The sequence below is a fragment of the Sinohyriopsis cumingii genome, chromosome 3 (genome assembly GCF_028554795.1).
Source record: "Sinohyriopsis cumingii isolate HCF-2022 chromosome 3, ASM2855479v2, whole genome shotgun sequence".
In the NCBI taxonomy this organism is placed as follows: domain Eukaryota; kingdom Metazoa; phylum Mollusca; class Bivalvia; order Unionida; family Unionidae; genus Sinohyriopsis; species Sinohyriopsis cumingii.
This window is the reverse complement of record NC_142963.1, coordinates 28353091-28497269: the sequence shown is the minus strand read 5'-3', so window position 1 is coordinate 28497269 and position 144179 is coordinate 28353091. Positions and strand designations below refer to the sequence as shown.

At 35.8% G+C, this 144179-nt stretch overlaps 1 protein-coding gene across 1 annotated transcript; it reads left to right on the top strand.

Moving 5' to 3' along the window:
- The first annotated feature begins 49548 nt into the window (after window positions 1-49548).
- LOC149802599 (uncharacterized) lies at window positions 49549-140715 on the top strand. The gene is made up of 16 exons (XM_089951877.1): window positions 49549-49648; window positions 57621-58229; window positions 66467-66626; window positions 78507-78640; window positions 82473-82541; window positions 86310-86439; window positions 101681-101802; window positions 105990-106394; window positions 114735-114766; window positions 117984-118015; window positions 119689-119757; window positions 121360-121436; window positions 122189-122263; window positions 128435-128509; window positions 136484-136735; window positions 138327-140715. Exons 2-16 carry the CDS (start codon window positions 57710-57712, stop codon window positions 138347-138349), a joined length of 2175 nt encoding a protein of 724 aa, XP_089808003.1. The 5' UTR covers window positions 49549-49648; window positions 57621-57709; the 3' UTR covers window positions 138350-140715.
- Window positions 140716-144179: the final 3464 nt, after the last annotated feature.

Below are 144179 nucleotides of genomic sequence, written 5' to 3'. Positions count from 1 at the left end.
ACATTCAAATACTAGATAGAAAGACATCTTACTAAGAGCATTTTAAACGTCAATACTAGATAGAAGGACATTTTACTAAGAGCATTTTAAACGTCAAATACTAGATAAAAAGACATCTTACTACGAGCATTTTAAACATCAAATACTAGATAGAAGGACATCTTACTAAGAGCATTTTAAACATCAAGTACTTGCTCGATAAACATATTATGAAGAGCATCTCAAACAACCAATACTAGACAGAAGAAACATCCTACTAAAAGCATTTGAAACAGCCAACACAAGATAGAATAAACATATTTCAAACAGCCAATATTAGATAGATATCTTACTAAGAGCATTTCAAACAGAAAATGCTATATATAAGAAACATCTTACCAAAAGCATTTCAAAAAACAAATACTTGATAGAAATACGTCTTACTGAGAGCATTTTAAGCAGCCAATATTAGGTAGAAAGACATCTTACTAAGAGCATTTCAAGCAGTCAGTATTAGACAGAAAGACATCTTACTAACAGTATTTCAAACGTCCAATACTAGATAGATAAACAACGTACTTAGAGCATTTAAAATAACTATTACATGATAGATGAAACTTCTTAATAAAAACATTTCAAACCGCCAACACTAGAGAGCAAAAACATCTTACTAACAGAATTTCAAGCAAGAAATACAAGATAGAAGAAACATCTTAATCAAAGCATTTAAAACACCAAATACTAGACAGAAAGACATCTTACTAAGAACATTTGAAACAGCCAGATCTAGACAGAAATACAGCATACTAAGGGCATTTCAAACAGCCAATGCTAGATAGATAAACATGTTACAAAGAGTATTTCAAGCAACCAATACCAGATAAAAGAAACATCTTACTAAAACAATTCAAATGACAACACTATATTGAATATACATCTAACTAAAAGCATTTCAATCAGCCAAAAATAGATCGAGAGACATATTAGTAGGAGCCTTTTAAACTGCCAATGCAAGAGAGAAGAAATCTCTTACTAGAAGCATTTCAAACACAAATACTAGATGGAAAGACATCTTACTAAGAGCATTTCAAACATACAATACTAGATAAAATGACATCTCACTAAGAGCCATTAAAACAGCCAATACTAGATAAAAAGACATCTTATTAAGATCATTTCGTAAAGAAAAATACTAGACAGAAAGACATATTACAAAGAGCGTTTCAAACAGACAATAATCGATAGAAAGACATCTTACTAAGAGCATTTCAAACGTTCAATACTAGATTGATAAACATCTTACTAAGAGGATTTCAAACAACTAATACTAGATAGAAGAAACATATTACTAAAAGTCTTTCAAGCAGCCACCACTAGATAGAATAAACATCTAAGAGCATGTCAAACAGTGAATATTAGATAGAAAGACATCTTACTAAGAGCATTTCGCACAGATAACACTAGATAGAAGAAACATCTTACTAAAAGGATTTCAAACACCAACCTTTAGATAGAAAGACATCTTACTAAAAGCACTGCGTACAGTCAATACTAAAAGAAAGATTTCTTACTAAGAGCATTTCAAACAGCCTATTCCAGATAGAATGACATCTTACTAAGTGCATTTCAAACAGCCTATTCCAGATAGAATGACATCTTACTAAGTGCATTTCAAACAGCCTATTTCAGATAGAATGACATCTTACTAAGTGCATTTCAAACAGCCAATATTAGACAGAAGAAAGATCATACTAATAGCATTTCAAACACCAGCCTTCAGATAGAAAGACATCTTACTAAAAGCACTGCGTACAGTCAATACTAAAAAGAAAGATTTCTTACTAAGAGCATTTCAAACAGCCTATTCCAGATAGAATGACATCTTACTAAGTGCATTTCAAACAGCCAATATTAGACAGAAGAAAGATCATACTAATAGCATTTCAAACACCAAATACTAGATAGAAACACGTCTTAATGAGATCATTTCAAACACCAAATACTAGATATAAACACGTCTTAATGAGATCATTTCAAACAGCCAATACTAGATAAATAAAAAGACACCTTATTAAGAGCATTCCAAACATCCAATATTAGATAGAATGACATCTTAATAGGAGCATTTCAAACAGCCAATATTAGATAGACATCTAAATAAGAGCTCTTTAAACATTTAATTCTAGATAGAAGAAATATCTTTCTGAAAGCATTTCAAATAGTCAATAGTAGATAGAATAAAGATCTTACTAAAATCATTTCAAGCAGCCAATACAAGAATTTTTTCTTCTTCATAAGAGTATTTCAAATAGTCAATGATAGATAGAAGAAGCATCTTACTAAAATCAGTTCAAATGCCAAATTTCGGATAGAAAAATATCTTATTCAGAGCATTTCAAACAGTCAATACTAGATAGAAGAAACATATTACTAAATGCATTTCAAACAGACAATAGACAATAGTAGATAGAAAGACATCTTACTCAGATGATTAGAAACATACAATACTAGATAGAAAGACATCTTACTATTGGCATTTCAAACGTACAATACTAGATCGAAGTACATCTAAGATCATTCCAAACAGCCAATATTAAAAAGAAAGACATCTTACTAAGAGAAATTCGAGAAGAGAATAAGAGATGTCAATATATCTGATTAAGAGTATTTCAAACTACCAATACTAGAAGAAGCATCTTAATAAAAACATTTCAGAAGTCAAATGCTTGATAGAAAGACACCTTTCATTTCAAAAGCCAATACTAGATATAAAGACATCTTACAAAGGGGATTTCCAACGCCAAATGTGTGATAGACAGACATCTTGAGATTTCAAGCATCCAGTTGTATACAGAATGACATGTTACTAAGAGCATTTCAAACAGCCAACAATAGGTAGAAATACATTTTAATAAGAGCATTTTAAACAGCCAATATATGGAAGAAACATTGTACTAAATGCATTTCAAATAGCCAATATTAGATAGAAAGACATCATATTCTGAGGATTTCATACATCCAATGCTAGAGAGAAAGACATCATACTCTGAGGATTTCATACATCCAATACTAGATAGAAAGACATCATACTCTGAGGATTTCATACATCCAATACTAGATAGAAAGACATCATACTCTGAGGATTTCATACATCCAATACTAGATAGAAAGACATCATACTCTGAGGATTTCATACATACAATACTACATGGAAAGACGTATTAAGAACATTTAAAACAGCCAATACTATATAGAAGAAATATCTTACTTAAAGCATCACAAACACCAAATACTTGATAGTATGAGATCTCACTACTATCATTTCAAATAACCAATACTACATCGAAAGACATCTTACTAAGATCATTTCATAAAGTCAGTACTAAATAAAAAGACATCTTACTAACAGAACTTCACGCAGTCAATACTAGATATAAATACATCTAAGAGCATCTCAAACAGCAAATACAAGATCGAATTACATCTTACTAAACGCATTTCAAACGTCCAACACTAGATATAATAAACATCTTACTGAAGGCAATTCAAATAGCCATACATCTTACTAAGAGGATTTCAAACATCCAATACCAGGTAGAAGGACATCTTTCCAAGAGCAGTTCAAACACCCAATACTAGATAGAAGGACATATTTCTAAGAGTATTTCAAACACCCAATACTAGATAGAAGAAACATCTTAATAAAACAATTTCAAACACCATATACTAGATAGAAATACATTTTACTACTTGCATTTCAAACAGACAATACTAAATAGAAAGCCATCTTACTAAGAGAACTTCAAGCAGCGAATACAATATATAAAAACATATTACTAAGATCATTTCAAACAGACAGTACAGGATCGAAAGACATCGTTCTAAGAGCATTTCAAGCAGACCGTACTAGAGAGAAGAAGCATCTTATTAAACCCATTTCAAACGCCAAATGACTGAAAGAAAGACATCTTAATTCTAGCATCTGAATCAAACAGTACGTGATCGAAAGACATTTTACTAACAGAATTTCAAGCGCCAATACTGAACGGAAAGACATCTTAACTACGAGAATTTCAAACAGAAAATAATAGATCGAAAGACATCATTCTAAGAGTTTTACAAACAGACAATACTAGATAGAAGAAGCATCTTACTAAAGGAATTTCAAACGCTAAATGCCTGATAGAAAGACATCTTACTAAGAGTATTTCAAACGGCCAATACTAGATAGAATTACATCTTACTAAGAGCATTTCCAACTGCCAATCTTAGATAGGTATACATCCTATAGAGAGAATTTCAAACATCCAATACTAGATAGAAAGACATATTACTAAGAGCATTTCAAATAGCCAATACTAGAGAGAAGAAACATCTTACTAACGCATTTCAAACACCGAATGCTAATTAGAAAGACATCTTACTACAAGCATTTCAAACAGATAATATAAGATCGAAAACCATCTTACTAAGAGCATTTCAAACAGCCATTACTAGATAGAAGATACATCTTAATAAAAGAATTAAAACACCAAATAATAGATAATAGATTAAAGAAATATCTTACTAAAAGGATTTCGAACAGCAAACACTAGATAGGATAAAGATCTTACTAAAAGCATTTGAAACAGCCAATATTAGTTAGAAATACATCTTACAAAGAGCATTTTAAACAGCCAATGCTATATCGAATGAGCATCTTACTAAAATCATTTCACACGCCATTTGCCTGACAGAAAGACATCTTACTAAGAGCATTTCAAACAGCCAATACTAGACAGAATGACATCTCACTGAGAGCATTTCAAACAGACAATAGTATATAGAAATACATATTAATAAGAGCTCTTCAAACAGCCAATACTAGAACGAAGAAACTTCTTACAAAAAACATTTCAAAAGGTCAACACTAGATAGAAAAAACATCTTATTAAAGGTATTAAAAGCATTTCAAACAGTCAATACTAGATAGGAAGACATCTTACTAAGAGCATTTGAAACAGACAATACTAGATCGAAAGACATCTTACAAAGAAAATGCCAAACAGCCAATAATAGAATGAAAAAACGTTTTACAAAAAGCATTTCAAAAAGTCAACACTAGATAGAATAAACATCTTATTAAAGGCATTAAAAGCATTTCAAACAGCCAATACTAGATCGAAAGACATCTTACAAAGAGCATTTGAAACAGACAATACTAGATCGAAAGACATCTTACAAAGAGAATGTCAAACAGCCAATAATAGAGTGAAGAAACTTCTTACTAAAATCATTTGAAACAGCCAACACTAGATATAATAAACATCTTACTAAAAGCATGTCAAACATCCAGTACTAGATAGACATCTTACTAAGTGCATTTAAAATATCAAATAACTGAGAGAAAGCCACATTACTAATAGCATTTCAAACAGCCAATCTCAGATAAAAGAAACATCTTACATAAAGCGTATTACCCACCAAATACTAGATAGAAAGACATCATTCTACTATAATTTCAAACAGGCAATAAGAAATCGAAAAATACCATGCTAAGCGCATTTGAAACAGCCAATACTAGATATAATAAACGTCTTACTAAAAGCATGTCAAACACCCAATACTAAACAGAAAGACATATTACTAAGAGAACTTCATGCACCCAAAAATAGATATAAATACATCTTACTAAGAGATCTTCAAACAGCCAATACTAGAAAGAAGAAACATCTGACTAAAAGCATTTCAAAGGCCAAATGGTTGATAGAAAGACACCTTACTAAGAGCATTTCAAACAGTGCATACTAGATAGAAATACATCTTACTAAGAGCATTTAAAACAGCCAGTATTAGATAGAAGAAGCATCTTACCAAAAGCATTTCCACCTCCAAATGCTTGATAGAATGACACTTTTCTAAGATCATTTCAAGCAGCCAATACTAGACATAATGACATCTTACTAAGAGCATTTCAAACAGCCAATATTAGATAGAACAATATCCCAATAAGAGCTCTTCAAACAGCTTATACTATTTAAATGAAACATCTTACTAAAATTATTTAACACATTCAACACTAGATTGAAAGACATCTTACTGAGAGGATTTCAAACATCCAATAAAGATAGAAAGACATCGTATTAAGAGCCTTAGAAACGGAAATACTAAATAGAAAGACATCTTGCTAAGAGCATTTCAAACAGCCTGTACTAGATAGCAGGAATATCTTACCAAAGGCAATTCAAACACCAAATACTATATAAAAAGACATCTTACTACTAGCATTTCAAACAGACAATACTAGAACGAATTACCTCTTACTAGGGGAATTTCAAAGAGACAATACTGAAAAGAAAGACATCTTACTAAGAGAACCTCAAACAATCAATGCTAGATATAAATACATCTTACTAAGAGCATTACAAACAGCCTATACTAGTATTGAAGAAGCATCTTATTTAAAGATTTTCAAACTGATAATACTTGATAGAAAGATATATTACTAAAATCATTTCAGTCAGCCAATACTAGATAGACAAACATCTTACTAAGGACATTTCAAACGGCCACTAGAACATAGAAGAAACATATTACTAAAAGCATTTCAAACACCAGATACCAGATAAAAGGACAGCTTGCTACTAGTATTTCAAACATGAAATACTAGATCGATAGACATCTTGCTAAGAGCATGTCAGACATATAATACTAAATAGAAAGACATCTTATTACGAGCATTTCAATCAGACAATACTGGATCGAAAGATATTTTACTAACAGCATTTCAAACAGTCAATACTAGATAAAAGGACAGCTTACTACTAGCATTTCAAACAGACAATACTAGATAAAAGGACAGCTTACTACTAGCATTTCAAACAGTCAATACTAGATAAAAGGACAGCTTACTACTAGCATTTCAAACAGTCAATACTAGATAAAAGGACAGCTTACTACTAGCATTTCAAACAGACAATACTAGATCGATAGACATCTTGCTTAAGAGCATGTCACACATATAATACTAAACAGAAAGACATCTTACTAAGAACATTTCAAACACCAAATAGTCTACAGAAAGACATCATAGTACTAGCATTTCAAACAGACAATACTAGATCTATAGACATCTTACTAAGAGCATTTCAAACATCTAATACTAAATAGATCGAAAGACATCTTGCCATGGGTAGTTCAAACAGCCGATAATAAATAGAAAGAAATCTTACTAAGAGACCCTCAATCAGCCAGTAATAGATGTAAATCCAACCTAATAAGAGCACTTTATACAGCAAATACTAGATAGAAGAAGCATCTTATTAAAATTTATTTTAACGCCCAATACTTGATAGAAAGACATTTTACTGAGAGAATTTCAAACAGCCAATACTAGATTGAATGACATCTTACTAAGAGGATTTCAAATAGAAAATACTACATAGAAAGACGTCATACTAAGACCATTTCAAAGAGCCAATATTAGATAAGAAGAAATATCTTCTACAAGCATTTCAAGCAGCCAACATTAAATATAAAGACATCTTGCTAAGAGGATTTCAAACATCCAATACTATATAGCAAGTCATCTAAAGAAGAGCATTTCAAACACCAAATACTAGATAGGACATCTTACTAAGAATATTTCAAACAGCCAATACTAGATAAAAGAAGCATCTTAGTAAAGCATTTATTTTTAACACCAAATACTAGATAGGAAGACATCTTACTACTAGCATTTAAAACAGACAATTCTAGATGGAAAGTCATCTTACACAGTGCATTTCAAACATCTAATACTAGACAGAGAAACTTTTTCCTAAATGCATTTAAGAGAAATAACACTTGATAGAGGAAGCATCTTACTAAACGGCATTTGAACCAGCCAACACTAGACTGAATAAACATCTTACTAAGAGGATTTTAAACAACTAATATTAGGTAGAAACTCATCTTGCCAATCGCATTTCAAAGAGCCAATGCTATATAGAAAGACATCTTCCTAAAAGCATTTCAACCTTCCAATACTATATAGAAAGACATCTTACTAAGAGCATTTCAAACAGCCAATACTAGATAGAAAGCCATCTAAGAGGATTTCAAACGTCCATTACTAGATAGATAACATCTTAATAAAAACATTTCAAACAACCAATGCTATATAGAATAAACATCTTACTAAGAGTGTTTCAAACAGACAATACTAAATATATCACTGGACAACAAATTTTTACAAAAGTCATGTTACTGAAATAAAATTAGTCAATTCTTATCAATTTTTATGTGCTGAACACGAATATGACAGTCAAATTGCAAAATTGGCTCTAGTTTTTTTGTAATCTGCAAGAAATTAATGTTTACATAACGAAATGCATTCCAATAGTAAAAGGTCAACTGTAATAGCCTACCTATAAAAAATCAAGTCATTGACTACATCTTAGATTTCTTCGCCTGTCTCTTGTACAGCTGTTCGGGAGCATCTCTGAGGAGTGTCCAGCAGTAGTCAGCTAGCATTGTAGTGGACCATTTTCCCTGGTATCTTTGTTCCATTGTTGCGATATCTTGATGAAAACGTTCGCCGTGTTCATCACTAACAATACCACAGTTGCTAGGAAAGAAATCCAAATGGGAATGAAGGAAGTGAATCTTTAGAGACATATTGCAGCCAAGTTTCTTATACTTCATCAACATGTCTTCTACTAGTTCCTTATAGTTTTCTGCCCTAACATTTCCGAGGAAGTTTGTAGAAACTAGGCGAAAAGCATTCCATACTTGTTTCGCGTCACCTTCCAGCAAGTTGTTGAACCGGTCATCTTTGAAAAGCTCTCGAATCTGAGGACCCACAAAAACTCCCTCTTTAATCTTTGCTTCGCTGAGTCGAGGGAATTTTTCATGCAGGTATCGGAATGCTGGCAAAGTCCGGTCAATGGCTTTCACGAAGTTCTTCATCAAACCTAGTTTGATGTGAAGGGGTGGTAGCAAGATTTTCTGAGCCTCAACCAGAGCTGGGTGTTGGATATTCTTCTCTCCAATGGCTACATTCTGCCTGTGAGTCCATTCCTTCCTCATGTAGTGCATTTCCCTTGCTCGGCTATCCCACTCGCATAAGAAACACATGTATTTTGTATATCCTTGCTGCAGTCCCATTAAAAGGGCAACTACCTTCAAATCACCACAGAGGTGCCAGCTGTACTTGTTATACTCAATGGAATTCAGTAGCTGCCTTAAGTTATCGTATGTCTCTTTCATGTGGACAGCATACGCTACTGGAATAGATGGAAGAATGTTTCCATTGTGCAAAAGCACAGCCTTGAGACTCAGTTTCGAAGAGTCCACAAATAGTCTCCATTCTTGTGGGTCATGAGTGATTTTTAAAGCATTCATGAGGCCCTCAATATCGGAACAGAATATCAGTCCAAATCACGAATCAGGTCATTTAGTTCTTCCTGTGTTATTCTGTGTGGGGTTGATGATGCACCACAGTGAAAATCTGGATCACTGCATGCTGATGGACCAGGAGAAGAACAGGTCGACTCACCTTTGTCTTCGTCAGATGAATCAAGAGAATATTCTGCTGGAGGTTCTGGAATAGGAAGTCCCTCACCATGTGGAACTGGTCTCAATGCAGACGGAATGTTTGGGTAGACTATTCTCGACTTCTTTCGCTTCGTTATTCCGCCGGAAAGAGGAGGAACCAAGCAGAAGTAACAGTCATTTAGGTGGTTGCTTGGCTCTCTCCACACCATTGGGACTGCAAACGGCATTGATGACCTTTTGCAATTCAACCACTGTGAAAGCTGTGTTGTACATGTAGCACAGCATATATGCGGAGCCCAAGGCTTGTCTTGGTCACCAACCTTGCATCCGAAGTAAAGATGATATGCCTTCTTCACTTGAGAATTGATACTTTTCTTCTGGTTGGCAAATGTCACTTCCCCACAAATATAGCAAAAATTGTCCGCGGTATTAACACACTTTCGAGGCATTACTGTTCTTTATTGTACGTAAATGGATAAAATAATAAGTTTTATGTAACAGTAGCTTGAACTGTCTCGCACAACGTCTAAAATATTTTAAATGCTGAACCTATCTGATTGGGCTTTATATAGTACACTGCTTACGTCAGCTTCAGCAGCCGCCTGGCATTAGTATAATAAGGCCTACACATGTATAGTACACTGCTGACGTCAACTTACTTCAGCAGCCGCATGGCATTAGTATTGCATTGCATCAGGAAATGATGCAATCAACTGTGGATGATGTGAGCATGATGGTATTATGCAATGTTACATCATTATTCCGGATGTTGCTGCAGTCCTACTGGAGAAATTTACACAGTGAAACATAGAAAATGAGGTATATGAATATCTTCAAAACGAGAGCCAATACAAATTTTTCACGGTTATATTCGTGTTCGGCACACCAAAATACTACAGATTAGGGCCTTTTCAAGTCAGTAATGATTTCACTGTTGACCAGTGATATAAGGAATATCTTTTAAAAGCAGTTCAAACACCAAATACTAGTTAGAAAGACATCGTACTAAGATGATTTCTAACATACAATACTAGATATGAAGGCATCTTACTAAGATCATTTCAAACAGCCAATACCATATAGAAAAAAATCTTATTAAGATAATTTCAAACGTCTAATACTAAAGAGATGAACATCTTACTAATAACTAAGACGACACCATTTAACATTCGGAAAATGGTGGTGGGGGAAGAAACGATCCCAGATGTAAGGCGCATTCCTCTCACTCTGTCCGACATACCTTTGCCACTGCCTTACATGTATTACACAAGTAAGTGCGTGTGGGGCTAATTTGATCATTTCGATACCGCCATAAAAATTTCGTTACTGTTCATTACTTATGCGTTATACAAAACATTTTGTAGTCATTTTGACTTAACCGATTGGTATCGTTTTAGTATTACAATGTACACTTTGTACACAAAAGTCCAACTTTATTTATTTATGAATCACTTTACTAAAATGTTTACTCTGTTTATTGGATTAATTGCATAGGTGGCTTACACATTATAGGTATTTTGGTTAAGTATGGGCTGGTGTTTCAGGGCTCTGTGTCTCTGGCGCCTTTTATCCGGGTACCTCTCCTCCCTTGCCGCTACCGGACTTCTATACCACGACGGATATGTGGTACCATTATTACCCGTCTAAACCTGGGTCCATTCCCACTCATGAAAGCCCCTCATTCAGGTCGTCAGGGACATTTAGTCCCACGACCTGATGGCTAAATTAAGAGTGCGCCTTCAACACATTAACGCCTGGGGGATGAGTCTCTAATTCCTTCCCCCAGGAACAATAAACAGTCCACTGTGAGGACATTAACCAGTGGCACGTGTACATCAGTACGCACGTTACTATGATCCAAATAAACAAGCAACAAGGAACCACATCAAAATTAAAATATCTGGGCATTTCAAAATACAAAAAAAGTTATCCTTGCAGCTTCAAACTCAACCACCACCCCAACCACAAACCGAACCAAAAACCAGCAAAGAACCCACCAAAAACACCTAAAACAACAAACTTTAAAGCCATATTAACTCTTAAAAGCCTCAACAAGGACTTAAACAATGAAACACTCTTAAACAAACTCTAAGATAATGGAACTAAAGTTTAAAAAAGTTTATCGACTAAAAAATCACAAAAGGCAACCCACATCAAAAGCTGTGATAGAATCTACTGAACCATGGTCAAGTTAGACCCATATGGGATGCGTCACAGACTGGAATCCTTCATCAACAAGCCCCGGTTCTGTACCAAATGCCAACTTAAATGCTGCTACAGAAATAGATGCGAACACTGCGGTGGTCAGAACCGGGGTACTTGCCGCATTCAAATTATTAAGTGCCCTAACTGCCGAGAACATCACCACCCATCAGATCAGCAGAATGCCCCCACACCATTAAAGAGAAACTGATCATTGAACTCATGAACTCAAAACATCTGAAATATTTCGCAGCTAAAAGTACAGTAAACAACTCCAAATCACCACCCAAAATACCCGAGGCTAGTAAAATACCCAAACACCAATACAAAACACCTGAGGTTAATAATACACCCAATAATTCAAATTACACTAGGATTTACAGAAGTCCACACCACAAAATTACCCCCCTCCCAACAAAAACCTACAACCTCATTAAGATCAACTACCACGCAGACTGACTCTAAACAGGAGGAAACAATCAACGACACAGTCACTCTGACAATTCTGAAAAAATATGCATCCCAAATAAGGAAACTACAAACACAGTAACATGGCCGATGTTGCTAGAATTACTTAAAGAATTAACAAACCTGGACAGCACTAAACCACCTACTCTAGTGACAAACCTAAATACAATTATATCAATTATATTCCATTCAACTCTTTCAATCGCTCCCCAGGCCCCACTCATAACAGTAAAATCCAACACCTACAATGGATAGCACAACCAAAAATGACCTTACAATTTGGCAATGGACCTGTTGGGGATTAACAAAAAACCTGCCGAAGCTACTATATAAACTCAACCATTCCAATGGCTAATGACAAACAGCTTCACCATTGAAATGCAGTCAATCCTTATTAACACTGGCTCAACTAATTATACAAATTGTGAACATATACGACCCAGGAGGCAATGAAGACCCAGTCAGCATAAATACTTATTGCCAAATCTCTCAAAATATAACAAACAACTTTATCATCTGTGGTGATTTCAATGCACATAATGAATCATGGGGAGAAAATAGGAAAGATAGAAGAGGCAAGTTGGTTGAAGAATAGACAGCTGAATCCAATTCGATCATACTCAATGATGGATCTAAAACCAGACTAAATCCCGAGGATGGTTCCCTCTCACCTATTGACCTAACCATATACACCCCAAGCTAGTACAGATAATAAATTGGTGGGTAGACCAGGAAAATTCACTAGGTAGCGACCACCTCCACATTATCATCTCTCTCCAAAATGTCAGTACAACATAACCCCCTTGAAGTCCAACCTAGATGGAAATACGATAAAGCAGACTGGGACAAACTTAGAAACATCTTAGCAGGCAAAAATACTAAGGATTTAGGAAGTCCAGATGTTAATATTTTCTATGATAATGTAATTAAAACTATACAAGATGTAGCCAAATTAATTATACCAAAGACCGCCAACACTCAAACTAAACAATGAGTACCCTGGTGGAATGATTTATGCAAAAAGCACATAAATATAAAAAAAGAGCCCTCAATAAATTCAAGCATAAAATAACCTCTCAAGATCTTCTCCATTACAAAGAAAAATAAAAAATAACCATAAAGCAGGCCAAAGAAAAATCCTGGCCACTATTCAAAATTCAAAATTCGTGCAAGACGGCAACTTTAGATCAACACCCTGGATTCGTCAACTGACACCTTTCTGTGGATGGGCGCCTGCCCTCCCGCCCACTTCCTCTTATGCCTCGGCCGGACAACAATTATCAGCGTGCAGTGCGCGCATAAATTCCTTTCCAACTAAAACCATAAATACATGAGTGAGTGTCGGTTCTATTTTCACTTATCCACGCAGTTGGTACATACTTACTTAAACGTGCGTGTATACTGGGTCCATTCCCACTCATGATAGCCTACCACTCAGATAGCATGGGACTTCATGTCTCTCTAACTGAAGGCTTAATTAACAGCACTCACTGAGTGTATTAACGCCTGAGGGTTGTGGCTCTGATTCCTTCCCCCAGGAATAATTAACATCCTGCGGTTCAGGCATCAACAAGTGGCACACGCACTATGTGCGAACGCCTCAATAATCCAAGCAGTCAATAAATAAATCAGGGGCAGTATGCAACACGCAATATTAATGGAGCTAACGACGGATTTAATCCCAGCACAAGCACTGAATGCACTCAAGGGCCTCGGCCTTGTAGTGGCACCTGGTTGGAGCTTAAGAGTACAAGTCAATCGCACTACATTGCTCTTAATTTGGGAAAACGGCATTCAAGATAAGAAGAATCAACAATCTCCAGCAATCAACTGAGCCAGATGTATCAACTATTGATACATTAACAACAGGGGTCGGACTCAAGACTACGACTGCCCATGTGAGGCCAGACCACGATCTGACAAGATCACAAGAACAGCAGCAACAAATGTAAAACGTAAAATGCTTATCATACCAAAACCTTTACATGCAAATGTGAAAGGTTGTGTGAAAACGCCAAATAGTTTGATATAAATATTTAACTGCCCAGCCGATGTAAGGCAAGGTTGTGTTTTATCACATATTTTATTTTGATTATTTATAAACGATTTAAAAACACATATTTCTGACCAGAATAACGGTGTATTAACAGTATGTATGTATAGTGTGTACGCTATATCAATGATATACCAGGAGATGTATAAATATTTTCATTAAAAGAAAACAAGGCTTGCACAACGAGTGATATATCATGGATACATCGTACAAACTATACATATATTTTATTTATATCACATACAAATATACATATTTGCCTCTTGAATGGAGTTTAGACTGACTGCGGGCAACTGTGTATTGACTGAGCCAGTTAAATAACATCCCAGCCGAGTGTGTCCACTATAAAATGTAATGTCCTTTTGTGCCTATTCATAATCACCGTTGAATATTGATAAGTTGACTATTTACATTTTTGAGTTTCTATTTTTATTCACATTGATTAAATCACTGTAAGTCACACTTATGATTTATACATGAATGATGGTTTTTATGAAGAAATTTTGGCACTACAAACACATCGATTCTTGAATAATGAATACTCATCAATGCATAGACGTGCATGCGCATGGAAATTAGCGTGGAATAAAATCAGCAGCAGAGAGGGCGAACATACTCTAATTGACTCGCTCTCTATTCGTAACAATAAGCCTTCCTCGATTTGGAAAGAAAAGGTTTGCGATAATTGAAGCGAAGGATTTACCAATCGAGTGCCAAGTGTGAGACTTCCCCCTCTCGGCTGCTATAGTTAAATAAAATTATAACAAATAATTCCAGAGAGAGGGCGAACAGACTCTAATTAACTCACTCGTTATTCGTAAAAAAAAGCCTTCCTCGAAATTGTAAATAAAGGTTCGCAATGATTGAAGCGAAGGATTTTACCAGTCGAGTGCCAAGTATGAGACTTCGTCCTCATTGCTGCTGTTAATTAAAAATTGTATCAAGACAGATTCGACATGGTGACCGTGGGCCATGTAAATGTATCGTTATAAATCCATGCGGAGTTGACTGAGCCTGACTAATTAAATGTTTAAAAGATTATAATCCATATCTCCGCTGCACCAAGTCTGATTAATATTTCGTAACGTATGGGTGTCAACTCCGTTAAACACAGCAAGAATATTAATCAGACTGTCTCTGATCACTTTAGGAATTTGAGTGTACCGCTGAGTAACATAAATCAAATCTGTGTTTTTATGCCTGCCTCTAGAACAATGTGAACAATGTGGTACCAAAAAAATTAAATTTATTCCCCTGACACAATCAGGTGACAAGTCGGTTTAAAAAAAAAGCGAGGAGGTGATATTGCCGCCCAGTTAGCCAAACTACAAGGAACTCCGTCGGCTAAATACCCAGCAGAAAAACATCTTCCAGAATATAATTACTGTGGCCCTGGAACTCGACTTGATATCAGGCTTGATAACCAAGACCAACCAAAATCAGGTGAGTATCCAGTAAACTCTATTGATAAAGCGTGTCACGCTCATGATGTAGCTTATAAAGGTAAAAACCTACAAGATAGACATATTGCAGATGTAAAATTAATTCATGCGTTAAATTCCATAAAAAATAAATCTTTTAAAGAATCATTAGCTAATTGGTTGGTGAGATCTGCAATGAAGGGTAAGCTTGTATTGGGAAACGGTAATTAATCGTCCGATTATTGAAATAATGGAGTCGATTTATTATTCCCCAAGAGGATACTGGAGGGGTAGAGCAGCGATTAGTAAACTCGCTGAAGCAGCAGGGGTCGGACGTTCTACTGCTGAAAAATGGTTAGCCCGACAGGCAATATGGCAAATTTATCTACCACCGCCTAAAACAACACAGTACGCGCATTTTGATGTCAGTGTCCCTGATCAAGTTCATCAGGCTGATAATTCTATTTTTACCACATGAAACTAGACGTCGAGTAACATACAGAAACGCGTTAACTGTCGTTGCCGTTGCAAGTAGATACAAAGAAGTAGAGCCGTTGTCAACAAAGACAGCTGCTGAAGTAGCTTCTGCGTTTAAACCAATTTATCAACAAGGACCTCTACGATGGCCACAGTTGTTACAAGTTGATCCTGGCAAAGAGTTTCAGGGCGCAGTATCATCGCTGATGAAGCAACACAACGTCAAAATACGACAAGGACATACTGCAATTCACCGTGATCAGGCAATTGTTGAACGATTTAATCGAACACTTGCTGAGCGGTTATTTGGATACCAATATGCGAAGGAAATAATTCAAGATACTAGATCTGGCGAGTGGGTTGCAAGATTACTAAATGTGATAGCTGCGTTAAATAATGAAATTACTCGAAACATGAAACCCATTAATGCAATTACACAAAACAAAAAAACATATACCAGTACAACGACGTGATTTTTCAGCGCAACCATTGCTGGGTACTGTCACTGTAAGATATTTATATGAACCTGGTGAACTTGAAGGTGGTAAAAAAGAGCGACTGATCCTATCTGGAGTATTACAACACACAAAATTTCCAGTGTGGTTACATCTACGGGTAGACCTGCAATCTACAGACTAGATTCAACTGCTCCTCAGCGTGGATTTGTACGTGAACAACTACAAGTAATTCCTGAAGACACGCAATTACCACCGCGATCACTTAACTAGCGCCGTTACGTCGATTACACTCGAGACAGGTCAACATCACATTTTCACGTGTATGACCGCGACTACTATCTTTTCTATCTACGGTAAATTGTCTTGGATTACTACTCGAGTACTGCCACAACATTGTACAATTACAGCTCGCACAATGATTATTCTGCTGCTGCTTCAGCGCGTTGATAAATTCAACCTCTAGATCAAATTCTCGATAATTTTTTGTCACTTTGTTTATAACTGGCTACTTTTTTTCTTACTATATTGCTATCAATAACATCATTGATAATTTCTGTAGCGTCCATGGCAATTCTCCGCAGCTGAGATATTCTTCTGACTCGAGACACTGCCAAATAAACTAAATTTGACCATTCGACACGATCATCTACAATCCAAACTCGAGTATCAGAGACGGTTAACGCCTGAGATGAGTGAATTGTCATTGCGTATCCTAACGTCCACGGGGATTTATCCATACTCAGCGCATCCTCAACAACATTGACATCAACTACGACAATATCGTTTAATACAAGAGTTTGTTTCTCGCTCTGTACAGGTATATCAACGTTGATATTCGGTTGTAGTCTGATTAATTTTTTAAACTCCCTTAATTCTGTATCAAGAGATCTGTGATCGACGTTGATCTCCTCGTAATAGTCCACAAAATTCTTTAGCCAATCGTGTGGAGATGGTCCAACAAACGGTGGTGGTTGACCGTGATCGCCGCACATTATCACAACTGTATTTTTCAATAACAACCAATCGAGAAGCATTTTTAATATATCTTTAAATACTGTGCACACTTCATCCCAAATAATAATTTTTTAATATATTTCTTTCCCATTCGCTCAGGAGTCCATGTATCTCCGTTGTATCTGAAAAAGATATGATAGGTACGTGATTGCACTCCTCGTTGTTTCATTTCTCTTGCGAGTCTCTGTGTTGGTGTTAGCACAGTCATGTCATTTGAATTATGTCGAAATAATTCTATCGCCCGAGTCGTCTTACTAGAACCTCCTGGGCCGTTTAGATAAACAGTCTTGTGTCTGGATACTGGATCATACACATATGCAGCAGACGATAATTTGAATATTTTTTTTATAATAATTATCTTCGATTGTAACATCCGCAGATTTATCATAACAATACAACTTTTCATCTTTTATTCTCCACAAACCCCACGGCGCATCAGTGTTTGTAAAGCGAGTGGCCAATGATTCATAATTTTTATCGATGTAAACTGAACCCGTTGCAACTCTGACTGCTGTGTCAGGGAATCTATTTATCTTCGATAACAGGTTTATCGAAACGTAAGCGAGCATCGAAGATCTTAGATGTGCATATTGCGGTGACTCTCCATCAATTTAACTAACAATTGTGCCTAACCTTTTTCCGTTGGACAGGTAAGCATATTATCAGAATATATATTTTTCGATGCTACATCAGCCATTATAAAATCATATTCAGCATCATCTAGAATTAATCGTGCATAATGTCGTTTATGATCATATGCACCACCTTGAGTGAATTTACCGATTATTTTCTACCGAGATTCTTTGCGATGCTTTCTTCGGTGGTATTTTTCGCGAAAATATCTAATCGCACATCGAAGTTCTCAAGGTCAGTATGATAAGGGAGTGGTTTCGGTGATGGTAACCAAACATCAATTTGTTTCCGATATGATATAATCACTTCACTGACCGTCAACGATATCAACATTGCACTATCAAGCATTTCTCGTAATAATACTATTGGTACCCAGAATTTTTCTGAAAAATGTCTGCCAAACCAAACATAACAGATCGGATGAAGACCTTTAGCGAATTCGAATGATACAACACAAGCAATCCCTGTCAGATCAAAATCAGGTAGGGGTCCATTAACTGCCACTTTAGTCATCTCATGTGTGGGGTGTCCAAATCTTTTAAAATACTCGGTGCACTCACCCATTCCAAGAAAACTTCCCGGATAACACGCGGCCATGTCAAATGAAATGACATCATTGCGGTTGTACTTGGTATTCCACAAACCGCCATGGCCATATTCACAACAACTTAACTGAACATTTTTAAGAAATTCAACGCGTGCTGTCTTCCATAAATTCCTCTCTCTGGCAGCGTGGGCAGCAACTGACGGAACTGTTAAACAATATTTTCATAATTGCACAGTATTCTCTGTTGGAAATTTCTGCGCAAGATTTTTCATTTCTTCATGAACAGATTCTTTGCTATATATTTCGCCGTTAGGTTGTACAAATTGATCATATTTTTTATCATCTGAATTTGAAAATAACCATACTGACACAGGATCGTTTTTACTTCTCTGATAAATAGCATCAAATATATTTCCTGAGCCTGGGTAAAATCTTACAGTTCGATCTCGTGGAAATATTGTGACTGCGATAGTCCACGCTTGTGCGTCATGATCAATAATTTCAATTGGAGCTCCCCTCGACTTATTCTTTGATTTATATAAAACCTCTCCGGTTAATGTTTTTACTATTATTGGAAATTTTAATTTACTTGATAAGTCGGCGACATCATTTATTGTAGTCCGGTATCCCTAACCGATTCATTCCACTCATTTATTATTTTACGTCTTAAATCAGTTAACTCATTGCCACGCATCACATTTGCAAAATGTTCGATTACTCGTTCGGCTACACAATTCAGCATTAACTCTGTCAAGGATGAAAATCTCTTTGGTGCAAGATCATTAATGTTGGGTTTATTATTTAGCTGATAAATTGCATAAACAATCGCTGTTACCGGATACGCTCGAACGTAATATGGTTTGTCAATTCCAGTCAGTAATCCTGGCTTGGAATCTTTACTTAAGAGAGCGGTTTTTCCATTAGCGACTACAGGGTCACGTTTGTCACGGATAATCCACTCAGAGGAATCTGTTTCTCTAAGCACAATAAACTTTATTCTGAAAAAATATTTCTGATCGCTGAGATAATCGATTATCTTTTCCGGTCGCGTATCGTTCATTGTAGTATCAATAACTTCGTCGACACCTTTGTCGATGACATCGTCAGCGTCGCGTACAATTTTGAATGTTGACCATACGTGAGATGCCCCATCATCACGAAATTCTTTTTTAGCATCCCTGATAATATTAATCAGATTAATCGTCGGATCAGTCAGAATTCGCCTCCGCAAGTCAGGGATTCTTCTGTCAAGTTCGAATCTGGAAGTTTTCCAAGGCTCGATTGTAGATAATCTCTCAAACTCTTCCATATTATATTTCAGACAAGTATTTAAATAAAAAATATTATATATACGATGACTCAAATAAGAAATCAATGCAAGTGGTTGATGATAGGGTCTTCAACTTCTTGTAATAAATCCTGAGTGAAGGAATTCTGCGATCAACATTTGAAAAGTGTGAGGAGAGGGAGCATTGGTCCACAGCCTTGTGTAACATGTGGTGTTGGAGTTAGAGGAAAAACACAGCTGTGTGCGTGTTGTGGTGGTAAACGTTATAGAGAGTTAAAACGTTATCACGATAATAATAAAAAACTGTCAATGATAAGGTTATAAGATCCCCTGAAGACTATATGGCTTGATTTGAAAAAAGTTATAATTTAGACAAATAATATTATGTATAAATGGAGCAAAAAGAATTTGTTCAACTTCCCACCATTAAAAATTATGAAGCATCTCGTGATGGTGTAGTAAGACACTGTCAAAGACAAAAGCCAGTCGGTTTGCTGACAATTTTGGTTATCTTAGATTCACTGCTGTGAAGAAACATTATTACAATCACAGGTTTATATTCAAGGTTTCTTACGGGGAGATCAAAGATGGTCTTGTTATCGATCATATGAACAATGACAAACTCAATAATTCTTTTGAAAATTTACAGGCTATCACTGAGATCGAGAATATTACACATGGAAGGAAGAAGGGAAACAGAAAGCCTAAGGTAGTCAAATCTTTCAATATTTAAACGGATGAAGAGAGAATTTTTCAATTAGTTAACGCAGCTGCAAAGTATTTTGATATCTTCATGTCTTCAGTTTGAAGAGTCGCAGAAAATATAACCAAATCTGCTCTTTCAAAAAATATAAACAAAAATTCATTTTGCATTATTGTTAGAGATACAGGCAATAAACGGAGATATCTCTATCGAGGATATGTAACGCGGTTGACAGAGTTACCCTCGTTTCCTGTACTGATTAAACCGCATCCTAGTTTCACTATCGCATAGATACACATTACACCAAATCAATTGGGCTATTACAGTTTTTCAATGTACAATAGACTCAAAGGTAAATTATCATTTCTTCCTCTCTATCCTTTCAGAATACCTTTAAAAAATATCATTTTTTTTGGTGGTAACTGTTAACACGGTAGTAAAATAACTACGGTCTATCTGGTATCAGTTCTATTTGAAGTACTAACAGTTATCTCCGATTACTTCCCGTAGATTTTTATCAAGAACTGTTAACACGGGCAGGTGTAATTGATTATTGGGATAAATAAAAGAATCATTCACAGAGATATATATGTTTTACTGAATCCGTCCGGTTTTCTGGTTCATCTACATTTTTTCTGCGATTATAATTAAGAAAATTAAGAATATATGTCAGTCCTATCTTTGAATTTTCAAGTATCAATCCAGTTTATATACTATATGACACGTTTTTTATTGTGGTTTTCGAAACTCAACAGATAAACACATCTTTCCGCCATGTCAACACGTGGCGGGCGCCTTTTGCTCTCCCAGGGGTTGATTTTGGGGGAGGGTGTGCAGAGCCTGTTGAGCGTAGAAAATAACCCCGCGTCCGTCTGTACCGTCCTATATTTGTTGTGCCGTCCTTACTGTAAATACTTGTAAATAGTGTAAATATCTGTAAATACTTGTAAATACCTGTAAATAGTGTAAATACTTGTGCTGTGCCGTTCTTAATTAAGGTTTACTGTATCCTTGTAAACTCGCTAAGATGCGGTGGCACCATAGGAGTTCACAGAGGAAATTGTGCCGTCCCTTAATTAAGGTTTACTGTATTCTTGTAAACTCGCTAAGATGCGGTGGCACCCTAGGTGTAAATAGTGTAAATACTAGTGTTGTGACGTCCTCGCAAACACGCCCTCTTGAGTCTGCTAGACTGTTGTTTGACATCTTAGAGGCTCACACAGGGGATTGTGTTTCGTGTTCCCCTGAGCCTGGTAGGATGTTATTTGAGGACCCTCGAGACTCATATTGGGTTGTGTTGTCTTCGGTGTAAAAATGTATATATATAAATATACTGTATAATGAATTACGAAAATATCAATGATGTTTATTTCTGCTATGAAAAATTATAAAACGACGGTATAAATATATCTGATGAAGTAAATCCTGAAAAAATTATTTCTGATTTTGAAATACTGCAAGAAAGATGGGAAGAAGGAAGATATACTTTACCATCCGAGTACAAACTCGTAAAGAAGATTCAGACAACAATGTATCAATCTCTAGCTACAATGAAAGAAAGTGAAGTAAAGGAATTTCTCTCTCTCTCTCTCTCGTGCAATCTAAAAAATTAGGTCAGAATTATCTCGTGAATATGAAGCAAAGAATACAATTAATACTCGTGTGAGGGAACTAAGAAATATTATGTCAAGTAGTGAAAATGAAAGTTAGACTTTCGTGGAAATAAAAGTGGCTTTAGTCTCTTTTACTGATTTCAGTCCATTTATCAGTCCACCTTGACTGTCAAGGAGGAGAATTATTTTTGTTGCTATTCCCTTATCCTTTACCACTGACCAATTTTGAGTACAAACAAAAAAAATTATTGTGAAATCTGTCAGTTTTGCACGACTTTGACTACCTATTACCCATCAGAATTAACAAATCCGACGATTTGCACGATTTTGACTGCCTAATACCCTATCAGAATTAACAAAATCAGTCTGAAAATCAGTAAAAAAAATAAATTTCTTATATTATTTTTGTAATTCTGATTAAAGTGACAGATTTCAGTAAAATATTATATTCTTTTTTATTATTTTCACTGAAATATTTTAGATTTACACGATTCTGACTACCCAACTACTTATCAAAACTAACAAATCCGATGATTTACACGATTTTGACTACCCAACTACTTATCAAAATTGCAAAATCGGTTAGATTTTCAGCAGAAAATAATATTATTTTGAAACTGAGCGACAGTTGCAGAAAGACCTCGTCAGTTACATTTTTAAAGTATGTGCTGTTCCCTTGATAAAACCTTTACGAGGAAATCCTCGAAAAGCGTAGATTTTTCACGATTAGAAATCTTTGAAAATCGTAGATTTTTACGATTTCACATATAAATTCAGATTCAGCGTTTCCCCGTGAAGGTCAATTAATTTCCCGGACTGGTCAGTTAGTCTGAAATTTATTCTTGATAACAGTGAATTATGACATCGCAAATAGACGGGTTGACTGGTTCTTGCACAATGAGAGACCCAGGTGGGACTTGTGTGGTAAAAGTATACAAGATATATCCTTGCTGTGCCTGTGTGGATATTTCTGTGTTTATCTGATAGCTTCCATCAATTGCATCACATACAAGATTGATCGCGATCACTGAGGTTATATTTACGATTTCCGGAGATACATGAAGGCCTGTCCCCGCTGGGTCATTGTTGTGTCGGAGAATCTTATCCTGGGGTGGTATTATCTTTCTCCATTCGGCGTGTATTTTAGGGAAAAACTCATCAATGATATCGTTGAGTGGTTTTTGCAACTCGGTTGGGTTATACCCGGGAAATTTAAGTGTCGAAAAATCAGCTTTTGTTATCTTGTATTTGTTAAGAAATTGTTGCTTAAGTTTATCTTCTGAGTTAATTACCGCTTGCACACACACATGATTTATGTATTCGAGATCAGCCATGATTTGATTTGATGTATCAATGTGTTCAATGAAACCTTTGCGGTCTGATCATACATCAAAGAGGTTTTCTGTGAACCTTTGACGTAAACTCGCTAGTAGTGCTTTGTACTTTACTTTAGTAATTTCACTGATAAAACTTATGAGTCTCAGTTCAGCAATTTCTACATTTTGTGAGCGATTGATCCAAATCAGCTCATCGCTGGAAGGACTAAAATTAACACTTAGATCTTTAGCCATTATAAAACTCGTCACATATGGTCCAAGCCAACCATCATAGGTTCCAATAAATTTGTTTTGTTCCGAGTATGATTGCTTGTCCGTGGTACAATCATCCCGGGTTGGTTCAGGTATCGGTGGTGCCCCCGGTACAACATCAGGCCATCCTAATTTTGTTCTGATCGATGATTGATATATATCCACGGCGTAATCGGGAGAGGTTATCTCGATTGCAGATGAAAGTGGTGGTTCATGAACTGTTATTTTTAACTTGGATTCCTGGCCTTTGATATTTTTTATTCTGCGTGCAAATTCATCATTGATCTGTTCGATTTGATAACTGCCAGTTTGTATTCCAACAACTGTTCAGTCGGGGGTTCCATCTGGTTTATTTTTATTTGCAAACCCCAACGAATTATTTGGTTGTAATTTACCGACTGATTTTGATCTGATATTTGGCCAACTGTGGTATACTCGCAACTGTGCAAAAGCGATTTCTTTTACTGAAATCGCAGTTGGAAAATTAATACTGAATTCAGGGTTTGTTGAGCTTGTCGATATCATTGCTGTTCTTACCGGTGCTGTGTTCGCGGCTATCTGCTGAAGTAGTTCGGTCATTATTTAAATTTTCATTTTCAGATGGTGGTTTTCTGAATCAGTTACTTCACTGTATATTTTCACCATGTTGGTAAATTCGGAATCTGATATTGATGTGTCGTCGAGGCTGGATGATATCAGCGAAGATTATTTCGAGTACGCGGCTGTTGCCGTGTGTAACCGCGTAACATAATCGTGCAATATGGTACTCGTGCACGTGGATATCTTTTTCGCGATAATATTAAAAACACCTGCAATTGCTGCTGATGATGAAACACAAATTGTTGCTACTGCTACTGTTATCGGAGTCAGCGCTGATAATACTATACCGGTGGACGAAACTAACGTGGACACTGAATAAACTACAACATCAATTGCAACTGCACGTCTTCGGTATTTTTTTTTTTTACTTTCACGGTATATTTGTCAATGATGGTTTTTAACGCTGATTGTCTTTCACGTACTTGATCATATCTAAATTTTTGGACTCTTGATTCTGTCCCTAACTCTGTTAAGACCATTATTATTTTACGCAGTAACCAACTGAGGCGTTTCAGCAACAAATTCCAGACACCACCAGTAAGATGTTGCGGTTAATTTCTTATCAGCTGCTTCCAGTGTAAATGTTTCTTCGGTTCCGCTATTTAACATAACAGACACAACTCCGGAAAACTTATCAGTTGAATGACGCCAGGAATATGTAGTGTATATACTAAATTTTTCAGCACTGAACACAGACAGCCTGTACATACCAGTGACTGCTGCGGTATGTTTGATAGTATTATTTTGCTGCGACCATGTTGCGAATCCCGATGATAATGTGTATAATACGTTGATGATCTGCTTGTGAGGAATTTTAAGCAGACTGATTTTGTTAACGATATCAGGAATTCCACTTACGATGTCTTCGAGTGTTTTCTGAATTGTATCAATGTTCTTCTTGATATCAGAGAGTTTCATGTCAGCGGTCAATAGAATACCAAAGAAATCATCTGCGATTTCATTAATTTTTCTAAAATTTCTACGTAGATTCGTGAAGATACTCACATGAACGTGATACTCGGCCCGTAACGTGGATAATTTATTATCTATGGTGCTGTAGTTAACGTCTACTTATTCTATTGTTGCCGCGTCTTCGTCGGGTATTGGCTCTCCAAGCGTTTCTATTTTATTTCCGTTCATACTGAGTTTACCTGTCATTGTGTCACCAGTATTCTTTAAACGATTAGCGATTTCATCTCTGATGGTTGGAAACGATATACTTTAATCTCTGATTCTACCGCCGTCAGTAAACACAGGGATGTTATTCGTGACCGCACCGAGCACTCGTCGAACTATATCATTCCATTCCATTTGATGATGCTGGTTTTTAGCCTGCCATATCGGTCCTGAAAAACAACAACCTGATCTCGGTCAACTCCAGCCAGGTTCATGAGACCATTAAGATTGTGTTTGGTCACGTACTTTGATAATTCTATGTCAGATTTTTTAAAATACTAATATCACTACGAGATCTTCCGTAAATATCAACCATTATTCTTTTATTCGTTTTCAAATCATAGATTTCCATCGCTGACTTGTATAATCGTGCACAGCTTTGTGAGGTGGTAATGATGATTTTGATATAGACTCGAGCACCGCAATTGCTTCACGGCCGCATATTATCGAGCACCGCAATTGCTTCACGGCCGCATATTATCGAGCATCGCAATTGCTTCACGGCCGCATATTGACGGATCGGTTAATTTTTGTGTTGGTAACGTTGAGTACCAAACTGGGATCCCTGACTGTTTGACATACTTGATAAATTCCTGCGGTGGAGCTTACCCATACGAATCAAAATAAACAATTCCACGGGGGTCAATGGCGTACGCTACCCAACGAGTACCGGGTCCAACACGTGAATCGAGATTAATAATACCTGTTTCAGCGTTGTTTGGTTGTTACGGTAATTGATCTCGCATAAAAAACCTCTGAAGTTTTTTTTATTTTGAGTTGTTTAGCCGCATCGATTAAAACAAAATTTGACATTGGTGTAAAACCGCATTGTGAGTTCAACGTAGATAAGTTCCCGGAAGTCTCAGACCTTTTCCTTGAACGGATCGTGATAGATAAGTTCTCGGAAGTCTCAGACCTTTTCCTATATAAGTTCCCGGAAGTCTTCATCCCTTTCCCGTTGCTCTTTTTTTTAAGACATTGCAGCGGCGGTTCCAACAGCACCTAACACAGCAGCTTTTGCAACAGCTGGAGCATCAGCAGCTATCAATGCTGGTATTTCTCCGAGAAGTAAAAATGTTCCTCCCGTTTTAACCATGTTGTTGATAGCATCAGCAGAAAGTTTAAATCGTATTCCAGTCTTGGATTGTTTGGCGTCATTGAGATGTTTAAGTTGACGCGCTGTCAACGACAGTTTATTTTCACCGCCTGTGATTTGATCGTGCTTTAGCGTTATTGTGGTCAACGTCAACGACAGTTTATTTTCACCGCCTGTGATTTGATCGTGCTTCAGCGTTATTGTGGTCCCACATTTTTTTTTGCTGATGCGGATTGTAGCTTCTTGATCTGACCAGGAGTCAGACTGACACTAACGTGATGATATGACATGTTTATAAATTACTCGTGTTTCTAACTATCGTGGATTAAAGATTTTCCTCTGGGGCATCAATGACTCTCATTCGTCCACCAACACCTTCAAGTAACATTGCTTTGTCGCTAAGTATAACAGCGATTGTTCTGTACCCGTCAGCTACTACTTCGCCTACACGAGCTCTGAAGTGTATGTCAACAACAGTCTGTCTGGTTAAATCAAGATGCTCCAGCGAAAAGTAATAAATCGGATACAATGTTGTAAAATCCAGCTGTGATATTTGTAAACCAGTATGTATGTTTTGATCACGTCCCATAAATATCATCAAACGGTGATATGCGCGTGCCACATGATTTGTGCTTTAATCTAACAATATATCAGTTGGTTCCTGTTGGCCGTTTATTCTCAGCGAGACTCGGTAGCTCTGAGTTTGTCGAATATCACATGGGAGCGTTCTTGCGAGCCTAATCGGTTCATATTATGCAGAGCAATAAAAATATGTCGTGGCGCAGAAACACCTTGTTATGATGCTATAAGCCAAGTAAACAGACCTTGAACAGTTCTTTGAATACAATCTGAGGTTACTGTTAACCATGACAATATTGATTTACCATCCTGTTCCATAAATGACAGTATTTTCTGTTCTTCTGCGATTGATGGAGACATTACAGTCATCCACAGTGAGAGTTTTGTTATATTTATTTTACCATCATCAGCAACACCAGCACCTCGCCAGATTGCCTCATTATCATCACCTTTTCTTACGAGTACAGCTGTGTGTTTAGCTCCAAAGATGACCTTTCTAACATTTCTACAAAATCCGAAGATGTGAGACAGTGGAATTGCACATGAAAATCTTCTACGTTCTCCAGACAACATTGATGCACGTGTTGCAAATCCTAAGTTGAAATTTGCATTAACACTTCCTATAATATCAAAAGCAGCAGCTGGTCTAGGTGTATGTTCAAAATCATGTGGGTGTGGATCAGCTGCAGTATTTTGTGGTGTCCATATTTTAGTAATTCAACATGATTAGCATTGTCGGTACCATCTCTAGCAAACATCATTGATGGACCTGCTGATTTTGTATAATCGTCAGAATATTTCGCTAGACCAATTATTGTTTTAGCAACATAAAAATTAGTTTGAATTGATTCAGTATTTCTTCCATCAATCATGTATGTAGCGCTGTTAAATAATGCCATAATTCCGTTGTTAACAAAACCAGCTCGCAAATTATTACCATACGGTGTACCAGCTGCAACATTCGTTACAAGTTCGCCTTCTACTTCAATAAACGCTTCAGCAGGTAAGAAATATCTACTTCTATCCTGAACTTGTAGTTCGATACGTCAACGTTGATTTGGTTGTCTTGCGTCATAGGAATAAAATTGATAATCACGTATTGATTCATCTTTGAGACCTGGTGCATCCATGTCAAATACTTTCGATTTAAATCAACGTCGCGCTGACTTTGTCAAGCGAGTACGAAGACCACTTCCTGATATTAAATTTGCAATAATATTTCTTTGTGTTTCATCGGATCGCTGGTCCATCAAGGCTGTTAGTTTTTGATTTGCGGCTTGATTTATTGCTTTACTCACATCCGCAGTCATGATTTCCGTACTGGGTAATTTTACTGGTGGTGGTTTTCGTCGTATTAATCGTGCTAATCTATCTTTGATAGCAGTGAAAGCCTTACTAGCAACATTACCAATAGCACCAGAAGCCTTTTCACCAATAGCACTAATAGCTTTCATTGATAATTGTTTTGCAATCGGAGCTATTTTGGGAGCCATTCTTGCAAATAATCCTTTAACAACATCGCCTAGACCATCACCGTAAGTTGCTTGATAGAGTGGCAATCGTGAATTTGTCACTCTGACCATTACAGGTCCACGGTGTCGTTGATGTATGATCATTTTATTATTTATCGTTATGTCTAATCAGTTATCAACAAGTTCATCAATAAGTTCTAGATATACTCTGATATCCATGATACCATCTTGAAGTAATCGCTGACAAATATCAACAGCTTCATTTATTATTTCCGGTGAGTTATTCCCAGCTCGTTTTCCTCCTATGAGAATTTCTTATCGTGATATGTCGCAAAGAGCATTATTAGGGCAGGTAACAAGACCACTCCCCCGAGTAGTGCTTGGAATACCACTTCCGGTAACTTCAGTTTCAAATATATCATGAAATTCTTCTTTCTTATAACCCCTTCTCTGTTTTTCTTTCTCTTCGTCCACCTTTTTGTTAAATTTATCAAAATTTGGATCATCCTTACCAATACTACCCTTATTAAGACGAATTTTAAAGATCATCTTACGATACTCATCATCACCAAGTCCATGATATCTTTGTAACATATCAGAAAAATAATTCGAATCATCTGCAGTATATTCAGCTAATTGATCATCATCCATACCTTTAATTTTTTCACAAGTTCCAGGTTCAGATTTATAAATTAAGTTTTGAACAGATGAAAGAATTTTTCTCTCTTGTTTTTTCTGCTGTTTTTGTTCCTTCTTCCGTTGTTTTCGTTCTTCTACTTTTTGCTGTTTTTGTTTTCATACTGATCATACACATCACCTACCGCATTGATGGATTCTATATACGATGCGGTTTTTTGTGTCAATTCGACTTTTGTTAGTTTTAATTTTATAAAACACATCAACCCAGTGTTGTATGCTGGAAATAAATTTTCCATGTACTGGTTTCAGCATATTTTTTTCTTTCTTTCTATTTTCATAAATCGTAACAACAAAAGCCGGAAAACTATTTGGATCAGTTTTTATCGATTTCTTTTAAAGTTTCTTCATTAAATTTATCACGTAATTCCTGGATTATCTCTTCATCACTTCTTTTCTCCTTAGCAACGGGTTTTGCTGGCTGAGGCATACGACCAGGAAGATCTTGTAAAAGATTTGATGTTTCTTCGGTTCTCTCAGCTATCTTTTCAAGATGAGGAAGAAGATGCTTAGTTGTTTCAGTAACAGGTTTGAATAATTGTTGAGAACTTTCTGCAAATTCAACTTGTGTTTCCTGACGTTCTTGTAATTTCCGCCTGACAGAATCACGGACTGGTAAAAATTTCTTAATTGCTTCTAATCGCTCTCGAGCTAACCGAGTGGTTAATGCTTCACTAACCATATTATGATATATAACAATGTTTTAATCAACAACAGCAACGAGGACGAAGTCTCATACATGGCACTCGATTGGTAAAATCCTTCGCTTCAATCATTGCGAACCTTTTTTTTTTCGATTTCGAGGAGGGCTTATTTTTACGAATAACAAGTGAGTTAATTAGAGTCTGCTCGCCATCTCTCTGGAATTATTTGTTATAATTTTATTTAACTATAGCAGCAGAGAGGGCGAAGTCTCATACTTGGCACTCGATTGGTAAATCCTTCGCTTCAATCATTGCAAACTTTTTTTTTTTCCAAATCGAGGAAGGCTTATTTTTACGAATAGAGAGTGAGTCAATTCGATTCTGTTCGCCCTCTCTGCTGCTTAATCTAAGGAAATGAAGAGCAAACAATAGGTAATTAAAATATTTGTATATATTTAAAGTTGATCTAGAGAGAGAGAGAGAGAGAGAGAGAGAGAGAGAGATGCCTTTGGATATTTTCATATGTAATAAATAATAATCGATTTTTAGAACCTTGTAATAGGTATATGATGAACAACTACATTAACAAAGCCTTAAATACATTACATATGCCCCGACCGACAATTGCAACCTTGTATAATTGATTAGATAAACACTTTATGTAGGTCCCAAGGTAAGTGTACACATACCGTTATGACGAACGATATTCTTGTAGGTTACTTGATGCAATTTAAACTTCAATGTTTTCTTATCAAGCCCAATTTATTTTTGTTTCTCGGGACCGTGATCGTCTTTATAGCTGAAATAATTTATTTTCTTTTTCTCTAGATAATTTTTTTTTCTCCAAATAAAGCAAAAATAATATTTTGTTTTGGTATAGCCCTTTACGAAAGTTTTCGCTGTTACCAGCTCTAATTAGTATCGCGTTGTTTCTTTGACTACGGGACCACTCTGGTGGCCTAGTGGTTAGAGCGTCCGCTTCGGATGCGGGAGATCGCGTGTTCGGACCCTGCCGAGTCATACCAAAGACTACTAAAGGCTGCCTCGCTTGGCGCTCAGCATTAAGATGTCAATGTTTGGACTGGTGTCAGGATATTGTGACTGGGTGGGACATCGTTCTACATGTCTGCGGCATGATGCCCCAGTGCTAGACATCACTATAAACTGCCACACTGCGGACATCGTAACGATATTACTGAATTTTTTTTAAAAGCTACCTTAAAAGTCCAAATCACACACACATACTCTTTGACTATGGGCAGTGTCACCCCCCAACAAGTTTCGTCTCCAAGACGTATCGGTCCTTCTAAGCACCGCAAAGACGCGCAGACATATAACAATAGTGAATTACGTTTAATATTAAATCATGCATTTTCTCAAACATTTAATTAGTTTATACAAATATCTTCCCAAATGAAGGTTGAATTTTCTTATTTGTTTATTAGACTCTTTCTCCTTTTGTTTGACAGGGAAACATCCTATTGTTAATTTATAAAAAATGTTTCATTGGGAGAAAATAATACATGGCAATTACTTACAATATTCGAAAGTATGTAGTATTGATAAAAAACGTATATCAATAAATATAACAGAATTAGAAAATGTTTGCTTTGTCTATGATAATTATTTTTTAATTACCTATTTAACTCAGTACAACGATAGAAACTTTTTTTTTTTTAAAAAAACTTACAATACTGGAAATTATTTACTGCTGATAGAAAATTTACGGCATATGGTTGTGAAGTGCTACTGTATTCCATTAATAAGGGTCAATGCCTGTTACAAGCACATTTCAATTATGCAATTTTATGACATTGTGTGCCTGTGTGAAAAATAGCAATTTCTGTCCATATTTTATCATATACAGACATTTTAAAATGATAAACATTCTAGTTAAGACTTTTTTAGACTTTGTATGCCTTTTGAGATGTAGTGAATTTGGAATTTGTCTCCCAATTATCAGTCATTCATTATGGTGTGCGTAGTAAAATACAACATTTTTCTTTTGTAATTTATGCGACAAAAACACAACACAACAATAGTATACATTTTTGTAAGACTTTGTCAGGCATTATATGCCTTTGTTATAAAACATCGAAAGATTTGTTGATTTTATCAACGTATGTTTCAATAAGCAGTCAAATGAACAGTTTATAGAATAACAAACATTTCAAATATGTTTTTTTTTTCTTCCAGACTTTATCAGTACCTTATCATTATTTATACTTATGTTGAAACTAGTCCTTCCATTTGGTCAATTTATTCGTCAATATAATGTACAATATATGTTGTCTAATATGACTTTGCACGACTCTGTTAGGCTTTGTCAGGATTTGTGTAGCTTTGTATGACTTTGTCAGGCTTTGTATAATTAGGACATATTGAAACATTGCATTTTCTTTTGACAGTCATTCAAAAAAAAAACAATTTATCAAATAATAAACATTTTATATACGATTTTGTCATCATTCGAATACTAACTTTGCTGCCAAAAATGATTTGGTTATTTAATTCGGAATAATTTTGTTGAAAACTAAGCCCTCAGTTTGGTTAATTTATTCATCAACATAATTTAAATATAAATACACTTGTCTAATATGACTTGCATGACTTTGTCAGGCTTTGTGAGGATTTGTCAGGCTTTGTATGACACTTTCTGGCTTTGTGTGATTAGGATAGTAGTAAATGGGGGCACCCTAGCGTCAAGGGGAATTAGCATTACAAGACCCCTTGGGCAACTCTAGCGTCAAGGGAAAATTAACATGGAGAAAAATCGTGGGTCAGATTAGCGTCAAGGGAAATTAACATGGAGAAAAATCGTGGGTCACTCTAGCGACAAGGGGAATTTAACATGGAACTATAGTGTGGGTCTGTCTAGCGACAAGGGGAAATTAACATGGGAATAGAGTTTGGGTCTGTCTAGGGACAAGGGGAATTGAACATATGGAAATTGAACATGGTGGGTCTGTATAGCGTCAAGGGGAATTGAACATGGTGGGATTGTCTAGGGACAATGATGGTAGAGGGTCAAACACAACAGAGACAGAAACATACATACACTAGTACAAGCGTGAGATTTATATATAAACCATTACCAAGACCTGAAATCTTGCTGGGGTGTTCAAAAATTTGCATAATTGTAATGATGCTATAAATAGCTATAATCAAGGAAATGCTCAACGACAAAATGGATGTGACTAAAAGTAACGTTAAAATGACGAAATTGTCCCAGAATTTAAAGGAAAATAAACATATCCCCGAAAATTAAGTTACAATGGTTTAGACTAAAATGGATAAAATTAGTAACTACTTACAATATCAACTTCTGTGACGATCGTGGATAAATACCTATGTATCTATAATCAGCTGAAATTCCTATGAAATCCCACTATCTATTTATAGCTCCAACTTGTGGGTTTTTCCTTTGGAAAATCCCACTATCTTTTTATAGCCTCAGCTTGAGTGACGTTCCTGTTTATGAATTCTAGTATATATGTATAGCTACAAAATGTGGAAATCCCCAAGTCGATATTTATAGTCTCAAAATTTCCAGCATCAGTGACGTCACTGTACTGAACACTAGGGGATAAATGGCAACAGTGTTGCAAGTGGCTGACCTGAATACGCGCTACTGCAGGTAGGTAGGTAGAGTGTATCTGATAGGGATAAAGTGAGTTTTATAGGGACAAACAGAGACCAACACACACACACACACACACACACACACACACACAACATACGCGCGCAGACTCACACACACACACACACAGAGGGAAGAGGAAAAAACAAACCCCAAAATATACTATCCACACTCTGGAGGAAGAAAAAAAAAACCAACCAAATATACGATCTACACAACGTACGCGAACAAACACACACACACACACACACACAACATACGCGCGCAGACTCACACACACACACACACACACACAGAGGGAAGAGGAAAAAACAAACCCCAAATAAACTATCCACACTCGGGAGGAAGAAAATAAAACAACCAAATATACGATCTACACAACGTACGCGAACACACACACACACACACAACATACGCGCGCAGACTCACACACACACACAAACACAGAGGGAAGAGGAAAAACAAACCCCAAATATACTATCCACACTCGGGAGGAAGAAAAAAACAACCAAATATACGATCTACACAACGTACGCGAACACACACACACACACACACAACATACGCGCGCAGACTCACACACACACACACACACACAGGGAAGAGGAAAAAATAAACCCCAAATATACTATCCACACTCGGGAGGAAGAAAAAAAAACAACCAAATATACGATCTACACAACGTACGCGAACACACACACATACACACACACACACACAGGGAAGAGGAAAAATCAAACCCCAAATATACTATCAACACAGAAGGGAGATAATACAAACCCCAAATAAACTATCCACACAAACGTACGCGAACACATACAAACCCCAAATATACTATCAAGACAGAAGGAGATAATACAAACCCCAAATAAACTATCCACACAAACGTACGCGAACGCATACAAACCCAAAATATACTATCCACACAACGTCGCTAACGCATACAAACTCCAAATATGCTATCCACACTCGGGAGGAAGAAGAAAAAACAACCACATATACGATCTACACAACGTACGCGAACACACACACACACACACACACACACACTCACACACGGAGGGAAGAGGAAAAAACAAACGCCAAATATACTATCAACACAGAAGGGAGATAATACAAACCCCAAATAAACTATCCACACAAACGTACGCGAACGCATACAAACCCCAAATACACTATCAACACAGAAGGGAGATAATACAAACCCCAAATAAACTATCCACACAAACGTACGCGAACGCATACAAACCCCAAATACACTATCAACACAGAAGGGAGATAATACAAACCCCAAATAAACTATCCACACAAACGTACGCGAACGCATACAAACCCCAAATATACTATCCACACAACGTCGCTAACGCATATAAACCGCAAATATACTATCCACACTCGGGAGGAAGAAGAAGAAAAACAACCAAATATGCGATCTACACAACGTACGCGAACACACACACACACACACACACGCACACCACAGAGGGAAGAAGAAGAAAACCATTATACACTATCCACACGCAGTGAAGAAATAACCCTTTATATATATATATACTATCAACAGAGAGTGAAGAAAATAAATCATTATATTCCATCAACACAGAGTGAAGAAGAAAAAGTTTTTTGAAAGCACCTAAGCCCTCACCTGCAATGACCAACTCTGCCAAACACCTACACCCCACCCATCCCCACTCCCAACACTACAAAACCCATTTAACCCGTTATTTTATGGCATCAGTGTGTGATTTAGGAAACATCAAGACACAAAATGATGGACGAATAGACTGACTATTGTTTACGGACTTGCATGCCTAAAGAGCGTGCGTGAAGGAAAACATTCTTCCATTTCAATTCTAACTAAAACATGATCCAGAGGGATAGAGAGAGGTGAAAGAGCACAATTTCATAAAGTGTGAGTAAAAACAAAACACGCCATCCTTATTATACAATGTCAAGACCAAGAGACACTTACGTTTTCTTTCTGGTCTATTCTCTTTTAGAAGGTAGTATGAAATTTCACATCAGGGCCAACGCATCGGCTCACATTGTCAATTTTTCCGTTTCCATGTTTTTACTGGCACAAGTTCTTCATCATCTTCAATTTCTTCTTCTTCTGAATCCCTCTTCTCTGTTTCGTCTTGTTTTTGTTTCTTCTCTTTTCTCGTAGGGCACTCTGAATTCCAGTGTCCTTTCTCCTGACAACGATATTAGGTATCTTGACTTTTGTCTCTCTTTCTTAGACGAAGCAGGTATCACTGGACAACAAATTTTTACAAAAGTCATGTTACTGAAATAAAATTAGTCAATTCTTATCAATTTTTATGTGCTGAACACGAATATGACAGTCAAATTGCAAAATTGGCTCTAGTTTTTTTGTAATCTGCAAGAAATTAATGTTTACATAACGAAACGCATTCCAATAGTAAAAGGTCAACTGTAATAGCCTACCTATAAAAAATCAAGTCATTGACTACATCTTAGATTTCTTAGCCTGTCTCTTGTACAGCTGTTCGGGAGCATCTCTGAGGAGTGTCCAGCAGTAGTCAGCCAGCATTGTAGTGGACCATTTTCCCTGGTATCTTTGTTCCATTGTTGCGATATCTTGATGAAAACGTTCGCCGTGTTCATCACTAACAATACCACAGTTGCTAGGAAAGAAATCCAAATGGGAATGAAGGAAGTGAATCTTTAGAGACATATTGCAGCCAAGTTTCTTATACTTCATCAACATGTCTTCTACTAGTTCCTTATAGTTTTCTGCCCTAACATTTCCGAGGAAGTTTGTAGAAACTAGGCGAAAAGCATTCCATGCTTGTTTCGCGTCACCTTCCAGCAAGTTGTTGAACCGGTCATCTTTGAAAAGCTCTCGAATCTGAGGACCCACAAAAACTCCCTCTTTAATCTTTGCTTCGCTGAGTCGAGGGAATTTTTCATGCAGGTATCGGAATGCTGGCAAAGTCCGGTCAATGGCTTTCACGAAGTTCTTCATCAAACCTAGTTTGATGTGAAGGGGTGGTAGCAAGATTTTCTGAGCCTCAACCAGAGCTGGGTGTTGGATATTCTTCTCTCCAATGGCTACATTCTGCCTGTGAGTCCATTCCTTCCTCATGTAGTGCATTTCCCTTGCTCGGCTATCCCACTCGCATAAGAAACACATGTATTTTGTATATCCTTGCTGCAGTCCCATTAAAAGGGCAACTACCTTCAAATCACCACAGAGGTGCCAGCTGTACTTGTTATACTCAATGGAATTCAGTAGCTGCCTTAAGTTATCGTATGTCTCTTTCATGTGGACAGCATACGCTACTGGAATAGATGGAAGAATGTTTCCATTGTGCAAAAGCACAGCCTTGAGACTCAGTTTCGAAGAGTCCACAAATAGTCTCCATTCTTGTGGGTCATGAGTGATTTTTAAAGCATTCATGAGGCCCTCAATATCGGAACAGAATATCAGATTACTTTCCTTTCTGAAGAAAGGCTCCAATTGCTGGTGGCGCTTTCGATATGCAGTAATTGTGACATCTTCTTCTAGAAGATTCCATTGTTGGAGTCTTGATCCTAGCAATTCTGCCTTGTTCTTTGATAAGTCCAAATCACGAATCAGGTCATTTAGTTCTTTCTGTGTTATTCTGTGTGGGGTTGATGATGCACCACAGTGAAAATCTGGATCACTGCATGCTGATGGACCAGGAGAAGAACAGGTCGACTCACCTTTGTCTTCGTCAGATGAATCAAGAGAATATTCTGCTGGAGGTTCTGGAATAGGAAGTCCCTCACCATGTGGAACTGGTCTCAATGCAGACGGAATGTTTGGGTAGACTATTCTCGACTTCTTTCGCTTCGTTATTCCGCCGGAAAGAGGAGGAACCAAGCAGAAGTAACAGTCATTTAGGTGGTTGCTTGGCTCTCTCCACACCATTGGGACTGCAAACGGCATTGATGACCTTTTGCAATTCAACCACTGTGAAAGCTGTGTTGTACATGTAGCACAGCATATATGCGGAGCCCAAGGCTTGTCTTGGTCACCAACCTTGCAGCCGAAGTAAAGATGATATGCCTTCTTCACTTGAGAATTGATACTTTTCTTCTGGTTGGCAAATGTCACTTCCCCACAAATATAGCAAAAATTGTCCGCGGTATTAATACACTTTCGAGGCATTACTGTTCTTTATTGTACGTAAATGGATAAAATAATAAGTTTTATGTAACAGTAGCTTGAACTGTCTCGCACAACGTCTAAAATATTTTAAATGCTGAACCTATCTGATTGGGCTTTATATAGTACACTGCTTACGTCAGCTTCAGCAGCCGCCTGGCATTAGTATAATAGGCCTACACATGTATAGTACACTGCTGACGTCAACTTACTTCAGCAGCCGCATGGCATTAGTATTGCATTGCATCAGAAAATGATGCAATCAACTGTGGATGATGTGAGCATGATGGTATTATGCAATGTTACATCATTATTCGGGATGTTGCTGCAGTCCTACTGGAGAAATTTACACAGTGAAACATAGAAAATGAGGTATATGAATATCTTCAAAACGAGAGCCAATACAAATTTTTCATGGTTATATTCGTGTTCGGCACACCAAAATACTACAGATTAGGGCCTTTTCAAGTCAGTAATGATTTCACTGTTGACCAGTGTATTCTGGAGACAAATACCCATTTACCTTTGCAGATATAGCAAACTTCATTAGCACTTACACACTTTCGTATGACTCTCATCAAATCAACGACCAAAAGAGTAAGTTTTGTTGCCACTTTCGCATGTGAATTATGCTTTCGTATGACTTTTAGCAAATATTTGACCAGCAGGTCGATCTGTGCTGACTCTTCCATCTTCTTGATCGTTTGAGAGCGGAATGAATACTCTGACGCTAAGACACTCTCCTTATATACATGGACTTGCTGCGTATGAAACCTAGTCAAATGTAATTTTGCAATAAGATGAAACGATTTCATTGAGGAAGTAAAAAGCAATGATGTACCGTATCGCCTCACACAAAACCTGAAGTTTTAGTTCAAATCCGTGTCAGCGATTTCGAAGACGACATAACTGAGCTTTAATCAATGCTCTCCAATTATGCCACAAAACCACGAGTCCTGATTCACGCCAAAAGAAATTTCGTTCGGTCCATAAAAAATAGTATCACATCTGAGAAACGCAAAAACGAACTTCCAGAAAACTGAGAACGACGGCTTACACCTACAACGTAAATGTGTGAGTTCAAGTAGTGCGTAAAACTTAGTCAAATTAGATTTTTATAGTCAAGACGAAACGATCTCTTTTCGAACAAAAAAGCAGACACCAAGCGACAATGGCGATCCGTGTCACACAACACTTTTCAAAATGTATATTATCAGAGGTTTGTTCTAGCGATCTGCACGGTTAAATTAAATGTTGATGTATTTTGCAATAAGACGGACGCAATTTCCATGGGATCGCCCATGGTACGATTGTTCGTGCATTAGTTTAATTTTTAAAAATATTTTTTTATATAAATCGCCTATAGGATAGACCCAGTAAAGCATGGCCATTCTCGTCACTGTCTGAATAGCTACTCAAGTCAATTCGAAGCGAACGCGGTAAGAAAATAAGTATAGCCAATGAAATGGTTTACAACGGGTGATGCATTGTTTTGTTCTAGGGCTGTGTGGCATAATAATCCCTATGTTCTTGCGTTGTTACCATTACAGTGCAGACAGACTGAAATGTGAACTTACAAGCCCTCTTTGTGTGTGTTGTACCATTTCCTCTTACCACATCAATACAATGAGCGTCACAGTATTGGTTCGCGTTTTCAAGCTGACCATTTTTTTATATCTCACTTAAACATTTCGACATAAACACTCACATCGGTAGAGTCAGAACAGACGTGTTACAGTACTGAGGGGCATGTTATCTTTTCTTTTTCAAACTAATAAATTTGGGGTTTGTATGAAGTAAAGAACCGAAAGTACAGTGAAACTCAAGGATGATGACCCAATCTGTCTGTCTATTGATGCGTGTATTTACTTAAGAAGAAATATGACCTCTAAAACACAAAGAGATACGGCAAGCATGATTAGATTAAACACAACGATGTTTTCCTTCACGCCCGTGTAATTTAGAGTTTCAATCGTCTTTGAAGACAAACTTGGTCTCCTTTTGTAGGGCTTGAAATAATAAAAAAAACTGAAAAATCTTAAGCACTTTGCTATAGATAATTTCATCAACAGACCAAACAACATAAATACCGTTACAACAATAGAAAGCCTTAAATCTTCTATCAAAAAGAAATGCATGAAAAAAATTAAAGATTAACGATAACTAACCAATGAAACCGAATTTAACAAAGGCAGTGACATGTGAAGAAATGCCTCTCACTTTGGAAAGGTAGGCGAATGTACTCTGTCATGCACCGTCAACTTGAAAAAAAATTATAAACAGAGAGAAACCTGAATTCAAAATTCAGTTGTTTCTTTTTCTTCAAAATTATTTCGTTTCTTTTTTCTTTTTTTTTTTTGGAACAAATCTAAGCTCTAATATAGAGTGGAAAAGGGAAAATGCACATACAAGCTTTGATATTTCTGAAAAAAGGAGGGGATATTCCTAACGTTCATAACCACCTATATATGCTTGGACTTGTCTGTGACTTATCCACAAAACAAGATATACATATTTCTGGTCAAGCTGCAAGTGTGTGCGTGTTTTTGAAAATGGTAAAAACTGGATATACAATTTTCTCGTGACACTTATAAAGTGAAGAGTCTGTGCAAGTGTCAAAAGCCAAAGTCATATAAGTTTTGTATTTTGTACGGCTTGTAAAGATTTCTACTTTAGAAAATGTGAAGTATCACAAGTTATTATCACAAACAGAAGTGGAACATAGGGGCTTGCAAGAAAGAAAATAACCCAGACAGTTGGTGTCATCAAGAGTGCTAGAGACGGTACCCGAACTTGCTTGCCTGCTTACTTGAATTAAAGTGATTTTCGCTCTAATGGAGCATGTATCACTGGTTTAATAACGCACCGCGTGATTTTTAATTACTCCTGGGGAAGGAAAGAGAGCCTCATCCCCCATGCTTTTATGTACTCACAGACTATTTTTAAATTTAGCCACTCAGGTGTAGGACTAACTAGTCCTTAACAACCTGACTGAAAGACTTTAAACATGAGTGGGAATTGTCTCACCACACACTCATTTTTCTGTCCGAGCGTGGTAAAGGAGGAAAAAGGTGCTCAGCAAGACAGCCATGGATGTTAAGTACTCACCAAAACGCTAGCCCGTACTTATTTCAAATCAAGTCCCGTTTTTGCTAATGGACAATAAAAGGTACTAATAATGTGTTAACCACCTGTGCAATTAGTTCAAATCTAACGAGTCTGTTAAATTTCCTACTTCCTAACATATCTGTCTAATATTAGTACTTAGTGTACATAAAAATAGCCATACTGATCTTATTTTAAATTATTATGTCTAAGCGACATATACCAGTTTGGTCACTGTTAGGTTTAAAAAGTTAAGTTTGTTGTGGTGTTCCAATGGGTCAAGTTTGTTTCGAGAATAGTTTAGTCAAGGAGGGATACCAAGCCAAATATGGTTCCCTATTTAATAAAAAGCAATCTTTTGGAGCCCTAAAAAAGTCTGTTTTTTCTGTTAGAAGGTAACACGTCTCTCTTTTGCTTTCACGTTCTTTCCCGCACTCCTAGTCTCATGATTCTTGATATCAGGAAATGCGTAGCCATGATGGGCGGTAATGTAAGCAGCGGTTTCTACCAGTTGACTGAGGGGGTATCCAGTGTAGGCTTGTCTGTAGAATTGGGGAAGAACTCTGACCCCTAATCCCCATTGAGAAGGTCTTGGTTTAAAGGTGTCTAGAGATCTGTAGGCAACGTATTGTATGGCTGTAATAAACTGCCCTGCTATGTTGACGTCATACAAGGCTTGATCTAGCCCCATTTCGGTGTACTTCTCTACCCCATACTCTCGAAAAGAAATCACATTCCATTGCCTATGATACGCTAGTCAGTTAGAAGAAAAAATACAGAAGTGAGTCTATCAGCACATGATTTCTTTATCTTGGTTAGAAAGTGTGACTCTAAGTTGTTCGTTTCCGTCGCTTATCAAAATTTTAAAAATAGTAGTGTTCTGTAAAAAGTGAATGATTGTTTCTTTTAGGTCTGTGCGTTTTGTTTTCTTTTGTTGGTGATAATATGGATAATGTAAGTTCGGGTACAACGAAATTTAAAGAATTAGGTCCAGAACTCGGTGTGGAGGGAAGAAATATACGCAACAGCAGCGGGAGCAAGAAATGCAGATCTAGCCAGTTAGCACTCCACCCACCTCGAGAACACAAATAACAGCTAGTCAACAGCCGACTATACCTAACAAACAACCCGTCCCGGAAAGAGTGGTGGCAAAACAAAGGTCCAATTATGTTACACAAACGGTATGGCAAACTCAAATGTAATTATCGGAGGCACTACGTTCTTTTCTCACTCCGATACTACAGGCAATCTCAGCTGAAAGAACAACCACAACAACAATAACAGCGACAGACACCATAGCAGCGGATTTGAAACTATCTACCTCAACTGAAGAATTAGTATCAGAACCAGAAGAGGAAATTGAGGCGGTTGAGGAGGAGGGGGACGCTGACCCTCGTTGAAAAGTACACCGAAATGGGGCTAGATCAAGCATTGTATGACGTCAACATAGCAGGGCAGTTTATTACAGCCATACAATACGTTGCCTACAAATCTCTAGACACCTTTAAACCAAGACCTTCTCAATGGGGATTAGGGGTCAGAGTTCTTCCCCAATTCTACAGACAAGCCTACACTGGATACCCCCTCAGTCAACTGGTAGAAACCGCTGCTTACATTACCGCCCATCATGGCTACGCATTTCCTGATATCAAGAATCATGAGACTAGGAGTGCGGGAAAGAACGTGAAAGCAAAAGAGAGACGTGTTACCTTCTAACAGAAAAAACAGACTTTTTTAGGGCTCCAAAAGATTGCTTTTTATTAAATAGGGAACCATATTTGGCTTGGTATCCCTCCTTGACTAAACTATTCTCGAAACAAACTTGACCCATTGGAACACCACAACAAACTTAACTTTTTAAACCTAACAGTGACCAAACTGGTATATGTCGCTTAGACATAATAATTTAAAATAAGATCAGTATGGCTATTTTTATGTACACTAAGTACTAATATTAGACAGATATGTTAGGAAGTAGGAAATTTAACAGACTCGTTAGATTTGAACTAATTGCACAGGTGGTTAACACATTATTAGTACCTTTTATTGTCCATTAGCAAAAACGGGACTTGATTTGAAATAAGTACGGGCTAGCGTTTTGGTGAGTACTTAACATCCATGGCTGTCTTGCTGAGCACCTTTTTCCTCCTTTACCACGCTCGGACAGAAAAATGAGTGTGTGGTGAGACAATTCCCACTCATGTTTAAAGTCTTTCAGTCAGGTTGTTAAGGACTAGTTAGTCCTACACCTGAGTGGCTAAATTTAAAAATAGTCTGTGAGTACATAAAAGCATGGGGGATGAGGCTCTCTTTCCTTCCCCAGGAGTAATTAAAAATCACGCGGTGCGTTATTAAACCAGTGATACATGCTCCATTAGAGCGAAAATCACTTTAATTCAAGTAAGCAGGCAAGCAAGTTCGGGTACCGTCTCTAGCACTCTTGATGACACCAACTGTCTGGGCTATTTTCTTTCTTGCAAGCCCCTATGTTCCACTTCTGTTTGTGATAATAACTTGTGATACTTCACATTTTCTAAAGTAGAAATCTTTACAAGCCGTACAAAATACAAAACTTATATGACTTTGGCTTTTGACACTTGCACAGACTCTTCACTTTATAAGTGTCACGAGAAAATTGTATATCCAGTTTTTACCATTTTCAAAAACACGCACACACTTGCAGCTTGACCAGAAATATGTATATCTTGTTTTGTGGATAAGTCACAGACAAGTCCAAGCATATATAGGTGGTTATGAACGTTAGGAATATCCCCTCCTTTTTTCAGAAATATCAAAGCTTGTATGTGCATTTTCCCTTTTCCACTCTATATTAGAGCTTAGATTTGTTCCAAAAAAAAAAAAGAAAAAAGAAACGAAATAATTTTGAAGAAAAAGAAACAACTGAATTTTGAATTCAGGTTTCTCTCTGTTTATAATTTTTTTTCAAGTTGACGGTGCATGACAGAGTACATTCGCCTACCTTTCCAAAGTGAGAGGCATTTCTTCACATGTCACTGCCTTTGTTAAATTCGGTTTCATTGGTTAGTTATCGTTAATCTTTAATTTTTTTCATGCATTTCTTTTTGATAGAAGATTTAAGGCTTTCTATTGTTGTAACGGTATTTATGTTGTTTGGTCTGTTGATGAAATTATCTATAGCAAAGTGCTTAAGATTTTTCAGTTTTTTTTATTATTTCAAGCCCTACAAAAGGAGACCAAGTTTGTCTTCAAAGACGATTGAAACTCTAAATTACACGGGCGTGAAGGAAAACATCGTTGTGTTTAATCTAATCATGCTTGCCGTATCTCTTTGTGTTTTAGAGGTCATATTTCTTCTTAAGTAAATACACGCATCAATAGACAGACAGATTGGGTCATCATCCTTGAGTTTCACTGTACTTTCGGTTCTTTACTTCATACAAACCCCAAATTTATTAGTTTGAAAAAGAAAAGATAACATGCCCCTCAGTACTGTAACACGTCTGTTCTGACTCTACCGATGTGAGTGTTTATGTCGAAATGTTTAAGTGAGATATAAAAAAATGGTCAGCTTGAAAACGCGAACCAATACTGTGACGCTCATTGTATTGATGTGGTAAGAGGAAATGGTACAACACACACAAAGAGGGCTTGTAAGTTCACATTTCAGTCTGTCTGCACTGTAATGGTAACAACGCAAGAACATAGGGATTATTATGCCACACAGCCCTAGAACAAAACAATGCATCACCCGTTGTAAACCATTTCATTGGCTATACTTATTTTCTTACCGCGTTCGCTTCGAATTGACTTGAGTAGCTATTCAGACAGTGACGAGAATGGCCATGCTTTACTGGGTCTATCCTATAGGCGATTTATATAAAAAAATATTTTTAAAAATTAAACTAATGCACGAACAATCGTACCATGGGCGATCCCATGGAAATTGTGTCCGTCCTATTGCAAAATACATCAACATTTAATTTAACCGTGCAGATCGCTAGAACAAACCTCTGATAATATACATTTTGAAAAGTGTTGTGTGACACGGTTCGCCATTGTCGCTTGGTGTCTGCTTTTTTGTTCGAAAAGAGATCGTTTCGTCTTGACTATAAAAATCTAATTTGACTAAGTTTTACGCACTACTTGAACTCACACATTTACGTTGTAGGTGTAAGCCGTCGTTCTCAGTTTTCTGGAAGTTCGTTTTTGCGTTTCTCAGATGTGATACTATTTTTTATGGACCGAACGAAATTTCTTTTGGCGTGAATCAGGACTCGTGGTTTTGTGGCATAATTGGAGAGCATTGATTAAAGCTCAGTTATGTCGTCTTCGAAATCGCTGACACGGATTTGAACTAAAACTTCAGGTTTTGTGTGAGGCGATACGGTACATCATTGCTTTTTACTTCCTCAATGAAATCGTTTCATCTTATTGCAAAATTACATTTGACTAGGTTTCATACGCAGCAAGTCCATGTATATAAGGAGAGTGTCTTAGCGTCAGAGTATTCATTCCGCTCTCAAACGATCAAGAAGATGGAAGAGTCAGCACAGATCGACCTGCTGGTCAAATATTTGCTAAAAGTCATACGAAAGCATAATTCACATGCGAAAGTGGCAACAAAACTTACTCTTTTGGTCGTTGATTTGATGAGAGTCATACGAAAGTGTGTAAGTGCTAATGAAGTTTGCTATATCTGCAAAGGTAAATGGGTATTTGTCTCCAGAATACCTGCTTCGTCTAAGAAAGAGAGACAAAAGTCAAGATACCTAATATCGTTGTCAGGAGAAAGGACACTGGAATTCAGAGTGCCCTACGAGAAAAGAGAAGAAACAAAAACAAGACGAAACAGAGAAGAGGGATTCAGAAGAAGAAGAAATTGAAGATGATGAAGAACTTGTGCCAGTAAAAACATGGAAACGGAAAAATTGACAATGTGAGCCGATGCGTTGGCCCTGATGTGAAATTTCATACTACCTTCTAAAAGAGAATAGACCAGAAAGAAAACGTAAGTGTCTCTTGGTCTTGACATTGTATAATAAGGATGGCGTGTTTTGTTTTTACTCACACTTTATGAAATTGTGCTCTTTCACCTCTCTCTATCCCTCTGGATCATGTTTTAGTTAGAATTGAAATGGAAGAATGTTTTCCTTCACGCACGCTCTTTAGGCATGCAAGTCCGTAAACAATAGTCAGTCTATTCGTCCATCATTTTGTGTCTTGATGTTTCCTAAATCACACACTGATGCCATAAAATAACGGGTTAAATGGGTTTTGTAGTGTTGGGAGTGGGGATGGGTGGGGTGTAGGTGTTTGGCAGAGTTGGTCATTGCAGGTGAGGGCTTAGGTGCTTTCAAAAAACTTTTTCTTCTTCACTCTGTGTTGATGGAATATAATGATTTATTTTCTTCACTCTCTGTTGATAGTATATATATATATAAAGGGTTATTTCTTCACTGCGTGTGGATAGTGTATAATGGTTTTCTTCTTCTTCCCTCTGTGGTGTGCGTGTGTGTGTGTGTGTGTGTGTTCGCGTACGTTGTGTAGATCGCATATTTGGTTGTTTTTCTTCTTCTTCCTCCCGAGTGTGGATAGTATATTTGCGGTTTATATGCGTTAGCGACGTTGTGTGGATAGTATATTTGGGGTTTGTATGCGTTCGCGTACGTTTGTGTGGATAGTTTATTTGGGGTTTGTATTATCTCCCTTCTGTGTTGATAGTGTATTTGGGGTTTGTATGCGTTCGCGTACGTTTGTGTGGATAGTTTATTTGGGGTTTGTATTATCTCCCTTCTGTGTTGATAGTGTATTTGGGGTTTGTATGCGTTCGCGTACGTTTGTGTGGATAGTTTATTTGGGGTTTGTATTATCTCCCTTCTGTGTTGATAGTATATTTGGCGTTTGTTTTTTCCTCTTCCCTCCGTGTGTGAGTGTGTGTGTGTGTGTGTGTGTGTGTGTGTTCGCGTACGTTGTGTAGATCGTATATGTGGTTGTTTTTTCTTCTTCCTCCCGAGTGTGGATAGCATATTTGGAGTTTGTATGCGTTAGCGACGTTGTGTGGATAGTATATTTTGGGTTTGTATGCGTTCGCGTACGTTTGTATGGATAGTTTATTTGGGGTTTGTATTATCTCCTTCTGTCTTGATAGTATATTTGGGGTTTGTATGTGTTCGCGTACGTTTGTGTGGATAGTTTATTTGGGGTTTGTATTATCTCCCTTCTGTGTTGATAGTATATTTGGGGTTTGATTTTTCCTCTTCCCTGTGTGTGTGTGTGTGTGTATGTGTGTGTGTTCGCGTACGTTGTGTAGATCGTATATTTGGTTGTTTTTTTTTCTTCCTCCCGAGTGTGGATAGTATATTTGGGGTTTATTTTTTCCTCTTCCCTGTGTGTGTGTGTGTGTGTGAGTCTGCGCGCGTATGTTGTGTGTGTGTGTGTGTGTTCGCGTACGTTGTGTAGATCGTATATTTGGTTGTTTTTTCTTCCTCCCGAGTGTGGATAGTATATTTGGGGTTTGTTTTTCCTCTTCCCTCTGTGTTTGTGTTTGTGTGTGTGTGTGAGTCTGCGCGCGTATGTTGTGTGTGTGTGTGTGTGTGTTCGCGTACGTTGTGTAGATCGTATATTTGGTTGTTTTATTTTCTTCCTCCCGAGTGTGGATAGTTTATTTGGGGTTTGTTTTTTCCTCTTCCCTCTGTGTGTGTGTGTGTGTGTGTGTGTGTGAGTCTGCGCGCGTATGTTGTGTGTGTGTGTGTTTGTTCGCGTACGTTGTGTAGATCGTATATTTGGTTGTTTTTTTTTTTCTTCCTCCCGAGTGTGGATAGTATATTTTGGGGTTTGTTTTTTCCTCTTCCCTCTGTGTGTGTGTGTGTGAGTCTGCGCGCGTATGTTGTGTGTGTGTGTGTGTGTATTGGTCTCTGTTTGTCCCTATAAAACTCACTTTATCCCTATCAGATACACTCTACCTACCTACCTGCAGTAGCGCGTATTCAGGCCAGCCACTTGCAACACTGTTGCCATTTATCCCCTAGTGTTCAGTACAGTGACGTCACTGACGCTGGAAATTTTGAGACTATAAATGTCGACTTGGGGATTTCCACATTTTGTAGCTATACATATATACTAGAATTCATAAACAGGAACGTCACTCAAGCTGAGGCTATAAAGAGATAGTGGGATTTTCCAAAGGAAAAACCCACAAGTTGGAGCTATAAATAGATAGTGGGATTTCATAGGAATTTCAGCTGATTATAGATACATAGGTATTTATCCACGATCGTCACAGAAGTTGATATTGTAAGTAGTTACTAATTTTATCCATTTTAGTCTAAACCATTGTAACTTAATTTTCGGGGATATGTTTATTTTCCTTTAAATTCTGGGACAATTTCGTCATTTTAACGTTACTTTTAGTCACATCCATTTTGTCGTTGAGCATTTCCTTGATTATAGCTATTTATAGCATCATTACAATTATGCAAATTTTTGAACACCCCAGCAAGATTTCAGGTCTTGGTAATGCTTTATATATAAATCTCACGCTTGTACTAGTGTATGTATGTTTCTGTCTCTGTTGTGTTTGACCCTCTGCCATCATTGTCCCTAGACAATCCCACCATGTTCAATTCCCCTTGACGCTATACAGACCCACCATGTTCAATTTCCATATGTTCAATTCCCCTTGTCCCTAGACAGACCCAAACTCTATTCCCATGTTAATTTCCCCTTGTCGCTAGACAGACCCACACTATAGTTCCATGTTAAATTCCCCTTGTCGCTAGAGTGACCCACGATTTTTCTCCATGTTAATTTCCCTTGACGCTAATCTGACCCACGATTTTTCTCCATGTTAATTTTCCCTTGACGCTAGAGTTGCCCAAGGGGTCTTGTAATGCTAATTCCCCTTGACGCTAGGGTGCCCCCATTTACTACTTAGGATATATTGAAAAATTGCATTTTCTTTCGATAATAAGTTAAATGAACAATTTATAAAGTAGTAAACAGTTTACATATGATTTTGTCAGACTTTGTTGTTACTTTGTCATTATTCGATTTCGAACATTGTCGTCCAATTTTTTGGTCATTTAATTCTGCATAAATAGGTTGAAAACTAGTATTTCGGCTTGGTTAATTTATTCATCAATATAATCAACAATATAAATACACTTTTTAAAAATTTGACTTTGCATTGTTTTGTGAAGCCTTGTGTGGCTTTGTCGGGGCTTTGTCGGGCTTAGCAGTACCCGCCAAAATACACACGGACAGTTATACTACAACATTCATGCACTACGAAATAAATAGTTTCCTTTAAATAAATACCAAGAATGCCTAAATCTAAGGCAAGGGTCACCATCACAAGAAGAGACACACAACGTAAACTATACTGGGATTACATTGGTCCCAGAAATAACAAGCTTGACCCGAGTCCCACTGAAGTTTTAGTGCAGACCGGAAGTAGGGTGAAGCCTCCTTTTGGATCGACGCAAGGCGGTCGAAAATTGATATAGAAAGAACCTTAGGAATTAGACACGCTTATATTATCAGGTAAGAAGGATTTAATGAATAAGTAAAACGTTTGGTGACCTCAGCTGGTCAATCTTTCTTTTCTTCCACATGCAGTGCATTGGAATTATTATAAGTACTAAAATAGACCACATTGTCTACCTCCACTACCTACTTTCGACCACAGGGGCTCGTATCATTGCTTACAGTTTACTAGTCCTACAGTGTACGACATAGCACATGTTGTTTTTGTTTTAGTACTATGTTTTGTTACCCAAATAACTGCCTAGCATAGCATGTTGCGATGTCGGTTGACATCGGAATGAGTAGTAAAACTTTCAGGAATATCTCCCACACTTGGCACTTTCAGCCTATATTCGGTCTCTCTAAACACCCCAGGGCACCCCAAGACTCTCCAAGAACACCCCAGTATTACATATATTGGCACCAAAGCTCTCAAAAACGCACTAGGAAGCGAAAAGAAAAGCACACATACATACATTGTTACCATCAGTGATTAATAATATTGGTTCATGTCCCTATTTCCAATAACCTACAGAAAGTAACTCTTATGCAACAAATATATTTAATTGTATAAAATTATTAAACAATTTCCTTTTTTAATGGCTATGTACCATACTTCTCTCATTTATTTTGTTACAAACTGTTTAAATACAAATTTTCATTTTAAATTGTGCATCAACATTTTTGACAGAGACGTTTAGAATACATGACCAAAGAGTGTTACAAGCTCCACCCGAGTTATTTCCCTTGATTTTATGTAGCTGTGAATGAAAGTCGCTCTGTAATTCCTTTCGATTTTACATCAGTGTCGTACACAGACGCTTCTTACAGAACTTACAAGAGCTTTCTGGAACATATTGCTACAGAGCTAGATAGAGTTGTTGAGTTCGTGGAAGTAAGAGTGTCTGAAATGATGGAATTTGGAAGTGATGATAAAAAGAGTATAACCAAGCCAATAGAGCCTGTATTCACATCGGTTACACGCTATCTTTGCACTAAACATCTGAAGGATAATGCCAGGCACTTCCTTCAAAATAAAATATGGGTGGAAAAGGGTGAACGTGATATAATAATGACCCAAATATTTGATACCGGTGTTATCACAGAGGCAAATACTACAATAGATTTTGAAAGTCGATCGGAACTTTTGGAAACAGTCATCAATGAACAGCATCCGACATTTACACCATACTTTATAAATAAATAACTTGAAACCAAGACTATCTAAATATTTTTCAAAAAGATAGCTGCAAAAATACTGAATGCGTGATTTGACTAATGACAATGCATCCATCAATAACATTCTACAACTTTCCATTTGACTGGAAACCACAACACGCGCAAGATCTAATACATAAACTTTTCAGTGTGACACAGCTCCATTTCATGGTTGATAGAAGCGCTCTTTACGACAGCGGGAATTATCAGTTAACTAAAAAAGAACACATTTGCCACATACATGACAGCGTCTGGAGGTGCAGATCCGAAAAGCAAAACACAGAGATTTTCTCAAACGTCCTCAAGGACATTAAACGTATATAGAAATCAAAGTACATGAAATCACAAAATGGAAAATACACCGTAATTAATAAAGCTAAATGTTATTAAGAATTTACATGTACCTATAATCGTATTATTGATTTATTGTATAGAAGATTTCGCTACTAACTTCATGATCATTTGATCATTAATAATTAATTTAGAAATAAAACACATTGGAAATGACAGATCGTGATATAGGGGTATTTAAAGTCAAACATTTAATACTTCGCAATTACTGCAAACAATGTTGGAGTCGGCCTGAAATATTGAAATTAGTAAGATGTTTTTACTAATCGTTAATTGATTCAGTATTTAATTATTTACATTATATTCTAAAAATAAAGAAATTCTATAACTGTATGAAGCTGGTAAGCTTGAAGGAATATATATATATATATATATATATATATGTATGTATGTATGTATGTACTTTTATATCTAAAATGTATGAATATACAAGCATTATCTATGCTACTTGGTATGCTCAATTCAGAAATAGATAAATAAATAAATATTTAAGAGATGAAGACTGAAAGAATAGAAAAGGATAATGAATCATTACAATAACCTGTATCGCAAATGCGATGCTGTCATTTCCCGCATATATTACAAGACAAAACAAGCTAACGAGGCCTGACATGATTATCATATTGTACACAAGGATAAAGCGCCATTGTCACAATTAATACAGTTCAGTTCATATTGTACCACAATATATCCGATCGAAATGTCACAATATAAACTGTAATTACTATAAATTAATCCAAAATTTACAGCCGTGTGGCTCGTTTGTACAAATTTAAAGCGTGTGGTGCGTTTAATTTTCAAACCTTTTTCTTTTCATTCAAATTAGAGTGCATTGATTAACTTCATAAAAGTGACTTTAATTATAATTGACTGTTTTCTATCCTTTTTTTTTAAAATTGCAGACATCAATGAATAACCGTGTGATTAGTGGGAATGGCCATTAGCAGTGTGCTAATTATTGTTTCTAAAACAAATTGGATTTTTTATGCAAATTTCTAGTGTGCAGTAAATGTGATTTATTTTCATTCAGATTAGCATGCATTCATTAACTTAATAAATGTGACTTTCATTTTAATTAACTGTTGACATTTTTTTCCGGTGACTTAGAGATGTGTTGGTATCTTCTTTAATTGTAGACGTCAATGAATAATGGCGTGATTAGTGGAAATTAATATTCATGCTAATTATTATTTTAAATATGCATGAATTGGGGGAGAATTGTCTCTGGACTGGAATTGAAGTGTCTTTTATGCTGTATATTCAAAAATAAAATGTATTCCTTATACTAAGACATATTTACTGAAATAAATAAAATTAGTGGTCTTCTATGTGTTACATTCTTTATGTCAATATATGGATTAGCCTGTCTCAATAGCAAATCGAGAGGACATGCCAAAACTATGACATATGTTGAGTAAAGATGATGCCGTTACATTGACGAAATGGGCGTTTGTATCTTTATCTAAATATGTTGTAAGTGGTGCAGATGTCGTAGCTCGTAGATATAGTCTGAATCCAATTTACAAAGGGTATTTTTCTGTATGAGTACCTTCACTGTTCGTTTCAAAAGAAAGCGGCATTTTTTTTAAAAACACAACTAAAAATTTGTCTCCCCTCTTCAGTTTTGCCGCTCTATGTATCAGGCTGATTCGGGTAATGGCTGATTGGGACCATGCTTATTCAGCGAAAATTATGGGCTGATTCGTCCCAAATTACAGACTGATTAAAAGACGAAATACAAACAATGAAACACACATACCTGGTTTACTTTAGAAGTTATTAATGTTTTCACAAGCATAGTAAGAGCATATAAAAGGTTGATTTTCATCGTTTTACATTTATTTAATATATCAAGGTTATAGCTTAAATCAGAAACAAGATATGAGCTATCGCATTTACATTTATTTTTACCAAAATAACTTAACAATGTTTCAATAAAGAAAATATGAAGTTAACTTTTTCATAAATTAGGCCATTATCAACACTATCAAACAACAATGCATATTTATTTATTACTGAATTCTCTAGCAAAACCTATTTTCTTTGCATTATATTTACAAATAAATTGCATAACGAGTTATTGACGAGGAAAATGAAAGTATAACGTTTCAGTTATTGATGAGTAAAACGATATAATGTATCAAATAGTTGTCGGAAACAGTACAAAAGAACATCCAATATGTATTGATCCTGTCCTTCTGCACACACACGCTTCTTACATAACTTACAAGAGCTTTATGGAGCATATTGCTACAGATCTAGCTGAAAGTATATACTAAGTGTTCATTCCATTAGTCAAGGTTGACGTGCTAAAGACCAAAATTATTGTGGAATAAACAATAATGTATTAGGCAACGGCTACCAAAATGTTTCCACCACCATATATATATATATATATATATATATATATATATATCTGACTGTGACTTTTAGCCCTTGGAGGTGAGGGTGGTTTGGTTGACAGCGAACGTATTTAAAAGTAGCCTCCTTCGACGTGTATTAAAATCTTTAAATTAATGTGCTCAAGAAAATAAATATAAAAAAAACAATAATAAGGCCCACTTAATATCAAATGTATTTATCAGCTTTTTTTTAATGAACCAAAAACTTACTCAAGTATTTGACTTAGTCACAAGAACTCTTACATAAAACAACAACTGGATTATTTAGTTGCCTATTGTCTTAGAATTTGCTCTTCATGACAGCAGGAATTATCAGTTAACAAAAGAAGAAAACATTTACCATATACACGACAGTGTCTGGAGGTGCAAATCCGAAAATCATAAGACAGAGATTTTCGCAAAGTTCCTCAAGGACATTAAATGTACGCAGAAATCAAAGTACATAAGATCACAAGATGGAAAATATACCCTAATTAATAAGGCTAGAGGAACTGCACAAAAACCTGGTCAGTGAAGAAGGCCTCTCAACGAGAGGACCAAGAAATGCTAAACAAGGACTAACAAATGAAGAATTGAATTGTTTATGCTCTGTGTTAATAATTTTCAAAATAAAGGAATAGAGGAATAGTTAAATTGCTATTGAGATAAACAAATAATTTTATATACAATACATTTGCTATTTTGTTTAATTTATTTAACGACTTATTTGTGGTATTGCTAATTATTTATAAATGTTGATAAATATTCACGTTACTGTACCGGAACACTCTTCGTCAAAATGGGAGTTATTTCCCTTGGCAACTCCTGCCCTCATTACTTTTCCTGTTACACAAGATATTGCTAAATATTCGCAGTTTTTTGTTTGTTTGTTTGTTTGTTGTTTTTTTTTTTTGATTTTCTGTGCTGCTGTTTAAACTTAAAGTAGGTATTATGAAAAGTTTAAGGTGTTCTTGGAGAGTATTGGGGTGTCTTGGGGTGTTTAGTGAGACCCGCCTATATTGACACTCTTCCACTAATATATGTGTAGTTAATATGCTTACTGTGTTGTCTTTATCCCGCTTAATATGCAAGTGAAATCCCGTGGAATAGAATACTGTCCTTTCATGAGTTAAAAGAAAATGACGCCCTGTATTTATTTATAACTTATTTTAAGTTGGCCAGTGAGAAGGTAGTATTACATTCGTGCATTGTTCTTGCATATTAGGTGGGCGTGATCATTGCCATGTCGAGCGGTAGCATGGGAAAATGATTTGGCAAAGCGTAGCTTGAAATATCAGCGTTTATTTTTAAATAGGTTGTGCGAACAAGGAGCCGCTAAGTCGTGTATTAAATTAAGCAGAAATTTGTATTTTAAAACACTGGATGTCTTATGCTACACTCAGCTAATGTACACACTTAAGTTGGACTTTCACTGCTATGACTTGTTTGAAGAATGTTTTTGTAACCCTGCATTCAGATCTGCCTGGTGTTGTGTACCTTCAGTCACCAGTGTGTGTTCTTGCAACTCAGCATGCCTTGCCAGTTTACTGTTCTGAAAGTTATTGTTTTTTGCGCATTTGGTCATGGTGGTTTTTTTTAAAGCCTTTGTACATATATGGCAAAATATAAAGGCATCTTAACTGTCGCATTCTTCACTTGACATAACTTCTTTTTGAAAACTTAGCCAGCTGTGTTTTTAACCATTGCTGCACAAACTACATTTTTTATCTTATGAGTAACCGTTAGTCCTAATGTAAGACATAGCACATGTTGTTTTTGTTTTAGTGCTATGTCTTACTATCCAAATAACAGCCTTGTATAGCGTGTTCCGATGCCGTTGACATCGGAATGAGTAATCAAAGTTTCAGGAACATCTCACACACTTGGCAGCCTATATCGACACTCTTCCACTAATTTATGTGTAATTAATATACTTACTGACTGCATTGTCTTCATCCTGGCAGAATGAAAATATGATACTAGCAAATGGATGTATTTTTATGTTCCATTGACGTACATTTGAATTTGTTGCAGTGCGATGGTAGTCGAGGTATGCCAAAGTAAGTTCAAGTAGATACATGTATGGGATATGTTTCTTGAACGAAATGAACCATTGCTTACAGTTCCAATAGGCATCAGATATTTTTATTCATTTCGTTAAAAGAATTATATTTCAACTCAACCCGATTTCGGCATTCCTGGCTTTCTTTGCTTCCCAGCCAAGTGAAATGTAGGCCAACAAAACTTAAAAACAGTTCCATTTCTTTTGTGAGAATTTGAAGTTATTAGAGAAAAGATATCAGAGTAAGTAAAGTCTGACTAAAACATTATGACTTTAATTTGTAGAAAAGCATTGTTGTTTTAGTTGTCAGTTGTGTGAAATATTCCTGAAAATTTGACTTTCGTAATGATGTTAATAGACGTCAGACACGCTACACAGAGCCGATAGTTAGGCTGTAAGACCTTGACGCCCACAACATAAATATCAGAAGTCATGGTCTTACATGTAGGACTAGAGTAATTGTTACCTTATCTTTGGATGATGAAGGCTCCACTGGTTTGATAACAATACTATATGATAAAAGATAATTTTATTTGTTTCAGATCAATTTGAATTTTTTTTTGCCTTGGATGCCATTTTCAATCGAATGCTGATAGTATATTGGAACAACGTAAGGTATAAAATTGAGCGAATGGAAATTGTTGCTTCAATGCATGACAGAGGTGTGCATAAAATAATAGTTTCTCGTGAGAATCACTTTAAAATCATGTGCTTATTTTCCACCTCTTTCTTGGGTATGGTGATTATACGGTTCTAACATCCTGTTGCTACAAATGATATGACATTTACAGGTCACACAAGGTCAGTTCCAGGCTCCACACTCAGTTTCAACGTAGTGTTATAATAACATTACAGTAAGAAACTGATGTGTGCATGTTTTCCATGTGGGAGAGTTTTAATGTAGCCATTAAAGTAGTTAGACCAAACCTTAATTTTGTTTTAATCAGCAGAACATAATATTGGGGTGCGTCAATTTACCTACTGGTGACGATTTTTAGACCAAACCTTTGTTTTTTGTTAATGAGTAAAATGTAACATGGTGGTGCATCATTTTACATACTGGTGACTATTTTTGTGTGTCAAATCGGAAAAGTCTGCATGTTTGACGAATGGTTAGGTAAAACACTGCCTTCCCTCCCAAAAAATTGTAGGGTTGCAGGAAAATAAATAGGCTACTTTGGGTAACCAGAACCATGCATACATTGTATTTGCCCAAGTTCTAAATATTTCATAATGAATGAGCATTGGCAATCTGATGACATGTACATACAACTAGACACATATTTAGAAATATTGGCTTGAAAAAGTTTAATTATTGGGACTCCTAATTTTTAGGACTGGGACTAATGGGGCTGGATATTTTTCCAAGGAAGGTGTCCTCAAAGCAGTTTTAAAAATCCTTTGCAGAACCATGGATGTCTTTGTAGTACCATTTTCTTTTAGTACTAGATAGACATAAGACGTCTTTGAGTAACAACCCATGCTGATATGACGATCCATTTATTTTATATAAAGAAAGAAGTTTTCTATTATTTTGAGGTTTTAAATACTGTGCTATGGAATACATCTGTACATTAGCAATACATTTCTAAAGTACTACATGCAAAGAAGTTGTGAAATTCATATTTATTTATTTATTTTTTTGCTTTACTAAGTGCTGTGGTTTTATTTTATTTCTTCACAGTATGCACCCCCAGTGTTTGAGTTGTACTCGTGTTTAGTGACTTTCTGGGTACATAAATTCATAACCCAAGATAGCAGTGGGAACAGTTAAATTCCTGTAAACTCTTTTCGGACAGTAGTAGTATGTCAGTTTATTTAAGGAACTTCTGTTTTTTGTGGTATTTCTTTTATGTTTTTTTTCTTCCTACTTGATCTTCCTTTGTGTTTACTTTGTGGTACTTTACGACTTGACTGCCGTTGTATCATGGCTTAAGAATATGGATCAATACAATTTGTGTTTTGATTTTTTTTCCAGGTCTTCCCAGAAACTGAAGATAATCTGCTGATCACAGATCCACTGTTCAGTCAACTCCGAATAATAGGTCTGACATAAATAGCAGCAAAATGGCAGAGGAGGCATCTACTATCGAAGTAGAAGCACCTGAATCTGGAGAGTCTTTGGAGACAGAGACTGTACAAGTAAATTCAGTGGAATTGAAAAATGAGGAAAATGTGGAGAGTACAAATGCTGCTATCAAAGTAGAAGCATTTGAATCTGCTGAGTCTTCAGAGACGGGATGTGTACAAGTGAATTCAGTAGAATTGAAAAATGAGGAAAATACAAATACTACTATGTCTGAAGAGCACAAAGAGCAGGACTTGTATGAAGCAGTGTTAAACGAAAAAGTCTTGTCAGACGAGGCAGGAGAACAACAGGAAAGTAAAGGAAACAATGAAGAAATTAGAGAAGAAGAAACTGAAACTAAAATTGAAGAAGCGATAGTTATGGATGAAGATGATGTTGTTCAGAAGCTGGATGAATCCACAGAAACACAAAGAGAGAAGGAGTTGGCTGAGGAAGAGGATACTGAAAAAATGGATGAAGATAAGGAAGCCCGATCAGAAAGACCAGATCACCCAATATGTAAGCATGCACAGAGTCTGACAATTTAGGAATCAGATGTGGGATTCCAGGAAGAGAACCTGGTAATCCAGTCCAAAAAAGTCACGGAATTAGCTTTCAGGACAGTCCTTTTACCTTTTATGTCATTCACAAAATTATTTTCCTTTGTAAATTAATTTGTATGTTTATTTTTGTTTTAAAATTTCATGATATATAGTAGCCCAGGCGAAGAAATTTATTATTCCCTGTTTTTTTTTTATAAGATTTGTTGGCCCCCTATTCAATAGCGAAATGTGCAGGTATGCTCACATAAAGGGTCATTATACTTATTGAGAATTAAGTTTTGTACATTAGCTGGTGAATTACATAATCAGTAGGGTAAAAAAATAGGCTACATTTCAATGTGTATAACAATAGGCAACATATGGTATGATACATATCGATACACATAAATAATAGGTAAATGGCTAATAATTTTTCATGATAGTTGAAAATTACAAGTAACTTTTACAATGTAAATATTTTGAATTGATTATATGCTTTTGGCAACAATGCTTTTATAAAAAATGTCGAAATGATCTATACATCTCTGAATTGTTGCATCACAACCAGGGTATATTTTTAGAAATAATATATAATGGCCCTGCCCCTGCATCATTGTTAATGCTGGTGAATATTGCTATATGTTTAACAAAAGGTTTGAGCCCAGAGATTTTAAAAGTAATGCATAGCTGTTGCATTTGTTTAGCTTAATCTTTGTTGTGATGAAAGACCATGTCCATTTGATGTGAATACATCCTCCTATGGAGTGGAGGATTGTCAGCAGGACATGGGCTGTCTGTGTACCTTGCATGAATAGTCATCTTTTTGTCATTTTACCGTAGTTCATGTTATTTTTCATACACAAAAAAATCATTAATTTCAGTTTTAAAAAAAATGATATGTAAAATAAATAATTATCATTTTGTGGTAATTACCGTGTACGAAAAGTAAAGGGATCATACCTAACAAGGCCTGCGGAACACATGACACTCTACAACCTAATGTACAAAACTAATGTACGCTTCTGTCTCATTCTGCTCTCAACTCAAGAATCAGATTGTTATTATGAGAGAGAGAGAGAATAAATAATCTTTATTGTTCAGTTACCTGTAAAGCTGTACCGATTAATCGGCCATACTCATAATCTGGCTGATTCAGTATCAGCAGAAATAATCAGTGCCAATGTAATAAAATTTCCAAAATATAAATTTAGTCATAACATTCATCTTGACATGGCTTGAATGTTAAATCAGAATTAAATAGTGGAAATTAAGGAATAAACATCTGATTTTGGGGGTTAATTGAAAGACAGTATTTTCTTAAAAGTAAATACTTTTTAACACGCTTGCTGTAAACTACCACTGATTGTCTGCTCACAACAAATTATCCGTACCATGCATGCACTCATCCCAATCACAGCAGCCAGTCAGCAAATGAGGCCTTGTGTGGTTGTTGAACTTCCAGCATACATATTACAGGGATGGTCCAGGCTTTTAAAGTTGTTGGCAAAAAAAAAATCGCCAATCTCAATATTTTGTTGCCAATTTTCAAAAAATGTCGCAAGAATAAGTAGTGAGTATTTTTCCAAAACTATTAATGTAATAGGCAATGAAAATTGTAAAAGCTGGGATAGTTATTACTTTATTGACAACAAGCAATACGGCCATAATATTACAAAATAAATCATTACATGACTGTTTTGCACTACTTCCATGGTCTTCGCATTGCGCATCACCGTTAGTACATGGGTCTAACTGTTGGCTCCTGAAATAAATGCATTATTAAATTTAAAATATCTACTTTCCTTCAGTCTCTCTCTTTTTTTTAAAAGAAACGTCAGGTATTAAGCAAATCTATATCATGTATATTAATTTCCAGATAATAGTTTTGTAAGAAACTTTATTTAGATAATGACATTTTAATACTAAAACCCTATGATTGTACTTTGCGGTGTAGGATAAGTGACGTATAATGTGACCATCAATTTCATGCATTCAGGAATTAAATGCCCCCCCCCCCCCCTTTTTTTTATGGCTAGCTTCACAGCGTACATCTCCATCAACCAGGAGTTCTGACATTTATTTTTGCCGCACTTTACATGCTTTGCTTGTTAATGGATTGCTTCCTAAATTCCAGGAATGATAACTCAATGCTGTAGATTTTTTCTTGACAAGCAAATTATGATCTCCATTCCCACCAATGAAACTTACAGGAGTCAACTTGACCTGGCATTACTGTACTGTATATATAAAAAGCATTGCTTACCATCATTAAATTAAAAGAAGGAATTCAGAAACATCACAGAGCATATGTGCCCCCAAAAACTAATTCGGAATAAGTATGTTATTTAGTAAAGAGTTTTATTTGCATATATGAGTTAACAATAAGAAATAAGATGGGTTATAAAATGTGGGAAATATGGTAGCTTGTATGGTAGCTTGTAACCACATTTGAACTGTTAACATAAATCTGCACCCATTTTAGGCATTGTTAGTTATAACAAAAATAGGGCATGGTTTACTTCTCAATCAAATGCTAGTGCTTTCACTAACTGTAGAACAGTCAGTTTCTTAAAATAATCTGTATCGGCTATATGCGGTATCAGCATAATCAGCAAAAAGTGACATCGATACAGCTTTGTTATTCCTTATGTAAACACTACAAGGGCACTATTATATTCCATTGGCAATTAAAACCTGAATAAATAAATCCTTTTGGTTGTAATTATGAGATCCATTGTCACTGTGCCACATGGCTATGCAGATGTAATATACATGCTGATTGTACAGTAAAACCTGTTATGAGAGACTGCCCCTTCTGCCAACCAAAAGCGGTCTCTCAAGACAGGTGGTCTCTCATAAGAGGTGTGTGAAAATGGACTGGTTTTCAGGGTCAATAGTTAGCATTGTTGAAAAATAAATAATACCCATACTCACTGTACATGTATCATATCCTTTATTCATGAATCTTGTTAAATAATGCACGCATTCCTCTCAAAATATCTTTATATAATAAAGATATACATCTATCAAACGAGAATAAAATTTATATTTCAACATCACATTAATATATACAAAAAATTAACAGTTAGATATGATGTATATATCTTATTTTATACACTTATTCACTTGTTTTTTTAAAGAAATCCATTATACTTCTTTGTTGACATGTTTTACTCAGCTATTTGGTCTGAACATGTATCTCAATTATTGCCCTTTCATGAATCAACTTCCCACTTACTGGTATGTTTTTACTCCTTGCGACACAAAACCACTCCCATACTCGCTCGTTCAGATCTCCGTAAACTGTCCGTCGTGCCGCGGCATATTTCCTCTGTGCTTGTGCACCTTTCTGCCATTCGTTTCTAATGGACTTCTTGTCTTTGATTACATTTTGAACTTGCGTTTTACCGACGCTTAAGCTGACTGCTATTTTGCGAGTGGTCTCGCCTTTTTCATTGCTTTCAATGACATTAATCCTTTCTTCCAGTGTTAAAATTTTTCTTTTTTTCAGCGGAGATTCTGCCGTTGTTATTAGTGTTGACGTTATAAAGACTATCGGTTTTGATCAGGTTTTGGGGAATTGTGGAATAAATATATATTATGTACCAATGAATGAAACCAAAAGACATAATTAACTCATCAGGAAACAATACTGTACATTTATTCTGAGACGAAGTTTAAATCAACAGCGTTATAGCTCGATAAACAAATGTTCCGACCATCTGCACCCACGTAAACAGATTGTGGCTTGGTGAAACACTAACAAAAGAAATAAAAAATAATTTTAAAAAAATCCGGAAATGATTCTCACTTACTGGTATTAAAGACAATGAGCTCATTCACCCTCCAGGCATTATGGATTAACTGGAAAGCAAACGACGTACTCAAACCAACACTGAAGCCCTTTCAAACGATTTCTCACTTGGACATAAGGACTACCGGCGTTTTGTGAGTTTTCATACAGATAAAGAAAAAATACAAACCTCTAAATTGACTGCGTATATCCATCATTACTCCCTTTGATGTTACTCTTACTGGCTATTCACATGACTTCGGCACTACAATGGCGGTTAGTGACATGTACTTTAGTCTGGTTTACTGCAGTTTACAAATGACACCGTACGCTGGAGTTGTAAATTTCACAAAACTGGTACTGTAGCAAGACAAATTATTTTTAAATACTTTATTAGAGCAATCTTTGCTATTTATGCAGTCTTTGTTACAAAGGATTAAATGATTGTTTGAGGTGTTTATCCCGATATATGGTTGTTCAACTATAGTGTTATTTAATGTGCACTTTGTTTGCATACTACATTTATCCCGAGCTCTAGTGTTTACAAAGGATTAAGTTAAGGTCAGTGGTGTCAATCTGTTTTGATTTTTGGCGATGCGGTCGTTCATAGCAGTGTCAAAATGCATATCTTGCCAAGAAATCGCGGTCGCTGGTCGCGTTCAGCAGGTGGTCGTTCATAACAGAGCGTTTATATAGTAAAATTGATCCGTGCATTACGATTGTGGTCGGAAATGACAGGTGGTCGCTCATAGCAGAGGTCGCTCATGACAGGTTTTACTGTATAGGCTTGACCTTTAGCTTGGTCTTTTCCAGTAAATGCTGGATTGGAGACCAGATTCACCATTACAGAGCATATTAAGGAGGCTTTATCTAGGGAAATGAGGCTACCCATGGGGTATTGAAAATGTGTATGACAAGCCCATTAGCTCACGAACAATATTAATCTACAGATACTTGTTCTGAAGCCAGTTGGAAAAAAAATGGCAAATGAATTTAAGAGAGAGAGAGAGAGAACAACAGAGCAATGTGTATAAAAAGTATTTTTGTATTATAAACACGTTATTTTCAAGGATATAATTTGTGATCCAACATTGGACAAATGCACCCCACAAATGCAAAAACATGATGCAATAAAACATTCATAATTTTCAAGAGTTTTACAAGTCTTTAGCTCAAACCCTCAAACCTATCACATTCTTCATCACTAGAAAGACTTTCAAATGGAGCTTCATTATCACTCCCTATGTAGTGGTCCTCTCTACCATTTATTACATTTGAAAGGCCAGTAACTTTGAAGCTACTGATCATCATGTCTTTTTTGTTCTTTAATTCTTCACTTCAAAAATCCAGTCAATCATCTGCTGCTTTGAAGGGGCTAGAATTTTTTGGTTGCCTCATTAGCTTCCCTGGTTGCATTATTTTTGGAAGCCTGGTCCTGCATGTACGTTGTCCATTTTGTTTGCAGCAGTCCCTTGAAAGCTTATTTAGATATACATCCAGTGGATGTATCCACCAGGGATTACTGCCGTTGTTGTTCTGGATTTTTTCAAGAGTTTTTTACTCCATCAGTCAAATGGCCACGGACTGAATCCAGCACTAGGAGAGAAGGTGCATGCTTTATGTGTACTTTTCAAACTTCATCAGTATGATTCAACCCAACATTAGGTGTTCATCCGTCCATGCTTTTTGTTGAACTTTCACTACAACTCCGTTCGGGATTTTTTAGATTTTTTAAGTTTCTTTTCCCCCAAAAGATTATCATGGGTGTCAACAAGTCACCAGATGCCAGGCATCTCTGGTAAAGCAGTCTAGTTTTTCCTCTAGATTTCAATGTAGTTTTTGAGATATTGAAGTTCTACATCTCAGTGCAAGTCCATTTTGCTTGAAAAATCCATCAACCCATCCTCTTGAGCCTTGAAACTTTAGATTTTACTCCTGAATAACTGCAGTAGCATAATTTTGTAACATCTCAGTTGTTACAGGCACGTGATGGTCCCGCATACACAGTAATCAGGATAAAATTTCCTGCTCTTTCTCATGCGAACACGTCAAGGGTCGGCTGGCACCTGGGATAGATCCTTTCTTTGTCTTTTGAATATTTTTTTAAAAATCTGTTTTCATTCAGCTTGAAAAAGTTCTTGGTGTAAGGTTGTACTTTGCAGCTATGGGCCTAATTCCACATAGTTTTGCTTCCTCAACAATTCTTTTTTTTTTTTTTTTGTATGTGTCCTATTTCTGATACTTTCCTCTTACTGGTGACTTTGCAGTACCAGGAAACTGGCTTATATCCAAAAATTTTTGCTGTAGTCCAGCTTGTCTACTGCAGGCTTAGTAGGTTTTTCAGCAACAATGGGCACCTTTTCAGTAGTATCTTTATCTGCTGCATCAATATTTGATTTGTGCAGTTCAGCGTCATCTTTTACATTGGCAGTCTTGGTAACTAAAGTAACAGACAGGTGATGGGCTTCACCTTTGTCTTTTCTGGGCCATCCAGGTCTAATTTTCTGCCTTTTGTTTGGTGGTTCAGTGCATTAAGGTGGTGGTGGGATAAAAGTCTCTCCCTTTGGCAGGGGTTTGAAGAAACTTAATAATGAAGACAAATTACCAAGATCTTTGAAGATATTAACTATATATAAATCAAACTCACAGAGTCAATGACTTTTGCATTTATGATTAAAACTGGTTTTTTTTTCCTGCATTACTATATTGAGACAATACAATTAATTGCCCAGTGGTCTGTGGTCTTCAAGTTTTCCTGTACTGAGCTATTAATTTTACTGGATAAATAAACTCAAATGGCTTCTGAATTCATTTTCAAATGTGTGCATTTCTTTGTTACACTGACTGACATGGTCAAGACAATGTTGTCCAGCTGTTAATGAATAGCGGTATATATTGTAATGACAAACAACAGAACAAATACATCAATCATTATAATTTCTCGCTGATACAAAAAACGAAGAAGGGCAATATTATGAATGTGAATAGATTCTCAGTTAACAAAACATTTGCCTTTTCTGAGTAAGCTGAATACAGGGCTTTCTACACACTTAATTGGTGAATGTTTTTTTCTTCATTTTCTTTATTATATGCCTCATATACACATTTACATGCAGATAACATATAATTCAGATTTGTGTTTCATTGAGGAAACAAATATTTATATTTCTCATATGGGATTATACCAAATATACTCAGCAATGAATAAATTGGTCGTTTTGCATATCTAAGTGATACATCAGCATTTTTGTTGTTGATGCCATTTGAAATGTGATGCAAATAAAAACATAAAAATATGTCGCAAAATACAAAAATAAAAGAAAGATATTATCGTTGACCTACATGCATGATTATAAACAACGATTGTTATATTGCATGAACCTTCGTTTCACTATTCAATGCCACCGTTAAGAAGATGCCCAAAGTTAGTCACTACTCATAATTTGCTTATCAGAACAATACCCTGGTCAATTGATGTACCTAAATCGAACTTTGGTATATTTTTGAATCTGTTTGAAATGGGAATATGTCTTCAATTTTAACAAAATGAAAAAAAATAATATATATTTTAAAAAATGCAACTAAAACAATGATTTTATCTCTTATTCTTAGCTGTAAAATTTAAAGGGCTGTACTTTTTTTATCACAATGGATCGTTTTATGTATAAAAAGTAATAGGATGACCAAAAAAATATTAAATTTTGTGTATGAAAAAATATGATTGAATTAATTATTATTTTTATGGCTTGGTGGTATATGAAAAATTACATGAAATACAGTGATGGATGTATGCATGAGACCATTGTTATGGATAACTTTATAGTCTGTTATCATTACAATCCATTGATTCATGTTTGGTTTGCAACCTGATTGGTTGGCCATTTACTTGAAGGACAGATGGACTCTTGAGTGCCATTTTTGACGATAGCTCAGTTGAGAATGATATGTAGACAGGATCTATATAAAAATAGGAAATTTATGGGTGGGTGTTGATTTTCTATTTATAGGAGTTTAAAAAAGTTAGCAAAGGTTAGGATTGCAAATAATATGCATGCTTTTTCAGGTTGACATTGACATTTTGGGGGTGATTGTGAGAAAATTTGTTTGAATTTTGCAATCACATATTCTCATAGTGTGGACCTTGAAGGGGAATAAGTATATTGCATCTTGAAGATGTTCTGTTAAGTTGAATGAAAAATATGGTTAATAGGTAGATATTTTATTCTAAAAAGAATTTTTGATGATATAAAAATGTGCCACATAATTTGAGAAAGTGTCTAACATTTCTTCTGTTTGGCTATTTGAAGTGTTTTTTGACAGCATGGAGTGGTCTGAGACTGTAATACACTAGCACTTAAATAATATTTTAATGTTCTCAGAGTTGATTTCAGAAATTGAAATAAGTATACTTTTTCTTCTAGTGGCCACCATCACTGTGAACATAGGACCATTAAGGCTGGAGGACTTGGACAGTGATCAGATGAAAGACATTTTAAACTACAGTAAAGGCTATACATTGACTTTTGAAAAGAAAGAAGAGGGTCTTTTAAGCAAGGAAAAAGAAAGGGCCAGGCATGAGGGGTATGAATTACATTAATTATGTGACCACCATTATTGTGGTGTATATTAATTTAGTGAATATTCTGGCCAGTTTTAAGAAAGAAATGTAGCTTTCCCTACGTCCATTGCTATCACTGATTTTTTACTTAGGATGCAAAAACAAATCAGCAAAATGTAATGTTTTGAGCTTATCTAAACACTTGCAGTTCAAAGTTATAGTGTTTTTCAAAGATGTTGATCACTTTTTAACTGCAAGATTTTGTCTAAATCTTGCCAAGGAAATGGGAGCTAATTGCAGCGTACCCAGGCTGACATAAACAGGTATTGAACCTTTGGATTGGGTCCAACACTTTACTTTTTAATCTACCATGGATCCCATTTTGAACATGCAATATGAAGTTTATATAAAGAGGCAACGTAATTGTTTCTTTCCCTTGTCACACTGTAGATGAATTTTTCAATGTTTTGTTAAGAATGAGAAAAAATCTGTTTTGTTTATTAACTTTAAATTGGAATATGCCAGCATTCTGTTTTCAGTTTTTAGTTATAGACACTTAGAAAATGGTTACTTGCCATATTGTTTCCCAAAATGTAATATTTAGTAGTTTTGTTTAGATACCCAATAGCCGTTAACAGGGGTCATGCTACCAGGCAATGTGGGCGACTAAGTCACCTAAAAAAATGTTAGCTTTGCCATTTTCTGTTAAAAAAGCAAAAACAACTTTGCCCTGTGATTTTTTTAGAGGCACATTGACTGACCATACTTTTTTAGAAGCCCCCTCGCCTTGGCTAGGTTAATTCCAATATTGTGTTGTAGCGAAATGTACTCGTTAAGCCATCAGTAGCTAGGTCTTGTTTTTATATCCATTATTATTCTGACAAACAAACTCTTGCACATTCACATGCATGTGTTTTGATAGCTGATTGACCATTAACCCTTTCCTGAGTAAGCTATGTAGCCACTATCACTTTCCAATTTCCTTATGTAATCCTTTGATGGTAAGCACATACAAATTTGTGTTTCGGAACTTTAACATCAGTATGTAAATAGCAATTTGTGTTTTAAGAACTTAATTGGTGATCTGGATATTTTAACTGCCTCTTGTACACTTTTTCATCATAAAATTAGGTTGAAACTGTAATGTAAGTGAACCAGGGCTAACTGGGAAATAATAGCAGACATTGCTTATTAGATTGTCTGTCTTCGTAAATCATCGGGCAAATACATTCAGTAAAATATAAAAGTCATATAAAGCAAAGCCTTGGTATTGTGTTTAATTAAGATTTAACTTTAAAATGCAATTATATAAGTCACAAACATGTGGGACAATGCTATGTTGTAGAATTCGAGAGAAGCATTGTAAGGTCAGAGTTGTTTTCTGACTTGACTCGTATTTGTGAAAATATGGAATAAAGCAGCTAAGCATATACTGTTTAACCAAAGCATAAAATTACTATGAGTATGTAGACAAATAAGTAAACCATACATTTGCAGTCCTATCAATGGACAATTGTAATGAAGTTATATAAAGTGAGTGGTTACATTACAAAAACCCTTCTTCTAAAAATAGATGTACTCATATCTGTGTTGATTTGGTTGGAAAGAAGGGTTTAGTTCATATCTTGACAATAAAGGAACCATGTATGTAATTTTATGCATTTTAGGGTGTTATGTATGGATATTTATAGTAATGTTTTCTCAGTAACAAAGATATGAGAACAGACAGTATGATCTGAAGACACATGTGCCTTTGTCCTCATGTACCTGGTAAAAGAGTTGTTTCAGACATGTTTAGAAATCTCTGAAAGTGTTGTTATTGTGAACTTTTAGAAAGTATAACAAAAAAACAAGAAACAAAATTGATTAAGGGTGGCTGATTAAGCATTTTTACTAACTTGCAATTACAATAATGTAATCTGGTTACTCTGTTAAAGTTTGTTTCAATGTGGTTTCTATTATTCTCTTTTAGAGTCGTATGGCCAAAATAACTTTAAAAATATGTCTACTTGAAAATAAAGTATTGGTTCAATCCAGTGCAAATATGAATACTGAGAAATAGAGGGCATAATTCAAATAAGAGAATACACACACACACACACACATATATATATATATATATATATATATATATATATATATTCAGGGCTCAAAATTAGCCTGAGGCTAGCAGATTTCCTGTCAGACTAGTAACTTTCATAATGTTAATAGTCCGATGGGCTAGTAAGTTTCAGTTATCAATAGTCAGCGTTTCTTTACACCATTCCCTAATAAAGACTTGACTTAGCAGATGTTCTGTAGAATCAAAGCAGTGGCCATTGTAAACAGTCATAAAATATTAGCATGGGAAGATGAAGTCAATTTCTGCCTCAGAAAGGTGCATTTCTATAACAAGAATCCATCCATTCAATTTTGTGCATTTCACTTAACAGCACAAATTATGATCCCATCATTAACAACATAAGTTCGGTAATTGATCTTAATTAATCTGATAACAAATTCAATGAAAAAACGACGTGGTATCACACTTTATTCACTCGACCACAGTAACAAACTACAAAGCGGTATACCACACAAAAGAACATGGCAAAAACTATTCAAAGAAATTAGTTTGCACGCTTTTTTGTTTAAGGTTCTTTTTTTTTTGCTTGCTACCCAAACGCTCCAATAGTCACTACAGGAAACTACATATTTTACATTTCCATCGAAATAATTATAAGAATTAGATCAATTTAATACGATTGTGTTATCCTTTCCATACAACTACTTTTTCTAGAATGAACAAATAATTCAATACACGTGGAGATATCCAAGCACAATGCCGTACATTTGTTGGGAATTAAAATCTCTGAGCATGTGCATCTAAGATTTGAAAATTTTCCGCCTTATTATTAATTTCAACAATACATTGAGGTTCGATTAATTAGGAACAATTACCAAACTTATGACTTATGATACTGTAATTGGAGCTGATAAATACAACACGCCGAGTGTCATATGGCTTCGTTTGATGGGAACACACCTTTTCCAAGCTGAAACTAACACTATCTTCTGATGCTAATATTTTATAACAGTGTTTACATTTGCCACTGCTTTGATCATGCAGAACATCCGCTGAAGTTAAATCTTTGTTTGGGAGTGGCCATTTAATTGTGGGAGGGGGCAAAGACATGTACTTTGAAACGTGTTTCTTGCTCTGACTTTCTTATATAAAGGACACTGCCATTCCTTTTCTTGCTTTAAATAATTCACGTCAGCTATACTATAACATCTCGTATTTTAAAACAAGGCACAATTCCCTCCTTATAAGACAGGCAAAATGTGGCATTTAATAGAAGGTGTTCAGCCACCGGAAAAAAAAAGCAAATGTTGAATGAGAATGATGAGGAATAATTCTTATGATAGGGAAAAGCATAATGGAAAGTTTCAGAAGAAATGGACAAAAGACAGGGAATGGCTGAATTATGACGAGGAAAGGAACATTATGTGGTGTAACTGGTGTACGCAGTTCGCAAAAGCAAACACACAGAAAACATCCAGTTTTGTTGCAGGTTGTTCGAACTTTAAAATTGAATTGGTAATTGTACATGAAAGCTGTGTGACATTGTTTTGTGAATAGGACTAGTAAGATTTGGCAGGACTAGTAAATTTCTCAATATACTATTCCTTCTGGCTACAAAGAAATTTGTGTTAAATTCGAGCCCTGATATATATATATATATATATATATATATATATATATATATTGCATTTCTTGCTTCACATCCACTTCACCCTGATGAGCTCTCACTTCTTCCTGTTCTGGTCAAAAGGGGAAGTCACTTCTTCCTACAGTTCAAGTCTAGCTTGACCCCTGCCTTATGTGAGCAGGAAAACATGACCACACTACCACAACCATTTTTAAAGTGTAGATTCATTTTTATGCACTTAGAGTTTCTGTTGGTCTTATCACTGCTGTTTCATGACCATTTTCAAAATTGTCTGGAAAGAAATCAAACTTCCCCCAACAAGCAAATTTCTAATGAAAATGCAGTTGTTGACGTTCAAAACTCAACAGATTTCATCAGATCACCAAGCCAGACAAAATCTAGTTATATTCAGATGCAAACAACTGTTGTAACCTGTTGACAGAAACTATTTAACCCAGATTCTATGTGCTGGGATGGTACTTGGACATTGTCACTGTTTATGGTATAGGTCAGTTAGACTGAAACACTCGAGCTTTGAAGTCTATGCCACACCGTCAATCCATTTTTATTTTCATGCGGATGTGAAAGCAATTCAGAAACCTCAAAATGCACTTTCATGATCAGATGACAAATTGTATTCACTTACAAAGACCAGACCTACAGACTTTGTTATCTATTTCAGACATTTCCAACAGGGCTGATGTTTTGACTGACATTCAGATGCTCAAAAATGTGAACATTATGAATTTCTGATAAGAAATTAATATTCAATCTTAACAAAATAATTCTATTAACTATAACTTGTGCATAGGTATTTGACCTAAGCTTGTGAGTACATTACAACAGGTGTGAAATTGTTTCAGGGCTTCTGTAAACAATCTAGTTTAACTTCCACCAGGAAAACTATCCCTGCCTTATAGTTCCAAGCCTCAGAAGGAACCGCTGTGGTGGCCTAGTGGTTAGAGCATCCGCCTCAGATGTGGGAGGTCGTAGGTTCGATCCCTGGCCAGGTCATACCAAAGACTTTTTAAAATGGTACCAACAGCAGCCATGCTTGGTGCTCACCATTAATATGTTAGTGTTAGGACTGGTCGGCGTGGTGTCAGGATAATGCGACTGGGTGGGACATCATGCTAATGTCTGCGGCACGATGCCCCTGTGCAAGATATCACTATAAACTGCCACACTGCAGACATTGTAGTGATATGACTGAAAAATTGTTAAAGCTACTTTAAAAGTCCAAATCACACACACACTCCAGCCACAGAAGGTCATTTGATATCCTGAGTAAAGATGATTCCCAAATAAACCGAATACTTTTTTAAAAATTGAGGGAGGAAAAATTAATTAATTATTGTAATTATCAAAGTATACATGTACCTTGCACATAAAAGAACAGGAAGTAGTAAGTTTGATAATAACAGAAAACTTCTCAACCTCTACATTTCGAATGTTTCTGTTCAAAAGTTGGTCATGAACTAAAATAATATAGCCTTCTGTACAGTGCTGTCTGTACAGGCCAATGTACATCTGAGTGATATGATGCTGACATCTGCATTTCTGACTTCCATTTAAGAAAATATTAGCTATGGTATGACCCTATACCTTGCGATTTAGCAAATAAAACTATTGCCAAAGAGAAAAATATTTTAGATGTATTCCATATTTACTGTGAAATTGACAGTAAAATGGTAACTGGTGTTTGTACTTTTAAGTGAAGATGAAGCTAACTGATCTGTCTCCAAGTAAAAGTTCCAACAATCACAACATTGTGTTTTATATAATAATAGTTTCATGGGTAGGAAATTAACATTGACTTACAAACAACAGTAAGTGCAGTTTTAATTTTAAAAACAAGTATATCTGAGGGTTTAAAAAATTAAATTATTTAAAATTTTGAGAATAATTTTTTAGACAACATTCTAAGCTGTTGTTTGCAATGAACACAAACAAACACCATGATTTAATGAACCATTTGAAAATTTTGTTTTCATATTGTTTGTATATTTTATTCAGTAATATTGTGGTGCTGAACACATAGACAGTTTTCAAAAGATTAAATTATTTATTTTCCCTATGGAAGTGTGTTTCTGCATTTCATTTTCATTTTCAGTATTTAGATGTATCAGATAATGAGAAAATATTTGTGGAGTTTTCCCTTTGACCTGACCAACTGTATTAGCTCTACTGGTCACAGAACAGAAGAGCTCATGACATTGGTCATCTGTCCATCCATTAGTACAAGCTTGTTATCATTACTCCTAAACCACTTTGAGATTTGACATGAAACTTTATTCACACATTCCACCCATGGTTAGTTGGTCCAAATGAAATTGGTGCCACTTAGACATCCACATTTTCTACCACAGCAGCAGTCTTAAAAATTTTGTTTTTGCTGCTCCTTTTGACCAATAAGCCATATTGACAAAGTGGTATTCACCAGAAGACTTCTTATGATACATAGTTAGTTGGTCCTATCTTAAAACATTTTTTTATCACTATTTCTCCTGAATGGCTAATGATATCAATATTGGGATTTTATTAAAAGACTTTGTATTATGTCTAATTGGTTCTGAATGATATTGGTGCTGCAGAGACATCCAGTATGTGGTGGCCATTTTGAAAATCGTGTTATTACTACTTCTAAATGAATGCTTGGTGATAAGGATATTGTGCATTTACCAAAAGACTTGTGATATCTAACTTGCCCTAAATGAAAATGGTGCAAACTGATAATCAATATGGCCACCATTTGAAGATCTTGGTATGACTACTCTTGTATTGAGGGTCATACCAACATGGGGATTTTCAGTGAAAGACTTCTTATGGTGTCTAGTTGGTGCTGAATAAAATTGGTGCAGATCTGATACCGTATGGCCACCATAGCAGCCATCATGAAAATCTTATTATTATTCATGGACAAAATGTAATATTCCCTTGGGGTTGGCACCAGAAACTTGCATTGTTTGGTTAGTCCTGAATGAAATTAGTACCTTGTGCACATCAGTATGGCTGAATGAAATGAGTACCCTGTGTACAATAGTATGGCTGAATGAAATGAGTGCCCTGTGCACATCAGTATGGCTGAATGAAATGAGTACCCTGTGTACATCAGTATGCCTGAATGAAATGAGTACCCTGTGCACATCAGTATGGCTGAATGAAATGATTACCCTGTGCACATCAGTATGGCTGAATGAAATGAGTACCCTGTGTACAACAGTATGGCTGCCACAGTGGTCACCTTGAAACTCCTGTTACAGCTACTCCTTCAGAATGGATGGGCTTTTGCTAAATACTTTTTTATGCTGTCAGTTTGGGCCTGAGTTAAATGGTGCTCCTCATACATCCAATATGTGCACCACATTGGCCATCTTGAAAAACCTGAATGAATGGTTGGCCATATTGTGAGATCTAATTGGTCCTAGATATATAAAAAAAATGGTGCCAATCTGATAACTGACATTATCTGCCATCTTGAAAATCTTGTCACTGTGATTTCGTCAAAACAGAAAGTTGCATCAGCATGGGTTTCCACCAGAAGACTTCTTATCTCCTGTTGGTCCTAAATGAAAATTGTACCAATCTGATGTCCACAGCAGATAATTTGAAAATCTTCTTGTTGCCGGAAAATATCGGAGATGGTTTCAACACTTAGCACTTAAAAGGGAGAAGCAGTCTCATCTTAAAATTACTGGAAATTTTTTTGGGACTAGGGCATCAGTCCTTTCATGTGACTCTTGTTTTTAACTTAGAAATCTGCAGTATTTCCAAGGGATCCAATGATAGACCTCTGCCGTATATTAATACAATTAATGATACATCATTGTACAATATGATATATTATCAAGTACATGAACTTGATGGTCTTTCCATCTTTAGAAGGTCTAAAACTGGTTGGTATGTGATTATGTGATTACAGACATATTTAGCATTTATTTATATGCCATTCTCATCGATGGCAAGCTAATAAAATTACTTTCACACAGACTACGAGTCAGTGATCTTTATTCAGCTGCATCCATTTGATCCGATGCAGGACTTACTTTAGCTACCATGCCCCTTGTTTTGCAATGCATTAATGCTTTAAAAACATCTTACTAAAATGATCATCTTTTACTTAAACTTGGAAGACATTATGGTGTTCTCTTGAAAACAAAAGAAATAATGCAATTTTTCTAGTGCAAAAAAAGTCTCATGTACAATAAGCCCAGGTGTGGGAGTGGGATCAATACCAACAAAATTTATTATATATTGTACTTATGCAGAACAACAAAAAATGCCATGGCCACATGTACTACTTTTTGTTAATAAAGATGGAAAACTATTCACGACACCCATTCCCATTCTTTAAATAAATTAAAAAAAATTTAAAATGTATGCAAGGTGACAAACTCATTTGGTTTGATATCTGGCCCTTGTTGATTCTGTGTTAATTTTATTTATCCAGTCATCCCATTTAATCAGTTTTTCAAACGTCTCAGCATAAATGACATTTTAAATTTATAACTTAAGCAGAGATGGAGCCAGAATTTTATGTAAATGTAGGTGGGGTCTCCCTTTTTGATACCAAAAAAAAGGTGAAGGAGGAAACAAATATACTGTAATGACTGTGAATCTTGGGACTAAGTTTTTGGACACCCAAAATTATTTTCAAAAGTTTTTTTGTTTTTATGATCGTATAAATGCTGGAACATGAAATTAAATAAAAAAATTTAATGTAGTACAAGTCTTGAGATGCCATTGACTTTTTTATTAATCAATCGACACATTTTATCGATTGTAATTACCCTCTCCACCCCAAAAAAAATATATTCAGTGGTGGATATCGGACTATCATCATGAATTGTTACATGGAAATGTTCTAAGTTAATCTAATTTGTTTGATAGGTCAATAAATTTAATTTTCCCCTGTTTTCTCTTATTTTTACCTAATTATAATTTATAAATATTTTTGATTGGATGACGGCGAGAACATTCGTGGGTTGCTCTAACAGTCAATTCTTCCTTTTGACTCTAAGTAATTATTGCTTGTTCATGCATTATTGCATTGGAATTTTGTATCATGCACTAGTAATTTCACTTATTTTGCCTTGCAAGTGTAAATACCTAACTCGGATGTGATCCCAGTAATGACAGCAACAAATAACAATTGTGTTTGGTTCAATACTAGCATTGAAGGTTTGAACTTGCATTAAGTGAAGTACATCCCTTGGATTTGAATCATACACACACTACACTAAACTTAAATAATATCTCCAAAATACAAAAAGAAGTTCAGAAATATTGCTCAGAAATAACTGTAATTCTGTAAAAATTCAGTTAGTTTGATTAAGTTACATTAAATTCTGGTTACACAGCGATGGTAATTGTGTTAATATAATGGAGTAAACACCAGTTACACTTCAAAAGTACTGTCTTTGCCACTGGACAAAATTCATCTGTTGGAAAACAAGAGAAATCCACCAATTACAAAGGTGATGCAGAAACTACCAGCTTTCCAAATTCCAGTGTATGGAAGAAAATTATGATTTTCTTCGGCCAAACACAAAACTAAAATAGATTTGATGATCTTACTCTATATATATTCTGAATTTTAGCCTTTATTATGATCATTCTTTCATGAACATGTAGCAGTTTTGTGAATATGTGTTGGTTATGTGCCTTATATAATTTAAATTTGTGTACCTTTTCATAAAGGTTACCTCAGCTTGTAAGATCCCTTATATCACTGAAAAACAGTAATTCGTGAGCATGTTGATCATAGTCAGTGAAACAGATGTGCATCTATCTGAAATGTAATCTGGAAGAATTCGATTTGGTCAAAACAGTCAATAAAGCAAAATCTGCATCTAAATACTCTTGAGAGTAAACAAGGATATAAGTGATGTTAATCGTGATTTGCATTGTGTAAGTATTGTACAGTTTAGTACAACATGGTCTCCTGGGTAATCTGTAATAGGCCCATAAATTATAAAGTCTGTTTACCTTTGTTTTTATTTCATGTTTAAGGAATCAGAAAATATGTACTGCAAAACAAGAACAAAAAGAGTCATTGTAGTTTATAACAGTTCATTGATGTGGTTACTTGAATAGCTGATCACCATTGTGTGATGTGTGCTGATCTTGCTAATTTTGTCATGACATTGTTTGTGTTTGCCAATTTTGGGACACCGAAATTGCTATAATTTTTACATGTCTATACGTCTTAGGACTTGGAAAAAATTAATTATTCTCTTTTTGTCTCAAGATTTATAGCCATTATGGTGTTTACCTATTCAATCTCACTTTCTTCCTGCTCCACTCGGAGCTCTTCTGAAATCAGAATCATTAAAAGATGTCAACTCTAGTTGTATAATCACGAATCAGTTGATTGCTGCTGAGCATCGTCATCTCCTTATCTGTATATGGGTATTGTTATGTGAATACATTTGCTTTTGGTCTTTGTCTGAAGGGGCATTTACCTAGCTAGCTTAGTCAGCTTGAAATTTTGAGAAACTGTTCTTAATTGTTGCTATGTACAATTTTCCGAGAATTCCCATTTATTATCTTTGGATACTTCTGCTTCACAAAAAAGTTTACTAACAAAAGCACCTGCCAAAGTTTCACTTTGTTGAATTAGTGCTTTATTAATTACAATGCCAAATTTCTTATCTGTTCATTAACACTGTACTTGTATTAGGGTTTTAAATCCATTAATGCCTTAGTCTGCTTGTTCAGACAGTTATTTAGATCAAATAAATATTTTTACTTAATTTAATTTTTTCATTCTCATTTATGTAGTATGTGGTCCGCCAGTGAATTGTTTGAAAACAAGAAATGAAAATTGCATTATGCTTTTAAAATGTGTACTTTGATTTAAACTTTGTATTCTGTCATTTCTGCATTTAATTTCAAAATACGACTGAAAGGAGGACTGACTGGCATGCCATTAATTTTTGTTCATTTAGCATGTACTTTGGGCTCATATTTTTAAAAAAATTAGGCTAAAAAATCAGTCACTGGTATCTCCATTAATACTTACCAGCTCAAATAATCTGATATATTTTGTAATTTTAAAATTTATTGTCATATTAACTATCATCAGCCAGCAATTGCCAAACAAAATTATCATCTGGAAACGGACATACATATTTTGGGTTTTCTAGGTAGCCTGTATTTTAAACACACATTTGTAAAATCTTCATTGATGCAAGGTTCAAACTATGACATGATGCTTGTTCCAGGGCACACTGTGCCAATAAAATTTAGTTTAACAATCATTCATGTTAAGCTGAAAAACTCAGATGTATAAAAAGCTGCCTACCTGAAAAACAGATGCTGGGACAAATGCTCTCTTACATCTAATGGTGTGACTTACATCACGATATGCACTTTAAGCATAAACTGTTAAAGTTGAATACTGCAATGAGTACATTTTCGTATGCGTAACTTTCAACTAATTTGCAAGAGTTCTCGCACATTACTACTTTCTAAGTGCACAAATTTTGCCTCCATGTAGCACCTCATTTATTTTAATAATAACCACTTTTATACTAAGTTTCTGTATTGTTTTGCCAATACTTCCTGTTTGTCATGCAGGAAATAAATTGCAATAAGTTCTGATTGGTGGTTATTGTTTACCCAAGACCAGAACAAGCAGTAACCACCAATGAGAAAGCAGATGCAAGATATTTCACTGCTTGACATAATTAGTGTGGCTTTCAAATTCAACCAAAATAGACATGATACAAATCATTAAAGAGACTTTGTGTATAATTGGTTATTAAAAGATGAGTAAAGTCCTTCTTTATACATGTTGGGATAGGATAATTAGCATGGGGGGGGGCAAGATTTTTAACCATGTCATTTTTTGTTATGGAAGGTGAGTATTGAGTAAATGTTGTCAATAGACTTTTTCGTTTTTACTAACAAAAATGAGTACCTGTGCCTGCAACAGCTGTCTCTGATGAATTCTCAATTTAAAGAATAACAAGGTAAATAAATAATAGTTAATGATGACTGCTGAAGATTAAATTAACTTGCATATGGTAAGTATTGTTTTGTGTCGATTCCCCTTCCCTTGTATCGATATGTGTATTGGTACAGTAAAAACATAATGCAGGAACCTATCGATGAATCTTTTCCAGGGAAAAGACAGTTTGATTGATTCCCTAGACCTGCCACAACATTGTATTTGCATATCTAATTTTAAATACATGCTTTCATTTTCAGATATGCGGAGATACCATATTTATTTTACAATGATGCATACTTGATGAAGACCTATAATAAACTGAGGAATCTTCGTATTAACAACAGAGATTTGAGTGTCACCTTTCCAGAAGATTTTATCAAAATTGCTGACGGTAATTTACAAGCTAAAAGTTTTAGAGCACAAGTATTGCTGTATAATATTTTCTTACTAGTTACTATCATGTGTAAGCGAATTTTGTGACAGTTATGTCAAACCTATTAAAAGCATTTAACCAATCTTCACACTGTTAGAGTAATCACTCGTGCATCAAAGCATTTGAAATTTGTTAAGTTGATACTGATCTGTCTTCCATATGCCTGCCATTACTGAATTGGAAAAAACCTTTAACCAGATTCTTAATATCAACTCAACAGTATTTAACATTTGTAAGCTAGGTTTTAGTTCATATGGTTTTCAGGTAAGCTCATGGTATTTTCACAAAATTAAAGTTTGATCTAACTACTTTAATGGCTATATTACAACTCACCCAAACAGGGAAAACATGAAAGGGTGCGAGATATCGAGGAAGACAACATTTAGCTCCTATTTCTAAAATTTTTGGCTGCGAGGTTTTAGATTGCATGGTAGTGATAATACTCCCTAAGTTTTACGATTGGATAAGTATTTTTAAAGAAACATTTACAATAAAGTTTTGGTTTTGTAGATTATGCCATTCATTATATAATAGGCCTGCTTTTCTTAAATGGCTTTAAATAACACTGCTGAACCAGTGTATCCCCCAGGGGGGTAAAACTGAGGGTAAAAAAGAACCTTGGTGTCAGAACAGGGGGTCAAATAAAAAATGTGGGGGTCAAAAACGTACTGACAAATGTTCCTCTGACTTGTATTTTTTAGCTTGAAATAGGATAATGCAACTTGCACAGCATTCTCTCTCTCTCTCTCTCTCTCTCTCAAAGCATACAAATAAACCAACATGCACAATTAACAAACAAATGCATTGTCCATTCAAAGAATAATTTTATTAGTTCATTTTTCTTTTAAAGTCGTACTTTTAACAGTCTCTTTATAATCTTTTTGAAGCAATATTATAGACCAACACATTACATACAAGCCAATACAAAAAGCCAAATAAATCTTTTGTAACCAGATGGCAGTTAATTTACTGCCTGTCATAAAATGTGTACTATCATTGGTTTCATTGTACTTCGCCTTAGAACAAATTTATCCAAAAATCAAGGAGGCTAATGATTCATCTTGTTTCTAATAAGTTAACTTGAACTTTAAGATCTCTATTTTATTGCAGCTTAGTTAAAAACCATCAAGATCTGCATTGACCCCCTGACTTTGTAATCCAAAGAAAAACGCATTTTTCTCGGCGAGTTTACTGATTTCTTTGTTGTGAAAGAATGTCTTGGGTTATAATGTGTTCTCCAAATATCTTGTGGCGAATGAAGGCAGATTTTTAAAAATTCTTAAACCCTGTTGCAAAATGAATATTCACTTTTGCAGTCATCGCATTGATGCGATCACAAGTCACACCGGTACAGTAATCCTAGTGGATGTGCCGTATTCCAGTCAAGGGAATTATTTTCTCCATTTTTCATTCAAGTTAGATTCACAGTTACTCTTTTGTGTTCTGCTTCTTTCACTTCTTTGCTAATGACTCTTAGTGCATGACGTTTTAATCTGGAGGTCACTTTCTAGTGCAAAAAGCATTGAGGTTAAACATAAGGACGATATTTTGCTGAGCTCGATGGAAATCATGCGAGAGCTCGCGAAAGTAGGGGAAGCTACTCCGTCGTAACATTGCATGTGCTAGTCTGGTTCCTTATTTCGTATGTGCCCTGCGTTGCACTCCGCTGTACGAATAGAGAAGCGCAATGCAGGTAGTAAACAAAGCGGGGAACCAGTCAATGCCTATGCTGGAAGCATACACGATGCCATCCTTGTCCAATGCATTGGATATTAAATAAATCCTGATCGCATTATGCAAATCCTTTGTGTCAAAAAAACGCACGGTAAAAAAATGTGTGCGTCAGTTTTCTCCAGCGTGCGTCCGTGATGCACAAATGTGCGTGAAGGGAAACACTGCTGCTGAACAGAATTTGACCATATTTCTCAAGAGCGTCCTTTGAAAGGACAGCATTTCTCACAAAATAACAAATTTATTTAAATTCCTCGACTGAAACCACTTTGCAGAATTTGAACATATGTGACAGTATCCTTGCAGAAAAGAATTTGAAATCTACAATAATGCTGATCCACCATCAGTTATGGATGCTATTACTATAAATAAAACGTTTTTTGTGTGTGTTTTCAGCATTTAATGGCTTTCTCTAAATTAATGCTTCTTAAGAAATGCTGAATTGAATTTAACAAATTTGATGAAACATTCAAATATAAGTTCATTTAAAAATGATGTTGATCCAACATCTGAAATTGAATCAACTTCTTTTGTATAAATATTTGCAGAATTTGACTAAATCTGATGGGAACCATCCAGTCCAAAAAATTACAATTTAAATTTAAATTTTTATAAAAGATATTGCATCTGATATGGTATCTGTTATAAAAATATAAAACTTTAAACAACTTCTGTGACAGAGTTTTATCAGGATAGAAAAAAAATACTTGCAAAAATGCTTTTCAATACTGGAAAAATTATGTGCATGTGTCATGATATGTGTATGAATATGCAAAATATAGAGAAACCTTGTACCAGTTGTTTTTATAACTTGTGTAATCAATGGCATAGGAAGAAATTTCTATAGAAATCCTTTTCCAGCTACTACTGTATTTGTCAGTTTGGCAGCTGTCAGGCAAATGAACAATCTTGATTCACTGTTGGGCTTCTTGCATTTAGCTTGACTGGTCATAGACCAGATGAATTTATTGGATGGTCTCTTGTTCATCATCCATCTGTTGCCTGTCCATTTACACAAGTTTGTTGTCACTACACCACCTATATTACTTGAAGAATGGTCTCAAGACTTTACACACAGATTCATCATATGGTTTTAGTTGGTCCTAAATACAAAATGGTTCTGCTCAAACATCGAATATGGTTTCCACAGTGGGCATTTTGAAAATCTTGTTACTTCTGAATGGATGCTTATATCAGAATGAGTTTTCAGTTAAAGACTTCTCACATTGTCTGCTTGGTCATAAATGATAATGGTGCCAGTGCGACATTCACTAGAGCCATGTGGCAGCCATCTTGAAAATATAGTTATTGCTACTCCTTCTGAATGAATGGTCATAACAGCATGGGGTTTTTACTTTTTATAATGTCTGCTTGGTCATAAATGAAAATTGCTGATTTCATGTCCAGTATGGCCACTAAGTGAGCCATCTTCAAAAACTTGTTATCACTGATCCTCCTGAATTGAAGGTCATATCAACGTGGGGTTTTCACTGAAAGATGATGCCTTGTTGGTTCTAAATAAAAATGGTGCAGATCTGACATCCATATGGCCACAGCAGTGGAGATAATGAAATTGTTTTTAATGCTTCACTTCAGAATGGAGGGTCATTATCAGTTCAGTTTGGAGTTTTCACTAAAAGAATAATGTTTTATTTGTCCTGTAGGAAAATGGTGCTGATCAGACATACAATATGGCTGCTATAGTGGCCATCTTGCTATTGCTACATTGATGATTACATTAATAGGAGGTTTTCACTAAGACTTCTTACGCCATCTTAAAAATCTTATTACTACCCACCTAAGGAGATGATCATTATGACATGCAATTTTTGCCAGAAGACCTATTGATGTCTGCTTTATCCTAAATAAAAATGGTGCCAAGCTGACATCCAGTGTGTACCACAGCAGATGATTTCAAAATATTGTTCACTGAAGAGTATTCAAGATGGTTTCAACACTGTACATTTGAAACATAGAAATGGTCTTACCTAGAATTCCACGAAATTTATTTTGGACAGTAGAGCATCAGTCCCGCTGAGGAATTCTTTTCTTTTTATAGAATGCTCAGCCAGAATCAGACTAAAACAGGAGGGGAGGAGGAAGATACAAGACATGAGGAGAGCTAAAGGTTTGTGTTTTACCTAAAAGTTTGTAGGGGGTATTGAGGTCCAATTTATCTGGTGCTGAAGTGATAGGGTAGCAACCTGTGCATTCAGAAAAGACAGTATTTCAATTCATAACGTTGCCCATTTTACTTATGTACCGATATTTTGTGCTTCTGATTTTACAACATATTAGTCTTATTTTAACTTCTGCTTCTCTCTGACAGTATTTATAGCAATTGGTTTTTGATATATAACATTTGATGGAATATTCCTAAAAGAAATTGCTCACAAATATAGCAAAATAAAACTCTTTGAGGCAATATTGGCTGTTAGAGCTGTGTAAATGTTAGTACATTTACAGGGTACTCATTGATCTTAGGGAAACTGTATTAAATGTGTACAAACCTTAACTGCTTTGTTGTAGGTTGATGCTTGCACGACGGGCATGCAAAATTATTTTTTAAGTGGTCCAAGTGTACAAGTATTTTGCAAGCCAGATCTCTTTGAAGCTGTAACTTGTTGTCAGTGAGTCATAGTTGCATTTTGGAATTATAAATAAGCCAAACTACATAGATATATAGATAGGAAAATAGGAAAATTAACAACAAAACTGTAAAATATACTTGTGTTATTGAGTGGAATATGTCACAAATAAATTTACTTATTTGCTCTAATTGAATTCAATGAAATCCATAATGCATGACATTTTAAATCTATTTATATGATAAATCCATGAACTCAATTATAGGTCACATAGTGGTATAAAAATAGTTAAGAATGATCTGATTCACAATATCCCAGAAAATGTTAATTCTACTCATCTCACAAAATAAACTATTAAAGTCAAGTCCACAATTTTTAAAAAAATTCATCGTATCCTATTAATGTCACTTCTTAATGTCATCTAGTACAAAGTCAAAGAATTCATCTTCACTGTCTGATAAAGTTCTGAAATCCTTCATCGTTGTTTAGTAAATCATCCTGGTCTGATTGCCATAACATGGTTAGATTCCTTTTCCTTGGCCTCATTGTCATATGCAGGTGTGTTTGTAGAGACTGAACTTGGGCTCTGTAGGTAACACTTTGATCATTCAGTTTGTGAAATCTTTTTAAGGTTGCAATTGAATATGTGTCATTTGTGCAGCATGATCAGATAACCATCCTCTTCTATTTGCCACTGAGCAAGTTGTTACTCGCGGCTCAATCAAAGGGTTGTCATTTGGGAAAACAAGCTAAGAGATTATGGTCAAGCATTTACTGGAAGAGGCAGAATACTACATGGCACTGAAGACACATGTATTAAATTCACAGCTTGAGCAGAAGGATTGTCAACATGAAAACAAAGTGGGTGCTACATTTAGAAGCCATGGGCTTATGGGTACCCAATGGTTCATTTTACTACCCTGGTTATTATCAACAAGTGAGTACCTGGGTATCTGTTCACAGTTCTATCTGCTGTACAGTAGATGGAGTTTCATACAATAACATGAAAGAGCATATTAGAGTTGTACAAAGGCATCTTATTTAATGGTCAGCTTATAATACCATAAGTCAGCATAATTTTATGTCCTGATCTTTGTTATTCAGAATACCTGTAAACCTTTTGTTAAATATATACCACTTTTATTGTCTTAATAATATATTGAAATAACGGGAATTTCTTTTAAAAACAAAAACTTTGAATTAGGAGAACCAGCACTGAGTGTAAAGTAGTATAATGTAAAATAAAAATAATTTTTGATGGTTTCTAGAAAACTTTTTAACTACAGTACTTCTGTGATAATAAATATATCCAAATAACTGATATTTAGACTCAGACTGCTAAACTTTTTCAAAGAAAATGATTGCCTTGTATAAACATTAGAGTTGTCAGTTTACAAGGGACTGTCAACAGAAGCTTTTAGTGCAAAAGCTTTAGGAAAAGCACAAATGATAACACCTTGTTCCAGAACATTTGTATTGCCTTTCATTCATCAGTCAGGAATAGCAACAATTAAAGATTTCTGCAGCTGGTTGATCTGATTTTGTTTTGAACAGTACACATTTTTAGTCATCTTTATCACAAAAATGGTGATATTTGATCAGCCTTGTCAATAAATCATTTTATACAGAAACATCTGCAGCTTTATTTTTCAAAATTTATCCAGATTAAACTTGTACCTGGTTTGGTGTGAAACTATTTGTATTTATGTGTATTAAATCTTGGATTCTTTATATGTGGAAAGCATGCTATTTCATGTAAAAGTATTAAGAACAAATAATTTCTCAAATGTAGAGCTTAAAATCTGGAGGAATTTTTATTGTTAAAATTGTGATATTCCTCTCAGACCATGGTCTTTCAGGATATTGTCAGATCTATTATGTTCAATCCCATGCATTCTACACAGAAGTGCTTCTGTTGTACGTTTTAATTGGCATCACTTTTGAAACACAGTTTTCCAATGATTTTGTGTCAACCATGGCAGGCACACACAAATCCAATTAGAGCATGTGAAGCTACTCCAACCCAAGATAACAGTACCATTACATTGGAGGAAATTTTTTGGACAAGTCAATTGTCCACAATGCCACCAACAGTATTCTCCATTGTGATTGCCTAGTTTTGTGGTAGTCAGAAGAATTGTTAAGCAATGGTTTGATTGTGGCTAGTTATATTGCAACAAAGAATGAATAAGCTTGCTGTTGGAGAAGAACCCTGTTACAGTAGAGCAGAAGAACAGGCTTGTTGTCTTTATGGTATAAACCATTTGCTAGTTGCAAAATATGTCAGTTTCCTCTTATCAGAACACTTTTTTGTAACTGGCTAAGAGGCAAAACCATGCATTTTGGAGGAACTTGCTAACTGCTTGTGGTACTTTTGGACTGTTGCTTGTAGAATGCTGAAGTCAGCCTTTGTAATCTGTTAACTTGCTGAGGATTGTGGTGTCTTCAGTTATCAAACCAGAGTCTCTACTGTATCTGTACTGATATAACCATTTTGAGACGTGTATTTGTATCATTGACACCTTAATGAAACACTATTAATTTACATGCACCTAATTGATCCTAATATGAAAATTAAAAAAATAAGTGATAATCCATGCTTGACAGAAGGTTTTCTGAAGCGGGTGTTCTCTTTTGAGATGATTTATGTCCATGCCATATGCACAACTAAACAACTTGTCACTTCTAACTTAACTCAAGCAAGTATAGAAGGCAACAGTCTACATACATGTACATCCAAATAAGTGAACAGTTGTAGAGTCCAATGAATTTTAAAATTAGAAAGTACCTCAGCAGGTTAACACTAAAATAACCTGTTAACTGTACTTAAATGAGAAGACCAGCTGGAGCACATAAAATGACTTAACTTAAAGATTTCCTTTTCTTTCTTGTTACAAGTCATTATTTTTCTTTGTAATAAATTTTAGATATGTTTTGAAAAAATGTATTCAATGCATGATATCATGTAATAGCCCACTGGGCTACCTGAATTTAATCTGATGGTAGCCCAGATCCAGCATTTTATTAGCTACTGGTCTGGGGGCAAACTTTGACCATGAATAGAAAGCTCACCTCCTAAGAAAAACAAAGATTTCTCTGTAATTTGTCAATTTAGAAGAGAGGAATCATACTGACATCCTTTCATTCATATTGTGTGCATTCTACTTGAGAACTTCCAAACTGTTCCATTGAACCAGAGCTGAACACAGTTTGTCTCTAACCAGTGGTTGCTGGCACCAGTCAAAACTGGTTCATTAGCCATGCATAAAATGTCACACTGTATGCTTTGCATTCAATATTTTTTACAGTGGAATCAAAGGAGAAGTCACTGTTTGCTAAAAACATTCCTCCAAATATCCAAGAAGAAACGTTGAAAGCAGAATTTCCTGGATGTACAAATGTAGTAATACCCAAAAATTCAGAGGGAATTAGCATTGGGTAAGTTTTATGTGATACTTTCTTTCGTTTGTTTAGTATTACATAAAAGCTTGACACGGGTAACATTTCAAGCTTCATTACACATCTTCATGTGTTGCTCAGCTTATCGCATGTTAATGATTTACATAACTTCTTCCAGGAAATATCAACCGGGTCAAGAAGAAGATTCTGTTATCTTGTTCACATGGACTAGTCACCTAATTTTTATCCTTGTCCATATACACAAGTTCTCATGTACATGTGTAGAACCTGTTGAGACGAGGAAAGGATTTATTCACTATAGATTGTCAAGATGAATAGAGACCTGGTGATAATAGTTCCTCTAAGATCTGACCGATTACTTAAGGAAAGGTAGCTACATTTACATCTTGATTGTATCCTATCTTACCTGGGTCAGCTTTTATATGGCCTCCCGTAATGCCAGATTTTTCTAGGCTGAAATACCTTGTCTTGTCGTTAAGGAAAAAGTCCCTTTGGAGAAAAAAAGCCTATTGGGAATTAATTTGTTTATTTAGGTATGATGTACTTTTTGATGAAATATTTTTCATTCTTGTACCTTGTGATTTTTTGCATTGTGTCTTATTTGGATAAAGGACCTCATGGATTTTAAGCTCAACATTCTGGAACTCAAGTCTTAAAACAAATAGAACACATACACAACAAGAACAACAAACAGGAGTATGGTACATAAAGTTAAAAACACGGTCTAGGAAAATGGTTCTGGAACAAAATATTTGAAACATGAGAATACAGTTTGTGATCCAGTTTAAATGTCCTGGTTGATGCTAAAGGGTAGTAGTAGGAGTAGCTTTCACTGCTACTGAAAATCACCACCTCAGTATAAATTAATGTATTGCCATATGTCTGTCAAGCCCTAAGACAAGCGGATACATATGGACCTCTGGCCATTGCTATTGTTGGCAATGCTTCATGTAATATGAAGGCACATTGGAAACTTTTTAAACATTCAGGCCTGATATCCATCACATTGTCAACTGTCACTACATAATGCACACAAAATTCATACCGTCATAACACTTCAACCATTTTGTTGAAATTTTCCTTATACACTAAACAATTAGCACTTATTTGAAACAGAATTCTTCAGTTTTCTAATATATGTTACACTGATGATTATTTCATTCAGTAAATACAGGCTGATGATAGCACTGATGATTTCCATCAATAAATACAGGCTGATGATAGCAATGATGATTTCATTCAGTAAATGCTGGCTGATGATAGTGGTGATTTCCATCAGTAAATACTGGCTGATAATGGAATGATGATTTCATTGAAGAAGTACCGGCTGATGATAGCAATGATTTCATTCAGTAAATACTGGCTGACGATAGTAGTGATAGTAAAAATGTTTGAAAGCAGATAGTTTAGTGTATCTGGAGCACTAAGTGTTCCTGGAAGTACCACTTAGTTGATTTGAGCCCAGAAATGATGTAGGATACATGCCAGATAAAAATAAATGGCCTGCTTGTCCACCCTTCCCCAATCAATATTCTTTCAGATGTTTAAATGGATAATTCCAAGTCTGTGAATTATTTAAGGCTATTTTTAATGAGGATTTATTATATTTGATTGTAGAACAGACAAATTTTTATACAGATCGGAGCATAAATACAGCAGACTAGAAAGATAACAGACCCATGAGAAAATGGAAGCCTGGGACCTGATAATTCAAAACTATTTTGTTTTTGCATTGGTTATTGCCATGGGTTTGGTACATAAATCTGATACTGTTTCCTGCTGGGCTGCTGAAGATGTGACATTAATGCCATGCTTTTAAAAAAAAAAAATTTCTTACTATTCTAAGCAGTGTACACCATCAGACAATGAGTATGCTGAATGTGACCCTATGGAAGATCCTCACAATGATTAAAAATACATACATTTATCATGGTCGATACCTGCCCTTGGAAATGTCTATTTGAAATTCTTAGTTTATGACTGTGCTACACCAAACAAGTTTGACATGAAATTGTTTCAGGTGTGCTAGGTAAGCAGTGGATATTGCATTGGCTGCCATATTTACAAGGGTAAACCAGGCAGAGACCTTGACAGTTGATGTGAAGGACTAGAATTAAAATTTGATGAGTAAAGTCAAGCAACTAAAATTATGATTGCTTTGCTCAGTAAGTGTCTTTTAAATAAAGGACATAGTCTGATAACAAACTTGGTTTGCTAACACATGTATGTGTTGAATCCTTGTTGCATAGGTATTGAAGGTTAAGAAAAAACTGAACCAGGGCAAGATTTTTTTTTTTTTGTAGAAAGGACAATATGGTAAAATATGATTAATGCATTGTAAATATGATCAAGATTTTTCATGAAGCATACGTAGCAGTCATCAATACCATAAATTTGGGAACAGATGCACATGTAATGAAGCCCACGTGTTATGGATTGTGTAAAATAAACATTAGAGGGGTAGATTTAAGTGACCAATTTAACCAATACAGTTCTGTACTAAGGAGATGCAAGAAATGGTGGACACTATTCTGATACCTGTTGCTATTTCCAGGATGGAAACTAGCCTTGACCGTATGATGAAAATTCATCCTGGTGACATTCTGGAAGATTCCAGAAGCCTACTCTATGACCCAGTGCATGACCAGTAGTCATATTTTTTCCATATCTTGTCTTAATGGTTGAAAAATTTATGCTCTATGAAAAATTTAATTAGCTTTGCATTTGTTAGCATGAATTGGGAAGTTTTATTACATGTGTCATAATTATTTAGTGTGTTTGCCCTGGTAAGGATTCCTGCAGTCATGGAAATCCTGGAAAAGTTTTATAATGACAGAAAAGCATTTCAGGGGCCTTGAAAAGTTTTGAAATTTTCATAAGACATTCAGAGTTATGGAAAAGTCATGGAATTTGGTTATTTTGCATTATTGTCACATTTTCATTTGCCAACACAACCGTTTTATCAGCCTAACTTTGATAATTGATTTTTTAGAGTAGGTTCCCCATAAACTTAACAGATTACATCAAGGGATCTTACTGCCATTCAAATTCATTGCATTCATGACATGCAAAAGAGACAGACCTATCCAATAGGATGACGTATGCCTAAAGCCAGCTGTAAAATGTTTTTGTGTTAAAAATGTGTGTTAGGTAAGTATTACAGGTCGTACATTTAAGTAGAAGATACTCTTGAAATTGTTGAACAGTTCTTGGAAAAGTCATGGAATTACATTTTTTATAGATTGCTGGAACCCTGCTCAGTCCAAATGTGATTATAACTGGAATTAAGCTCACTTGAGAGTTCTTTATGTTTATGGTTATGGATTTTGCTGACCTTGCCATCACGCTACTTCACCCTCATGACTACCATGTTAGAGTAACTTTTTATTGTGTATTATTTCAATTAAGTTCATTTGTCTTTTGTTTTTCCAGTCTTTGGGTACATATTAGTTCCCCAATCCCTACTGATCAAGTTTGTTGCCTGTCTTGCCTTAATTTTGTTGAGATGCGAATCTCTAAAATGTACATTGTGTTCAATGTTTTTTTGCATAGTTCTACTTTCAGATGGGGTCTCAAAAACTTGCAGATTCTACTGTGTGTTTATCATTCGCATCCCTTATATTTTTTATTTTAATTTACAGGATCTTATTCCCTTTTAAGCCAGTCAGTTTACCTTGATGGTTGTTTGCTTTCTTCACCTACAATACCATGCAAATGAAGTATTCCTGGTATCTTTTGGATTAAAACTTCAGTTGTTATTGTTTTGATTCATATTAACAGATTCGGCTCTGATCCCGTCTGTAGGCGTGATGAGGCTGTACCCTACTTCTGAGCTCTGCAGCATCAAGGTCATTTAAGATACACCAACGTGGGTGGTATTACAAAAAAGCAGACAGATATAACTCTAAAATGATACCAAATAATCTGGAAGTTCTAGTTACACTGCAAAATACGGAGAGGAAAACCTCATTTTTTGGACTCTTTTGACTTTTGTCTGGATTTTAGACCTTTTGGCCTCAGATCTAAGGCAGACCAGTCTTAACTGCACACAGACAGGTGATTGTTTGCAAAAACTAGGATAAGGTGGGCATTTGGAATAAATTGCGGTCTCCATACGAACATGATGGGTCCATTAAGCAAAAAAAAAAAAAAGAACTCCAACTTTTACCCTTTTGCTCATACGCAAGCAAAATAACCAACGGAAAATGATGTTTCTAATACAACTAGGCATTTGTCTCATGGAAAATCTGTTGAAAGCCAATGTATTATGATGTATTCAGAAATAGCCCCCCAAATGTCTTTCCTACGCACATTTCAGGCAAAAACGACAAAAACCTCTGGGGCCAAATGAGTTAAATAGAGACTCACTGGGCAGATGAAGTATTGCCTATTTTAATTTGCATTCAGTCTAGTTTTCCATGCAAATTCTTATATGTTATTTTTTGTTAAGACCTGATTTGTTGTTGCTTTCAAAGTTTTTGTTTACAGCAATGTTTGAAAGTCAGTGTGTTGCTAAGTGTGGGCATAACAAGCCCCTGGGGTTCACATCCTATTTGCTTGGCATGTACCAGTTGTGTAAGGACCGATGGCTGTCCTTTTTATTGTCTGCTGTCAGATGAGGTCTGGGAACTCACTGAATACAGATGTACATACAAAGGGATAAATAAAAGCATCATCATCCTCTTCAGAATTTTCCATTGAGTATCACCAAAGGATTGCTTTAATCTCATTACAGACACTTGGGGTGAATAGGGCTACTCCCAAGGATAGTTGGCCAGGAATCCATCACTGCACCAGAAGCCACACAGTAAAAGAAGAGCAATGATCAGAGGAAGGCTCTTCCTGTTTATGAGTCACCTGACCAATCAATGGCAGGTGACCAGTCTTTATCAACCAGTTATCAGTCTTTTAGTAGTGGTCATTAGGGCTCCCTCTGTGTGGAGATAGGGATCAGGTTACACTACTTCACTTGGATTATGTGTTATTAGGATTTTTAACGTAGCTTTTCACAATTTTTCAGTCATATTGCTACAATATCTGTAGTATGGCTGTTTATAGTGATGTATAGCACTGGGGCATCATGCCGCACCCAGTCACATTATCTTGACACCAGGCTGACCAGTCCTAACACTAACCTCTTAATTCTGAGCTCCAAGCAAGGCAGCTGTTAGTACCATTTTTGTAAGTCTTTGGTTTGACTCAGCCAGGGTTAGAACCCATGACCTCCCGCTTCTGAGGTGGATGCCCTAACCACTATGCCACAGAGTGGTCTACCCACTAGGAAGTAAGCAATAAGGTACCAGACATAGGAAAGGGATCAGATGAACATTTCTACCTTCCCTGTTATCTTAGTCATTTTGGGATGGGGGGGGGTCATCCAATGCAGGGGAGTGATTGGTTCTTCCCTTGTATGCATCCATGGGCTTCAGGCCTTTTGCTTATATGATCGAGGTCCTGTTCTAGTGCAAGGACTGGCTTTGTGGAGATTAAGCAGGGGGTGGGTAGGCCCTTCTCTTGCAATTGACCCCAAAAGATTGAGAGGGGCTTTGGTTCTTCTGCAGGGATAGTCTTCTAGTTCTGTGTGAGGAGTTACAGAAGGAGGTTCCTCTTACCTCCAAATCTTCTGCCAGACAGAGGGACCCTGTACCAAAGAGTCATGCTTAACAGGAGCAAAAGCAGGATGATGATGTATTGTTTGTCCTGGTGGAGTCTAATGAGTTTGACTCAGAACAGGATATGGTTGCACCCCTTCCCTTTCTGTCCTCTTTTTCTTACCATCTTTTGATGGGCTGGTTAATGAAGTTTACTTTCTTCTGCCCTAGAATTTGTGTCCCAAGTTTTCAGGTTTGGAGAACACAAACATTTTCTCCAGTTTGGAGAAACTCTCATGGGGAAATCTCCTACAAACATCTCTTGTTTCCCTGTCTGACCATGGTTTAAGAGCTTCCTGTTGTAGTCAGAAGCTCACTTGGCAGTATAGAGGGTTGTCTGTCTCTTCCCTCCCCCCACAACCATCTGTGTTAAGACCTCAGGTATCTACTTAAAGCTATATGGTTCACACTTCTGCCTGGCTCCTTAACCTTCCACTCTAGATGTTAGGTCATTTCAGATTGGCATTTCCTGAGGGACTTGTGCAGACTTCGATCAAGACACTGAAAGCCTTAAAGTTAAAGGCCAGGGCACTGGTGACCACAGCCTCACATATTGATCTTTTCTCCATGTCCATGACTTTCAAACTTCCAAGGTCATACTGGAGCACAGCAACAACCTTTTGAAGGCAGAGGATGAGACCCTCTTTGGATATCTCATTGCCACTCGTTTTTCAGGACCTAAGACATCAACAGCACCGGTCCCTCACATCCACTCGTTTGCCACCATTACCAGCTGGAAAGCAGGTTCAACCTGACCATTCCTAGGGGCCATTGGCCAAGTTCTTCAAAGGCATGCAGCTCCATTGCAAAAACCAACCCTAATTCACACTGCCTCCTAGACAATTGTGCAATATGAGAGGTTGCCAAAGAGGCTAAGGGAGGAAGTTTGATTTTGTTGGATAAATCTGGACCAGTTTCTGGCTGAAGTTCAGATGCAAACACACCGAACCAAAATTATATCTGTTTGCAGATGTACCTCATGCAGAATGTGGTTTGTAACTGGATCTGGAATGACTGATTCTTCAAAGTTTATGGTCACAGAAAAATACTTTCCACCACATGAACAATTTGGAAATGAGGAAAGTGTTATTAGCCCTTTGGGGTGCATCAACAAAACAGCAAGTCACTGTGTAATGGTCTCAGACAACATGATTCTGATGGGTGCATACCTCAGGAGACAGGGAGGCATGCATGCACCTTCTCTTGGCATGAAGGTTTGAACCCTCCTTAATAGGGCAACCTTAAAAGGGATTACCCTCCAAGTTGGCAGAAAGAATATATTGACTGACAGTCATTCAAGGAAGGGGAAGATAGTCTTCATGCTATGGTCTCTACACTATACAGCAGATTCCCCATTTTTATTTCCACACTCTTGAGTGCCTGAGCAGTGGATGCTTTCAATATGAAGTTGGATTGTCTGTTAGCTTACTTCTTCCCACCCTTCAGGATAATCCCACAAGTACTTAAGAAAGTAAGGACATCCACTGCTCATCTCATAATCATAGTATCCAAAGTGGCCAAAGTAAATGCCATCTTACATCATAAAGGTGAGTATATCCTTGTTTTCTTTTCTGTTTCAGCTTCCCACTGATCTCTGCAATAGCAACAGGTTTTGTGTTGCTGATATAAAAAGTTGGGGGTTGGGTAAAACCAATTTTAATGATGCAATACTCACCAGTTGCTGTTGTAAAGTTATCCTTTTCACACACTGCACAGATGTCCCACTAATGGTCTTTGTCTGCCAGAAAATCACCCTATAGGTGGATGAATTCTTGACATTGAGACAAAATGAGTTTCCATCCCAGAAAGGATAGCTATGCATTAGCAACAGATAAGTATTGCATCATTAAAATCAGTTTCCCCCTCATCCCCACAACAAACTTCTACATTTTCAGCAACTGAATGTATTCATTGTAAATACATATCAGTTGTATCTGAAATTCTCACATATGCATGACAAAATAAGCTGCTGTGGTTTCCATGTTTCATTATTGAGGACATTGGATCAGGACACAGATGTGACTAACTTCTAAATCATCACAGTGACCATCTTGAACATCTGTTGGTAGTTATTGATAGATAGATGGTGATGTGACATGGGGTTCTCACTAAAAGACTCCTAATAAGATCTAGTTGCTCCTAAACAAAAACGGAGCCAATCTAACATCGGATATGGCCGGCCACCACAGCAGCCATCTTGTATTGTTACTTTTCCTGAATGGGAAGTTATATCACCATGAAATTTTCATTAGACAACATCTGTTATCTGATTGTCTTGAATGAAAAAAATGTCCAATCTAATATTGATATGGCCGCTTGCAGTTTTATTATTAGCCCACCCAGATGGAAAGTTATATAAGCATTTGGTTAAGCACTAGAATTGTTATAATGTCTACTTCATGAAAATGATGTTGATCAGACATCCAGTATGGCTACTGTGGCAGCCATCTTGAAAATCTTGTTATTGCATCTCTTAAAATGAAAGTCATGTTGATGTGGGGAAGACTAAGTATGATATCTAGTTTGTCCTGAATGAAAATGGTGCCAGTCTGATGTCTAATATAGCTGCCAAGATAAACTGTCTTAAAATTTGCAATTAAATCTTCTAAATGGATGGTCTTATCAAGATGAGGCTTTTGCAAAAAGTCTTTGGATAGTGTCTGGTTTTTGTTTAGTCCTAGTTAGTTAGTCCTTAATTGGTGCTAGTCACAGCTGCTAAATATCTTGTCACTACTCCCCCTGAATGGATGATGATTATGATACGTTTTCACCACAACACTTATGATAAAGTCTGATTTGGAGTAAATGAAAATCGTGGCAAGCTGATGTCCACTATGTGCATCACAGTAGCTGATTTGAAAACATCACTAAAGAAAGTCAGATAGTTTCAATACTGGACAGTTACAAGGAAGAAATGGTCTTATCTTGAATTCCTGGAAATTCTTTAGGCCCAGTAGAGCATTAGTCCCTTTTAGGGTCTCTTGTATTATACTTTATTTGCCCTTCATGCAGCACATTTTGCAAAATATGAAGTAATCATTTCCTTGAAATAGTATTTGTGCTGTTGTGTATTTATTGACATACTGAATGTACTCAGTTATAAGTTCAGTCCAACTTCAGACAACAAAAACATGTTCTGCTGTCACATAATACACAGGCAGATCAAGGTCTTTGATGTTTGTTTTACTAAATAGTCCTACCAACCTGCATAGATTCAGATCTGTGGCACATGTGACAGCTTATGTTGGTCTGTGCATGTTTGCAGTTGTATATGACTAAGAAGTGAGTATATATGATAAGTTTTTAAATGGCTTGTTTTCACAAATATTGTACGCCATACTGTGGCATAACATTTAAGACCTCGCAATCCTTACAATTTTGCTGTGTTTACGGAAATGACTTAAAATTCGGTTCCTAGTTTCATCTTAGATTCATTGCAGTTGCCATGGAACCAGGCTGTTTTTACAGGAGTACTTTAGAAGCTTTAAACTGCATGTATTTTATGATGCATAATTTCTAAATGATCAAGCTCTTGCTTATTTCTTAATGGCATCCAGTCATGACATAAGAGACAGTACACCTATTAAAAATTGAACAGGACAGAAGAATAAAAGAGAATATTCAGAACATTGGAGAAATTAGCAGGAAGGACAACAATTATATTCAGTGGACATGTTGATATATGTATGTCACGTGGCGTGAAAAATGATTGCTGTCACCAATGCACAGGTGAAATTTAATTTTTTTTAAAGGATTACATGAAGTTGAGAAATAGTAAGAAGCCATTGAGCTACATATGGTTTAAAACTGCAGTTTGTAAAACTGTACTGGAGGAAATTGGGGTTCAAGTATGCTTAACAAATTTTTTAGTTGAACACAGTGTTTACTATCACTGCATTAGTCTTGAATCACACTTCTGGACTTTTATATTACATGTTTTCTGGACTTTTATATTACATGTTTTCTGGACTTTTATATTACATGTTTTCTGGACTTTTATTTTACATGTTTTCTGGACTTTTATATTACATGTTTTCTGGACTTTCATATGTGTTTTCTGGACTTTTATATTACATGTTTTCTGGACTTTCATATTATGTGTTTTCTGGACTTTTATATTACATGTTTTCTGGACTTTTATATTATGTGTTTTCTGGACTTTTATATTTCATGTTTTCTGGATTTTTATATTATGTGTTTTCTGGACTTTTATATTACATGTTTTCCAGCATGACAATAGCAGCCTGTGATATTTTGTTAAACCTTACTGAAAACTGATGTGCCATTTCAAAAAGATAAGTAGTTGTACCATGGAAAACTGAAAACTGCAATATTTTGTTAAATAAAATTACAGACACTTGATCAATACACTATGGACTGAGTTACTTTACATATAATCACTTTAATAATTAAAATCTATTGAGCACTCATTTTGAGATGCATAATTATTTTACATTCATCTCAAGATTATTTTTGGTGCTTCTTAAGATCCGTCATGGACTTGTTACACCAAATCTCACAACTTTGAATGATAGTTCCCCCATATCTTTCCCAATGCCCAAACCACCTCTCCTTTCTGGCTCATGATGTAGGGCTCAAAACTCAAACTCTTGTACATTATATGTCCTCTTGCAACAAATACATGTATAAAGTTTGGTCAGAAAGTATCAACAGATGTATTTGTGGTTGCTGTTCATATATATTTTATTTTGACCCTACCTTCTATTGCCCTTAAAGGGATCCCAAGAGTTTTAAAAGTTTACCATATGGTCGTTTGTTACCAATTGTGTTAAATTTGCACTTTGCAGTTTAGGAAGAGAAAGAGTTACAGACAGGTATGACATACATCTATAATTATTACATTTCCATTTAATCTTATGATATTTCTTTCGTTTGATACTGATGTTTCATGACATATATTTATTACATTCCCATTTAATCTTGCATGACTGTTCTGGTATTTGATAGAGATGTTTCATCTGTGATTCTGTATTGCACACCTCAACTTTCCATATTACACGCCCAGTCTAGAACTTCTTTTAGAACTTGAAATCTTAATTAAGAGTCCAATTATAAAATACTGGGAATGATTTATTGCTACACTTTTTAAATTAAATTTTTTAAAGAAATGCTGTCATAATGGGTGAAAATGGCACTTGTGCCACTGGAGATAATGGGATAAGTAGCAACAAGCAGTTTATGAGCTTTTCACAGTATCTACTGCCAAGAAATTAACATGAAACACAGAAAGACCAAGTACTTTGCCACTGAAATCTTGTATTGAAAGTTGTAAAAATCCAGACAAAGTAAGAACAACTTTGCAAGTCATGTCAAGATAAACAGATCATTATTATGGGATAGTACAATACTTGAATTTCACATGAGTTTGCTAATTGCCACAAAGTGCATATTGGTGCAACAACCTTAAACAAAAGGTCTTTGAAACCAAAGAACAATACCTTCTTAATTGTGGACTTGTTGATCTGGTTCCCAGCTACAGAAAGGATAACACAGATGAGACATGAGAATATAAATTATCTAAAATTCCAAACTTGCCCAATATCCATTTCATCTTCAATTTCAATAATATGGTCTATGGAATTTCTTTTTAATATGTTTTATTTGAAAGAGCAAATTAAATTAGAGGAGCATTCAGTTTGTCTATTAATATTACTGCAGAATTGAATTTGTTTAGTAAATTTGAGGATGAAACTGACAAACATTTGCAACATAAAGTAGACATATCACAGAGAGTGGCAGTTGTTTTGATTGCAAAGTTAGAAGAACTGCATCTTGTTATGGTGTTGTTGAGTCTATTTCATAACTGGGGTACTCATAGGAAAGTGTATGTTGGCTTACATTTTAAGACATCTTGAGCCTGCTCATATAGACAATAAAGGCAAGAAACAAAACAATATTGTTTAGAATTTTCTTGTTAAAAAATATCCAAATGAATATTAAAATCTGATCCACAGGTTAGAAAAAGACTTTTGGTGAAATTTGCCCTGAAAGTTGCTTAAAAAAGAAGTAAAGTGTATTCAATAAGTAGTATGTAAGAAAAATGAACTCTTACTGGTCCTAAACTAGTATTCCATTTGACAAGTAAGAAAAAAATCCACTTGCCTGTGACTATAGTTTAAATCCATTCATATGGTTAATGCATCATTTAAAAAAATTAAAAGAAAAAGAGCAGATCAATATATCTGCAATGCAGACAGACTGATGATGCACCTTCACAATATCAATCTAGACATAGCCCCGGTTATGTACGTACTGATGATGCACCTTCACAATATCTATCTAGGCATAGCCCCTGTTATGTACGTCCTGATGATGCACCTTCACAATATCAATCAAAACATAGCCCCGGTTATGTACGTACTGATGATGCACCTTCACAATATCAATCTAGACATAGCCCCGGTTATGTACGTACTGATGATGCACCTTCACAATATCTATCTAGACATAGCCCCAGTTATGTACGTACTGATGATGCACCTTCACAATATCAATCTAGACATAGCCCAGGTTATGTACGTACTGATGATGCACCTTCACAATATCTATCTAGACATAGCCCCGGTTATGTACGTACTGATGATGCACCTTCACAGTATCAATCTAGACATAGTCCCGGTTATGTACGTACTGATGATGCACCTTCACAGTATCTATCTAGACATAGCCCCGGTTATGTACATGGAGATTTTTCAGAGGGTCACACAATATCTTTCATAAAATACCAAATGTCTAATTCATATTTTAAAGTTTGCATTAAAATAATTTAAAAGAATGTGTAAATTAAAAGTGACAAAAGCCACACAAGTGCTTTGTTCCATATCAGGGGAGTTAACTTGTTTGATAAGGCATAGGAACATGCACCTGGGCCTGATTGCCATGACATATTCCTATGATGTGTCAAACTAATTCTTTCTGCCAATTTGGAACAAAACATGTATAGTGTTGTCTATATATGTATCTTTTTTTAAATGTAAAGAAAGCTAATGTTGCTGGTAAAGATATTTATTCAAATAATGTAAATATTCATCGTATAGAATGAGAGTTTAACTTTTATAATTATGAATTGGTTAACACAGATGACTCCTATAATTAATTCTCAATGTTCATAAACAGAAGTTGTACTAAAATGTTTGTAATTCAGTAGAAATGGTAGAAAAAGGTGGTGTTAGTGTTGACAGCTGGTTTCAAGTGCAATGCTGATCTGTACTGTTATTATGAGAACAAATTAAAGTTTTTTGTTTCCTTTTTTCTGTACTGTTGCTGCTTGTTAGTGTTGCTTCTATTTTCTTCCATTTTCTCCACTTCAGATATTATGTACAATGGATGTCATTTTCAATTAACATACTGTACTAATATATAATGTGTACCTAACTGCTGACAACATTGACCCACCATGCAATAATGTACAAACTATACTAGTATATGTGTACCGAACTGCTGACAACATTAACCCACCATTGCAATAATATACAAACTGTACTAGTATATAATGTGTACCTAACTGCTGACAACATTGACCCACCATTGCAATAATGTACAAACTGTACTAGTATATGTGTACCGAACTGCTGACAACATTGACCCACCATTTCAATAATGTACAAACTGTACTAGTATATGTGTACCGAACTGCTGACAACATTGACCCACCATTGCAATAATGTACAAACTGTACTAGCATATAATGTGTACCTAACTGCTGACGGCATTGACCCACTATTGCAATAATGTACAAACTACATGTATATAATGTGTACCTAACTGCTGACAACATTGACCCACCATTGCAATAATGTACAGACTACATGTATATAATGTGTACCTATCTGCTGACAACATTGACCCACCATTGCAATAATGTACAGACTGTACTAGTATATAATGTGTACCTAACTGCTGACAACATTGACCCACCATTGCAATAATGTACAGACTGTACTAGTATATGTGTACCGAACTGCTGACAACATTGACCCACCATTGCAATAATGTACAAACTGTACTAGCATATAATGTGTACCTAACTGCTGACGGCATTGACCCACTATTGCAATAATGTACAAACTACATGTATATAATGTGTACCTAACTGCTGACAACATTGACCCACCATTGCAATAATGTACAGACTACATGTATATAATGTGTACCTAACTGCTGACAACATTGACCCACCATTGCAATAATGTACAATTAGATCAGGGTCTAAATTGTTTGTAGGAAATGCAAAGTAAAATGAACACTTCACACCAAGATTGCTTGTGGATATTCTCAGTAAAACAGTGTAGACGTGTCTGTGCATATTGACATCACATATCTGAGAATACTGTTTGTAGGATATTCTTGTAAAACAGTATAGACCAAGATTGCTTGTGCATACTGCAGTCACAGATATGTGTTTACACTGCTTGTGGATATTCTAAGTAGAACAGTGTAGATGTGTGTGTTTGTGCATACTTCCATCACAGATCTGGGTCTGTACTGTTTGTTGGATATTCTTGTAGAACTGTATAGACCAAGATTGCTTGTGCATACTGCAGTCACAGATATGTGTCTAAACTGCTTGTGGATATTTTAAGTAGAACAGTGTAGACGTGTGTGTTTGTGCATACTGCCATCACAGATCTGGGTCTTTACTGTTTGTTGGATGTTCTTGTTGAACTGTATAGACCAAGATTGCTTGTGCATACTGCAGTCACAGATATGTGTCTATACCTATACTGCTTGTGGATATTCTAAGTAGAACAGTGTAGACGTGTGTGTTTGTGCATACTGCCATCACAGATCTGGGTCTTTACTGTTTGTTGGATGTTCTTGTTGAACTGTATAGACCAAGATTGCTTGTGCATACTGCAGTCACAGATATGTGTCTATACCTATACTGCTTGTGGATATTCTAAGTAGAACAGTGTAGACGTGTGTGTTTGTGCATACTGCCATCACAGATCTGGGTCTTTACTGTTTGTTGGATATTCTTGTAGAACTGTATAGACCAAGATTGCTTGTGAATACTGCATTCACAGATCTGTGTCTATACTGCTTGTGGATATTCTAAGTAGAACAATGTAGATGTGTGTTTGTGTGTACTCTCATCACAGATCTGGGTCTGTATTGTTTGTTGGATATTATTAGTAGAACAGAGTAGACAGATGTGTTCATACATACTCCCATCACATACCTGGGTCTGTACTGTTTGTTGGATATTCTTAGTAGAAAAGTGTAGACAGATATGTTTGTGCATACTCCCATCACAGACCTGTGTCTATACTGTTTGTTGGATATTCTTAGTAGAACAGTGTAGACAGATGTGTTTGTGCATACTCCCATCACAGTTCTGGGTCTATAATGCTTGTGGATGTTCTAAGTAAAACTTTGTAGACAAAGATGTGCTTATGCATACTGACACCAACAGTCTTTGTCTATACTGTTCGTAGGAAATTCTAAGTAGAACAGCATAGACAAAGATGTGTTTGTGCATAGTGCCATCACCTATCTGGGTCTCTGCTGTTCAGTTTCATTTATACTGGATCTACACTGTTAAGTCATATGTACATTATACCTTCATGGAATGCAATTTCTTACAGGTTTGCTGTCCTGGAATTTGAAACCGTAGAGGAATTAACAAAGTGTTTAGAGACTCATGATCTGAAAGACATTCAGAACCACAAGATCCGTTTGAGCAAAATTGCTCTCGATGGAACACCAGGTAAGTGGGAGATGTTACCATTATTTTCATCCTTTGTTTAAATGAAGAGCTAATTTCATGGATTGCCATGGCAAAAAACCACAGTTTTTTAAAATAAATATTTTACATGTTTTTCCTGCCCCTATCTCCACTTGTCCTGACTATGACCAAGGATTTATAACCAGAAATCATAACAAACATTGTGTCTTCTTTCATCATTTGACTGGCTGTCGGTTTAAACTCATTTGCATGTTTTAGCTTAAACTCTGAATTTACTACCTCAAGGCTAAAACTCAGATGGGCTTACATGGCATGCAGCAAAAGAAGATGCTTATCACCACTTACAGTTGGGTCAGCTGTGGTAATCGGAACAACATGAGGCTTTTCTGCTGGAAATCTACCTTAGAAATACTTTCATGGAAATGATACTGAATAACAAGGGAGAACTCTTTAAACAAAGCTGTTGAGATCATTTGCACATTGAAGTAAACACGAGAGAAGAGTACTGTAAAAAAAAAAAGCATTACAATACTTAAATGGAATTATTTGCATAAGTGAAGTAAAGGGAAGTTTTCTAGCACGTTTATGCTTGCTTTTCCAGAAAGAAACTTCAAGCCTGCTGAGTTTTATATTTTAAGCTGGACTCTGTCTGGAGATCCCTCCATTATAAAAATTGTCTTCTTAATTGTATCAAAAGCTATACATAAATTCATAGCTGCCAACTCTCTCAAATTTGGTGTGAATTTCATGACTTTTTCAACGATTCATGGATTCATGCTGCAAGCCAAAAATTCACGAATTCTCCAATCCTCAATTATTTTAAATCTTTAATAAAATAACCGATTTCCCGTTAAGCGCTAGTCATGATATTCGCAGTTGCCGAAACAGTCCGGTACTGCTGGTCGCGATATTAGTAGATCTAGAGCCGATTAGTACAGTTGGCCCAGTAGCAAGCATTTTAGCCTATTTTAATCTATATGTATAAGAGTAGTTTTACAAATGCTTTTGAGAGACACTGGGGCCTAACTGGAATTTTGCTCCATGCATGCGTCACCAACACTGATTTGAGTTACTGTTCAGCATTGCATGTAAGATCTTGAAAATGTCTTCACCACCAAGGAAAAAGAAATGTATTACTCAAAATGTGATGTTTAATTTGGAATATATCACAAATTGGCCGTGCATTCTGCCATTAAACATTGATATTCATCATGCTTTTTGCACTCGGTGTGCCATCGCAGAGACGATGTGAGGAAGCACGCTGGTTGCAAAAAAAACACAAAGAAGTTGGGAAAATTAAGAATTCGCAGATTTCAGCTTTGGAATATTTAAAGCCATCAGCGGAAGACCTGCAAGCTACAAATGCTGAAGCATTATTTGTGAGTTTTCATGTCAAACACAATCTACCTTCATCATCTGGAGACCATGCTAAACATTTGTTCAGACAAATGTTCCCAGACTCGAAAATCGCTTCCAAATTTCCCCGTCGAAGAACCAAAAGTGCTGCAGCTCTTGTGCATTCCTCACAGCAACAGTGACAGCGAAAGAGTATTTTCTCTAGTGAGGAAAATAAGACAGACTTTAGGGCCACCTTAGCTGCAGAAAATTTGTCAGCAATTTTAATCACCAAGATCAACCAGCAGGCAAGAAAATCTGAACTGTTTAGAAAACAAATTTACGTTCAAACAGTTGAGGAAGTTCAAGTCTGCCACAGTATCATGTCTTGATAAATAAACATTTCTGCATATATGTAGTGTTTTAGTTTTATATTGCGAACTTGATATAGTGTAGTGTTGGTGGTCAGAGTGGATGGAGTTATTGTCATGGTATTTTTCACTAATTCATGTCCAAATTCACGACTTTTTATCCCTATTTTCACTAATTATGAACCTGGAAGGTTGGCTGCTATGTAAATTTTGTATGTACAAAGCAAATCACATGACCTATAAATGGGGAACAGTGCTGATTCTGTTCTCCATTTTTCATTGGTTACCTATATTTAGCACTCACTTTTACATCATGAATAATAATCTGTCCCATTCTCTTACTGACATGGTACCAGTAATGCATTTGCTAGTTAAATATATTTGGCAATACCTCTGCAGTTCTTTGACTGTTAAGCTAAGTTATAGGATTAGTGACTTGTATAAGAACTCGATACATTTTTTTCCTGAAAGAAAAGGAGATCATTACATTATATTTATGTAAATTTAGTTTAAAGAGTTTGTAGCCTCTAATTCTGTAGATAGGGAATGGTTGTTTTCTGTTATTATGATACATCCAAAGTACTATTTCTCAAGCTAATTACATATCTGAAGCTAATGTTTTTACTAATTAGTGTAAAAAATGTCTCTTCCTCAACAACTTCATTTGTTTTCAACTTTGAATTTTACAGCATTCAAAAACTAAATTTATTTCAAGGTCCTGAGATACTTATCCCTGCAGGCTTTGATTAAATACAGATTATGCGTTGACTTGGAAGTTTAGCTGAAGGCATAATCAGAATAGCAAGGGCAGAGGTGTATACCACAATTAATCGTAATATACCACCTTAGCATACAGAAATTGGGAAGTTTTTGGAAAAATCATTTGTTGTGAAACCAGGCCCTTTTTTTTAAGCAGAATATGAATCCAGGATGAGTTACCAATATTACAAGTATAAGGAACCAGCCATTTAAGTTTTCTGAATGTGCTTGTTATGTTAAAATATTGGTAAAAAGTATGGATTTGTCAGTGGATGTTAAGTCAGGACAAGTGATTTTTTTTTAAGGAGACTTGTCCTGGGCCTATGTCTAACAATTTCTCTTAGTACCGGAGCATTGGACATTGGTTTGGTTAACATCATAACCTGGACATAAACATTGTTTTATATGAAATATTTTGAGGCAAATAAACACACTATGATATTTTTTAATTTCTTTACATATTTAAAGTACAGGAATATCAGCATTGTTTCAAATTAATCATGGCTAGCAGAGTCAGGTTTTGTAATTTTTTCAAAGTTACCTGGGCCTGTGTCTGAAAACATTTTTCTTTGAGAACTGTGTTTAAAGGTAAAAATTATCCTGATCTCTGTTATTGGCTCATACAGTTGAACTGAATGATTGGCCGGTGTACGGTGACTGCAAGAGCATGAATATCCATGGATATAACACTAGTTCATTTCATATTATTTTTCTTCCCCCACCCACCCCATTCTGAGGGATACTGTTTCCATTGTCATCTAGAAGAAGTGAGATTAGTCACCTTGTCCTTGAACACAACATTCTTATCAGGTGTTGAACTTGTCCGACGATTCTGAGTCTGCTATGTCTACCATGACGCTTTGCTTTATACTGTGCTACAATTTTCATATGGTGTAATATGATGAGGCAAAAATATGGCAAGACTTCAAAATGTAGTTGGAGAATTTATTTTATTTTGCCATGTTTAACTGTATGTAATGTTTCACTAAATGAACACAGCATGGATCCTGATCAACCAGACCTTAAAGTCTTGGCATTTCAATGTCTACTCCGTTCATTCCACTATTATTTCAGAAGAAATAGTTTACCCATTATGGGCTGGTAGAACTGGACCTATTCTGTTCAGTTTTGAATCATGTTATGTATGGCATGAACCGATAGGAGTGCATGTGTGATTTGGATCGTTAATGTAGCTTTAACAATTTTCCATTTATATCACTATGATATCTGCAGTGTGACAGTTTATAGTGATGTCTAGCACTGGGGCATCATGCCGCAGACATGTAGCGTGATGTCCCACCCAGTCATATTATCCTTACACCAGGCCAACCAGTCCTAACACAAGCCTATTAATGCTGAGTTCCTAGTGAAACGGGTACTTGTACGATATTTATAATGTCTTTGGTATGACTCAGCTGGAGCTCGAACCCAAGACCTCCCGCCCTTTGCTGACGTACAGACTGGAGAGGTTTAACAATCAAAGGTCAAGAAGTTTAAGTATCACATCAATCTTATGCTCACTTTAAGGAATTTTGCATAAGAATTCCTTAGGTTCAAATTTCTGTTTAAGGAAAGTAGATGGATGTTGCTCAAGTCCATAATAATTTCTTGGAAGTAAAAATTAGTAGCACAAAATTGTTTTAATAATTTTTATTTTTAATTTTGTTGTTGTTGTTGTGGGGTTTAACGCCATTTTTCAGCACATGATAGGCTATGCATTTAATTTTAATTTTTTGTGAGCAGATGGATCTCAGTGGAAAGGACGTCAACAGAAGGGAAATCAAGGAAAAGGAAATCGAGGGAGAAATCGGCAGCAAAGAGGAAATCAAAGATGGGGAAATCGACGAAGAGGAAATAGGCAAAGAGATGATAGGAGTCATAGTGGAGAACGTAGGAGTCCAAGAAATGACCAGTCTAGAAGACAGTCTGGCTCATACAACAGGGATGTCCCAATGCCACCACCACTAATGGGCGATATTTCAACATGGTCTAGGTATGACAACAGCAGAGGTAATGGAGAATCAGGCTATAATAGGCATGATAAGCGTGGAAGTGGACGTAAGAGATCACGAAGCCCAGATGGAAGGGATCAGAAAAGATTTAGAGGAGAAGGTTCCTATGGTAGAAACGATGATTCAAGACAAAGAGGTAGGCCAAATTCTTGATTTTTTTAATTATCTATACAGGGCTTCCATTAAATTGATATTTTAAGGAGTCCTGAGGACTACCACTATTGAATTTTATTGGGTCCTTACAAGATTTAAAGGGTCCCACTTTATAATTTCTTCAATAAGTTGTGCGTGTGTGTGTGTGTGTGTGTGAGAGAGGGAGAGATATTTGGTGAAAAAAGGAGTTCCACCAGCAAAAATTGCAGTCCTCTTACAGAATCATATTGGGCAAACATGAAGTGGATAAATTTCCATTTTAATGCCATGAATAAAGAGACACTAAACCTTATCAGTTTTACTTATTTTAATTCTTTAAATATTCATGTATTAGAATTTATATCCCATCAGTCAACTTGGGAACATGCTACACAAGGCCATTATTTAGACAGTAATACGTCATGCCCTCCAAAACAAGAATATCATGCGAGGCATCTTAATTACAGAACTGGATGATCGTGTGATTAATTTGAAATGTGATAATGAGCATTCATTTTCTCAATCCTGAATGTTGTATTACATTACTCTCGTATTCTTCTTTGAAAGTTTGTAAAACGATGTTGATTTTTCCTTCTTTCTGATCTGACATGTTTTGAAGTTTGCAAAGAATCCATCTGCTTTAACATTTTTCGTTGTATAACATCCACAAGTCACACCATAAAGTGTCATGATTTTAATCTGGTGCCATTTTCTATATAACCTTACACTGGTCCGCTACCTAATTTTATTATGAATATAATGAATCTGTGAGACTAAGTTCAAACTGATGACACCCGTCTGTTTTCTTGGAAATAAATGGGTCATATACAGTTGCTGTAAAAAGAAAACAATGAGAATTCTTATGCAGCAGTGATGTTTTTAAAGCAGATTCTCAAAATGTATATGCATGGAATTAAAGAGATGATACTAAAAATGATAAACACAACTTTTTACTGAATGTTATTTTTTAATTTACCAAAACAGCATAATCCATATACTGGAGAACATAAAAAATAATTTGTTGAAAAGAAGGCATAATGATTATGAGAAAAGCATAATGGCTGGCATGCATGTGTTTAATCCCCAAAATACTTATTCAGATTTGCAAACAGCATTTTGTCCAAGTCGAAATGTGAAAGCAACAAATGGTAGTAATACCTATTATTGTAGGGTTTATCTTTTAATTTTATTTGAATCCTTAGCGTGTACTGTTTTCAAGATCAGTTGCACTATACTTATTCGGATACACTCAGAAACGAACACAATGCATAATTAATGAGCATGACCTCAACAGATAGCATAGAAAATCCTTGAGACCTCTGTTTCAAGAAACCTCAATTTTTTCTGTAAGCTGGAAATCGACTTGGTCAGTAATTTTTATTGTGTCCTACGGGACCCTTAGGCTGGGGTTTTAATGCATCATTTTTATTTTATTGCATCAGAGATGCCCATTTGTTCATTATCAGAAGCCCTGCTATATCTTTCTTTGCCCATGTTACAGTTTGCTAGGATTTATATGAAAATTCCAAATGCTAAACCAGTGTATTAAAAAACCTATCACCTTGAAAACTAATCAGTATTGGCCAGTATATACATGTGGTCTTTTATATGATGGGTAATCTAGCTAGACAACCTGAGAAATGAAGGAGAACGGAAATGCATTGTGCAAGTTAGGTGAATCACAGTTTTGCAATTTAGGATAAGATAGAGTTATGGACTGACCTTTGGATTGGCAAAAGAAGGGTATCACAATATACCATAGCTGATAGCGGGTATGATCTGCTTTGTGCATAACAAACTATTTGGGCAGGCAATGTGGCAACTTTCCACCAAATCCTACACGTTTGACAACAAATCTGTGCAAGGTAGGTTGTGGGAGCCTTCCTGTGCTTGCACTTAGTCACACAATATTAAGCACTAAAAAAGAGAAAATCACACCAAAAATGTGGGAATTCAGACAGGTTAAGCAATATTTATCAAGTACCAGAACTGTGAAGGGGGATCGTAATTTCCTGAAGAATTGCTTGCTAGAAAATGGTTAAAGCAAGGACTGTTGTGGTATGTGGAGGCATCCATTTCAGGAAAGTGAATTTTCTTTCTCATGCATGGTGCCTAGGCACTCAGGCTCTAGTCACATAGCATTACTGATGTTGAGGGTCCCTGACCCACATTTTCTGCTCGTGTTGAGACAAAGAGATGGGTGGGATGGGGTTGGGAGTGGACTGTTGTTTTTTCACTCGGACATTCTTGGAAGGTCAGGAAGCAGTATTGTCCTTTTGCACGGTCAGTCTTTTAAGGGCAGTCTTATCACTCCCAATGAGAAGTTGTGAGATGATGATACTCCTACCCCTCCCCCCCCCCCACAGCATAGATGTGTGTTGGAAAATTAACCTCTCAAGGGCAAGAGCAAGATAAGGTTATTTTCAGGATGAGACAGTACTGCCTCCTCCATCCTTCAGGTTCCTTGCCTACCACTTGCTGACTCTGGCAATGGATAAAAATGATCTGGTCTTCTTCCTACATATTTGTGTCCCATGCCCTTGGACTCGGAAAATTCTCTTTTGTTTGGTGAGACTCTCAATGGCTGCCTCACAGCTATATCTTCTTTCATTTGCCAATTCAGCTATAGTTACAGAGCTATCTTGAAGGTTTTCGAGCAACCAGGAGTTTGCCAGGCAATGTAAGGTGTGTCCATCTTCCATCTACACTGAGAACATTGGTCTCAGTAGCCAGCTACTGAGTGCACTCTGCGGCTTGCCCTTTGATTCCTTGGATTGCTCGGGGGTTATGAGGGTGATTTAGACAAGGACCTGGATTCACATTCCAATGATGAGTCATCACCATAGCCTCACATGCTGAACTTTTCTTGGTGGCCTTTTTTCAGTCTTCTGAAGGAGGAATATATCTCCAGCCATGCTGCAGTGCATGCTGGAAGTTGCTGCCAAACCCCTTCAGGCATGCCTTGCCTATGTCCATGGCACTGCCAGTGGAGTTGCTCCACCTACACAGGCATGTTACACTGGACACTTCTGAGGTCTTCCCAGGTCTGTATAAGAACCTTCTTTGGGCTGCATCCTTTGATGCACAGACACTCATCAGTAGCGTACCATTACCTGAGAGACCAGCAACAGCAGTTCATCACATTTGCTTCTGGTCCATTGAAACCAGCCAGAAAGCATATTTTATCCTGATTGCAACTTAGGGCCCTCAGCAAAGTTTTTTGAAATTGCTACAGCCTCATCCCAGGAAGCATCTCTTTAGCCCATCTGTAGTTAGAGGAGGTGGCTCGAAATGGCCCAGAGGGGAAGTTTGCATTCCCCTACCTCTCTTCAGAGGAATAGCTAGGCAGTGTTAGGGATTTGCTTCCTCCTGCCATGCATTTCTCTTTTTTGAATCCCAATGGGTACTCAGCTAGTCATCTTTTCCGAGGTATGATTGGGTATTATAGAAGATATGTGGGTTCTTTCTGTTTTAAGAGAGAGTTGCTAGCTCTATTTCCTGGAGTACCTCCTCTTTCAAACCACTTCCATTCTTTTTCACCAGTCAAAACTGGCCAAAATAAGGGAAGAGTCAAGGGCAAAGGAGAGAGGATAGAGAAACTATCTCTGGCCTTATTCTCACTGGTGATCTGATATCCAAAATGAGGAATATGTTGGCTTTTTATCAGTCCTTAAACAAGTTTCTTGAGGTGGGGTCATCCACTTACTATGCCTGCCTACTCTGCAGGATGATTCTGCAATCGCTTCACAAAGTTAGGGCTACCACTGTTCAACTCATTCTGATAGCCCTGTAATGGTCTCAGCAGGCATGGTTTAACAAGCCACTTGACCTGTTAGTGGACCTATGCAAAACATTACTGTGGAGATGAGACAGCTGCATACATGCCAACCCTGAAAGAGGTTTATGGCTAATTATTGCTAATGTAAGTGTCAAGAAAATATAATCTGAGCATTAAAAAAAATGTAATCTTTATATTACATGCCATAATTGCAAAAAAAAACTATATTAAAAATGTACATTTTTTCTACTAACAAGGCTCTGCATCTAGTTAAAATTCTTGTACCAAAAAGGACAGAACTCGTGTTAATAAGTACCAGAACACAAATATTTATTTATTTGCAACACTCTCTTTATCTTGTCCACATCTGGCTTTCACCGATGGATCATAAAGTCCACAAATTCTGCAATGAGCATGACAGTGTGCTCAGTTTGAGTGCTCTATTACATTACTCTCATATCCTTTTTAATTTTGTGAAGTACTGTTGATTTGTCCTTTTTCTGTTTTGAAGTTTAAAAAGATTCCTCTCCTAACATTTTTCAGTCATATAACATTCATCAGTCACATAAAAAAAAGCCTGTTTCCCTTAACTCATTCGGCCCCAGAGGTTTTTGTCGTTTTTGCCTGAAATGTGCGTAGGAATGAGATTTGGGGTGCTATTTCTGAATACATCGTAATACAGCGGTTTTCAACGGATTATCCATGAGAATAATGCCTAGTTGTATTAGAAACATCAATTTCCATTGGTTATTTTGCTTGTGCATGAGCAGAAGGGTAAAAGTTGGAGTTCTTTTTTTTTTTTTTTTTTTTTTTGCTTAATAGACCCATCATTTTCGTATGGAGACCGCAATTTATTCCAAATGCCCACCTTATCCTAGTTTTTGCAAAGGTTCACCTGTCTGTGTGCAGTTAAGACTGGTATGCCTTAGATCTGAGGCCAAAAGGTCTAAAATCCGGACACAAAATCGCATTCCAATCTCGAGTGAATTTTGGGTGGAAAAAAAATGGGACCAAAAAATGAGCTTTTTCTAACTGTATTTTGTAGTGTAACTAGAACTTCCAGATTATTTGATATCATTTTAGAGCTATATCTGTCTGGTTTTTTTTAATACCATCCACGTTGGTCTATCTTAAATGGCCTTGATGCTGCACTGCTTTGAAGTAGGGTACAACCTCATCACGCCTACAGACGGGATCGGGGCCGAGTCGGTTAAAAGCTGGCACTATTTTTTTAAAACATAGACTGGTCAACTATTTGGATATGTAATCAAAATATAATGAATCAGTGAGACAATTTTTCTGTTTTCTTGGAATAGTTTAATATACAGATGCTATGAATAGAAAATAAGGAAAGTAGATGTAGGTCTAGATAATCTATTCTTATGTACCAGTCTTCTTTTTTGTGTGTGAATATTTTCAGATTTATATCATGTGTGGGATTAAAGAATTTATATTAAAACCAACAAACTAAATTTTTTGTTGCATTATTAATGTTTTTTGTACCAAAAGATCCATATATGTCTGAACTTTATGCTTGGAATATATGCTGTTTTTGCAGCACAAGAGGTTTCTTCTTAAAAGCAGTATGCATATTCTCCACCTTCTAACATGGCACAACTTGAACAATCATTCAGCCAGGACAAGTTTTCAAGCAGAGTTGCATTGGGCAGGCCCAGGTACTCCAAGTCCAAGTTAAATGATGTAAAGTGGAGAATCTTTTTTGATTGGTGCAGGAGGAAGCACAGTGATTTTAGCTGTCCCTTGCCAAATGCAGTGCCAGTAGGGGTGAAACAATACACCTCAGTTTTGTATCAATATATGATTCATGATACACAGCCTGCAGTACAATATATTATTGATAGAGATATCAACTTGATGGTCTATTCATCTTTAGAAAGTCTCTCAGTAGTTGGGTGGTGCCATATAATATGCATTGTACTTTAGTATGCAGATTATGGACATTGTACTTCCTGTATGCAGATTATGGACATTGTACTTCCTGTATGCAGATTATGGACATTGTACTTCCAGTATGCAGATTATGGACATTGTACTTCCTGTATGCAGATTATGGACATTGTACTTCCAGTATGCAGATTATGGACATTGTACTTCCTGTATGCAGATTATGGACATTGTACTGCCAGTATGCAGATTATGGACAGTATAGATTTATCATCTGTTATATGTCATTCTAATCCTTGACAACCATGACAAGATAAAAAAAAAAAAGATACTTCCAAACAGACTACCTGTTAGGTGACCATGATTTCATTCAACCCTTTAGGCCATTTAAAGTTGCTCCATTTGATCAGGTGTATTTTGCACTGCATGAATGCTTTTAAAACAGTTTATTGCCCATTTCAAGTCTTCACTTAGATTTGGAAAGCATTATGGTGTTGTCTTCAGAACAGAGGAGATGGTGCAACTTCCTAATGCAAGGAAAATCTTATCTTGAACAAGTCCAAGTATGGGAGTGGAGATGACTGAAAACTAAGTCCTTTCACATTGTATCTCATGCAGAGAATACAATTGTTTCTCAGTGAAAAAGGGAATTAATGAAAACACCCACTTCCCTTCTGCAAATTAGCAAGTTGATTATATCTCTTGTGATTTGCAATCTGCCCTCTTTTCAATTATTGGCTAATTTTCTTTTTATCTCAGTACTTTCAGTCACTGATCACATGTATCACTGTTAAGGGATACATGCCAAAACTTGTTCCCTGTATACGATTTAAATGCAATAAGATAATTTAATAGCCATGTTTGCACAAAGTTTCCTTGTTGCTTTGCATCTAGTTATGTTGAATTTGGGTGCCAAATATTCTGGTGTGCCTCACAGTAAATAAGCTAGTTCTGATTGGTGGTTATTGTTTTACTATGGAGTTGAGCACAAAAAATAAATACCAATAAAAATTAAATGCAACATTTCACTGCGTAACATTTCACTGCTTGACATACCAGAAGTGTAGGCCTTATTCAATACAAGCAGACAAGATGTGAAACAGCAGCAAAACTTCAGATAAAAGTGGTTATTTAAAAATCAATAAAGTACTCAAATCAGATATGGGGAACAAATCTCGAATGTCTTCTTTATGTTGATATATGTTAACTGTGGCTGATGGTATAAAATATTCAGCATGAAGTTGGTGAGCTGGTGGTGATGGTGAGAGAAATATTTCAATCCACTTGAGTTCCTTGTGTTTGCAAATTTGTAGAAGGAGAGTGGGTGTTCTCAATAGTTTTTCTTTGTTACTAACATAAATAAATACATGTACCAGGTTCTGCTGTCTCAGATGAATTCTCAGTTTAAAGAATAAGAATGCAAACTGTAATAATTATTCACAGCTGCTGAAGATTGAATTAGCTTGTATAGGGTAAGTATCATTTTGTATTGATTCTTTACCTCTTGTATCAGTATTACTATCGATATGGAAAAATATATTGATTCATCAATATATTTATCATTTGTTTCACCCCTTAGTGCCAGACTTTTCTTTTCCCCCAGTTTGATGACAATGTTCAGTCTGTACTTTTAGAAGCAGTAGGGCAGTCCTGTCTAACATGCAGAACTTCTTCAAGGGTCCAGTCATTGACTCCAATCATCATCTCGTGGATCTTAAAAAGCTGAGACCTATATCAATCGCACTAATTCCTAGATGGAATCCCTTGTGTGTTAATAGGGCAGGAGGTACTAGCCTACTGCCGAGCTCTATAGCGTCATGGTCATGCATGATACACTAAAGTGGGTGGTATTATAGAAAGGTATACAGATGTAGCTCTACAATGATAGCAAATAATCTGTTTTGCACTACAAAATACAGATTTAAAAAACTCATTTTTTGGACCCGACTTTTTTCTACCCAAAATTCGCCCATGGTCGGAATTCGATTTTGTGTCTGGATTTTAGACTTTTTGGTCTCAGATCTAATGCAAATCGGTATGAACTGCAAACAGACAGATGAGCCTTTGCAAAAAGTAGGATAAGATGGGCATTTGGAATAAAGAGTGGTCTCGATACAAAAATAATGGCTCGGTTAGCAAAAGAAAAGAAGAAAAAAAGAACTAAAACTTTTACCTTTCTGCACATGCGCAAGTCAAATAGCCAATGAAAACTATGTTTCTAACACAATTAGGCAGTATGTTATTGAAAGATCACCATGGATTTGGTGTTTTTGGATCTATTCAGAAATAGCTTTCAAAATGTGTTTCCTACTCGATTTTCAGGCGAAAATGGCAAAAACCTCCAGGGGTTAATGTTTTAAACAGTGCATTTTGATGACGTCACCAAATTTCAATATTCCTTGCATATTTAATAACTTGTGCATCGACATTGCACATAAATTACAAATTTAGCAATTCCTTGATGATTTGTATAAAAAGGAGTGAGCTTCATGCCTTATCTGTACAAATGGGTTGTTTTATGAAAATCCAAAGTCAACATCCAGGATACACTTGCTTTGTAAATAAAATGACCTTTATATTTGATTTGAAGGCCTCATTTCCTTTGATATGTTTTCTTGTGTGAATCTGCATTAGATTAAACTTTTTTCTCATCTCTTTTAGGTGATGCAAGGCAGGGAAATGCCAGTGGATGGGTATGTAAAGACTAATCCAAGATGAAATGTTTAATGTATAGTAGCATTGATACATATAAAAAAGACAACAGTTGTTGTCAAGCATGCTTTGATGAGAGCTGAATATGGGGATCACTTTGGCAATCATGCTATGTTCATCCCTCCTTCCATTAGTGGTGTAACAAAATACTGATATATTGGTGCATAACCATGTCACAATTCATGTCAGTATTTTTAAACTCTAAATGTTAGTGAGACTGGTTGTGAAACTTTGTATTTTGACTTGGTACAGTACATGGTATTATGAAATAAGAGCAGTCAAAAGCATCGTTTTGTAATGTCAAGTAAGCCTGAACCAGATCTTGTACTTGGTATGTTTTAAGTTTTGGTCAGTCTTCCTGATAAGGCATTCTGGAACATTCTCATCCCATTTAAAGAAGATGGAGACATTTATAAATTGTAGATGTACAGTAACTTGAGCTATTCAGGAGAGACTGCTACTAATCTGGCTGTGTGAAAGATACTCTTTGTTTTAAGCTCTGATATGTTTTGTATTACCTGGACATAATGGTTCTTCTGAAGGAGAAATTCAGCTGGTAAATCAGGTTCTTATTATAATGAAAATTACAGGTTCACTAAATCACACTGGCAGATTGCATCACATTGGTTTTTAGCTTGGTTGCAGTGCATACTGATGAACATATTGCAGCATTTATATCTTAATACATTTGCAGTACTGTTTTAATTGTCAGTACTCACATTTGCCATCCACACTCATCGTAAAATAAGGTTACTGGTTTGGTTATCTACATCAAGCTGATTGTTCCAGAATTTTTCCTTTCTAGCTAAATATCATTATATAATCCTTTGTTATTTTAGTCCAGTTGCAAACTGCACAGACGTGGATCTGCTCTCGCATAATGCACTGGCAGATCTTGGTCTATGCAGTTTATTAGGAATAATCAGTAAAACAAATAACGTAGACCCTGATCTGCTAATGATATATCCAAGTCTGGGGTGGTTGAAGTTGAACATGTAATGAAGGATTACAGAAAAAGGTGGGCTTAACAAAAAGGTAATTTCGTGTTTACACCACATTTGCCATGTTTAATGCACCTTCATTGTGAACCATTTACACACACATTTGACATGGCATAACACACTTGGCAGATCAGTGTTTACATAATTAATTTGAAATCATAAGGAGAGTGAAAAGCATAGACCCTGATCTACCAGTCCACCGTAGAGCCAGATCAGACAAGCTTGTTATACCAGGCTTTATATAATAATCAAATGTATGGTTGGCTGGTGGGCACCAGTCAGTTGGAAAGCTGAATATACAGTGATTGACTTCTCATGGACAGTAGATGAGGCTTGGTAATTCATCGGTTTCATTATCTTTCAGAGGCATACTAGTTAAAGATTCAGGATAATAAACCAATGTTCATTTGAGATATGAAAAAGTAGGGCCCATTGACCCTACCAGGTGAAAAATTGGGATCTTTTAGAGGAAAAAATTGGTCACAAATATTTGTGTATCTGCTTTAAAAAACTCATCACAGACACTCGAGTCATGTATTCATTAATTTCTGCACTTAATATTTATGCTTTTGAATTGGTCGTTATGTGGCCAGACTAAAGCATGTTTTTTTAAACAGTTTTCTTTATGCACTAAAATAACCATGTCCACTGTTCAGGTCAGAGTTAGTTGAATTGAGATCATTATTGATCTCCCTGAATAAAAGCTATCCAAATCAAGTTTTTAATTCCCCGTATTTGAATAACAATTATCAAATGTAACAATCATTTATCTTTATTTTTTATTGGTATTTTTTATGTGTCTTACAGGCACCAAGGAGGGAACTTTCTTACACCAAGTACTTTTAACTTTCAAATGATAAAAAGCAACTTTTATTCAGCTTGCTTACTGGAAACAAATGTCCTTAATATTTCAAAAGACAAATCATCTGCTGTAATTTCATTAATTTTTGTAGTATCTAGTTTGTTGTTTTGTGAAAAATGACATCTTTATCAGTACTTTGGTTTGTGGGAAATTTGCACTGATCCACTAGCTCAAGGCCAGTTGATTTCCTGTCTGACTATTAGCTTTGATAATCTCAGTAGTCCAATGACTAGAACATCTTCATTTTTCAGACGTATTTTATGTTAAGGTCTACACTAGTGAAGATTCAGGAGGGCTAGTAAATTTCACAATCTATTCTCCTTCTAGCTACAGAGAAATTAGTTTAAATCTAAGCATGGGAAAGGTCATATTTATTATACAGATTTATTGTCCCTTTGGTTTTTAAATTCATTTATGGTAACCTTGAAAATAAAACATCTTCAAAATGATACACTTTTGAAATTCTGTATGATTGAAGCATGGCAGTATTAGAAGACCAACTTGCCTTGTTAGGACAATCTTGTTCTTCAATATTGCATCACTTTTACTCACTTTTACATGCCAAGTGGCATATTGTAGATCAGTAATTCAAAATGAATGGCAAATGCACATTGCTGATCTTTTTGGCTTGAAGCTGGTAAAATCATATAGCAGTTAGAAAATGCTAATACTGGAAACACAGCAGATTTCAAATTGACCCTTGTTATTAACCATGCCTCCATGTAGCACTGAATTTACTGTATATCAGTCAAAATTCAAGCATCAATGCTTAGCGTAACTGCATGAATATTAGACTTCCATCCCGCCTCCAAAGAAGGGAAACACTTCCTTGGTGTGTAACGACTTTTTAATACTCTTACTAGTGCCAAGTGTGTCAGATCTATCTATATTTGATTATTTGATCCATTATTTATGTTGGAACAATCAGTGTAAATTGTAATTCATTGCTCCGTTGTCAACATTAGGTTATTAATTTTAGATTTTAAAAAATATTGATTCCCTCTTCCTCTGTGCAGATATACTATTGCCATATTCTGCTGTTTAAAGAAAATAAATAAGTTATGCATAATTTCGGTCTTTTGGGGTACATTTATTATCAAGTCTGCATGTCACCAGTTGTGCCTGATGTCGGATTCTTTGGGTCCCTCTTTAGCATCTTCTGGGCCATAGACTCCATCAGGCAGATCTTAGATTGAGTCCAGAGTTCTTAAGTTCTTAATGCACAATCACCAATCATTTCAGCGATTATTATCAAAAAATAAAGAAAAATGAGAAACAATATAAAAATTATTGAATATCATTTCTTTAACTGTTTGAACCTTTTTTTATTCCTAGGGTGGTCCTGCAAATAGAGGCAGAAGCAGAAGGTAATGTAAATATGTCTTGGGGGAATTCTACCACATTTTCAGATTTTAGAGTAAAACATGGTCTACACCACATTATTCTTGCCTTACATTATTATGGTACAATCTTCCATTTTTCTGAAACTCTGATTATGGTAATTGTTCTTTAATAATAATTGAAATTGTCTCTTTCTAATTATTATTTCTTTCCTGGGGCATGCAGTAAACATAAAAATTTCCTTGAATTGTACTGGCAGTGTAATGTGTATCTGTAAGGACTTGTGTATTATAACAGCAGTAGTAAATGATCTGTTACTATTGGCTTGCTACATTCTCAGGGATGCAAGTCACCTTATCAAAGTTCATAATTTCAGTTTTATTATTTCTTTACTGGGACATGCAATAAGCATCACGATATTGGCCTTTATTTCAATTAGAAATAGAATTTGTACCATATATAATCAACCCCCACCCCCATTTAAGGGTTACAGAAAGCCAATTTCTCTTGGACCCTCCTAAAAGTCAGTGTATTTTGCAAGATAGATTGGGGGCCAAGTGGTCAAAGCCATTGCCTTCACATATCAATGCCATCTCACCTGTATCTGCATTGATTCGAGTGTTGGGCTCAGCAATGTGGGTATGTAAGAAAGCTGCCTGTAGCTTCCTGTGGGTTGATGGCCTTACAAGTGTTTTCCTGTATTCTTCCTCCACCAGTTATACTGGCTGCTGTGCATGGCCTATTTGCACTGAGAAATGGCGTTACCCCCCCCCCCCAAAAAAAACCCCAAGAAGATAGATAGAAATATTAAAGATAAAACCAGTGGAAAATAATAATAATTATATTATTGAGTGGAATATGTTACAAATAAACTGACAATTCAATAGTTGTCCATCTTCATGTAATTAAATCCATTAAAATCCATAATGCTGGACATTTTAATCCATTTATATAACAAATCCATGAATTTAGTTATGGGTCACATTTGGTATAGAAAGTTTTATTCAGAATGAGCTGATTCAAAATATTCTGTAACATGTTAACACCACACATCTTACAAATAAACAAGAATGTTTAGTCCACATTTTTGTAATTAACAGTATCTTATAAATATCTTTATTTAAGATCATCTGGTATGAAGTCCAAGAATTCATTCTGATTGTCTGATAAAAAGTTCTGAAATTAATTTTCAGTTTGCAAAGGCTTTTTTGAAGGACATTGATAAGAACAAAAGAATATCTACCAGCTTAGCAACAATTAGGTATGCAGCTGCTTTATACATTTATTGGCAAAGAAGTGGTACAAAATCATTAAATGTTTTTTTATTTTAGGTGTTCACTACACCGTATAATAATGTCACCCATCAGCTACTATTCAGCATAGTTTCTTTCCTCCCCTGATGATTCCCTGCCCCCTCTGGAGGTGAATGTGGGGGACCTCCCCAACTTAAAAAATATTTCAGGTAACATCTCTGCCTATCACATGGTAGACTAGTTTAGCTTTCTTGCTGTTCTAAATTTCTAGAACATTGTATCTAATGGAAGGTTGAAATTGTGAGTTTGGACAAGGGAACCTGCATTCCAGGGCAATAATGACAGGCAAGTATTGCAGTATTAAAATTAGTTTTATCCATACAAAAGATTATTGTTTTAAGTTTTATAAAACTCTGATGTGGAGCTTTATCATATTTTACCAATAGCCCTGATGATGAGGCAGAAGCAACGCTTGCATACCTGAGGCAGCAGCTTGCAGTAATGGAGAAGAAGCTGTGAGTTTTCTGTTTTCATTTTATTAATAAAAACTAAAATATTTTTAAGGTGGCTACATTTCAAATCTTGATGGCTCTTTCTGATATCCTTTTAATTGACCTCATTAATCAATTGTTAGATAACTTTTTTTCAGAAATGCATTTTGTAGATTGATAAGTTTTTCTTCCACAGACTTTTTGTATTTGCATTGTTCTTTATTCACTCTTTGCATTTAAGACCACAGATTATTATATTGTAAAAAAAAAATTGTTATAATTTAAAGCTGGTTTATCTAGTTTGTAATCTTTATGTTTGGGTTTTTAACATTGTAATGTCTTGGTGGTATCTTTTCTTTGTTTTTATTTTTCATCATTACAGATACATTTTGCTGTTTCTGTCAGATGCATTCCTGAATCACATTAGTGTCTGGAAAATAAATGCTGCTACCTCTCAAATTCATCATTTCATCTATGTGTGTTAAAGGAAGAAGCTTTTACTCATTTCCTTCACTTAGTACTGCTAGATGGCTGCCATCAACAGAATGTTGACTTGTTTAGGCTTTCATTTGATACGATGTTAATCATACCACTTGATCTCTTTAGATTTAGGGAGATTATTTTGGCTTATCTACAGTTTCCTGAATGGAGTCCTGCGTTTTGACATGGCTCAACTCAGATCATGTTGAGACTTTTAGTAAGAACCTTACCAAAATGCTAATCATATAAACAAGTTTTTTGATAGCTTTAGCTTTGGGTGTGTTGCTTGCTTTTATGATGGATCCATACGATCTCCACTTCAAATCAGGTGGTTCATTGGCCATATTGACACAACCAGGCATTGTAGCTCGACTTGTAGACTTAAATAGGCTGCAAAACTCTCCACTACTACTTGGTCCAATCTGTCTGAATCCAAGACATAAAAGATGCTGATGACTTTGTGATCTAGCTTCACAGAGACAACAGATGAATGTGGTAGGTTCAATGACTGGCCCAGATGACCACCAGTCAAATTGATATTGCAGCCTTCTCATGGGTTTGGATTTGCAACTTTCACTGAATTCGCCTTGATTTTGTCTCAGTAAGGAAAAATGATTTTTTTATTCTTATTTGTGTCCTAACAGGTTATTTAATTGTCAGCTGTGCTGTCCTTGTTTTAGGAGAGTAGTTTATCCTTCATGCAGGCAATCAAGTGATTATTCCTTCTAAGGGTGCCCATGGTAGAGGTTAGGTGTTCATGCATTTTCTTCTATTACCCATTTTCCTTTTGTTGAAGTGATGGCATTGAATTCAGCAGAGAAATTACTACTAAAACCTGCCACACCTCAGTGCAAATGTGAGCATTCACTTTGATATATTTCTGAAAATCGATAAGCGTACGATTCATCTGTAACTTCCAAGCTGTTGTATGGGGAGGTAATGGATAACAATTTTTTCCCGTTGATATCTAACCAGAAGGACTCCAGTTTGTCTTTCCGGAATTGCTGGATTCAAAAGAAAGCTAGTTTATTTCACTGACATTAATGTGGTCAAGAAAGTATTATCTGAGAAACATAATGTGCCAAAATTTTTTAAATACTTTTTCCATGAAAATCATAGTATTTTTAGTACAATTTTCTTTTGTAGGGTACATTCACAAGCCATACCTCCAGCAGGTCCTGTTTCCAGTTCAGGAAGAAGCTATGGTGGTGGAGGACATGCAGGTGAGATATCAAGAATGTCATAAAATTTCTAGCAGGAGGGTATGTGAAGAAATCCGATGGGTGATATTGGGGTCTGCTTTATTAGAATTGGCTTCCATTAAAGTAGTCAGGGTTCATTGCCATGTTACCAGTGGAAAATGGCCAGATTCTGGCTTGTAATTATGCTTTTCAACATGTTTAGTTGATTTATAATTAATGACTTTAAAATGGGTCTTGTTTGCAGAATCTCTACAGAATTGAGTGTACGCAATTCTGTTCCTCAGTTAACCCAAAACATTAGTAAACTAAAATGGATAAACTAGGTCGATTTTGGCAGCAAGGCAACTGTTTTGTATTGTTAAGGGCTACAAAAAATGCAATAAATTAAACAAAATTGATTTTGGGAGGGAATGCAGCAATATACTTTATTTTATGTTGATCTCACATTGGGTAGGGGAATGGCAAATATAGTGCTACAATGGAAAGGAAACTGCTGAACTTGGATGGATGATTACAAACCCATGCACGTGAGAAATTAATGCAGTACTTTAGAGGTTGAAAGCAAGCATGATAATGCTGTAACTGAGTGTTGTATGAGCATGTGTGTCATATGGAACGCATGAAATCAGTTTAACCTTCAGTGGCCCCCTTGCAGGCTTAGGGATGTAGAGTGGGTGATGTTCCTACTGGCATTTTGAACTTCTTAAAAGAGTGGTTTATATAGAAAAATCTAAGCTAATATTTTAAAGATTTTACCCTTTTTTTATCCCCAGCCTTACCACCAGCTGGTCCTGGTTCCAGTTCAGGAAGAAGCTATGGAAGTGGCTATGGCAGTGGAGGGCTTGCAGGTAAGACATCAGGAACATCATAGTTTGGAGGCATTGAGGATATCTGAAGAAAACATAGGATATTGGGTCCACTTTATTAGAATCAGCTCCAATGAAAGTAGCCAGTGTTCAAGACCAAAGTTAACAGTGGAAAATCTAGATCTCCCATCTTGTAATTATAGTCTTGGACATGTTGAGCTCTTTCTTGCAACTTTAATAGCTTCATTCATGTATATAGAATACAATTTTATATGATTTTGTGGTTCTCCCAGTGAAGAAAAATGAAATAATTTACTTGAAGTGGGCAAAGCAAAGTCCATACCACATGCTGCCAGTCTAGATGGATCTATCAGGTGAGGTGTGTTCCATCTAAAACCTTTTCTACCTCAAAAGTGTAATAGAATAGAAAGAAGCAAGAATAATCATCTGAACAAATTCTGTTGAAAGTGAGGTTTGTTTTAAAAATCTCACTGAAATTGAGTGTAATCAATTCTATTTTTAGTCTGCAACACCTTGGTTATCCCAAAATATAAATAAGCCAAACTGGATGGCCTAGGTGGATTTTTGGCAACAATACACTAATTTTATGTTGTTATGGGCATCAAAGAACACTATAAACATTTTAGTTTTAAATTGATTTTGAGAGGGATTGCAGCTTTATTTTGTTGATTGTACAGCATGCAGAAAGGGGCATTGGCAAACATATTGCTACGATGGAAAGGAAACTTCAGATCTTGGATAGATGATTACAAACTTGTACATATGCTGCAGTTGCAGTGCAGAGTTAACTGATTACTATAGCTATGGTTCCTATGCTACTGGCAAACCCAGGGGGTGGGGTGGGGGTCAGGAGGAAGAATGTTTCTCCTTTCAGTACATTTCCAGATTGCATTAACATTAGAATATGAGCCTGCTACCTCCTGAATCAAGCCCTACTAAAAGATGATTCACATTGTGTTCCATGCCCAATAGAGGCTGTTTCAAAATGTTAGTAGCACATCTTCGATGCTTTACTTAGCCTCATTTGCATTTTTTTTACTTGCTAAGAGGTCATCTAACGAACATGCCTGGGAGGCAGCGGCTTGAATTGCTGAAGTCATTAACCTGGCAGCTCACCATTCTATGTCGAATTGACTGTTTTCAAATCTTGATCTGATACAATGGGATTAATACTTACATTCCTCTCCACTCAAGCCTCAGCATGCCCTGGGTTATCCAATTCATTTCAGTTTGCTTATTATTTCACTTATCATTACCCTTCCTCTTCCTTTCCCCTTCCAATTGATACATCTTTAGACAAGGAGAACAAAATTTCTCTAGCTGCCATTTTCAGGATTTTATTCAGGGCTTAATGTTCCTTATTCATTGACTCAAGTCACCTGTACCAGTACGTTCTTCTGCTGAAGTTAAAGATAGAGACTGTAAGATCAGTGCAATTCTCCATTTGAAGGGTAAGCAGTTAGCCTAGATATTGTCCCTATACACTGGTGTCATGAAAAATTTTGTTTACTGTGATGAAGTGTACCAGTTTAAAGTTCTGCTGTTTGGTCTAAATAATAGATCCCAGGTCCCTTTCATAATGATGGATTGAATCATCACCTTGTTCCAGTCGACTTAATCTACAGCATTGGCGGTGTACTTGGATGAAAGTTATATTCTTGTCATTGATATTTCCTTTGAATCATGTTTTCTTGAACTGGGAAAAGTCCAGTCTTTGGCCATCTCAGAGTTTTGTCCATCTGGTTTTGGAATTTCTCACCAATTACAATCTTGTCTGCCTATCTCATGTCCATGTATGGATCAATAAACTAGTCAGATTTGTTTCCACCAGGATCTGGATTGCAGCAAGAGAGTTCTTGAAACTGCATGCCTTGCACATTGCAACAGTGGGTTTGATACTGCTGGGCCATCTCTTTGCATCCCTTTACAAATTACGCTGTTGGCTCATTGGCACCCTTTTTCCAATCCACTTGATGAAACGGTCAGGATTATGACCGATGTTTGATCATTACAGAAATGGTCAGTGGTGCAAAGTAGTATTGGCTCACAACAAGAATTACCCCTGGAGAACCCCAACTGGATGTGATGATCTGTATGGATATCAGTACATAATGTTTGTGTGTTCATCTGTTGCCAGGCTTCAGTACCATCATCAGCACATGGATGACAAGGGAGGTGTATCTTCACATCAGCCATCTTGAAATGAGGGCATTTATTAACACCTGCCCTATATCTATTCAGTCTAGTATTAGATCTTCTCAGGAAGATTCTGGCCCAGTTGAAATATTTTTAAACAACTAATTTCACAGGTGTTGCTCCCTTGCCTGGAGCATCTGCATGCCTGGCTCTTGTTGAAATGGCTTTGCAAGAGAAAGAATTTAGACCTTCAATTGTGGAGAGAATCTCATGAACAAGAAGGTCCTCCACTCAGAAGTGTTAGGAGCAAAAGTGCTGCTGAGTTTTTAGGGACCGGTGCTGAGCCAAAACACATCCTTCTGAGTATTTTGCTCCCTTAACTTGCTGACTTTTTTCCCTGGCTCTATGAAGAGAAAAAATTCATCCTAATTACCATCAGAGGCTACTGCTTCATTATATATGATGCATTCAGATGTCATGGCAGAAGCAATATTGGTCATAAGTGAAGATCTATCAGACCTATTCAGTTTTGATTTAGAGCAAATAGAATCCCTCACATGTTTCCAAAATGGAATCTGTCCTGAGTTTTAACATGGCTCATTTCAGAGAAATTTGAATCATCACCTCTCCGAAGCTAATATCATACAAAAAGATATTTCCTGATAGTCATAGTTTAAGCATGCAGGGTGAGTGAGTTTCATATCCTTTTAATTGACCTGAAACTATGTTCAGTTCAGATTGGATGGTTCACTGGTCCTTGTGATGCAACCAGGCTTGGTTGCCAGAACTTGGTTTTCATCCTTTTGCAGTCAGAGACTCACTGTATGCTTCCTCTCTTGAATAGACATGTTGAGAACAGTGGCCATGCAAGACACTACATGAAACACAGGCAAGTCATGACATATGCAACCAATTTTTTTCCCAGTGAAGACCAGGAAGCTGGATATCGTCCCTCAAGCCCCTTTCTTCATGGTTGAAGTTGGTTATATGCTCAGCATACTCTGAAGTCTCAAAAGACCAAAATGGCTTTATGAGGATTTCAGTGCCAGAATGAAAGCAGTCTCTGTGAGCCTTACATTCAAACACAACATTTGGATCAGGGGCATAATAGAAGCTATTCACTGACATGTCTGACATAGAGTCAACCTCCTCCACTTTTTATCTTGGGGGGATTATCATTGAGAGAGACAAATTATGAAACTGCCAGTTGTCAGATTATCATCAGACCCAATTAAAATCAACACAGCTTGTTAGCTCCACAAGTGAAATTTTGTCACTAGAAGAATTCAGTAACTTTCTTAACTAGGTATATTGTCACAGATAAGATGGCCACAGGCAGTGTTGCTTTCAATTTATGAAAATGGTTTATCTTTCACATAGGGTATCTATCCTTTTATTCCAGCTATACCTAAGGTATAGGTAGGACACTCAGCATTCCCTTCTCCTATTACCTATTCTTCTAACATTAGTGTGATTGGGAATGTATATGAAGGTGAAAGCCAATTTATTCAGTTTCAGTAAATTGTGTTTCTCAGGGAATACTTACGCACTCACATTATTTATGCACCCTCCCATCTACCCTCCATGCAAACGTCTTCATTGGTATCACACTCGGTTGAAAAAATAACATGACCAGTTAGTGGCAAGGAGAGGTAATGGACAAAGTTATTGCCCTTCATTTATATATAGTAGGGTTGGATTTAGTAGGGTTGGATTCAGGAGGTAGAAGGGTTATATCATAACATTAATGTGATCAGGTAAGTAGTCTCTGTGCAATGTTTATTGAAAAAATTTGCTTTGTATCCATCTAGGAAAAACCCTTGAATTTGAAAATATGGATCAAAGTTGGTGAAAAACTAGGAATTTAATCACCATCCCCAACCTGTAATTGAGTCATAAATGAACAAATCAGAAGTTTAATTTGTTCGAGTACAGTGTCTTAATAATCAAAGTAAAATTTCAACTTTTTAAAAAAAAACTCCCTTCAGGGAGGTAGATGGAAATAGAAGTTTTATATTCTGTATTCTGTTTTGGAGCTAATTGGATGATGATAAATACCAGAAATTACATTGCTTTCCAAGAGAAAATTCGAACATGATCAGTAAAAAACAATTGAAAAATTTAATTTGTGTTGTATAATCTGAAGTAAATTATGACTTACTGAACATATCCTAGTCCATTTCCTTTAAAAATAGATATTGTATCCAGTTTTTCTTTATAGTCTGTTTGGTATATTTAATTTATTTTGTGTGCTTGACCTATAGCTGACTGACAGTAAGAGTTTTGGCTAATCTGACTGTTGTCATGTTTTTAAAAAAAGATATTTAATAAAAAAATAAGACTGCTCCAGTGGTCTAAGTGGTTCAAGTGTCCAATTTAGATGCAGGATGTTGTAGGTTCGAACCCCAGCTGAGTCGTACCAATGACATACTAAAAAATGGTACTATCTGTTGCCTTGCTTGGCATTCAGCATTAATGGGTTAGTGTTGGGACTATTGATGTAGGGTTTAATGCCATTTTTCAGCACAGGATAGGCTATACATGGCGGCCAGTATGAATGGTGGAGGAAGAACCCAGGAAAGAACCACCAACCCATGAGAAGCTACTGGCAAGCTTTCTCACATACCCACCTTGGCCGAACCTGAGACTCTAACCCACGCGGACAGAGGTGAGATGACAATGGTCTGTAATGGTGAGCACTTTAGACCACTCAGCCACTTGGGGCCCTGTGTTGGGACTTGTCTGCCTGGTGTCAGGTTAATGTGACTGTGTAAAATGATGCTGTATGTCTATGGCATGATGCCCAGTTGCTAGACATCACTATAATATGCCACAGTGCTGACATCTTAGCGATATGACTGAAAAATTGTTAAAGCTATGTTCAAAATCCATATCACACACACACACACACACTAAAAACTGAGTTCAAGGCCTCACAATGTTTATGACTTATATATGTTCTGGAAGCAAACATGTTGACAATATTTTGAATTTTTCCATTAGAGTTTCAGAAAATGCTAGTGTGACTTAGGTCAGAGGGGATGTATATAATGAGGTGTTTGTAAACTAAGTTTTCATTCTTGTTTTAACATCGTTCTTTGGGAATGTATGTTCAGAGTTTATAATTGTTTTCATATATAATTTTAGAGGAATTATTTAAATTATTCATTGAAATTACAAAGTGCATGTTGACTTTTTGGACCAAAACACTCTTTGGGGATTATTGAGGATTTATTCAAAGATACACTGGATTGTATTTTTATGGTACATCACCATATTCAAGATATGGAATTAGTTTGGAACATTCTATACTTTTGGACTTGTGGTAGAACATTTAGGATTATTGGGATTAAATTCACAATACTGAAAGTATCCTTTGAATTATAACTTTGTATTCTGGGAAAATAAATTGTTTGTTGAATTTTACTAAACATGTTGGTTTTGCTTCTTTCTGTTACATAGTTTAAGACCATTGAGTCATAACAGGACATATGAAATGAGGCATTCTATTATGGAAATGGTTGCCAATTTTTGACTAACCTATTTTGAGGTTGCTGTTATATGTTGTATAACAACTAGTGAAGCTAAATTAGAAGATGTTGCTATTTTTATAAACTTGAAATAGTATTTCATCTGCATTTTAATCACAACATTTGCAAAAACATACTGTGACTATTTTGAACTTTTTACACCTGCTTCTCCTTATTTTCACCAACTTCACCCTATTCTGGCTAGAGAAAGGTAATTTTACCCAAATATTGAAGTCCAGCTTGGACCTGGACTTAACTATCATTAAATACGCTTAATTGCAGTTCATAGCTGAATGGAACAAGATGAAGGTTCTGGCAGACAAAATTTGACTTTTGATCTTTTGATTAATTAAATTTCAAAATAAACATTATAGGGCAGCCCTCATGAACATTGTTGAATCAATATATACTATTGCTGGGAGACTTTTAGTTCACATTTATAACAACCCTTGCCTATAAACTTTCTTCATGCCAACATGTGCAGTTGACCTCTTAAAGATTTTACTCTTTTTTTTTTTTCCCCCAGCGGTACCCCCATCTGGTCCAGTTCCCAGTTCAGGAAGAAGCTATGGTAGTGGCTATGGTGGTGGAGGACCTACAGGTGAGATATCAAGGATGTCATAACGTTTTGAAGTAGGAGGTTATTTGAAGAAAGCAGTGGGGGATATTGGCATCTGCTTTATTAGATCAGCTGCCATTAGGTGGCCAGGTTCAGGGCCAAGTTAGCAGTTGAAAATCTCCAGCATCCAGCCTGTAATTACACTCCTGAACATGTTGAGTCATAGGGAGGGTATCTTTAAAGTTGGATTCACTAAAAAATTTGAGATGATCATGAACTCAAAGTGGGCAAAACAAAGGGTAAAGAACATGCTGCCAGCCAGTGCTGTTTGTACTTCATTGTCGCAGCATCCATCTTGAAAATCTTATTATTGTTCCTCCTGAGTTAATGGATGGTCATGGCAGCATGTGGTTTTCACTGAGAGATTTCTGATGTCTTACAGCTGGTCATGACCGAAACTGATGTCCAATATGGTTGTATATCTGCAGGGTTATGCTACTAGGGCAAGCGGGTAACCAAGTTGCAAACAAACTGTAAACTTAAATTAGGAAAGTGAAAATGACTTTGCCCTGTCATTTTTGTAGCTGTTCACTGGGTTGCATTTGTTTATGGCTTTTGAGATGCTCCCTCAACCCAACCAAGTAGTTAGTGTTGTAGCCCCAGGCGGAATGTATTATATGAGGCCTTAGCACTGACGAAACACATTCTTGCATATTTACAGGCATGTGTTTTAATAGCTGTCTCACCATTAACTATTTCCCCTGCAAGATATTGCAATAGATTTCCACAAGTTATTATTTGGTGATGAAACATACCAACTTCTGTTTTGAAACTAAAACTTCTGGACATAAATAATATTTTGTGTTTGAAGAATATAATTGGGGGAAGACCTTTCTAAATAAATATTTTAAAGGTTTTATCTGCTGTGTTTGCATTATTTTCATCATAAAATCTATTTGAAACCCTAAGTGTACCTGCTAAAAGCTTCATAATGGCAAACATCACTCTGTCCTGGAATACCCCAGTATCAGACTGTCTGTTTGCTGTGTTCATCAGGCACATAAATTGAGAAAAATATACAGTTTGAACAAAACAAAAGGTAAATATTATGTGTTAAAAGATTTTGCCGAAAAGAAAAAATATTTAGGTCAGAAATATATTTGACTATGCTGTGTTCTGGAATTTGAGAAGCACTGTAAAGTTATTTTTGTTTTCTTACAATACTCAAGTTTGTGAAAATGCAACACAAAAAAACCAAAGCAAAAATATCCAAATTGTACATGTCAGTGTTACAATTAGATAGATATTCAAACCATAAATTTGCAGTGACATCCAGGGATGGCTGTGTGCTAATTCATTTACTTTCATTTGAGATTTCATCATCAACGAGTACCTGAAATAATGTAGTACCTAGATTACATCATTATAATTACAAATAGTTATAATTATTTAATCTCTAGAACAAACAAAATTTAATTTTTATCCTTTTAAAAATTTTTTCAAAAAAATGACTGTTCAGACTTGTTTAGAAATGTTTTCGACTGCCATTTTCTTGTGAAGTTTTACAAACTTCCAAACAATAAACTTGTTGCTCAAGTGATAATTGGTTAAGTATTTTTACCAATTTGTAATTATACTATTGTAGTTTAGGTAATCCTGTCTGTTAAAAGTATTTACAGCATACAGTTTCAAATGTGCTCTTTTGAAGTCGTATAGCCAGAATTCATTGCATATTTCTCCACATCCAACATAAACAATTTCAAGTATGAATACACTGCATATATGATACATTCATACAGTTACAAAATGTGTTTCTAACATACATACAACACAGAGAATTTACTTCTTAATGATAAAATATTGCTTGAAACCAGTATTAAATGTAAATATGCATAATGGGAAATAGAGTACACACTTTAATTCTGCTACTCCATGAACAGAAAGACTTTTTTGACATGGGATTTTCACCAGAAGACTTATGAGGTTGAGTTGGTCTCCAATAAAAATGGTAACAATCTATGTCCATATGGATGTCACAGTGACCATCTTAAAAAACTTATTATCAGTAGTCCTGAACAAAAAGTAATATTGCTGTGGGATTTTCACCAGGTTGACTTGTGCTGCCTTGTTAGTCCTAAATGAAAATGGTGCTGCTCAGACATCCAGTATGCTTGCCATACTGACCATCTTGAAAATCTTGTTATCTATATTTCTCAAGAATGAATGTTCATACCAGAATGGTGCTTTCAGTGAAAGAGTACTTATGAAGTCTAGTTAGTCCTAAATGAAAACAGTGCCTATCTGACTTTTAATATGGTATCCACAATTTGAAAATGTTGTTAGTCCTACTTCTCCTAGATTGATGGACAAATCAACTTTGTGCTTTCATCAGAAAGATTCCTTATAATGTCTAATTTGTACTAAGAGGAAATTGTACCAATTTGATATCCAATAAGGCCATCCTGGAGACCATCTTGAAAATCTTGTTAGTTTTGCTCCTCCAAATTGGAAAGGCACATGAACAGAAGACTTCTAAAAATGTATTTTTCACCCAAAATCAATATGGTCCAACAGATAATTTGAAAGTGTTGTCTCAGAATAATATCATTAATGGTTTCAGCACTGGGCATTTAAAAGGAAGAAATGGTCTTAACTGGAATTCATGGAAATTCTTTTCAGCCACTAAAGTGCCTGTCTCTTCAGTTGACTCCTGTTTATGAAATATATTTCTTATGCAAATTAATTTTTGAAAGCTTAGTTGATAAGGGATAAAAGTCTCCAATAAAAGGCTTGATCCATAGTGAACTGGGAAAACAAAGTTAGATCCGACCATAGTGAACTGGGAAAACAAAGCAAATTTGCCTTTACAAGTTAAGGGAGTAAGGTCAGTTTTTTGGGTAAAATTTGTGTCATGCTTAAAAGATGACACTCTGCGCGAATACAATTTTTAGTATAACAAAACATAACTGGCTGCCTTTTGCTTGGTGCATTTGATAAACAGTGGCTACATTTGATATGTTCAGGACCCATAAAAGTGTGAACATGCTGACAAAAATTTTAAAACAATGGAATAACTCCTTTTTTGGAGTCTGTCTTGTGTACAATCCAACTTCAACCATGAATCAATTACTGTTTTAAAACTGCAAACATAGGGAACAGGTTATTTGGTCCCAGTTGGATGTCTCATTGCAGTATTATCTTGTGCATTATTGTTGGTTTTTTTGTCAGCAGTATCTCATGACAGACATGATTTTTCTCCATTTTAAAGTGGAATTCCGCTTTTCTCCTGACTTGAATCAGATTTTTCTTGATAGAGTGTTTTTTATATCATCTCTAATCCGATGTTTTAAAAATGGTCTGTTCAGTCGCATTCTGGAATGACCCTTGTAAATTATTCTTTCCATATATTAGCTAGCACAAAACTCACTTAGAGAGTATTCTGATTAGTCAAACGTTTAAATTCGTCCAGTTAATTTTCGTGTAATGTAAACTGATGAAAGTGGGAAGAAGAAGCATGCTTGCAAAACCTGGCATCCCAAGTTGTTGAGAGAGACCATGACTTGAAAAGTATAGATAAAGGTTTAAAAAAACATATGGGAATGGTTGGATTAAAAGTTGACGGAAATTTAGTTGGTCATTTTAGAAGAAAACAGAACACTAGAGAACTGGCAATTTCTGATGTCTGCAAGAAAGATCTGAATTACGGTAATCACGATTGGAAGAGTTTGGAACAGCACCTACAAAAGAAGCTGCGTACAGAAAAATTGAAGCTAGGAAGGCATCTGGAAAAAGTGCAGTTGATTACTATAAGAAGAAAGATTTCTTACATGAGAGAACAGATGTAGCCCTGTCAGAATATGCACACTTCCTGTCACCAATACAAGCACTAGCTTGAAAGGAAAAAGGCTCATTGAGAAGGAATAGAAATGATTGCATATTGAGCCCAAAAAGTCAGCGGTGACAAAAAGGAAGGCTAAAGAAATTTTTGCCAAAGCCGCAAAAAGAGCTTGACTGGCATATCAACAGGTTGTGTTCATTGGAGAAAAAAGACAAGTGAATAGATGGGATTATTTGTATATAGTTGATGTATTTGGGTGTTTATTTTACAGATTTGTTATGAAAGAGAGAAGTATAATATATTTGCTGCAAAAATTGAGAAATTATTGTTACTTAATTACGATGTGAACACTGACATGTGTATGAAATAACTTCAGCATCAGTAGTATTGGAGAACAAATTCTTGTGACTAAATATTGTGAAATTATTGAAGTCAAGTTGAACATTTTTGGTAAGTTTATTAGTTTTTCAAATGATTATTTTGGTTTATTTTGTAATCATAAGTGGCACCAGGAGCAGTTTTTTATGAGTGTAAGATGCATTTATGGCCGGGGGCCCCTGGAGCCCCAGATCAGGGGCGCTGCTCCTTGAGACCCCATTGGGAGAGGACCCCAAAATCGCCTTAAAATTTTTCAGCTTTTTTTATGGAAGACCAAAATCGTGTCTGCTCATAAGTCAAGGATTTTATGGTAACCTAATCAGTAATTAAACCTAATTAGCAATTCTTCTGATGTATTTGCGTACATAGGTAACAGCGCATACATATGTACCATTAAATAACAGTGCATGGATATGTACCTGTAAATACCAGTGTATACATATGTAGCAGTAAATACCCGTACATCTGTTATGTGCCAATATATACCTGTGCATCCCTATGTACTAGTAAAGACCACATAGGTGTATATATATATACTAGTGCATAATTTTGCAGACCTGCCAACCCTTACGATTTTGCCATAAGTCTTGCAAAAAGTACCCTTAAAATATGGACTTTCAAAATAAAGAAAAAAAATGGGAAAATGATTGTTGCCGAAAAATCCCAAATAAGTGGTTCATCCATATTTGATTTGGATCCAGATTTCATGTTAGAATTAGTGGAATTAGTCAGGAAACTAGACTAACTTTACAGTAGTACTTAGATGCTTTAAACTGCACATAAGTTTTACAATTGTAGTTGATGATATTTTGTTACACCTTACTGAAAACTGGTCAGACTTATGGAAAAGAAATTAAATGCTTTACTGAGAATAGACTGTACTTAGATGAGGAAGTAGAGTGCTTTCTTGTGTTATCAATATATTTATTAACTCCAACACTGACATTGAAATAGAAAAAAATGTGTTTTCAGTTTATCAGTGCTATTGTACCATTATTTGATATAAATTTGGTCTTTAGTCTATGAAGATATCTGAATTTAATTACAATTAAACCTGTTATGAGACACCACCACTTCTGCCAACAAAAAGTGGTCTCTCTAGCCAGGTTGTCTCTCAGAGCAGGTTTGTACAAAATTACCAGTTTCCAAGGTAGTTTCAGAACAATTTAAAGTGTTACAAGTCTATGCTCTTAAAATAAATAACACAAAAGAATGAAGACAACAAGCTTTATAAAATTTAACAAATAATTTATTTCCCTAGACTACAAAGTGAAAAATGAGAAATAGAACTTATGGTTTTACAAATGAAATCCAAAAATGATCCAAGAATTAAAACACGAGTCCTAACAGTGAAAAGTCCAAAGTGAACCAGAGTTCAAATCCCGATAAAAATCCAAAATGGAAGGCAACGACATCTGTAATAGTCAACTTTGTACTGATGTCTCAACAGTCTCTTGTTGAATCATAGAAAATATTATTCCAGTTTTTGAATTCCATATAAATTCTAGTAAATGTCTTTGTCCAAGAATTACCAGAGCACTTTAGTATTTCTAGGGAAAACAATCACTTGAATTCATTAATTTGAAGAAATTAAAATTCAGGCCAAACTGGTAACATCAAACAACTTGAGGTCTCAAGTGTAAAGGCACACCTGATATAATTCTTATCATAACATCAGTTATAAGATTAACTAAAATGCAAAACAGATTCCCAGATGGGGGTCAAGAGTTCATCCTTCTGGAAAAAATACAAGTTTGTTTATCAATTTACACATGTTTGATGTCCAGTTATGACCGTGACTCAATAATTGTTACTCTAAGAAAAAGTTTTTTAAAAAAAGTTGTTTACTAAAACTGTCACTGATTTTGAAACAAGGTCAGCAACTAGATACAATGTTTCTGTTATTAGTTGTTTACATTGAAAATAAATAATAATAAAAAATATAAAAAGTCAGTCAGAACTGAGCTCTATTCTGGACAATATCAAATCCAGTAAACAATAATACATTACAATAGCATGTAATGGAATGAAAAAATTTTTTTAGTACCAACAAACAAATAATTAAAGAAACAACCACAATCACTGTACATATATTCTGTTCTTTATTATTAATTCTTGCTAAAATGTTTTATGCATTCATCTAAGAACAAAATTATAAAGCAATAAAGGTATACTTTCATTAAACATGAAATCACATTTACATTTGAAGATCACTCATTTTAGCATTTCTGATTTACTCCTTTTCCTTTATAACAACTTAAATTGGTTTTACTGACATTTAAACTGCTTTTTTGTGAGTGGTCTGCTCTTTTTCACTTCTTTAAGTTACAATAATTTTCTCCAGCCATAAAATTTGTCTCTGTTTAGTTGGAGGTTCATCCATTGTTGTTTAGGTTCAAGGTGTTAACGTTATTAGGGCTCATTGTAATATTGAACATAAAGATGGTTTTGACTGGGTTTTGCAAAATAAGAAAAATCTATTGTGCATTGCATATCTAACAATTAATGAAATACAAAGAAACAATTATCTCATCCAGAAACAAAACCATTTACTCGAGAGACAAGAGTCAACGGCTTCATTCAAATACATGGATTAGCTCTGTAAACAAAGTGTGTAACAGTCGCACCAACTTGAATAGACAACAATTTTGTGATTGGGACGTAATCACTTAACATCGGGGGAAAATCAACAAACTATGATTATTCTCTCTTGCTGGTTTAATAGTCAGTGACCTTATTCACCCCCAGGCAGTACAGATTAACTCGAAAGACAAACAATATACGCAACCACTACATCAATTTCGGCACTAGAATGGCAGTTCATGACATGTACATTAGCCTGGTTTATGGACTGTAGCATCTATCACTGGTAGCCACAATCCTTTTTCTTTTGTTTTTAAAAAAAAAGTATTATTCCTTTTATGTGTGGTTTCTTATTAGAACAGTCGTTACTAATCAAGCGATCATTGTAACAATTGATTACATATAGGTCAGAGGTATCTCTTTTTTCTTTTGATACGGTCGTTCATAGGGATGCTTGGTCCTACTCATACATATGATCTACTATAAGGCCGGGAAGCAGGCTGAGTGAAGGAATAATTAGTCTGGTTCCCTGCTTCATATGCTGTCTGCATTGCTCTCCCCTATACCAATAGAAGAGAACAACACAGGGAGCATACTAAGCAGGGAACCAGACTAGGAAATAATCTACAGGTACTTTAGTCTGGTTTACAACAGAAATTATAAAACACTATAAACATACATAGAAAATATTCAGATATTGGTAGCCAGCCAGTCATTCATAGTGTCTAAATACATATTTTGCCAAGATGTTGCTGGTCGCATTCAGCAGATGTGGTCAGAAGTGAAAGGTGGTCACTCATAGCAGAGGTCGCTTACAACAGCTTTTACTTTTGTATTATTATTATTAGTTTATAGAGAATAAATGTCATGTCAGTATTTACATCCAGGCACTAAGCAGTCAGATATATTGGTTGTCAAAATATTCAGTGAATTCAAACAGACATTGCCATAGAAAAGATTGAATTGTTTTCGTGTTACCAGTAATACTGTGACATTACATGTTATAAATTTCGTCATTAAACCTTTTATCAAGTTATCTGAGTTTAATTATCCATGTTTGTAGAGTAAAACTTTTGTCATTATATACAAGAAATACATGTTATATATATATATATATGTGTGTGTGTGTGTGTGTGTGTGTGTATGTGTGTATATATATATATATATATATATATATATATATATATATATATATGCATACATTATTGATTATTTAGGTGGGGTTGGTGGCTACTCATCAAGTACGCAAGCCAGTGGATATGGTGGCTCAGTCAGGCCAGTTATTGGTTATCCCTCAAGTGGCTACCCATCTGGGGGCTACACATCAAGTGGTTACAGCCATAGTGGTTATGGATCAGGTGGCCACACAGCAGATTCTTTGCTGGGTACCTACCCAACATACCCTTCAGGAGGCCAACCTCGCTCTGGAGGAGGATCAAGTAGGATTGAGGATGCTTACAACACGTTTAGTAAGTTTCAGTAAGGAGGTGAAATCCACATGAAGTTAGTAATGATGTAGAAAATTACATGTTTTATTCTGACTTGGAGAAAAGAACAATACTGTTATGGCACAGGAATACACGTCATAAGAATTTAAAGTCCATGGCATGATTCCTTTGCTTTGTCAAGTAATGTAATGGTTACATACGTCATCCTGAGACATACCTGTAAGTTTGTGAAAAGACCACTCACTCAGTGTAAAATAATTATTACTGATCCTAGAAACAGCAGTGTATTATTATTTTGGCCAGGTAAAGGAACTCAGAATTTGATCATTAAGCTTTCAGCTGAGAAGAGAAATCTTTGTGGATCAGCCTCTGATACATCAGCAGTGTTGTGCTGTATGGAATTATAATTTTCCAGCAACTTTTCCAGATCTTGGACTCTGGCCACACTTTTGCATCATCATGTGTGTGTGCAGCTGTAGTCACTTTGCACTGTAGATCATAAGAATTGCCAAATGCAATGAAAATTTTTAAATGGTAGTTGATTTCAGTTAAGCTGAAACAAATTTGGCATTTTAAATATTCAGTGACATTTGTGTTGCCTGCTGGGTGTCAGTGCTGAGGTACATGAATTTTGTGGAGAAATTTCAGTAATTTTGTTTTTGTTTCTAATCTTAATTTAAATATCTTTAAGTTTACAAAATGATTGTATACTGCTTTATTTAAGGTAAGAAATTACTATCAATACTTTGAATTCAGTAAAGTATCTTTTCTAAAATTAGAAAACTAGTATGACAGGTCACACCTAGTGTACTGTATAGTTTTTCCTCTGACTCGGAACAAAAACATGTATGATATTTCAAAGTACTTGTTCTGTTTAAAGACAGATATCCCATCAGAGATAAGTTTAAAGTGTGGTTTGAGGATTTGAAAGGGAACACAATATCAAATAGTGCTATGGTGTATATTTGTGATATTCAGTTTTTAGGCAGTTGCAGTTGTAATCAAGGTGATCGCTACTTTTATGTTTGAAATTCTATTTTAAGTTATGATATGTAGACATGATTGTGGCATAAATACTTGGATAGCTAGATACACAAAGGGTGAGGGTTTATTGCCTTCTATATGAATTTGTCGGAACATGCATAGCACAAAATATGTGACTTTGTAATCATTGAGTTGCCAGCAAGTTTTTAAATCCTAACATCAAAGGTCTGTGGAAATTTTTAACATAAAGTATGTGGGCATAATATTAAAAAATATAAATCAGCCTGTAATGGCATGAAAAGAAAGTTTATTAACATGTCAAAACTCTTGTCTGTGTCTTGATTGAATTATGTATTCCCATGCATTTTGAATAATCGATTTCTTTTAATTTCTTATAATGATGAATTTTTAATACTGTAAAAGGTTTGAGAATATTGTTCCAAAGATTTACAATATTATTTTAAATGCACAACATTGAATAATCAATAGCTTGCACCAGTTTATTTTTATGAGTTTTTCCTAAGCTCTTTTCTGTAACTATAACTGAAATAAAGATCACAAGTTTAAAAAAGTTTTTCAGGAATTTTGTTTCCTTATGAAAATTTCTTTTCTTTTCTGTTTTTTGCAGTGAATAGCATATCTGGACGGTAAATTTCAAAGTTTGAAGGACTGCTTTAATTGCACAGACACAAGAGGTTATAAAGAATAGTCACCAGACATGCAATAACACTCCATTAATCTCTATTTTAGTGTGAAGGGACATTGATATAGATGTTCATTGGTGACATTTAAGCAAATTATATTTTAGCAAGGAATTACTTAAGTATATTTAATGTTACTTAATGGAAATTTTCAATTTAATGGTTAAACAGTGGATAGGTGTCATTATTTTTTTAAGAAACCAGTTTGTAAGGCTGGAATTTACTGGTGAAATTTTTTTGGTAAAGATTTTTATATTTGAACAAGGGTTACAAAAAAAATGTACAGAATATTTGCAATAAAAATATATTTATGAATTCAGGTCCCTCTATCCTAAAATAATACTTTGCATTTTGAATTTTAAAAAATTTGTACTCTCATCTTGAAAATATTATTTGAAATTGACTTATTGCACTTATTGATTGATAGATTATTTTCAAGTAAGATTTGAATCAAGTTTCATTGATGACAGAGCATCCGGAATAAATCAAGATATTTGTAACTTGCCCAGTGAGAATGCAATTTGTACAATTTGTTGGCAGAACAGGATCAGTGCCATAAAAAAAATGAAAAACACAGACCCTGATATGCCAAAGCAACATGTGATAACAGATCTGGTTCTGTCATGGTTAATCACACTTTGTACTTAAACCGATTTGGTTTGCTATGCATCCAAAATCATTTGTGTCATGTTTATTGTACCACTGGAGTTGGTAGGAAGTGAGACAGCAGTCATTTTTCTGTCATCATCAGCCTCAACAACAGATTGTCTAGGTTTTGGTTAATGTTCATTCATTCCTGGTATTTTCTAAATCTCTTGGTGGAATTTCTTTATGTTTTGGACAAATTATTATGATGCTATGACAATTGATTCTGTAACATGCTCATTCAACCTTTTTAACCTTGGGTCAAGGTCACATTTTACAGTAATGCTTCCATCACGTAGACCCTCGACTTGTATATATTGTTTTGCTGCCTGTTATCCATTAAGAGTTGACATTTGTTAATGTTGTTACAAGTAGTAAGAAATTGCCACCATCACCATCTTCCAGCAGTTACGGGAGTTGGTTATATGTAAAAATTTTTAAGGTTAACAACTAACATTGTATAGCTATGTAAACAAACCACATAATATAATGCAACTATTTAAAAGTTACCCCCTACCCCACAGTGACAATAAATTGGTGAGTTGGGGTTGGGGGAATGAGTTGTTAATAGGTATAACTGTAAATAAATCATGTTGGAAATTATTGCTCGTTCATATGTGACTTGTGTTTCATCTTACTTCATTAGTGTGATCATGACCATGAAATTTTGTTCATTTTCATTTTATTTTGGTACACAGTGTACTCATTGTACCTTACATAAAATTTATTACATTACAATATAATTAATCATTGAGCCTAGTTTAAAATGGTAAAAAGTGACATGATAGTGAGACAGAAAAGAATTATTTTAGAATGGATGTAGTGTTTTTAATTATTTTTGTATCAGTTTTACAAATTCAGTAAGTTGAGTATATTCACAGCAGTTTTTCTCATTAATACTTTATATATAGTCAGTATAAGTTCAGTCATTTTTGTGCAAATGTAGATTTCGGGATTGATCTGTAAAAAATGAAAAATAACATATCTAAATGTTGAAAAAAATTAATGCATGTTGATTTTTAGTCATATTCTTGGATGAGAACAAAATTAATTTTTAAAGGAAACTTGTTCTGATGTAAATGTCAGTTTTTCTTGCAGTGTGACAGGAGCTTCATGAGATTTTTTTATATTAAATCATACCACATATATTTGATTGCACATATTATTACAAAAATATATTAATTGTAAATATATATGGAGTTTTACAAGGTTTGGTGCATTCCCAAGTCATCAACCAGTTGAATACTATATTGTGTGCATCACATTGATAAAGTTGTATATTTACCTATTCCGTCATTTTAATTACACCTTGTCAATGTAATTGTCATGTACTCAATATTTACCATTTATGGAGTTTAGAGAACCAGAAAGACAAAGGCAGTAAATAAGAATGACCCCTTCACGGAATGTAGAGAATGAAGGCTAGATTTATATCCTCTTTTGGAATGCATATTCATTACATGAATAAAGATTTTTTGTGATGGATTTACTCTCACAATGACATTTTTCAAACTCTTATTGGATGTAACTATTTCCTCTATTTTCCTTTTTTGTTTGAAAAATTTAAATGCAAGAATTACGTTGAACTGAACTCCATAAAGGAGGAAAACGTTTCAGCATTGGTCACTGCATTTTTACCCATATTTCTGTAATAAAAATATCTCAGTCTCAGTACTAGTGTTTATTTTCAATGAATTTATATTCATAAAAAATAATCAGAACTAAAACTCGAATATTGTTGTTTAGACAATTGATGAAGCTGTTTCATGCTGTTGTGAAAGATAAGCCTTCTATGACATGTTAGGTAACACTTTTCGTAGAGTTGATTGTGTGTAATTGCATCAGTGAACAAAACATTAATGCATGTTTTCATACACTGCTTGATCAATTGAATGAAAGAAGGTAAAGGTGATGGACAGTTTTGCAGACAGCAGCAATAGCATCAAACAAAGAATGGAATCAAGTATCCACATTTATATGCCAGACTACATGAATTTGTGGATATACAAATTTACTGGAAAACCTTTAATTGCTTTACTTCTACAAAGAAATGAGAAAGGCGTGAAATAAAGGCCGTATTTAGAAATTGTATTTATTCAGCTACCTTTGTTTGGATACGTAGTGAGTGATGGCTAGAGATATGAAGAAGTTGATTACATCCATGCATAGTTAACATAAAAATGGTTGCATGAGAAAAGATTTCTTAATTTATCTTTGAGGTCAAAAATAGTTCATGCTCTTCATAGAAGTATGTGTAATTTAAACATCTAACCCATCAAGTGAGTTTATTCCCACCTGATTGTGACAATTGAACACCAAAATTGGTGTCAAATTAGATCATCCAAAATTATCTTCATCATTATGTCTGTTGCCAGGATTGGTTTGCATTTAGGTGTGATGACATTTCCAAAATGAGTTGATCATTGATTACTGTAGATAAGTATTAATGGAACAGTCACATCAAGTGAAAAGTATTTTTTTTTTGAGCATGTGGTCTTTACTCGAGATTGAACATCCAAAGGGTCAGTGTTTTCCTCCATATTTGACCTTGAATTGTTTTTATATTTGATTTGGATGGCTTGCATTTTCACTTATAATTAACATTCACTTATGAAAAGTGCCCAACCACAAACAACATAGACCCTAATCTGCTGATGCCTAATGTATTAGCAGATCTGGATCTATGCAGTTTGCAGTTCAACTTCATATATGAGCGAATATATACAGCAATTGTTCAACTGTTGTGTGTTTCTGTGCTTGTATCAAAGAACTGTAAGGTGTTTATTCAATGTGTCCACTCAGCAAAACACTGAATTCAGTTGGCATCATTGAATGGGAAATTTGGATATCAAAAAAGATACAACAGGTAAACAAGGTCTATTTTGGGGTTTTTCTTCAGGCATTGTTTATATTATTGGGCTGCTCATGGATTGGATAGTTCTCCAATAGTAGCTGTATTGTTTAATTATTACGTTACTCATGGGTTGGATAGTGAGCCCTTGGTAGCTGTATTGTTTGCATTATTAGGCTGCTCATGGGTTGAACAGTCCTCCTCTGGTAGCTGTATTGTTGCATTGTTTTCTCCTCATGGTTTGGACAGCACTCTTGTAGAAGCTGTATTGTTGCATTATTAGACTGCTCATGGGTTGGACAGTCCTCCCCTGGTCGCTGTATTGTTGCATTTTTAGGCTGCTCATGGTTTGGAGAGCCTTTCTCTGGTAGCAGTATTGTTGCATTATTAGACTGCTCATGGTTTGGACAGCCCTTCCTTCGTAGCGGTATTGTTTTGCATTATTAGGCTGCTCATGGCTAGGAGAGTCCTTCCCTGGTAGCAGTATTGTTTTGCATTATTAGGCTGCTCATGGTTTGGACAGCCATCCACTGGCAGCTGTATTGTTGCATTATTAGACTGCTCATGGTTTGGACAGCCCTCCCTTCGAAGCAGTATTGTTTTGCATTATTAGGCTGCTCATGGTTTGGACAGCCCTCGGTAGCAGTATTGTTTTGGATTATTAGGCTGCTCATGGTTTGGACAGCTATCCCCTGGCAGCTGTATTGTTGCATTATTAGACTGCTCATAGTTTGGACAGCCATCCATTGGTAGCAGTATTGTTTTGCATTATTAGGCTGCTTATGGTTTGGACAGCCATCCCCTGGCAGCTGTATTGTTGCATTATTAGACTGCTTATGGGTTTGACAGCTCTCCCTTGGTAGCAGTATTGTTTTGCATTATTAGGCTGCTCATGATTTGGACAGCCCACCCTTAGTAGTTGTATTGTTTTGCATTGTTAGACTGCTCATGGTCTTGATAGCCCTATAGTAGTACCTGTATGGTTTTGCATTATTAGGCTCCTCATTGTTTGGACAGGCCTTCCCTGGTAGCTGTATTGTTTTGCATTATTAGGCTACTCATGGGTTGGACAGCCCTATATATAGTTTTGCATTCTTAGGCTGCTTATGGTTTGATATGCTCATGTAAATGTAATTTGTTCTGCTCTGTGTGATAGGAGATTAATTGGACTTCTTGATCAAATCACAGTTCATGCATTCTTCTGCAAAAATATAGCTGTATAAAATATGTTTAGCAAAGATAATACATGTATAAGGTATATTAATACGTTAAACAAAAGTTATGAGTGAGTGAGAAAGAATTTAAATATATACATTAGAGTACCAAAGCTTATATTGTTTGCCATATTATGCTAAAATGAACAATACATAGCAACAAAATTGCTTTAAAATGTGTTGAATATGGTCACAAAGGACCAATTCCAAGAACCTGATATCCAAAACTAGCAGTTAAATAATAATTCTTTGTGGTTGGATTTAAGTTGGGAAGCAAATTTTATTCCAACAGAAATGAATTTTGTAAACTTCATTTAATTTGATAACATACACTGTGAAACTATCAAGTTGGAAAATAAATATTGATAAACCTAGGTGTTAATGTCAGACATAATGAAAGTAGTAATCTTCATCTCTTTGTGCAATGAATGTTAACAGATCTCAGGTAAATGACGTGTTGGATGTTTCAACCAACCTTCAAAAATGGTTAAGAACCTGACTAAGACTGTTTAACTATAAAATACCAAACATGTCACCAATTCATTAAATTGTGCATCTGATGAAAAATTCCATTATTTCCAAGTTTCCACTGCTTTGGTATATGACTCAACTTGAGCATCACTGGATTTTGTCAATGGAAATTTTCTAAGAAGTAAATAAGCTAAATTCGCATCAGATTAGATGTTGTATCTGATGGAACAGCAGTATGCAACCACAAATTTAGAAATGGCCACATTATGTGGAGTAGTGTTATTCCAGGTGGATCTAGTTGTCAAATATAGGATTTTATCTGCAAATTATGTACATATTGCTAAAGGGACCATTAAACTGATTTAACTGGAGATGTCTAAAAATATACATGACTGTTAAAGACATAATTGTCTACATCATGTGATTTAATGACTAGTTGACCTCAGATCTAAAACCTGTCCATCAGTATCCACATGAGAGTCCTTGCAAATTTATTGGACTGATGTTTGCCACAATGTGGTCATTATGTTAAGATATCATCAGTGTCCACCTGCATGTTACCAGTTCTTTTAACTCAAGTTGTCCACCATTTACAGTTG

Coding starts and splice junctions, on each gene's coding strand:
- LOC149802599 (XM_089951877.1), top strand. CDS start 57,710: ATGGCAGAGGAGGCATCTACTATCGAAGTAGAAGCACCTGAATCTGGA. Junction 86,440..101,680: donor TCAGAGGGAATTAGCATTGG/GTAAGTTTTATG, acceptor AATTTCTTACAG/GTTTGCTGTCCTGGAATTTG. Junction 122,264..128,434: donor TGGCAGTGGAGGGCTTGCAG/GTAAGACATCAG, acceptor TTTTTCCCCCAG/CGGTACCCCCATCTGGTCCA.